Genomic DNA, 144,179 nt, shown 5'->3' on the forward strand with positions numbered 1-144,179 from the left:
GCTTCCCGGAAATCCAGAAATACGGAATCAACCTGAGATCCCCTGTCGATAGCAGCCATTACTTCGTGCGAATAAAGAACTACCTGTGTTGCACAAGAACGATGTTTTCTGAAACCATTCTAATTACATATCAATAGATCGTTCCCTTCGAGGTGATTCATAATGTTTGAATACAGTATATGCTCCAAAACCCTACTGCAAACCGACGTCAATGATATAGGTCTGTAGTTCGATGGATTACTCCTAATACCCTTCTTAAACACTGGTGCGACCTGCGCAATTCTCCAATCTGCAGGTACAGATCTATCGGTGAGCAAGCGGTTGTATATGAGTGCTAAGTAGGGAGCTATAGTATCAGCGTAATCTGTAAGGAACCTAATCGGTATACAATCTGGACTTGAAGACTTGCCCGTATCAAGCGATTTGAGTTGCTTCGCAATCCCTAAGGTATCTACTTCTAAGAAACTGATGCTAGCAGCTGTTCGTGTTTCAAATTCTGGAATATTCCATTCGTATTCCCTGGTGAAGGAATTTCGGAAAACTGCGTTCAATGACTCCGCTTTAGCGGCACAGTCGTCGGTAACAGTACCATCGGCACTGCACAGCGAGGGTATTGACTGCGTCTTGCCGCTTGTGTGCTTTACGTGCGACCAGAATTTCTTCGGATTTTCTAACAAATTTCGAGACAGTGTTTCGTTGTGGAACCTATTAAAGGCATCTCGCATTCAAGTCCATGCCAAATTTCGCGCGTCTGTAAATTTTAGCCAATCTTCGGGATTTCGCGTTCTTCTGAACTTCGCATACTTTTTCCGTTGCCTCTTCAACAGCGTTCGGACCTGTTTTGTGTACCATGGGGGATCAGTTCCATCTCTTACCAATTTATGAGGTATGAATCTCTCAATTGCTGTTGCTACTATATTTTTAATCTGAGCCACATCTCGTCTACATTTGCATTGTCAGTTCGGAAGGAATGGAGATTGTCTCTTAGGAAGGCTTCTAGTGACACTTTATCCCCTTTTTTGAATAAAATTATTTTGCGTTTGTTTCTGGTGGATTTGGAAGAAACGGTATTGAGCCTAGCTACAACGACCTTGTGATCACTAATCCCTCTATCAGTCATGATGCTCTCTATTAGCTCTGGATTGTTTGTGGCTAAGGGGTCAAGTGTGTTTTCGCAACCATTTACAATTCTCGTGGGTTCGTGGACTAACTGCTCGAAATAATTTTCGGAGAAAGCATTTAGGACAATCTCAGAAGATGTTTTCTGCCTATCACCGGTTTTGAACAAGTATTTTTGCCAACATATCGAGGGAAGGTTGAAGTCCCCACCAACTATAACCGTATGAGTGGGTATTTATTTGTTACAAGCCTCAAATTTTCTCTGAACTGTTCAGCAACTATATCATTGGAGTCTGGGGGTCGGTAGAAGGAGCCAATTATTAACTTAGTTCGGCTGTTAAGTATAACCTCCACCCATACCAATTCGCACGAAGTATCTACTTCGACTTCACTACAAGATAAACCACTACTGGCAGACACAAACACTCCACCACCAATTCTGCCTAATCTATCTTTCCTGAACACCGTCTGACACTTCGTAAAAATTTCTGGAGAACTTATTTCAGGCTTTAGCCAGCTTTCTGTACCTATAACGATTTCAGCTTCTGTGCTTTCTATTAGCATTTATAGCTCAGGGACTTTCCCAGCCCAACTGCAACAATTTACAACAACAATTCCGACTGTTCCTTGATCCAAGCACGTCCTGTATTTGCCATGCACCCTTTGAGATCGCAGCCCATCCCATACTTTCCCGAGGCCTTCTAACCTAAAAAACCGCCCAGTCCACGCCACACAGCCACCGCTACCCGTGTAGCCGCCAGCTGAGTGTAGTGAACTCCTGACCTATTCAGTGGAACCCGAAACCCCACCACCCTATGGCGCAAACCAAGGAATCTGCAGCCAACACGGTGGCAAAACCGTCTGAGCCTCTGATTCAGACCCTCCACCCAGCTCTGCACCAAAGGTCCGCAGTTGGTTCTGTCAATGATGCTGCAGATGGTGAGCTCTGCCTTCATCTCGTAAGCAAGACCGGCAGCCTTCACCAAATCATATAGCCGCTGGAATGCAGAGAGAATATCCTCAGATCAAAGCGACACACATCATCGGTACCGACATGAGTGACCACCTGCAAATGGGTGCACCCTGTACCCTTCATGGCATCTGGAAGGACCCTTTCCACATCTGGAATGACTCCCCCCAGTATGCACACAGAGTGCACATTGGTTTTCTTCCCATTCCTTGCTGCCACATCCCTAAGGGGCCCCATTACACGCCTGACGTTGGAGCTCCCAACTACCAGTAAGCCCACCCTCTGCGACCGTCCAGATCTTGCAGACTGAGGGGCAACCTCTGGAACAGGACAAGCAGCCATGTCCGGCCAAAGATCAGTATCAGCCTGAGACAGAGCCTGAAACCGGTTCTTCAGACAAATTGGAGAGGCCTTCCATTCAGCCCTCCAGAATGTCTTTCGCCCTTGCCATTTGGCTTGGTATTTTCCAAAGATCAAGAGTCAGCACTAGTGGAGTATTTTTGACTGCCAGTAGAATGCATTATGGGTTGACTCCAATTCAGGTGAGAATTCTTGGTTACCCATGTGCTTGTGTTTTACATTGCAAAATCCCTAAATCTTGCGAAGGAACAAAAATGGTGGGACATGATTGGTTCAAAGGCTTTATCAGATGACATAAGGCACTATCGTTGAGGACCCCAGAAGCACCAAGTTTATGGCTAGCAACCAGCTTTAACAAACCAAATGTTGATCTCTTTTTAAATGATCTCAAGTCTGTTTTTGAGAAATATGAACTTGCACCAGATCACATATTCAATTGCGATGAACCAGGAATATCTACATTCAGTACACCACCTGATGTTGTTGCAAAACGTGATGAAAACCAAGTAGGTCAGACAACATCTGCGGAAGGAGGGGAGCAAATTATGGCATTATTCACTGGAAATGCCACTGGGAATTTTTTGCCTCCAGTTTTTATTTTTCCAAGAATTAGGTATAAAGATTTCTTTTTAAAGGGAAATGAATTTATTTTTGTTAACCCTTCCACCACATTGTAACCATTGACTCCAACCTCTTGATGAGTCAGTGTTGGCTCCATTTAAAAGCCATTACAACTGAATGTGTAGTGACAGGCTACTAAATCACCCAGGAAAAACTATTTCCATCTATTACATAGGTGAGCTGGTTGGACAGGTGTATCCTTTGGCTGTCACACAGAATACTATTCTCTCTGGGTTTAGGAAATCTGTCATACATCTGTATAACAGTGAGCCCTTCACACAGGCACAAATTTTTATATATTCTGTAACTGATCGTCCTCTTCCATCTCCGCAAGTTTCCCTTGAATCAGATGGACAAGAACCTACTACATCTAAAGAATCGATTCAGTCAAGTGTTTCTTCAAAAGTTTCTTCTGTTTTAGTTGAAAAAGAATGTATAATTGGCAGTTCTTCAGTGATGCAAGCAATAAGTCCTGGATAGGTTCGTCCTTTTCCGAAAGCAGAACCATGAAGAAAAGCTAAAAGAGGAAGGAAAAGGGATAAAAATTCGGATTTTAACTAGCACTGCAGAAGGCGCAGAGACAGAAAGATTAGCACGTGAATGGAAAACAAAGCAAAGCAGACCTAAAGTGGCTAAAATCTTTCAAAAAGAATACATTTGATGAAGATTCTTAATCATCAGAGGATGTCAAGTAAAAAGACACTGATGATAACCTTGACATGTTCCTGAGCTCTGAGGAAGATGAAATGGAAGAAACAGACAGGGAAGGCAATCCAATGAAGATCCGGAAAGAAGACTGTCCTTGTAGAGTTTTCTACAACAAAATCTGTCATTTATTACATTGACAGAATAATTAATTGTGATCCAAAGGATGAAATCGAAATTACTTCTATGTGGAAAAAAAGTGGAGTTTCTAAATTCCATTTTCCAGTTGAAAAAGATGTTAGTCTTGTGGATACAGCAGATATTTTAATGTAGTTAGCAGCCCCATTATGTTCTGGAAGCACTGAACATGTGTAATTTTTGTATACATTGTCCGTAAATCTTTCAATGTAGAATGTGCAGTAGTGCTGTAGACCAATAAAAGTTATATGTTCAACAAAATGTTGACAAACTAGCACTGTATGATGTTGTCCCACACCTCCCTAGTTCTGTCCCATTCCCCCTTCAGGTATGGGACGTGTGTGACATTTTTGCCTACTTACAGTACACTTCATAAATCACTGTTGAGGTAAATTTGTGTGCATCAAAGATGGATGTAATATTATCTCTCATTAACTACATTGTAGAGTCTATTGGAAATGAATGAGAATGAATAATTTAAATAATGTCACATTGCTCCCACTCTTACCCTACTCCTCAGAACTAGATGAGGAGTTTAGTCAGGTAAGACACATGAATGAAACTATACTGGTGGCCAGGTGGGGATGTAAATTTGTTTATTGAAAAATGTGAATTAATAGTTAAAAAGATATTGAAGAGTAAGACAAGAACTGCTATGGATGGTGATTTCAACATAGAAATGGCAGACACCCCCAGGCAAGTCACTAGGACATTCATTAATATGTTAAGATCATTAGACTTCTATAGTGCAAATAACTGTGCCACAAGTAAGAATGCCTGCACAGACAATATTGTTGTGAACTTCCAAAAGGAAGATCATGAGCCACTGCTTCTTACACTCAGTAAGAGGCAAGCAGCTAAAATTGAAGAACCCAAGGTAGTGATGGTATGAGGGCAAAAGGAAAAGTACATAAGTATGGTTATTGATAGAGAAGTAAGTGCAGATTGGAGCTTTTAATATAAAAGTCAAATGGGGAAAGGGAACCTGAAGTTACCTTTGATAACTTCTTTAAAAAGTACACAGATTTATGACATTCTTCGTCTCCACTAAAAAAATTAGATATCCAAGTGAAATGAAAAACAGAGTGTGAACATTCATAGGGATTATCTGTGATGCAAAAAATTCTACAAAGCTAAAGCTCTTATGGCAAAAAAGCGAACAGTGGAAAACTATATAGAAAGGGCTCCCAATAAATGCAAGCCAGCATGGAAATAATAAAGCAAGGGAATACAACAAAATACACAGCAGCAGCTCTGCTTGAACTTGAGGAATTAAATCAGTCTTTTTAAACTCAGTTAAAGAAATAACTAACAGTATTAAAGCAACAAATTGATCTGCAATGGACATTGTTGGAACACCATTGCCTGTTAACCTAGTATTGCAATGGAGAGTTGTTGCACCTGCTGATATTATAAAAGCTGTATACAAATTTGCAGATTCTAAAAGTATGGAGACCATTAAAAAGACAATATACTCAGTCGCCAAACAATTAGCTTTTAATTTTAATAAATATGTGGAATTTAGAGTATTTCCAGATGCATTTAAGCTACCAAAAGTTGTCCCAGTTTTTAAAGAAAGGGACATACAGCTTTTCTGAAGCTACAGGCCAGTCCCCGTTGTTCCAATATTCTCAAAGATATTTGAAGCACTGATACACACACAAATAAGCAGCTTCTTTGAAAAACACAGTATCCTCTGTAACAATTAGTTTGGTTTTCGCAAGGGCAGAAACACAACAGGGGACATCTTGGAAGTCATTGACCAAACCTTAACAGCTTTTGAAAACAATAACATGTTAGCACTGGTATTATGTGACCTAAGCAAAGCTTTCAATTGCATTCCTGTTGATGTACTACTGAGAAAACTAGAGTTTTATGGGGGAGAGGGAGCACTTTAGCTATGATAGGTTGTTATTTAAGTAACAAAAGACAATTTGTCTTAGTCAGAAAGGTGAATTCTTCCTTAATGGAAATCAGCACAGGTGTACCACAAGGATCTATCGTAGGACCCTTCTTCTTCATTGTAACTATCAATGATGTACCTAATAACATATTCCAACCTGTTGTGTGTTATGCTGACAATGCAACACTTCTTATCACACATCAAAACGTTTCAGATCTAAATAGTATAACAAAAGAAACACTTGAGAAGGCCCTCGACTAGTTTGCTGCCAATAGTTCCTATGCAATCATGATAAAGCACAACAGCTTTTCATGCGAATATCAAATGAAGTAGGCAATAAGTCAGTAAAATTCTTAGGTATTTACATCGACTCAGAACTCTTTTGGGAGGAACATGTCAATCACATATGTGAAAAAATATCCCGGGTGGCATACCTTATCTTAAAAGTAAGGGAGGTATTGAGCTTGGAGTACCTTAGGATGACATACTTTGGGCTATTACAATCATATATTTCATATGGTCTGATTATATGGGGGCACTCCCCTCATATCAAAAACCATTTTGAAATTACGAAAAAAGGGATGCTTAAAATTTATACTATAACGTGTTGACATTATTTTATTATCAAGTATGTACTACTACATCTTGTATGACGAAGCCAATGTCATTATAAAAAATGGCCGCACAGGATTAGCCGAACGGTCTAGGGCGCTGCAGTCATGGACTGTGCAGCTGGTCCCGGCGGAGGTTCGAGTCCTCCCTCAGGCATGGGTGTGTGTGCTTGTCCTTAGGATAATTTAGGTTACACAGTGTGTAAGCTTAGGGACTGATGACCTTAGCAGTTAAGTCCCATAAGATTTCAGACACATTTGAACATTTGAACATCATAAAATGACCTACACTATGTGTTCAAAAGTATCCTGACACCTGGCTAAAAATGACTTACAAGTTCCTGGAGCCCTCCATCGGTAATGCTGGAATTTAGTATGGTGTTGGCCCATCCTTAGCCTTGATGACAGGTGCCACTCTCGAAGGCATACGTTCAGTCAGGTGCTGGAAGTTTTTTTGGGAAATGGTAGGCCATTCTTCACGGAGTGCTGCACTGAGAAGAGGTATCGACGTCAGTCGGAGAGAACTGGCACGAAGTCGGCATTCCAAAACATCCCAGAGGTGTTCTATAGGATTCAGGTCAGGACTCTGTGCAGGCCAGTCCATTACAGGAATGTTACTGTCGTGTAGCCACTCAGCCACAGGCTATGCATTATAAACAGTTTCTCGACCATGTTGAAGGATGCAATCGCCATCCCCAAATTGCACTTCAGCAGTGAGAACCAAAAAGGTGCTTAAAACATCAATGTAGGCCTGTACAGTGATAGTTCCACGTAAAACAAGAGATGCAAAACAACATGGGGTGCAAGGCCATTGAAAACATGACTACACCATAACACCACTGCCTCCGAATTTTACTGTTGGCATTACACACACTGGCACATTCACCGAGCATTTGCCATACCCACATCCTGCCATCAGATCGCTACATTGTGTACCATGATTCGTCACTCCTCACAACGTTATTCCACTTTTCAACTGTCCAATGTTTACGCTCCTTAGAGCAGGCAAGGCGTCGTTTGGCATTTATCAGCGTGACGTATGGCTTATGAGCAGCTGCTCGACCATGAATTCCAAGTTTCGTCGCCTCCTGCCTAACTGTCATAGTACTTGCAGTGGAGCCGGCCAGAGTGGCCGGCGGTTCTAGGCATTACAGTGTGGAACCGCGAGACCGCTCCGGTCGCAGGTTCGAATCCAGCCTCGGGCATGGATGTGTGTGTTGTCCTTAGGTTAGTTAGGTTTAAGTAGTTCTAAGTTCTAGAGGACTGATGACCTCAGAAGTTAAGTCCCATAGTGCTCAGAGCCATTTTGAACTTGCAGTGGATCCTGATGCAGTCTGGAATTCCTGTGCGATGGTCTGGATAGATGTCTGCCCATTACACATTACGACGCTCTTCAACTTTCGGCGGTCGCTGTCAGTCAACAGATAAGGTTTGTCTACACACTTTTGCGCTGTATGTGTCCCTTCACGTTTCCACTTCACTATCACATCAGAAACTGTGGATCTAGGGATATTTAGGAGTGTGGAAATCTCGTGTACAGACATATGAGACAAGTGACACCCAGTCACCTGACCACCTTGAAGTCCGTGAATTCTGGGGAGCACCCAATTCTGCTCTCTCCTGACGTCCAATGACTACAGAGACTGCTGATATGATGTACCTGGCAGTAGGTGGCAGCGCAATGCACCTATTATGAAAAACTTTGTTTTTGGTGGTGGCCAGATACCTTTGATCACATAGTGTATGGTGAATAAAATTCTTGATTTGCTAGCCCAGTTAAATATGATGTCTGGAAAACAACTGATCCAGTTTCTGATTCAGTCAACACAATCGTTATTTCTCTTTATTAAATATTAGAGGTAGACAGTGTAACGTCGCGAGTTAATGCTCGATAACAATTATTGCAGTAAGCTACGTTGTAGTACAACTCACAGTATTGGAGACAGAGGCTGTGAAGGAGACAGCAAGTTGTGTCCTAGCAATGAGTTATGTGCAGCTGTCGCTACTGCAGCGTGTGAACACGTCAGAGTGCCACTTATCAGGAGCTTATATTCAAGCCTATTTATGAATCTAAATAAACTATACTAAATAGAATTCAAAATTGTTCAAAATCGGTACGCTAGTTTTTGTTATTCAAGAGAAGATTGTATAAATATATCAGCCATCTATTTGTCATAGTTTTGCAGATAGAGAAAATTACTTAAAAAGTCAAATACCGACACTTACGGAATGAAATTCAGTTAGGAACTATAAGAGTTTATCTTTTGGTAACATTTGAAAACATAACCAGAATCTCAGTGCAGAATTACTTAATTAAGATTTAATTACAAAACTTTTTTTACTTTTTAATTTCGTAAAATAAAATTCAGACAAAATTTTGTCTCTTATATTGTTGTGGGAATAAATGAGAATGAGTGAGAGTGTGTATGTGGGAATACGTTAAATATCAGGATTAATTTTATATAATACATTTTGTAATCATAGCATGGGAAAGATATTTGTGCCCATTTTGCTGATGACGTATGCCTAAGTGTAAGGAGGCAGCTAGAATATCGGTTAAAGTTTAAATCGTTTTTGTAATTTATTCTAAGATTAATTTTCGTTTGGTTTTGTTAAACATTATATAAATATTTGAATGTAGGAATGACGTAAATGCATCTATGAATAGTGATTGTAGAAGGCTAGTTTTGACGCATGAATGATCTCGAACAATTCTTCTGATTGGCCAGTCAAAATGTACGGCCAATCAGACTTAGGAGGTTCCCGAGCACTGCTACACTCCTGGAAATTGAAATAAAAACACCGTGAATTCATTGTCCCAGGAAGGGGAAACTTTATTGACACATTCCTGGGGTCAGATACATCACATGGTCACACTGACAGAACCACAGGCACATAGACACAGGCAACAGAGCATGCACAATGTCGGCACTAGTACAGTGTATATCCACCTTTCGCAGCAATGCAGGCTGCTATTCTCCCATGGAGACGATCGTAGAGATGCTGGATGTAGTCCTGTGGAACGGCTTGCCATGCCATTTCCACCTGGCGCCTCAGTTGGACCAGCGTTCGTGCTTGATGTGCAGACCGCATGAGACGACGCTTCATCCAGTCCCAAACATGCTCAATTGGGGACAGATCCGGAGATCTTGCTGGCCAGGGTAGTTGACTTACACTTTCTAGAGCAAGATGGGTGGCACGGGATTCATGCGGACGTGCATTGTCCTGTTGGAACAGCAAGTTCCCTTGCCGGTCTAGGAATGGTAGAACGATGGGTTCGATGACGGTTTGGATGTACCGTGCACTATTCAGTGTCCCCTCGACGATCACCAGAGGTGTACGGCCAGTGTAGGAGATCGCTCCCCACACCATGATGCCGGGTGTTGGCCCTGTGTGCCTCGGTCGTATGCAGTCCTGATTGTGGCGCTCACCTGCACGGCGCCAAACACGCATACGACCATCATTGGCACCAAGGCAGAAGCGACTCTCATCGCTAAGGACGACATGTCTCCATTCGTCCCTCCATTCACGCCTGTCGCGACACCACTGGAGGCGGGCTGCACGATGTTGGGGCGTGAGCGGAAGACGGCCTAACGGTGTGCGGGACCGTAGCCCAGCTTCATGGAGACGGTTGTGAATGGTCCTCGCCGATACCCCAGGAGCAACAGTGTCCATAATTTGCTGGGAAGTGCCGGTGCGGTCCCCTACGGCACTGCGTAGGATCCTACGGTCTTGGCGTGCATCCGTGCGTCGCTGTGGTCCGGTCCCAGGTCGACGGGCACGTGCACCTTCCGCCGACCACTGGCGACAACATCGATGTACTGTGGAGACCTCACGCCCCACCCGGCCTCCCGCATGCCCACTATACGCCCTCGCTCAAAGTCCGTCAACTGCACATACGGTTCACGTCCACGCTGTCGCGGCATGCTACCAGTGTTAAAGACTGCGACGGAGCTCCGTATGCCACGGCAAACTGGCTGACACTGACGGCGGCGGTGCACAAATGCTGCGCAGCTAGCGCCATTCGACGGCCAACACCGCGGTTCCTGGTGTGTCCGCTGTGCCGTGCGTGTGATCATTGCTTCTACAGCCCTCTCGCAGTGTCCGGAGCAAGTATGGTGGGTCTGACACACCGGTGTCAATGTGTTCTTTTTTCCATTTCCAGGAGTGTAGATAGATGTTGTGGCAGAAGCAACGTTCAGCTTGGTCGCTAGTCAGCGCTTGGAAGTGCAAGTCATATTGAACGTTTCAGTCTTCGTTATGTGTAAAATGTTTCTCTCGTCCAGATTGTGTTGCCGTGAAGGCAGTTGCATTTATGGACAGACTGGTGAAAGTTGGAAGTTTTGAAATTCGTTTGTTGGAAGGATAACCGCGTGTGAACTTTCGGTCTGTGTGTTAACTCCGCGTGGCGTGTTTCGTATAAATATATGGAATATTTTTGGCGAGCAGTTTCTTTGCTAGAAATCCACTGAAAAGGATGGAGTTTGAAACTCATATACAGTAGCGGACTACTGACTGTGAGATCGCGTAATTGTTCGGGTAGGACATATGTAAATGTCTGGCTGTTTTGTGTGTGATCTGAATTGCATGAACTGTGAACTGAGAGCAGTAGTTTTGTTAGTTAATTACACGCAGGCTTGATGGCAATTTTTTTTCATTTGAGCTAAAGGAAATAAAAAGATTTGTACTAGAATTTTGAAGGAAAGAAGCAACCACCTTCTGCCCGAAAATTATTATAAGGAATTTACAGGGTAGCTAGCTACTGGACTTACGCGGACTTTGCTACGTAAGTATTGGCGACCTATGCATCAACGCTGCTTTTACTCCGTCTGAACAGTACATACGTATGCAGAGAATCGGAATGTTGAACTGACACCATACTGAGATAGGTGGAACTTTTGCAGTGAACAGTACGAAGAAAGACTGCGAATTAATACCCACCCCGCCGCAACGGATTCATCCTCATTCTAATTTTTCCGCTTTTCATTCACTGCACCATAAGTCCATGTTAACGGAATATTACGAAAACATAAACGTAACTTGAGAACCCAAGCATGTTTCAAAACCGCTTGCGTTTACATGAAAGCAAAAATCTATCGCAGAGTTGGAAAACCGGTAACTATAACCCGATTTTCGGAATCGATATTGAAGTGTTTACATGACCACTCAGAAGCGACATTCGGAAATCAGGTTTGCGAAATCCGGTTATGAGAGCTCTATGTAGACGGGGTGACTCTTGACATGTCCAGTTTCGACTCTTGGGAATAGCTATCGACTTTCATGTTCTTATCCCAAGTAACATTTGGTGTTCTGGCTGTGTGGGGACGTAATTGTTTCATCAAAATCCCTATGCTGCATGCAGTTCTGTTTCTCTGATAATTCTATAACCGTTCATTTTCATGATATGCACAAGATACTATAGCATGCCTTGTTTTTTCCCTCACTGAACGCATCTGTGAGCTGACAAAAACCCATAGGCACGTTTTTTGAAAACGTGAACACTAAAAACGTAGCGGATGCGAACTGAAAACGTAACGAACAAGAAACAAATACCAGTAAGCAAACAAGCATTGGTTTCGGAGTTCCAGTTTCATTTGTTATCGAGACAAATACAACAAAAGGGGAATTACATGGATTACGAAAGCATCCTCTTACATATCAACCTTCTCTTCTTGGTTATTCAAAATATATCAAGAAAAAAAAAACAAGTTACATTAACGAGAACAAATGTATCGTATCACAAGAGCTAATATGCCTCCAAGAACACAATAACTACAAAATTACCTTTCTGACACTATTTAATTCATGCAAACATTGAAATTTTTAATATTTAGAAAAAAGCTGTTGTGTGCACACTTGAGAAACAATTAACAAGAAGCAATTGTAAACATTAATCTGCTATTTAAGAAGGCCATCCTTGTTCTTTTTTTTTTACCTCCATGTCGGATCTGCAGCTGCTAGCAGTTTCTGGAGATAGTCGCCAAAAGCTTACAGTACTATTCACGTGCATTTGTTTGATAGATTTGTTTATGTGACGTTAATACAGATATCATTTGAAAAATGTAAAACTGTATTTGCAACTTGTGCTCCGCAGCATGCGGCAGTAATGAAAGCTTACTCGCAAAAATGTCCAATATGTTGTTGTTGTTGTTGTTGTGGTCTTCAGTCCTGAGACTGGTTTGATGCAGTTCTCCATGCTACTCTATCATGTGCAAGCTTCTTCATCTCCCAATACGTACTGCAGCCTACATCCTTCTGAATCTGTTTAGTGTATTCATCTCTTGGTCTCCCTCTATGATTTTTACCCTCCACCCTGCCCTCCAATACAAAATTGGTGATCCCTTGATGCCTCAGAGCATGTCCTACCAACCGACCCCTTCTTCGTGTCAAGTTGTGCCACAAACTCATATTCTCCCCAATCCTATTCAACACTTCCTCATTAGTTACGTGATAGACCCATCTAATCCTCAGCATTCTTCTGTAGCACCACATTTCGAAAGCTTCTATTCTCTTCTTGTCCAAACTATTTATCGTCCATGTTTCACTTCCATACATGGCTACACTCCATACAAATACTTTCAGAAGCGACTTTCTGACATTTAAATCTATACTCGATGTTAACAAATTTCTCTTCTGCAGAAACGCTTTCCTTGCCATTGCCAGTCTACATTTTATATCCTCTCTACTTCGACAATCATCAGTTACTTTGCTCCCCAAATAGCAAAACTCCTTTACTACTATAAGTATCTCATTTCCTAATCTAATTTCCTCAGCACCGCCCACTGTCCATTCCGTTCAACTGCTCTTCCAAGTCCTTTGCTGTCTCTGACAGAATTACAATGTCATTGGCGAGCCTCAACCTTTTTAGTTCTTCTTCATGGATTTTAGTACCTACTAGGCTACAACTCTGTCTCACTCCCTTCCCAACCACTGCTTCCCTTTCATGCCTGCCCAACTCTTATAACGGCCATCTGGTTTCTATACAAATTGTAAATACCCTTTCGCTTCCTGTAGTTTACCCCCCCTCCCTTCAGAATTTGAAAGAGATTATTCCAGTCAACATTATCAAAAGATTTCTCCAAGTATACAAATGCTGGAAACGTAGTTTTTCCTTTTCTTATTCTAGCTTCTAAGATAAGTCGTAGGGTCAGTATTGCCTCACGTGTTCCCATATTTCTACGGAATCCAAACTGATCTTCCCCAAGGTCGGCTTCTACCACTTTTTCTATTCGTCTGAACAGAATTCGCGTCAGTATTTTGTAGCCGTGGCTTATTAAACTGATAGTTCGTTGATTTTCACATCTTTCAACACCTGCTTTCTTTGGGATTGGAATTATTATATTCTTCTTCAAGTCTGAGGGTATTTCGCCTGTCTCATACATTTTGCTCACCAGATGGTAGAGTTTTGTCAGGAATGGCTCTCCCAAGGCTGTCAGTAGTTCTAATGGTATGTTGTCTACTCCCGGGACCTTGTTTCGACTCGTGTCTTTCAGTGCTCTATCAAATTCTTAATGCAGTATCATATCTCCCATTTCTTCTTCATCTACATACCCTTCCATTTCCATAATATTGTCCTCGAGAACATCGCCCTTGTATAGTCCCTCTATATACTCCTTCCATCTTTCTGCTTTCCCTTCTTTGCTTAGAACTAGTTTTCCATCTGAGCCCTTAATATTCATACAAGTGGTTCTCTTTTCTCCAAAGGTCTCTTTAATTTTTCTGTAGGCAATATCTATCTTACCCCTAGTGAGGTAAGCCTCTACATCCTTACATTTGTCCTCTAGCCATCCATGCTTAGCCATTTTGCACTTCCCGTCGATCTCATTTTTGAGACGTTTGTATTCCTTTTTGCCTGCTTCATTTACTGCATTTTTATATTTTCTCCTTTCATCAAGTAATTTCAGTATTTCTTCTGTCACCCAAGGATTTCTACTAGCCTTCGTCTTTTTATCTACTTGATCCTCTGCTGCCTTCACAACTTCATCCCTCAAAACTATCTATTCTTCTTCTACTGTATTTCATTCCCCCATTCCCGTCAATTGTTCTCTTACGCTCTCCCTGAAACTCTGTACAACCTCTGGTTTAGTCAGTTTGTCCAAGTCCCATCTCCTTAAATTCCCACCTTTTTGCAGTTTCTTCAGTTTTAATCTACAGTTCATAAGCAACAGATTGCAGTCAGAGTACACACCTTCCACCGGAAATGTCTTACAATTTAAAACCTGATTCCTAAATCTCTGTCTTACCATTATGTACTCTATCTGATACCTTCTAGGATCTCCAGGCTTCTTCCATGTATATAACATTGTTTCATGATTCTTGAACCAAGTGTTAGCTATGATTAAGTTACGCTCTGTGCAAAATTTTACCAGGCAGCTTCCTTTTTCATTTCTTACATCCAATGCATATTCACCTTCTACGTTTCCTTTTCTCTCTTTTTCCTACTATTGAATTCCAGTCACCCATGACTATTAAATTTTTGTCTCCCCTCACTATCTGAATAATTTCTTTTATCTCATCATACATTTCATCAATTTCTTCATCATCTGCAGAGCTAGTTGGCATATAAACTTGTACTACTGTAGTAGGCATGGCTTCGTGTCTGTCTTGGCCACAATAATGCGTTCACTATGCTGTTAGTAGTAGCTTACCCAGACTCCTATTTTTTCTTCATTATTAAACCTACTCCTGCATTACCCCTATTTGATTCTGTATTTATAGCCCTGTATTCAACTGATCTAAAGTCTTGTTCCTCCTGCCACCGAATCTCACTAATTCTCTATCTTTAGCCTATCCATTTCCCTTTTTAAATTTTCTAATCTACCTGCCCAATTAAGGGAACTGACATTCCACGCTCCAATCCATAGAACGCCAGTTTTCTTTCTCCTGATAATGACGTCCTCTTGAGTACTCCCCACCCGGAGATCCGAATGGTGGACTATTTTACCTCCGGAATATTTTACCCAAGAGGAAGCCTTCAGTATTTTTCCATACAGTAAAGCTGCATGTACTCGGGAAAAATTATGGCCGTAGTTTCCCCTTGCTTTCAGCCGTTCACAGTACCAGCACAGCAAGGCCGTTTTGGTTAATGTTGCAAGACCAGATCAGTCAGTCATCCAGACTGTCGCCTCTGCAACTACTGAAAAGGCTGCTATGCCTCTTCAGGTACCACACGTTTGTCTGGCCTCTCAACAGATACCCCTCCGTTGTGGTTGCACCTACGGTACATCTATCTGTGTCCCTGAGGCACGCAAGCCTCCCCACCAACGGCAAGGTCTATGGTTCATGGGGGGGGGGGGGGGATATCCAAGATACAGCGATGATAATAATATTTGAGTGTAAGTTAACCTTTTTACCAGGAGGTGGAATCGGATGCGACACATCTTGTTTGTTTTCGTTTGCAGAGGAAACAGCGCGAATGTTTCTTCTATACCGCAAGTAAAACAACTCAAGTCGATTTCTAAGGGGAAAAACTATCTAAGTGTCGTACATGGCACGGCCTTGCCACATGGGTCCTTATATTCCATCTTGTGGTACGAAATCTAAAGATACTTACAAATGAACGTTACTGTTTTATTTGCTGTAGGAGAGTGAAAAGAAGCTGAGGAGCTAATGAATACAGCTTTCCATTTAATCTGAAAATCCTTACTAAAGATTACATTTCAACATTCTTATCCCCGACTTTTAATCTCGAGGACCTCAGACTTTGCCATCTCAAAAAAATTATGGCAAGAACGATGTTTCCACAATGTTGTTCTACTCTCATACCAAATGTTACGTTTTTCATATTTGGAATGTACACCATATTTCATCAGAATAGAAACTGATGAAATAATAAATTTATTTATGCGAACAGTCTGATCTCTGTTTTGATGCATGTGCGATTGAAATATCTCATTTCTCAGTCATAGCCTACATAAGTTTACAAATCGTATAAAAAACTGTGTTGCATGTACAATTTAAATATCTCATTTCTGAGATATAGCCTGTATAAGTCTGCAAATCGTATTAAAAAACTTACTGTCCCTTACTTTGTATTGGTTCATTAGCAATGACAATTCCATTTGTTTTTGATTTATCAGCAAATACACTAATGGCAACCAGACAGAACAGGCGGTTTTATTGTAAATGCTCACTCTTTTGTGCTAAAGTAATGTTAATAATCAATAATACTGAATTCCTGCATTGCTGTTTGGACTTTACTGTTAATTTCTTAAGTCGAAACGTCTTTAGGAAGAAAATTGCCCAGGTCACTAACACCGAGACTATGTACTCTAAAACATTTTCCCAGTTTCCAGAATATTTCATAAGCTCTGGTATAGTAGAGTTCTTGCTCTAATTTATTCTCATTAACATGATTATCTTATGCCAAAATACCTGTCAACAGTTTCTGATTCTCTAGTTCAGTGGAATATATTCATAAACACTTTTGCACGTCCAAGATTGTGAAATATAATTACAACAGTGTTTGTGTTACTGGCAGATTCAATCTGTTGAAAGGAATGCCACGTAAAAATACAAAACCATTCCTAAACTGCTTTAGTCAGACACGAACTTCTCGAAAGAACTTCATGAAGTTCTACCACTTAAAGATATAGTTAAGCTTCAGGTTAATGAAGGAAACAAGTGACAGTGAGCTTCGTGCAGCTATCAGTGAAAAACACCGGATTCAGTTCAATCTATCTGATTAGTCCTCTGCAGTCATAAAGTGTATTATTAGTCGATTATGGCCATAAGAACTGGAACACTTTTCTCGTGGAAAAATTACTCGTAGTTTGACGATAAGGTATTTATGGTTTTGGTTGTGAGATATATTTTCGAAGAATTTTTTGTGTCATTATCGTAAACTAGTTCCTAAGAACTGCATAAGCGTGCAACATAGTTAACGTAAATTTTAAATTTCGCACGGAAAGAATCAAGCAGCTCCTTGTCCTTTGCGAATGTATAAGCTTTCATTGTCGTCTGTTAGTGCTACGAGCTGCAGACCGGAGGCCAGCCGAGCTCAACCGATCAGCACACCTGCTCGGAACCAAGATTTGCTGTCCCTTGACGCCGCTTGTTCGTGGCGCACAGAAACCACTGGACGGGCCTCTACTTTTACGACGCGACTGCCCAGGAATGCATGAGAGTGTGGGATAAATGTGCGCAAGCATCAGTGCTATACAAGCAGCTTGATGCTCAATGGAATTTTGATTATGTATGGTTGTCCAAGCCTTCAAACGTATGTGTACTTGAGTGTGTGTATCAAGAATAGCGAGTATTGTGCAAGCATTTGCAGTTACCTGCCCTTGATTTAAATTTCATTGTTTATGTTATATTACTTTCTGCACAAGGTTGTACTGTACTGTGGGTCAAGTCAAAGAATACAATGTTTCATGGAGAAACAGAGAAGAAAATCAACAGTACTGTGAGATAATTTCCATAGCGTGTCTACCACAAATAGTTAATTTGGGAATAGTGTTTTCGTGTCTTCAACTACTCTTACTCCACATATCGCACTTCATGCCTTGCTTTTTCGTAACACAAGCAAAAAGGTTGCCAAAGGCAGCGCATCATAGTCCGAGCTCGACATTTTCTGATAAACAAACTAATGCTTGTACTAAAATGCTTGACCGTGTGTTGGCGCCAGGAATTTGCCCATTATTGCTCAAGCACACTTGCGCGAGCGTGATTGTCAAGCATGCATTTACGTGAGTGGCCGCCTGAAGAAAGCTGTGGCTCAACACTATCCAAAACAAACAACAATTGAAAAGAAAAATATATTTATAGAACGAACCTGGAAAACTGAAAACAAAAAGACAGAACCGAAGCAAACGTGCCACAACAAAAGAGCGTAACTAAGAAAATACAAAAAAATATGTCATATGTATATCTGAAATTTTTTTGCTTCTTCCTCAGTCCTCTATCCATTCGCCAAATGCTAGGTAATACGCTGTATATTAATGACCTGGAATACATTATTAACAGTGAATTCAGACTTTTTGCAGACGATGCAAAATGAGATAGTATCCGATAAAACCCGCAAAAGAGAATATCAACGCTTGTGAATATTTCAGTGTGGTACAAAGATTGGCAGCCTCATTCAAATATCCAGAAAGGTAAAACTGTGCAATTCATAAAACGGTAAAATGAAATATAGTACGACTGCAAATCGAGTTCCAATTGGAATCTGTTACATAAAATGAACAAATTTCTTCGGGAAGCATGTTGGCAGTCAACTTGTTTGAAGGTCAACGTAAACGCATACGTCAACTAATATGAGATGTATTTTTTTAAAAAATAACAAAAATTGACTCTTTGCGACTGTTTCGGTGTCGAAACCATCCTCTGTCGCTTATTAGCTGAAATCAGTCATAATTATTGTTTACCTACGAGACACTTTTTTCCGATTGAAAGAAAAACACTGTTTTGATGACGTGATATGTACTTTAGTTCTTGTGATAGGTGTCGGGTTTGTCATGTGGTGCAGCTTAATCATTTAAGATTACAAGCTATGTCATTTTCAAGGTCCTTTCTCAGTGTCTTGACGACGTGGTGGATTTCCCCTACAGTTGGCATGCACTGGACACTATGTATATACTATATAGTACAATGAGCGCCGGAATCAGTATTTTTGAACAACCGTAGAAAATGTTGTAGTTAAAAGTGAGTGAATGAATGTAACTGATTTTTATATGCCTGCAACATTAGATTAGTAGCCTGGTGGGGGAATCCCGTCGATGTAGAATGATAAACATGCCAGTTGTTACTCGTTCACCGGATGGTATTTGACAAATGAGATTTCAAATAGAAATTGTATATGATTGTGCATTTTTAGTTGATTTGTTGAATTTCAGCAATGAAACGTATCGTAGTAATTATAATTTATGTTACTCTTGTACATATTAACATTATTGAAGCAGGGTACTTTGATCGATTAACAAATGCCGTTTCTGGAATTTGGTGTCAAGCTTTCGAATGCTGTGATTCTACGTGGGAAAACGCCGACGTCTCACGTAAGTATTAAAAAAGAAAAATCATGATTATAAAAAGGACAGTGGTCGGAGTTATTCAAATTATTAATCTTATGTAAAATATGTTAGCAGCCGGCACAGCTTTCCTAGAATGACGGTAACGAAAACAAAGTAATAATTATTTCTTTTTCGTAGATTTATAGTCATAGTTTACATAATTTCATAAGTCCTTTATTATATGTATAGACATGATAATTAGCTAAGACTAAAAAAATCTATTTAGATTAAAAGAAAACTCATTGACACCTACTGTGTAAAAAATTGAAGTTGTTAATTTTTCAGTGTTTTGAGTGATGAAATTCGTACAGTGTAAATCGGTTCATAGATTAATAAAAAAATCTGCAACTCAATCAAGCCACTGACTTACAGAAGTTTTGTGGGAATGAAGTCTCGGGCAAAACCTTTCGCACATTTATTATTGCATAAGAGGTTTATTATGAACGAAAGATATTGATCGAATGGGACAAGTATAAGAGTACAGGCTGTACAGTTTTGTTATTTACTGGAAATTTTGTAGATGATTAGTAGAGAAAACTAAATTTCACCCACTCCCTGTTCATTACTGTTAATGTTGCTTTATATCTATCACAGAATTAGGATAAGTAATTTTACAGCCATTCCTATTCATATATAGTTGTTTTACTTTTCTGCTCTGTGAGCCCACATGTATTACAGAATAGAGTAAGAATACTACTTGGGAATGTCGTGAGACATTTTCTATTTCCCTTCACAGTTGAAGTAAACGAAAAAAATCATTGTTTTATACCTGTGTGCTTTATGTTTTACATTTCCATCACTATTTTACCTAATAATGTGACAAGTTCATTGTGAGACTTATAACTGCACTGATTGTTTCACAGAAATGTACTTATTAACATTACACACTGTGAACCTTTATTGTAGACCCATCCAGAGAAATTTATTTGGCACATCAGTGGAGATGTCTCGTACTAATGAAATTGATCAGTCATGATCCGTGGTGATTGGTTTTTGATGCTTTACGGGACTAATGTGTAATAATGGGCCCCACACTAAAATGATGGTTGAGGTGATGGGTGGACCTTTAGAGTAGCTCCAGAGAACCGTAACCTGGTGTATAGCTTATGTTTGAATCAGATTTAAGTGGTCATTTGTTGTTACAGATAGGCCTGCTGTGTGTACAAGGAAGAAACTGAATCATGTAGAAAGATGACAAAAAAATGTATTGCTCATGACCTGTTTTAAACAGTGGTAAATATTTAACTGTTAGGATGTAGGAATATTGTAAAGTGGATAATTGTACATCTTGCAGTGTTTTCTAAGCAGTCTGCATTGTGGATTAAGTACAATCTTTTTAGAAATCTACCAATGGACTGAACTCTGCCACCTGCTACAGTTTCACCTAAGAGGTTTTTTCCCCATGTTACCACAATTTGTGACTTGCAGGTGTTTGAATGGGTTGACTGATCCATTTGATAATCATCGATATTGTCATATACTATATTTTGCATTTTGTGAATTACACAGTTTGACATTTCTGAACATTTAGGGCAAGTTGCCAGTGTTGGCAACACTATGAAGTTTCAAGATCTGGCAGAATATTTCTGCAGCATTTTTTTTATACCTAATATTCAAGCATTAGATAACTGCTACATTAATTGTGATGTTACTATTAATAGAGTCTGATAGGTCATTGATATACAACATTAACAGCAAGGGTCCATACTTTCCTAGTACACACCTGAAATTACTTTTACATCTGTTGAATATGCTACATCAAAGATAACCAGCTGTGTCTTCACACCCAGAATTCTTCAATCCAGTCTCAAACATCATTTGATACCATGTATGTTGCACCTTTGTTAATAAACATTAGTATAGTACTGACTGAAACGCTTTTTGGGAGCAAGGGAATCCAGTGTCAACCTGATTGTCTTCATCCATGTCTTTCATGACGTCGTGCAAGAAACGTCAGAGATGGGTTTGGCATGGATGGCGTCATTCTGTTTGAGATACCTGATTATCTTCTGAGAGCTAAGAATATGTTCTAAGATCCAATCAGTGGTATTAGATAATTGTTTCATCGACCACATCTGCTACTCTTATACATTTTTGTATTCCAGTAGTTCAATGCAACACTATACTATCATCACCAAAGCCACTTTCCCTTATCCTTTAATTTTCAGCATTAACTCTCACTAGATGGCAATCAAAACTTGTTTATTGAGAGAAAACCATATTGCTTCACATGTAGAATAATATTTGTGTCTGAAATGACAATTGACAATTTGTGTCAGAACTAAGACTAGAAACTGCACTTCCTGGTGTTTTTTTTAATGCATTATACTTTTAAAGCATGCATCCTGGCTGACCAAATTCTCTGTTTCAATTTATGCTCCCAACTAAATGTAAGAAAAAATATTTTCAAATCGAGGGCTGATTAGACAATCCCAGTGCTTTACTGAGTGTGGTTCTGTTGGAGTTGGTGTGCCGTTGCCTTCTTTGTACCTTTGAAGTGATCTACCTGGCCAATTACAGGAGATCTACAGTTTACTGTGGACCCCAAAGCACAGTGCAACTTGGCATTTTCCACATTAACAAAACATTGTTACAAGTGTTCCTTTAGACAACTGCATCATTCGTGAATGCGTCACAAAACCTCCAACATTATCCTCTCGACTATTTATATTCATTGTAAGTAAATATTAACGGGCTTAAAAAACTAACTTGAAGTTGTCTTTACACCATTCAGGTTTGTTCTGTTAGGAACAGTGTATTGTTCTGTTTGAATTAATATACTGAATTCATTCACAAGTCTAGTCTGATGCTTGTTAAGCTTGTATTTTGTTTGCTGAACAACAGTGCAGAACTGTACTGAATGACTATGGCTGTCTCATCCAATCTAGTTGTCTTTCTACTTCTGAGCAATTTTAGTTGATTTTCTACACTGTGATAGCTTATGTCAGTATGTGCAATATTGAAATTCATTCGGTGATTGAAAAGAGCAACTATATTGTACTAAAATGTAGTGTACAATTTCAAGAGATCGAATTCAGTGTTCTGTATGTCATCTTGTGGTTTGGTGCCTCTTTGGGCACTGAGTGACTGGATAAGTTATTTTGATTCATTTACTGACTTTACATAAGGCCAGTGATATGGTCACTTGTTTCCTTCCCTAGTGTTAACCAATTTGCAAAGTTTGGGGCAGTTAGTTATTGGAAGGTTTAAGACATTGTCCTCAGGTATCAGTTCTTTAACTACTTGCTTGAAGTAATTTTCATACTAGACATTCCAAACAGACTCGATCTGGGGCAGGCAGCTATTCAAAATGATAGTGATGGTAACATCCAGAACACTCTCCAATGAATCCTCTTCTCTGTCAACAGGGTCGTTCCACGTGAAATCAACAAATAAAACAATAAATTTGAAATTTGATGATTTATAGGTTTGTGATCTTTTTTGTCTTTTGTTCTACCTATCAAAATAAGGTAAAATAAGAAATTAAAGATTTTTAGATGTTACATTTTTAAGTTATTTAATTTTTAAAGTTTCCACAATTGTGCTATTTTTGTCATTTTTGGAACCTTAACACGACCATACCTCAAAAATCATTTCACTTATGGACTTGCCATATTATTCAGTTTTTTTATAGGCTTTAGAAGTATGTCTATGTGGCTATATTCAAATAAAAAGGATAAATTTTCCCAAACCAATTTTTTTCAAAATCTACATTTTTTGTTGAAAAAATTTGTCTGATGTGCACTGTTTGTTAACATTTACACCAAATATCATGATGGTATTGTAGTGAGAACATATTAAATAAATTTTATTTTTCCTGAGATTTGTTTTGCCTGTTGTCCCACAACACTACTCAGGCTGGCTTGTAAAACTAATGTTAAAATGAAAGTATTCTTTACAAATTAAGCACACTTCAGTTAATCACATTATCAGTGCAAAAAACCAAGCCATACAACAGTTTAAAATGGAGTTTTCAGAACTTTATTTTTGTCCCAATTTGAAAATAATTTCTTACTTTAATGATGGCACTGCAGCACAATATAAAAATCTCAAAAACATTTATAATTTACGTTATTATTTTGAAGATTTGACAGGAATTGAAACAGAATGGCATTTTTATGCTACTACACATGGAAAGGGGTTCGCTGCACATTAAAAAGGCTTGAATTCAAAGCTAGTTTGCAGAATCCTATGACTAATTGAATATTAACTCATGTTAATATACAGGGTGTCCTATTTATCTTGACCAGCCTAAATAACTGTTTGTCCAGATGCAAATTACAAAATGTTTCAAGCAAATGTTCTTTACCTGTCAGGGAGATATCAATCAGCATGATTGCCTTCATTGTAGCTATTCATTTGCTCTGTGAAATATCTATTCAAAAATGTATCACAGTATACCCCTCACTGAAACACAACGTTATTAATTACATAACAGAACATTGACTTTGAGCCCGGGATTACAAACTCGTTCACTTGCTGCAGTTGTCAGAAAACAAATGAAAACCAAGTCAAAACATAACACAAAATTGACTTTGACTCTCCTGTACCATTGCCCAGAAGTAGAACATTCAAAGGTGCTCAAAGTGGTGACGCTGGACACTACTACACTGGTGCACTCGTTGAGTGAAAGAATTATTTACTGCTTCCAGTGTTGCTTGCTGAAGAGAGTTACATGTAAGCGTGATACGTTCCTGCATATCCTCTGGAGTTGTTGAAATATCGCGATAGACAACGTCTTTAATGCATCCCCAAAGAAAAAAAATCCAGATGATTTAAATCTGGAGACCTAGCAGGCCAAGTAATTGTTGTTCCTCGACCAATCCATCTGGCAGGATACCTTCCATTCAGAACATGACGCGCACGCAAGGCATTATGCGCTGGACATCCATTGTGTTGATACCACATAAGTACTTCATCCAGAAGAGGAGGAAGAACCAGTCTGTGGAAGTTGGCATATGCTGTGCTGTTTACACTACCATTGATGAAATGAGGGCCAATAATTGTAGTACCATGCATCCCACACCAGACGTGAACTCCCCACTGACGCTGATGTTCAATCTGCCTAAGCCATCGTGGGTTCTTGATGGACCAATAATGCATGTTCCTTGTATTTACCTGTCCTTTGTTTGAGAAGGGACATTCATTGGTAAATAGAACACTGGAGAAGAAGTTCGGGTTGGTGAAGATTTGCTGCTGTGCCCACTGACAGAACTGTACGTGATTCTGGAAATCATTCCCATGCAATTCTTGATGTAAGTGTACATGGTAAGGATGGAACTGGTGATGTGTAAGAATACGATGTACACTGGTTTTAGGAACGCCAGCCTCGTGTTCAAGCTGTCGTACGTATGCTCACATTTGTATTCACTGCAATGGAAGAGAGAACAGTAACTTCGGCAGCTTCGTCTGTGTGAATGCTACAACAATTATGTTATCGTGAGTTGGAGCTTCCCATTTCCTGAAGGGTCACAACAAGACAAGAAAACATCCTTCGGGAAGGTGGGTTCTCGTCAGGATATCGCTCTCTGTACAGTTCCGTTTCTTGTGTAGCATTTCGCCTACCTTCAACAACAATAATAAAAGAAATCTTATGTTGATGCACTTTGTAGGAAGGATAGCCTTTACTGTATGCCTACTCCACACAACAGTATGGCTAGGCCACCCTCGCTGGGCAGATTGTTCGCCGGGTGCCGGTCTTTCAATTTGACGCCACATCGGCGACCTGCAGTCGATGAGGATGATAAGATGATGGTGATGACAGCACAACACCCAGTCCTTGGGCGGAGAAAATTCCTCTACTCAGCCGGGAATCGAACCTGGGCCCAGAGGATTGACAACTCGTCACGTTGCCCATTCAGCTACCAGAGGTGGACTTAGTTACAATAATAAATATTAACTCCCTTCCAACTAAACTACTGTACTAAATGTACCCGTACAGTACTAAATGTACCCATGCATAAGAAAACATTATTGCAATTACTGCTCTGCTATCTTACATTCCCCATAAATGAGTAGGATTTCGTTGGTGTACAATCTACTCACACAACTAACAAAGGTAGACGGAATCACTGATGTGCATTCTATTTATGTTTGTATTTGTCCTCTGTCATCGTCAGCTCGTGGATGTGTTCCATGAGCCCGAGTACCTGCACTGAGTGCTGGGAGCGGCAACCTCAGTGTTGCGTTACTAATTATAACATTGTATTTCAGTGAATGGTACACTGTGATACATTTTTAGATAAGTATTTAGGAGAGGAAATTAATTACTGAATACAAATTAGAACACGCCATTTTAAAAAAGTCCTATCTTTTAAAAAAAAAAAACAAAGCTGCAATGAAGGCTGTTATGCTGACTGATGTCCGCCTGCTGGCTAAAGAACATTTGCTTGAAAAATTTTGTAAGTTGTGTCTGGATAAACAGTTATTTAGGGTGGTCAAGATAAATGGGACACCCTGTATATTTAATTGATGTTAGGTGTTATTTTTTCTGGAATTCTCAGCTGGCTGTTATCACTAATCACCAAACATGCAAGAGCTGCATTCACAACACCACACAAAATTACATGGCAGCGGTCGTCAGCAGACTACCAGTGTCATTTAGCTTGGTGATGTTGATTCAGATCTTGCACATTTCCAGATTGACAATGACAGCCATCTGTAATGCTGGGAAAATAATACCTAACAAAAGTAAATGTATATATTAATATATGTGTTAAGATTGGGCTGGGAGTTTCAAAATCAATCTTGTATTTTTAATACATCCTTGCAACCAGATGACGACAGCACAACATCCAGTCCTTGGGCGGAGAAAATTCCTCGACCCAACCGAGAATCGAACCCGGGCCCAGAGGATTGACAACCCATCACGCTGCCCATTCAGCTACCAGGGGCGGACACTTAGTTACAATAATAAATATTAACTCCCTTCCAACTGTTGGAATCGTGTCCAGCAAATATACCATCAGTCTTTTTTTCAATGTGGCAAATGACGAGCATGTTGCAGAAGAAATGAGCTAGACAAAAAGATCTTATGAAGCATTAGTGGTCATAGGGACTCAGAAATAGCATACGTTTACTCCCGTGAGCAAAGCTTTGGTTAAACCAAAAGTCATTTATGATTTTAAGGATTTTGATGCTCATAAAATTCAAGTTGACACAGATGCAGATGCCATGCCTTTTGAATAGATTTTAGGATTTGTCACTGTTGTGACAACAAAAGGTAGACAGCTTGTGTGCTATTGAGAGTTGTAAAAGAAAGAGAAGTAAACCTCATATTTGTGCATCCTTGTGGATCAGTTCCTTCCTTTTCATACCGAAGAAGACCAGATAAATTGTTTGTTCCAAAAGACATCATATTTTGCTAAATATGCCCCACAGCTTCCCCTGGAAAAACATAGAGACTATTAGGTGAAGAGATGCAAAGAAGCTCATAGATTATTTTGGAAAAGACTATGTTGTAATATCAGTAATACTGCTTGAGAGGACACGGGTACATCATTTAAAACAAGGCTGTAATATATAATCTTAGACTCTAATGAGATTGGAATTGGATCACCATAATGTTTTTTTTTTTTTGTTGTTGAAGATGAATAGGTATTGTCTTATTGCGAGGCACTCAAATAACACAATACTAAATAGTAACAGCTTTGGGAATTTTTAATTAATATTATCAATTAATATTATTATACTTGTAAAATAAAGGTACAGTTTAGTTAATTATTTATTGTCTTTATTGAGTGCGTTTTGTTATGGTGTGTGTTCAAATATTTTCACAGTTAACAGGGAAAGCTAAACGTGATTCAAAATTTAAATGTAGGATTCTGATAATCTAGTAAATCAGTAGTCATGAAATAAAAAATAAGTGATGGTACAGCCATGTTTTGTTTTCATCCTTCGATCTTTCTATTACAGCATAATAATAAGCATAAAGTCCTACGTACTACATGCTGGATACTAAGTTTGCTAGCAAAATAAAGTTTATTGTAACGTGTTCACATTGGAATATCATCATGAAATCTGGCTCATACATTAACAAATGATGTTGGTTTGACAACACACATTTTATAAGTTTAATGAAGTTTTAGAGCTTTTACAGCTTAAAAGAAACCAAATAAAATTGTGCAATTCAAATGTTAAAAGTCAAATAAGGTCTCAAAATGTGACAAAAATCACATAATTTTGGAACCTCTCGATATCAATAATTCGAAAACAAAAAATTTAAAAAAGAAAAAAAAAATAATTAATTTGGGGTTTTTCCATGCAGGCAACTACTGCTACCAACTTATAAAAATGTATCAAATTGTGAGATGTCAAGAACCAGACCATTGATTGGTTTCACATGGAAGGACCCAACTGCTTTAATTGCACGACTTCCCCATATCTGGAATATTTAAGTCTCACCATATTACAATAGCATGATCAGAAAACATCCTTGGGTATTCTCTAAGTTATGTCTGAAGGCCCTGCCACTGCATCTCCTGACACAGGTGATCCATAAAAGTGTCAGATTACCATGTTTTACTCACCTTTGATCTTTACCTTTAGGCAGACTATTCCACATTCAGTATCTTTAATAACCTCACAATATACTATAGAGGTCTTTATGTCAATAAATACACCACCATCTGTGGTACCTATCAGAATTTAGTATTTTGCTGCTGATCACTTCCAATTCCAGTAAACTTTCTGTTCCTGATACTTTGTGGGTATCATTACTTTAAAAAAGCAAGACTATTTGGGGATCTTAGCATGGATGCCCCTGCAGTTGACTGATAACATTGTATGAAATGAGTAGGTTTACTTAAATGTGCGGTACAATGTTGCTTGACAAGACAGTGGGTGGAGTACTTAAGACATTAATGTTGAACATTACAGAACAGATATGTTTCTGTTGTGTTGTGTTAGGGAATCATTAATTTTATTCATCTGATATGGCCATTGTTCCTTCATCAGATCCATCAACTCAGCACATCAAGACACCGGGTCATTTTCTGGAATAAAATTATTCAGATTTGTGTGCATCCACACTGGTCCGTTTTTCATGTGGTTTAGATAAACAACTTAAGACAAATACATGAATATTTCTTTCATCCTGATTATGGTGTACTTAATCTCATGTCCTATTCCAACTGGACTGGATGTCCATCATTGACCAGCCTTTTTCTGGAAATAGTAATTCTACAGCTACACTTTATTGATTTTAGCTTATGTATTCATATTTCTTCTACACATATAGTCCCAGGGTGACAGCCTTTTCCTGCAGCATTCGGCCAAGTTGTCAAATTGGAATCTGGCATCATCACTGGTCACTTTGTAAATATTTATCCACTATATGTAGAAAAATATTCTTATCAATTATGCACTTACAAGTACATTTTCCTTCTAAGTTAATGGAGGGTATAAAGAACACAGTCTTGAAGAGAGACTAAACACCTATCTTTTTTCATTGAAACCAGTTGTAGAACAATCTTAACAGATGTTTCTTAATGTTTCAAACAATGGAAATCGAGGATTGAATAATGACTATCTTATGAAAGGAATAGTTTGCCACTTGTCATGTAACGAAGATGTTAAGTCACTGTATCGTGAATTTTTTAATGTTTATTTGAATTTTATCACTATATGTGACAGATAGAAGAGTTTATTTTCCATCTTTAAAGCTGATTCTTGTAATGAAACTATTTGTATTAAGGTTAGTTTGAAAGAACCCCCATTAAATGATTGTTATTGTTATTCTCTTTCCTTTTTCAGGTTTGGATTATGAACTGTCAGAAAAACTGTATGGGCAACACATAGCTCATGACTTAATTGTCAATGCGATAAGAAGTCATGTAAGACGTAATAATCATAAACCTTTAGTGATGAGCTTTCATGGCTGGCCGGGCGGTGGGAAGAATTATGTTACAAAGTTTATCATGAAGAACTTATTCAAGAATGGCGAAACTGATAAACATGTGCACATTTTTTCTGGGAAAGCTCATTTTCCTTTAATTCAAGAAGTTTCTTTATACCAGGTAGGAGAAATAAGTACTGCGTTTTCACATTGTATTGGAAAGTAACAAGATAGAGGCATTTTAGTCAGAATTTTTACTAGATGCAGAACCGTATTGTTTGATCGTACGTATACTTCTCTTTTAGTTCCCTTCCACTCTCTCCTACTGTATCTCCCTTAACCTTGTGTCTGTACTGACTTCCTCTCTTAATCCATGAATATTGTTGTTTCCATCAGATGGAGGAAATTTAAATAAGCCCGGTATCTCTCCTAAGAGTCTTCGGGTGCTTTATCTCTAGTGTTTTCTATATGATATAAAAATTCTGGCAGCAAATTGTAGCCACAGAGAGATAGAGAGAGAGAGAGAGAGAGAGTGTGTGTGTGTGTGTGTGTGTGTGTGTGTGTGTGAGAGAGAGAGAGAGAGAGAGAGAGAGAGAGAGAGAGAGAGAGAGAGAGAGAGAGAGAGAGAGAGAGAGAAATATGCCAGGCATTCTGGCCTGAGCCACTGGAGTTGGCGATCATGTGTGCACGAGGTACACTTGCTTGTGTATGAGTAGTGTGTGTATCTGTCTTTCTTTTGTTTCTGTTTTATTGATGGAGGCTGTGGTTGAAAGCTTTGTAAGTGTCTTTGAGTTATGCCTGTCTGCAACTTAACGTGTCTTCTTTACAGCAAGTAGCGGTCTCTTTTCCTACATTGTTGATAAACCTTGCACATAGAATGAATTTTTCACTCTACGAAAGGGGAGGAGACGTGTGGAGTTTAACCTGGTAGTTAATTATTTAGTTTCATGTTCTGTGGCTCATTCATACGAGTAATTGTAAAGATGTAAAATGAGTCAATTAACATTCCCATTACACATTAATATGTAAATATGCCCATAAAAGCTGATCATATGTGTTTTTTAAATTACAGTATTACAGTTGTGAGTTAATAATTCCTACCCATTACCTTTTACACATTACAAAATTAGGAAATCTGTGGAATGGAAGGAGTTCCCAAGGAGAAATTTTTTCAGTTTGTTCTCAGATTTAACTGTGCAGTCTGTCAGACATTTTTGTATCATTATGTTAGTGATCAAAAATTTTGTTGTCAGCATTGTGCATCCCTTTTTGTGATAATGACAACTTTAATGTGGAGTAATGAATTTCATTTTTTTTTCTTCTGGTGTAATTATGTACATCATTATGCCTTTTGAACTACAGTGAGTTATTTATAACAAAATTCATGAGGGAATAAATATACTATGAAGCAATAGTCACAATATCCAATTTGTTAAACATTGTCTACAAAACTTCCTGGCAGATTAAAAATGTGTGCTGGGCCGAGATGAACTCGGGATCTTTGCCTTTCGCAGGAGAGCTTATGTAAAGTTTGGAAGATAGGAGATGAGGTACTGGCAGAAGTAAAGCTGTGAGGACGGGGCGTGAGTTGTGCTTGGGTAGCTCAGTTGGTAGAGCACTTGCCCGCGAAAGGCAAAGGTCCCGAGTTTGAGTCTCGGCCCGGCACGCAGTTTTAATCTGCCAGGAAGTTTCATATCAGCACGCACTCCGCTGCAGAGTGAAAATCTCAGTATGTCTACAAGATGATCATGGATGAACACCACATATTAGTCTTACAGAAAATTTTTGACCAGTGAAGACTTTCTCTCTTAAAGTTCAGTTACCCTATAACATCATCCTATATCACATTACTGAATGAAAATCGCAAAATATGTCAACTTACTGATTTGCCGCTCCCCAAGATTTGCAATAATTCAAAGTGCAAATGTGGCTGAAGTTGTTTTTGGAGTTCCAAAATGTATTTTTCCAGTTTAAATTCTCATTAATATGGACACTTAAAAATTTTGATTTTTATACCCTATTTATTACTTGCTCGCCGTGTGTTGATGTAGTACATCTAGATGTGCAAAACTGAAAATGCTGTGTCTTTTTGACCTTGAGATTGAGGTTATTTGCCGAAAACCACTAAATAATAGTTTTAAGAATGTTGCGCTCTGTTGCTTCTTTTGCTGTATGTTTGGCTGGGTTGATTAAAATACTAGTGTCATTTGCAAAAAGAACTAATTCTGCTTGTTATACAAGGTATTCATAATTACAGTTCCAGTTACAAAACACTTTAGATAGAGAACCATTGTTCAGAATGATGTCAAATTTGAACAGTGTATTATTGACTCAAGGAGAAATGCCATAGAACAAAATAAAAATATTAAAAAAATGAGCCAGTAGATATAAATGGGGTTGGCTACAAATGACAGATGAATCACAATGTGGCAGCTATGGTTTGAGTTGCACAGCACACTACCCAAACTATTCAGAATGGATGATGGCACAAGTTCGGCAGTCAACTGTTGTGGCACTGTGAGTTAGATAATCCCATCCACCATGGCAGTCTACATCTACATCCATACTCCGCAAGCCACCTGATGGTGTGTGGAGTTGTACCACATTGTGCAGTGCATGTTTTCAGTTCAGCTACATTTGTAATTGGAGCACTGAACCTGACATCTTTCAGATAACCCCACAGGCAGAAGTCACACATATTAAGAACAGGTGGTCTGGATAGCCAGGCTGTAGGGAAATGATTACTGATAAACTCTAGCATTTCCAAAATGCCTCTACAGCTTCCACTTCACTGACTGTCCACTGTGTGGAGGAGCACCATATTACATAAAAATGATCCTACCCCACACATCCATGCTGTTGAAGGATTGGAATGACTGCGCAAAAGACTCTCACAGCATTTACCAGGGACAGTATGTGTAAGAGAACCTGCATGAATCATCTCGAAAAAATATGGCGCTATGATAAATTATAATCCTGCAGAAATAAACGAAAAATATACCTATTCAAAAAAGCAGATAAAAATTCACTTGATGCCTTTCTGAGAGACAATCTCCACTCCTTCCAAATTAACAATGTAGGTTTAGACCAGATGTGGTTTGAATTCAAAGAAATAGTATTGGCAGCAATTGAGAGATTTGTACCAATTAAATTAATAAACAGTGGAGCTGATCCTCCTCGGTACACAAACATGGTCAGAACATTATTGCAGAAAAAGTGAAAAAAAAGCATGTCAGATTTAAAGGGACATAAAATCTCCAAGATCAGCGATCTTTTACAGAAGCTTGAAATTTAGTGCAGACTTCAATATGGCCCTATAATACAATGGAACTTTGTCTCAAAACCTGGCAGAAAATCCAAAGAGATTCTGGTCGTAAGTGAAGTATGCTAGCGGCAAGACAAAATCAACACTTCCTCTGTGCAATTAACAGTGGAGATATTATAGACGACAGTGCTGCCTAAGCAGAGTTACTAAGCACAGTCTTCCGAAATTCCTTCACCAAAGACGACGAAGTAAATATTCCAGAATTCGAATCAAGAACAGCTGCCAACATGAGTAACATAGAAGTAGATATTGTCGAGGTAGTAAAGCGACTTAAATCACTTAATGAAAGTAAGTCTTCAAATCCAGACTGTATACCATTTACAGGGTGTTTCAAAAATGACCAGTATATTTGAAACGGCAATAAAAACTAAACGAGCAGCGATAGAAATACACCGTTTGTTGCAATATGCTTGGGACAACAGTACATTTTCAGGCAGACAAACTTTTGAAATTACAGTAGTTACAATTGTCAACAACAGATGGCGCTGCTGTCTGGGAAACTCTATAGTACGATATTTTCCACATATCCACCATGCGTAGCAATTATATGGCGTAGTCTCTGAATGAAATTACCCGAAACCTTTGACAACGTGTCTGGCGGAATGGCTTCACATGCAGATGAGATGTACTGCTTCAGCTGTTCAATTGTTTCTGGATTCTGGCGGTACACCTGGTCTTTCAAGTGCCCACAGAAAGAAGTCACAGGGGTTCATGTCTGCCGAATAGGGAGGCCAATCCACGCCGCCTCCTGTATGTTTCGGATAGCCCAAAGCAATCACACGATCATCGAAATATTCATTCAGGAAATTAAAGACGTCGGCCGTGCGATGTGGCTGGGCACCATCTTGCATAAACCACGAGGTGTTTGCAGTGTTGTCTAAGGCAGTTTGTACCGCCCCAAATTCATTAAGAATGTCCGGATAGCGTGATGCAGTAATTGTTTCGGATCTGAAAAATGGGCCAATGATTCCTTTGGAAGAAATGGTGGCGCAGACCAGTACTTTTTTAGGATGCAGGGACGATGGGACTGCAACATGGGGCTTTTCGGTTCCCCATATGCGCCAGTTCTGTTTATTGACAAAGCCGTCCAGTTAAAAATAAGCTTCGTCAGTAAACCAAATGCTGCCCACATGCATATCGCCATCATCAATCCTGTGCACTCTATCGTTAGCGAATGTCTCTCGTGCAGCAATGGTAGCGGCGCTGAGGGGTTGCCGCGTTTGAATTTTGTATGGATAGAGGTGTAAATTCTGGCGCATGAGACGATACGTGGACGTTGGCGTCATTTGGACCGCAGCTGCAACACGGCGAACGGAAACCCGAGGCCGCTGTTGGATCACCTGCTGCACTAGCTGTGCGTTGCCCTCTGTGGTTGCCGTATGCGGTCGCCCTACCTTTCCAGCATGTTCATCCGTCACATTCCCAGTCCGTTGAAATTTTTCAAACAGATCCTTTATTGTATCGCTTTTCGGTCCTTTGGTTACATTAAACCTCCTTTGAAAACTTCGTCTTGTTGCAACAACACTGTGTTCTAGGCGGTGGAATTCCAACACCAGAAAAATCCTCTGTTCTAAGGAATAAACTATGTTGTCCACAGCACACTTGCACGTTGTGAACAGCACACGCTTACAGCAGAAAGACGACATACAGAATGGCGCATCCACAGACTGTGTTGTCTTCTATAGCTTTCACATCACTGTTAGCGCCATCTGTTGTTGAAAATTGTAACTACTGTAATTTCGAAAGTTTGTCCGCCTGAAAATGTACTGTTGCCCCAAGCATATTGCAACAAACGGTGTATTTCTATCGCTGCTCGGTTAATTTTTGATTGCCGTTTCAAATATACTGGTCATTTTTGAAACACCCTGTAGATTCCTTTTAGAGTATGCTGATACAATAGCTCCATATACAAATGTTTGCTTGACAAAAGATCTGTATCCTAAGACTGGAAAGTTGCACAGGCCACACCAGTATTCAAGAAAGGTAGTAGGAGTAATCCACTAAATTACAGGCCCATATACCTAACATCGATATGTAGCAGGATCATGGAACATATATTTTCTATCTATTCTGAATTACTCAGTTGCTGTTTTGCAGCCATGTTTTAAATTTTGAATATATATTGTGTTTGAACATTATGAATTGTCTTGAAGAGAAAGGTCCGTTAACTCACAGTTAACACAGATTTAGCAAACATAATTCTTGTGAAACACTACTGGCCCGTTACTCACATGAAGCCTTGAATGCTGTTGACAAGGGATTTCAAATTGATTCCGTATTTCTAGATTTCTAGAAGGTTTTTGACACGGTAGCACATAAGCGGCTTGTAGTTAAATTGCATGCATATGGAATATCGTCTGTTATGTGACTGGATTTGTGATTTACTGTTGGAGAGGTCACAGTTGGTAGTAATTGATGGAATGTCATAGAATAAAACAGATGTGATTTCTGGAGTTCCCCCGAGGCAGTGTTATATGCCCATTGCTGGTCCTTATCTATATAAACAATTTGGGAGGCAATGTGAGCAGCCGTCTTAGGTTGTTTGCAGATGTTGCTGTTGTTTATCGAGTAGTAAAGTCATCAGGAGATCAAAATCTATTGCAAAATGATTTAGAAAATATATCTGTATGGTGCGAAAATTGGCAATTGACCGTAAATAACGAAAAGTGTGAGGTCATCCACATCAGTGCTAAAAGGAATCTTTTAAACCTGATTACACAATAAACCAGTGAAATCTAAAGGCTGTAAATTCAACTAAATACTTAGGAATTAAAATTACGAACAACTTAAATTGGAAGGAACACATAGAAAATGTTGTGGGGAAGGTTAACCAAAGACTGTGTTTCATTGCTGGGACACTTATAGGTGAGAGAGTGTCACTGAAATGATGCAGGATTTGGTATGAACATAATTAAGACAAAGGCATTTTTCGCTGCAGCAGAATCTTCCTACAAAATTTCAGTCACCAATTTTCTCCTTCGAATGCGAAAATATTTTGTTGCCATCAACATACTTTGAGAGAAATGATCATCATCATAAAATGAGGGAAATCAGAGTCACATAGAAAGATATAGGTGTTTGTTTTTTTACACACGCTGTACTAGATTGAAATAATAAAAAATTACTGTGAAGGTCGTTCGATGAACACACTGCCAGGCACTGAAATGTGATTTGCAGAGTATTCATATAGATGTAGATGTCATCAATCCATACCACATTATCATCTTTGCAGAATGAAGAGGGACTGGTTGATGTGCATTTGAATTTTCCATCACCCATATTCTGCAGTTCTGCATTTTGACAGGTTCTCAGAGATGGAAATCGCCTTTGTCTTCCCATAGAATATTCATTGACTGTTCATTGTCCACTTCCGCTTGTGCCAGAAATTCCAAAGTGAACATTTGTATTGCTGGCAGGTCAGCAAGAAGTAACTCCTGAACATGGATGATTTTGTACGAATAGGAGTGCAGAATGTTTTGTAGGATTTTATGCACTGTGCTGCAGGCGTGTCCAATGTTCAGGCAATTCCCCATGCACTGCATGTTTGCTCACCACCGCTTGACCCCTGCTGCAGTGGTGGGACCACATTTTAGACAGACACCGTATCAACTGCTCTTATCTCTCTTCCACACTGCATTTCAGAAGAATCTGCCTTTTCAAATTTTGTAATCATTTTTCTACAGACCCTTAGCAGATATTGGATCAATAGCTTTTTTCATACTCTTGAGTGTCTGGAACTTCTATGGTGCTCCGGTGCCCTGTCACCATCAGTGGCATGCTATCCTTCATGGAGACAGTCATGTTGGGTGTCTCAGATGCAAACTGAGGAACAGCCATGTGCCGCACATCTGTTGGTGTGCGTATTCTGATGCATTCTGTGCCACCTATTATTTTTGTTAATCTTTTTTTTTTCCTCCCACCATTATGTTTCCGCCTGCATCAGTAATATGCTGTTCAAATTTGATTCTGAGCAGTGGTTCTCTTTCTGCAGCCTCTTGGAACTGGAACTTTAATTATGGACACTGTGTATTTTAGACGGAAAGTTGTTTACATGTATGAGGAACAATGGTGGATTTAAGATTGAGCCTTCTGGAATCTCATATAAGTTATTTCTCCCCCGTCAAAAGAATTTATTTTTCTTACACTGGTTGAATTTATTGTGACTTTTTGCATTGTTTAGTTATGTATGGCATTATGTCTCGGTTTATCCAGGAGAATATTGTGATTTACACAGCCAAATTTGAAGATAAGTCAGACAGAATACCAACTGGTGCTATTTTGTTATTTAGTGGTTGTAAAATTGAGTGAGTGGACGTGTAAATGACATCCTCAATTGAGCAACTCTTCAGAAATCCAAACTGTGATTTACTGAGGATATTATTGTTACTCACATGGGATACGATTCTAACGTACCTGACCTTACGAAAAATTTTAAAAATTGATGTCGGCAGTGAAATGGGTGGGGAGTTATTGACATCTCTATACCGAGATTTAGCAAAGGCATATTCCAGTCTCCCTGGAAAAATGCCCTGAGTTAGTGATGTATTACATGTTTCAGAAAAGACGATTCTTATTACATAGGTGAAAGTTGCCAGTACTCTGTTGGAACCTACATCAAATCCAGATGAGCTTTTATTTTTCGGAGAACATATAAATTTCTTAATTCCAAAAGAAGAAATGGATGAGTCATTCCTCTAATTGAATTTTATGCAAGTTGCTTGTTCATCATACTCTTTCCATTTTTTTCTAGGACATTTTGTCCCTTTATTTCCTAATACATTTAAGAAATGATAGCTAAAAATGTCTACTACCTGTTACTGGTCATTTATAGCCTTCCCATTAAAGTTAATAATGATTTTGTTCTTTTCCATGGCTTGTTGCTCTATGTCTCGTTTCACTACTTTCCATGTAGCCTTGAGTCTGTTGCCAGAATTTTAAGTCCTGGCGTAACATGCATGTTCCTTGGGCCTGCAGTTTCATAGGCTAGGGCTTGAGATAACAGCATGCAACTAGCTGATGTAGGCGACACAAATTAACACACACGGGAGGGGGTTCTATGAGTTATCTTAGTAAGGTTACTGGAGCAAAGGATGCACTGTAAGGATAGCTCCTGTTGCACAACCCAGAAAAGCTGATGGTGGTGGGGATCCAGATGGCACTGATTGTGAAGCAGCTATAGAAATCTCGCATGTTACTCTCTGCTGAGTGATGTGCCACTGAATGGTCAAGCTTGTTTTTGCCAGTAGTTTGGCGATGTTGATTCATTCTAGTTGACACCAGGTTGGTTGTCATATCAGTGTAAAATGCTGTGCAGTGGTTGCAGCAGAGCTGGTCATGGCTGCTTTCACAGGTGGCCCAGCCTCTGATGGGGTAGTATAAGCTTGTGGCAAGACTGGGGAGGGTGTTACTGGGTGGGCAGATTGGGCAGGTCTTGCATCTGGGGGTTCCACAGAAGTAGGATGTCTGTCATTTCAGGGCATGATAGATAACCAAAGCCCTGACGAAAGACATGGTGCAGTCATTCCAGTCCGGGGTGGTAGCCATGAAAAGGAGACGGGTCTTTGTGGTTGGTTCTTATGATGCATTAGAGGATCAGGTATGTGTGAGGATATGGCACGGGAGACCTGTTTGGGGATCAGGAAGTTATTGCCTTTCTGCAAAAGCCTTTGCGCAGCCTTCAGCGTACTGGGTGAGAGAGTTCGTATCACTGCAGATGTGTTTACCATGGGTGACCTGGCTGTGTGGGAGGGATTTTTTGATGTGGAAGGGGTGTGGCAGCTGTCAAAGTGTAGGCACATTGGTGATTGGTGGGTTTGATGTGGACCGTGGTGTGGATGGAGCCATATGAGAGGAGGAGATCGACATCTTGGAAGGTGGCATGATGGATCGAGGAGGACCAGGTGAAGTGGATGGGAGAGAAGGTGTTGAGCTTGTGGGGGAATGAAGATAATGGTCTTGCGTCCAGAATATGAAGATGTCCTCAATAAGCCTGAACCAGACAAGAGGCTTGGAGTTTAGGGAAGCTAGGAATGTTTCCTCGTGGTGACCTATGAAGAGGTTGGCATAGGAGGATACCATGCGGGACCTCTTGGCTCTGCGATGAATTTGTTTGTATACCTTCACTTCAAAAGTGAAACAATTATGGTTTAGGATGTAGTTGGTTAAGTGTGCGAGGAATAAAGTGGTTGGTTTGAGATCTGCGGGGCATTGGAAATAGGGCTCAATTGTAGCTAGGCCATGCGCATGAGGGATGATGGTGTATAGGGAGTTTGCATCAACAGTGATGAGCAAGGATCCAGGAGGCAGGGTTGTGGGGATGGTGCAGTGCCAATGCAGGAAGCTATTGGTATCTTTAATGTGAGAAATTAGGTTTTGGACAAATCGTTGGGGATGTTCATCAACAAGAGCCGAGTTTCTTTTGGTGGAGGCACTGTAGCCAGCCACAGTGGGGTACCCAGGATTGTTATGTTTGTGGATTTTGTGGAGCATGTAGAATGTTGGTGTGGAAGCTGTTGTTGGGGTGAATAGGGAGATGGATTCAGGGGAGAGGTTCTGGGAACGGACTTCCAGAATGGGGTAACTTTGACAGAGCTCGTAGGTGGAGATGTCGGACAACAGGCAGAGGCCTTCTGCCAGCTAGTCACTCCAATTCATCATAACAGTGGTGGAACCCTTGTCTGCTGGAAGGATGATAAGGTCGGGATCTGCTTTTAGGTTGTGTAGGGCAGACCTTTCTTTTGTTGAAAGGTGGTTGTTCTTAGGGAGGGACCTGAGGAAGGATGGTGAGGCCAGGTTGGAAGTTAGGAGTTGCTGGAAGTTGACCAGGGGATAGAGGCAAAGAAGTGTTTCCACTGTAGGGGGCAGGAGAAGACAAGTAGGTCTGTTACATGTCTAGCATGGTTAGACCTGGGAGTAGGGCTGAATCGAGACCTTTGTATAGGGCTGAAATTTCTGTGGGGGCTGAAAATTTTGGTGGATATTTTAACAACAATGTTCTGGTAATATTTTGGCCCTGGTTTTGATGGAGTGTTGGTAGGGGGTTTTGGAAGATGTAGGTGGTTGAAAAGGTCGGCTAGGCAGGTACTGGGTGCTATGAGGGGTTGATGAGGAGGAGCACTGCAGGTAAGATGGGGGTTGGATAGTGGTGCCTCAGGGTGGGAATAGGATGTCAGCAGGTTGGATAAGTTGTGGAGGTGGGGTTGGGAGTGTTCTTCAAGGGGTTGGGAGTGTCAGGATTCCAATTTGGGTGATGAGATGTAGGCAGTGGTGATTGCATAGTAACAGTATTATGCAGAGGGAGTGGAGGTGGTTCAGGGATGCCTGTGCCATGGAGATTTTTTTTGTAGAACCGGGTTTGTGAGGGAAGGGGACTAGTGGAATCTGAAAAGATGGTTACTGTGGAAGGAAGGGTGAGATGCAGAAATAGGGATTTTTATGGTTAGGCTATAGGGGAGGGGGGGGGGGGGGGCTTAGGCAGCATTTAAGGAACAGGATGCGGGACAGGCTTTTGGTTCTGGTCGGGAATTTTTCTGAACTAGTTCAGATAAATAGAGGCAGGGGGCCAATGTAGAGGGAGTGGGGGGTGGGGGATAGTACTGAGGAAAGAAGTTGGCATTGAAAGTGGTGAGTAAAGGTGCCAGGTGGTTGTAGGGGGAGTCGAATAACATTGACATGTGTAAGGAATGAAAGGAATTACGTTGGGTCAGGGGGTGGCGTTGGCACTGGGGTATGTTTGATCAAACGTGGTATATCATCAGGCTCATGAAATAAATCCAATTGTGTGATTTATCGTTGCATGTAGGAGATAAAAAGGAAACAAGGACTGGCAGATTGGGAGTGATATGTGTGGGAAGGAGGGTTTTGAGTTGCTAGAAGAGTGTTATGCTGTTATTGGGAGTTGCATGGCACACGGAGTTGTGCGCACAGCTGTCTTAATGGACATGACTGATGGAAGCTATATTTACAGCACATCTTTTGCTCCTGTAACCTTCGTGGCGTTAACCTAAGGTAACTCGATGATCCCCACCCTTTCCAACACTCATTTCCCACCCCTAGTTTTCACTTGTGTGTGTGTGTGTGTGTGTGTGTGTGTGTGTGTGTGTGTGTGTGTGTGTGTGTGTGTGTGTGTGTGGGCGCGCGCGCACAGCATGCACACCCAGTTTTCCACCCAGTTTGTGTCCCCATATCAGCCAGTTTTGTGCTGTTATCTCACGCCTAGTCTACGAAATAATGTGCGGAGCAGTCTGCCACCTGCCCCCTCTATCTGCACCACTATCTAGCCCACAGATGGTTCCCAACTATCCCATGAGCTGGTAGACACTTCCCCCAACCCCTCGTTATCTCCTGCCTCTCTCCATCTCTCATTCCTCCCCATCCCACCTCTCCCCCTGCGGGTCTGGGGGTTAGAATAGGCCCTAGGTATTCCTGCCTGTTGTAAGAGGCGACTAAAAGGAGTTTCATACGTTTCGGCCTTTATGTGATGGTCCTCTGTAGAGTTTGACATCCATTCTTCAAACGTTTCCTGAAGAGTGAGCCAATTGGGGAAGGGTGCCTTACAAGGTGCATCGTGTCCATCGTGCATTGAGGTCTTTAGCCACGTATGCCAAGGAGTAGATGCCCATCCCCATGGCGGCATCAGGACTCCTGGCAAATGCCATCCTGCCAGGTGGCCTTTGCTGCGGCTGGGTGGCCTCTGTGGGGAGGCCCCTGGTTTTAGTGGGTGGCATCAGGGCTGATGACATGCGATGAAGCGTAGTCCATCATCTCTTGCTGGTGGTGAAACACCTGCAATCTCTACGCGATCATGAGCTCACTTCAACGCACAGAAGTACGACCCCAAATCGTTCCCATCTCTGGCCACACCATGGGAGGAACATCAGGCTAAGGATGGCAGTAGATCTTATTCACCCTAGTACCTTGTATGTTCGAGAGCTGATGGGGAATCTTTCATGATGATGAAGCCTCACTTTTTTCTTGAGCATTTAGAGGACAAGTTCGGGGAGGTGGGGGGCTTGTCCAAAATGAGATCTGGGTCAGTCTTGATCAAAACAGCATCCTCTGCCCAGTCACAGGAGTTACTCACTTGTGACAAGCTGGGGGATGTTTCTGTAACCATTACACGCTGTAAGAGCTTAAATATGATCCAGGGTATCATAAGTCATAGAGATCTTCTTTTGCAGTCCGACAATGAGCTGCATGCCAATTTAGAGTGGTGATGTGTACATTTTGTCTGGCGTGTCCACTGGGGTCCAATGGATAATCAGGTTGCCATCAGCTCTTCATCTTGGCCTTTGAGGGTAATACATTGCCTGAGAAGGTCAAGGTGATGGTCTACCGGTGTCATGTAAAGCCCTATATCCCTCCCCCCGATGCGATGCTTTAAGTGCTGGAAGTTCGTCTGTATGTCTTCCCGCTGTACTTCTAGCGTCACATGTCGAGATTGTGGACGCCCAGCACATCCCAATACTCCACGTGCCCCGCCTCCAATCTGTGTCAACTGTGGAGAGCACCATTCGCCTTGCTTGCCTGACTGCAGGATTCTCCAGAAAGAAAGGAAAATCGTGGAGTACAAGACCCTGGACAGACTGACCTACACTGAGGTTAAGAGAAAATTTGAACGCTTGCATTCTGTGCGTATGACATCGTCTTAAGCCGCTGCTACAATAGTTCTGGCACCATCACCTCTGCCAACCCAGGTCACTTCTCAGAGACAGAAGACTACACGTGCCCCCTTGAACTGTGGCAGGCATTTCCCTCCCTGTTGCTCCTGCACCACCTACTTCGGGAGCAACACCCCCCAACCATCAGTCTTCTTGGCTTCTCTCGCTAGGAAGGGGTCCCTTGAGTTACTCCTTTCACAATTTTTTTTTTTTTTTTAAATAGTGGGAAAGACGACACCCGCCAGTGGCTGAAGAGTGCAAAAGCAGCTGGTCGTACGGCTTCACACTCATCCTGGAGACTGAGCCAATGAAGTCCTCCCAGCCAGGAAAACCCAAGAAGTGGCGAGAGAAATCCAAAAAGAAAACCTCTAAGACCAAGTAAATTGCGGTGGCACCCACACCACCGCTACCTACGAGCTCTGTGACTGAGGATGGGGTGGAGATTTTGGCGTTCGCTTACGACCTATATCTCGCCAGACCCTCAGACAGAATGCATATGGACTGCTCGGGTAATAAGTCGGTGGCAGCAGGTGACCCTGAGGTGTAAACTGCCTAATTGAATGTTCCATGCCTTCCCAGTCTCACAATGATATCATCCTCCAGTGTAATTGCAGCGATTCTTTCCATCCCCTGGCTGAGTTACGGCTACTGTTGAGCTTTAACCTGCTACCTGCATTGCCCTCCAGGAAACCTGGTTCCCAGTAATGCAGACCCCTGCCCTCTGCAGCTATAAGGGATATTACAGGAACCGTAGCGACTATAATCGAGTGTCAGGTGGAGTTTGCGTTTATGTCGTAAACTCGGTATGTAATGAACATGTGCCCTTTCGAACCCTTCTTGAAGCTGTTGCTGTCAGAATAAGGAAGGTGCAGGAAATAACTGCCTGTGGTGTATATCTTCTTCCAGATGGTGCAGTACCCCTGAATGTATTAGCTGCAGTGATTCATCAACTCCCTAAAGCTTTCCTACATCTGGGAGATTTTAATGCTCGTAACCCCTTGTGGGGTGGTACCATGCTTACTGGCCGAGGCAGAGATGTCGAAACTTTACTGTCACAATTTTACCTCTGCCACTTAAATACTGTGGCCGCCATACATTTCAGTGTGACTCATGGTAGTTACTTGGCCATTGATTTATCAATTTGCAGCCCAGGACTTCTCCCATCTATCCACAGGAGAGCACATGATGACCTGTGTGGTAGTGACCACTTCCCATCTTCCTGTCACTGCCCCAGCATCAGGCACACCAACGCGTGCCCAGATGGGCTTTGAACAAGGCGGACTGGGGAACTTTCACCTCTGCTGTCACCGCTGAATCTCCCCCACACGGTAACATCGGTATGATGGTTGAGCAGGTGACTAGCACTAATGTTTCTGCTGCAGAAAATGCGATCCCTCTCTCTTTAGGTTGCCCAAGGCATAAGACAGTCCCTCGGTGGTCGTCAGAAGTCCTTGAAGCAATTACGAAGTGTCGGGGAGCTCTACAGCAGCATAAGCGGCACCCTTCCCTGGATCACCTCATAGCCTTTAAACGGCTCCGTGCCCGTGCTCTCTACCTTATCAAACGATGGAAGAAGGGAGTGTTGGGAGAGATACATCTCCACCATTGTGTGCCGCACGGCACCTTCCCAAGTCTGGACAAAGATCAAACTACTTTTCAGGTACCAGGCCCCAACAGCTGTCTCCAGTGTACCGACGCAAATGCGATTGCCGAGCACTTTGATCGAGCCTCTGTATTGGAGAATTGCCCCCCAGCCTTTTCACACACTCAAATGGCGGCTGGAACGGAATGTCCTCTCATTGACTACATGTTGCAGTGATCCTATAATACCCCATTTACAGAGTGTGAGCTCCTCAGTGCCCTTGCACAATGCCTCGACACAGCTCCTGAGCCTGATCGCATCCACAGCCAGATGAGAAAACATCTCATCTGACTACAAGCGACATCATCTCGTCATCTTCAACCGGATCTGCTGCAATGGCATCTTGCCATCACAGTAGCGGGAGAGCACCATCATTCCGGTGCTCAAACCCAGTAAAAACCCACTTGATGTGGATAGCTATCGGCCCATCAGTGTCACCAAAGTTCTTTGTAAGCTGCTGGAACGTACGGTATGTCGGCAATTGGGTTGGGTCCTGGAGTCACGTGGCTTGCTGGCTCCATGTCAGGGCGGCTTCCACCAGGGTCACTCTACCACTGATAATCTTGTGATCATCGAGTCTGCCATCTGTACAGCCTTTTCCAGACGGCAACACCTGATTGCCGTGTTTTTTCACTTACATAAAGCATACGACATGACTTGGCGACATCATATCCTTGCCACATTTTGTGAGTGAGGTCTCCGGGCACCACTTCAGATTTTTATCCAAAACTTCCTGTCACTCCATACTTTCCATTTCCAAGTTGGTGACTGCCATAGTTCCATCCATATCCAGGAGAATGGAGTCCTGCAGGGCTCTGTATTGAGTGTCTCTCTATTTTTAGTGGCGATTAATGGTCTAGCAGCAGCAGTCGGGCCATCCGTCTCACCTTCTCTGTATGCAGACGACTTCTGCATTTCGTACTGCTGCTCCAGTACTGTTGTTGCTGAGCGGTGCCCCCAGGGAGCCATCTTCGATGTGCAGTCATGGGCTCTAGCCCTTGGCTTCCAGTTTTCAGCCGCAAAGTCATGTGTCGTGCAATTCTGTCAGCGTTGCACCGTTCATCCGGAATCCACACTTTACCTTAATGACAATCTACTCACTGTAGTGGAGACATATAAATTCCTAGGACTGGTTTTTGACACTCGATGGACTTGGCTCCCTCATCTTCGTCAGCTTAAGCAGAAGTGCTGGTAGCACCTCAATGCCCTCCATTGCCTGAGCAACACCAATTGGGGTGCAGATTGCTGCACACTACTGCAGCTCTACAGAGCCCTTGTCCAATCCCGAATTGACTATGGGAGTGTGGTTTATGGTTTGGCAGCGCCTTCAGCATTGCATTTACTCGACCCTGTGCTCCACTGTGGGGTTCAATTTGAGACAGGAGCTTTTAGGACGAGTTCGGTAACCAGCATACTGGTGGAGGCTGGTGTCCCTCTACTACAGATCAGACGTGTGCAACTGCTCGCCAGTTATGCAGCACACATTCATAGTTCCCCTGCACATCCAAATAACCGACTCCTTTTCCCGCCCGTAGCAGTCCATCTCCTGCATCAGCGGCCCAGATCGGGGCTAATGATTGCAGTTCATGTGCGGTCCCTTCTCTCCGAACTGGAGTTCTTCCCTTAACCACCTCTGCTTGCAGTATGTTTGCATACGCCTCCATGGTGTACGCCTCAGTCGTAGCTTCATCTGGACCTTTTGCATGGCCCTAAGGACTCTATTAACCCTGCTGCTCTCCGCTGTCACTTCCTCTCGATTCTTGACATGTTCTGGGGCTCTGAAGTGGTTTACACCGACAGTTCAATGGCTGATGGTCACGTAGGCTTTGCATATATTCATGGAGGACATGTTGAGCAGCACTCCTTGCCAGTTGGCTGCAGTTTGTCACTGCAGTGCTGGCGGCCATCTCTCGTGCTTTTGAGCACATCCGCTCATGCCCTGGCATGTCATTTCTCCTGTGTACTGACTCACTGAGCAGCCTACAAGCTATCGACCAGTGCTTCCCTCGCCACCCTCTGGTTGCGTCCATTCAGGAGTCCATATGTGCCCTGGAACAGTCCCGCCGCTCCATAGTGTTTGTGTGGACCCCAGGACACGCCGGAATCCCCGGCAATGAACTTGCCGACAGGCTGGCCAAACGGGCGACGCGGAAACCGCTTCTGGAGATTGGCATCTCCAAAGCTGACCTGCATTCTGTCTTACACCACAGGGTTTTTGGCTTTGGGAGATAGAATGGCATAATAGCATGCATAACAAACTGCGTGTCATTAAGGAGACGTGGGCCTCTCGCAGGGAATCAGTTGTCCTCTGCCGTGTCTGCATTGGCCATACGTGGCTAACGCATGGATTCCTACTCTGTCACGAGGACTCATCTCAGTGTCGCTGTGGCTCCCAATGACAGTAGTCCACCTCTTGCTGGACTACCCACTTTAAGCTGCTCTGCAGCAGACTTTTAACTTTCCCAGCACCCTGCCTTCGGTGTTGGGCGACAATGCCTCGACAGCAGATTTAGTTTTACATTTTATCCGTGGGAGTGGGTTTTATACTTCTATATAGGTTTTAACACATGTCCTTTGTCCCTCTGTCTCTTTCACCCTAGTGCTTTTAGGGTGGAAGTTTTAATGTGTTACAGAGGGGTTGGCTTTCCCTTTTTATTTTCGCCACTGTAATCTGCTTTCATGTTTTACTCTCTTCTGTTTCTAGTGTCTCTGTTTTCGTGTCCTCTTTTGTTCCTTTTAGTGTTTGTTGCCTTCTCTTTGTTCTTATGGCTTTTCCTTTCTTTCCATTTTGTGTTATATGTTTTGTCCGTTTTATTCTCAAACTTGTGGCACTGTTTTATTAAGAACAAGGGACCAATGACCTCATAGTTTGTTCCCTTCTCCCGCCTTTAAACCAACCAACCAACACTCCCACCGCAACCTAGTACACTCACCTTGGACCAGAAAAGAATTGTGTGCAGGTAAGTGTGTATTTGTATGCATGTTTTCCTCCAAACTTGAAAAAGGAAGTGCATTCCAAAATATAGTCAAGCTCTGTACCTTTTGTTTAAGTACCTGTCGACGACGCAGCACTTCGGCCTTTATTCCTAAATAATTCATAGTTCTCAACCAGAACTTTCTGTACACAAATAATGATATAAATTTATCATGGAATGGATTAAGTTTTATGTTAGCATTTTCTTTATTGTAATTTTCATCTGAGGTCATCACCTGTAAATTATTCTTACTATTCTTAAAAATGTTTGTTATGGGATCATTAATTATTCTAACTGATTTACATTGAGAGTTATCTATACGGTAAGATACTATGTCATTTATCATAACTAATTGTGCATCATGGTCAGAGAGAGCATTGCGTATATAGTTATTTTCTTAATTTGAGCTTCAGCAAAGAACATCCTTCTCTATTTATCGACCTGTGTTGGAAATTAGTCAAATTGTAGGGTCCAGATAAGTTGTCCAGATCATTTTTCCTACCAGAATCCTTTAGAAAATTTACATTGAAATAACCACTTACTATTAACTGTCTGCTGCCTGTCTGACAAATAGCACATTAGGGAATTCAATTCCTCATAAACAGTTCCAAGTTTCCACTGGGGATCTGTATACAGTTAAACTCAGAAGTGAACGTTTTTCAATTTTAATTTACAAGCTCTCATCTGTGTGCTGATCACTACAAAATCTACATGTCTCAATGAATGTAAGAACTCCCCTTTTTCCATCTCAGGTCTATATGAGTGAGCTGCGAGCATGAAATCATTTATATTAAACTTCTTAGACCCTAAGGTTATGTGGTTCCCAGGTCAGCACAGGATGTCTATATTTTCAGAGCTCTCCAAATTTTCCAAACAGACGAGAAGCTCTTCTGCCTTATTATTCAATCTTCTTCTTCTTCTCTACACTGTGATCCAAAAAAATGTTTACAAACCAACATGGCACATTGGGCATACAAAAAGTGTCAGTAATCACATACGAACTGGGGGTTACAAAGACTCGCTGAAACTACTAAATGGAGTTACATTTATTTAGTCCCATGCTACAAATGGACAGCCACTACAGAAGATGATCAAAGTTTTGTCCAGATGCATTGAGACATGCCTAACAGTGACGCAGCATTGAACTGCACGCCCTCTCAAAGATACCTGGGGTATATCGAAGACATCGTGCTGCTGCAACAATCCTGCCCATTAGGTCCTTGGGTGCTGTAATAGATGTTTCATGTACAAGGGCCTTCAGATACCTCTCGCAGGAAAAAATCGATCGGGGACCGATTGGGTGATCATGGTGGCCATGCAACTGACCAGCACCCCATGAAGAAAGAAAGCCTGTACTGCGCCATCTGTGATGTCATGCATGTGGTCCAAGGCAGTCTGAGATCTGAGGCTGGTTAGTCTTGTAACTTATTGCTCAGTATGTCTGCATGGTTTTGAAACAATGCAGTATGTTTATTTGCATGGGAATCTTCCACAGCAGATATGTATAAATTGTTCTTTTTTTTCTCGTCTTAAGTTTATTGCAATTTAAGAGAAGTTTTTCACCACACTCATTTTGCTTTTATGTGCAATTTTCCTGTCATAAGAGTACTGCAGATTGAGAAGTTTTCCGGCAGGAGCTATTCGCGTATATCTATAAATCATCTTCTTGTAGTCAATGGTGCCTGTTCCTCTTGTCTATATGTTTTAAAATGCACTGTTTTTTTTCTTTCATTCTTAGTGGATGTAGTTGCACAGGTGCTGAGTGTGGAAGAAGTAGAACTACAGTTCGATTTCCATGAAAACAACTGTTGTGGAATTTACAAAAGATAAATGCAAAAAATCACCACAAAAGAAAAAACGACTTTGTGAAAGTCAAGAAATCACAAAGGTTAAATGATGTGCAACCATGGTTCCATTCCCCGGCCCCCTTCCCCTGACTCTACAATGAAGGAAAAATCAGTGGACTTCAAAATATGTAAACAAGAGGAAACGCCAGCGAACTCAGATGATGCTTTTTAAATACAAGCAAAACCTGCTTGGTGAGAAAAATCTTAAAATCCCATAATCTTAAGGCGGCAAAACGAAGAATAATTGCAGATCTTGAAGTTATTGTTCTTCACAGTTTGTATAGCTTCCACTACAAAAACATGTCTCCATTCAAATGTCCCACTTTTTCAAGATGAGTATTTTTGTTGTTGCCAGAAAGTTATGACAGCCCTGCTTTATGAATTCTGTTGAATTCACTCTTTTCACCAGGCTAACTTTATGTCGGTAAATATTTTCAAATTATGTTACAGATAGTGTCAAATCACCAATCATCAATAAAAATTTCACTTCCTTAGCTCTAATAAAATGAAGAGAGAATGGTTTCATTTTCTTACTGCTTGCTTGACAAAAGTAAGAGAAATAATGAATAAACTTAAGTTGTCCCAATTGCAGTTGTATAGGTAGCTTACGTGTACAGTTACGTGCAAACAATGTTCATTAATTGTCTTTTTCATTACTGAAATACCATTCTCACTAGAGGTGGGCGAGAAATCACTTATCTTTTACAAATAATAATGGTTGAGACATCACAGTTTTCACAATAACAATTTTATAGCATTTAGCACCAATTTCAGTCAAGCTGGGTCACAAGTAGCAACTAAAAGTTGCATTTAATGTCTCATGCTGTGTCTCTCTCTCTCTTCCTTGTGCCTCCTGAACCCCTTTCCCACTTGCACACAAATGCTATCTACCTTTCACTTGCTTTCTACACCTCATCGTCGAACCTCCTCTCTGCGCATCTCCTCCTCCTCCTCCTCCTCTTCCTCTTCCTCCTCTTCTTCTACTCCTTGTCCATCTACCTTCTCTCCCTCTCTCCATCTGCCTTCTCTCCCCTATCCATCCACCTCCCCCTCTCACTCTCTGTCCATCTCCCCCTCTACCATCCCTCACCATCCATCTCCCCCTTCTCCCTCTCCATCCATATCCCCTTCCCCCTCACCCTCTCTGTCCATCTCCCCCGCTCCCTCTCTGTCCATCACCCCCTCTCCCTCTCTGTCCATCTCTCACTCTCCCTCACTCACCCTCTCTGTCCATCTCGCCCCAAAACTGAGCCTCCGTCTGTTGTGGGCTCTCCTCCCCGACAGAAAGTGAGAATGAAGGTACTCCCACCCTGATAGATGGCTCCCATTACACAGTGGAACATGAATGGATTCCGGGCACATGTGGAGGAACTGCACCTCTTAGCACGGCAACGCCCCCTGTGCTTGTGTTTACAGAAAACTCATTTCAAACCATCTGATGCTCCTGTACTAAGGGGCTATACGTCATATCGTAAAGATGACCTGACTGGAGAAAGGGCCAAAGGCGGAGTCGCTGTGTTTGTCAATAATGACCACCACTCCTCTGCTCTCCCCCTGGATACTGACCTGCAAGCAGTTGCAGTTGAAATTCATTCACCTCGGAGGCTTACCGTTTGCTCCCTTTATTTACCCCCTCTGGATGCAATGACCTTAGACGCTCTCACAGATCTTATCGACCAACTCCCCCGCCCATTTCTCCTCCTGGGAGACTTCAATGCCCATAATGTCCTGTGGGGCTCCACTTCTCTTTGCACTCGAGGTCGAATTTTGGAGAGCCTCCTAACATCTCAAATGTTGTGCATCCTCAACACAGGTACTCAGACTCATTTCTCTCCTGCTACAGGGTCATTCTCAGCCATTGACCTATCTTTCTGCTCTCCAACCCTCACCGACTCTGTTCACTGGGAGGTCATTGACGACCTTCATTCCAGCGATCACTTCCCTATCCGCATTCATCTCCTGGATGTATTGCTGGAGCAGCGGCCACCATCGTGGATAATTGGCAGGGCTAACTGGCCACTGTTCACTCAGTTGGCTGTCTTTGACCGCCACCACAGCATCCAAGAATGGGTGGATCACATCACGCTTGTGATCCATCATGCTGCTGACCTGTCCATACCACAGTCTTCTGGCACTCTTAAGCGGTGCCTTGTGCCTTGGTGGACAGAAGAGTGCCGTTCAGCCATCCGGGACAGGCGTGCGGCTCTTCGCCGATTTAAATGCCGTCCAACAGCGGTCAATCTTACCGCCTTTCGAATCGCGAGAGCCAGGGCACGCCGTGTCATTAAAGGAGCAAGAAAAGGTCATGGCAGGCGTTCCTGGACTCCATCAACCGTTCCACTTGTTCCACAAAAGTATGGGAAGCCATCCGGCGGATTTCCAGTAAACATAGCCGTTTACCAATAGCTGCTGTCCTGAACCAGGGATGTCTCCAAACGACACCCAGAGCCATTGCTCAGATGCTGGCAGAGCATTTTACACAAAGTACTGCCACTGCAAATCAGGATCCAGCGTTTCTCCATGTGGGAACTTGAATCGGCTCTTAGTGAGACTTCTGACACTGCACCAGGTTACGACCGCATCTGGTACTCCATGCTTCGACATCTGCCAGCGGCGTCAAAGGAAATCCTCCTTGAATGTTTTAATCTCATATGGCAGACAGGAGTGTTCCCCACTTCATGGTGGGAGGCAATCCTCATCCCTCTCCTCAAACCGGGAAAGGACCACACATGTCCCAGTAGTTATCGTAGTATCTCCTTGACAAGCTGTGTCGGAAAGACCCTGGAACGGATGGTTAACTGGCGTCTGGTCTGGCTGTTGGAGACCAGACAGCTCCTTAGCCGCTTTCAGTGTGGATTCCGAAAATTTCGGTCCACGGTTGACAACCTGACCCTCCTAGAGACGGCTATTCAGCAGGCTTTTCTCCGTCAGCATCACTGTATTGTTACCTTCTTTGATATCAGTAAGGCATATGATACTACTTGGAGATACTGTATTCTTGCACAACTGCATCAATGGGGCTTTCGTGGCCGCCTCCCGATTTTCCTTCGGTCTTTCCTGTCTCAGCGGTTTTTTCGGACCCGTGTTGGTAACACACTGTCTGATCGCTTTGAGCAAGAGAACGGTGTCCCCCAGGGCAGCCTTTTAAGCGGTACCCTCTTTGCCATAGCCCTCAACAGTATAACGTCTACAGTGAGGAGTCCAGTACAGTGCTCCTTATTTGTGGACAACTTTGCTGTTTTCTGTTCCTCCTCCAGTGTTGCAACTGTGAGCCGTCAGTTGCAGCTAACAGTGAGGCGTTTACAGGAGTGGGCTGCAAAGACGGGTTTTCGGTTCTCTGTCGATAAGTGTGTTTGTGTTCATTTTAATCGTTCTCGTCGTCTTTTTACTTTGCCTGCCTTGCATATGGGGGATACTGTCCTACATTTTAGAGACACAGTGCGGTTTCTGGGCCTAATTTTTGACTCCAGGTTGTCATGGCTGCCACACCTACGTGACTTGAAAGCCAGAACCCTGAAGGCACTCAACATCCTCAAGTGCCTCAGCCACAGGTCGTGGGGAGCAGACATGGCGAGTCTCCTTCAGTTTTACCGAGCTTTCGTGCGTTCACGGTTGGACTATGGGTGCACAGTATATGGGTCAGCGAGGCCTTCTTATTTGCAGATCCTTGACGCTGTTCACCATGCTGGGATTCGACTGGCCATGGGTGCTTATCGGACCAGTCCCATACCCAGCCTCTGTGCTGAGGCTGGGGAACCGCCACTTACCATCCGGCGGCAGCTCCTGCTGGTGCGCCAGGCTTGTAAGTTTCTTGCAGCTCCCAGCTTGCCTGCTCACCATCTTGTTGCCCATCCACCTCTGGACCGCCTTTCTTTCTGCCGTCCCCGGGCTACGTTGCCGTTTGGGATCCGTGTGCAACGCGTACTAGAGTCCCTCGGTGTGGAGTCTGTACAACCCCAAATCCAGGGTTTTAACCGCCTGCCACCCTGGTTACTGAAGAGGACCGGAGTTATTTTAGATTTATTGCAGTACAAGAGAGATTGCACTCCTTCCACCGTTTTTAATGCAGCATTTTCTGCGATTTTATCTGAGCACCACGACTGTGTAGCTGTTTTTACGGATGGGTCGAAACAAGGGGATTCTGTTGGTTGCTCAGTTGTTTTTCCAGATCGTGTCTTCAAGGTCCACCTCCCTCAGACTTTCGCTGTCATTGATGCAGAATTGTCTGCGATCTTGCAGGCACTGGAGCACACGAGACATTCTTCCTCTCCTAAATTTCTTGTCTGTTATGATTCATTCAGTGCCCTTCACTTATTGCAACATTTGTATCCGGCAGACAAAACTGTCAGACCATCCAGGATGCCCTCCTCCGACTACAGCGACTGGGGAAGGTTGTAGCTTTCTGCTGGGTTCCGGGGCATGTCGTCATTGCTGGGAATGAAAGGGCAGATCTCGCAGCCAAGGAGGTGTGTCTCGCCCCACAAGTATCTCAGTGTGCTATCCCCTTGCACGCTCTCACCTCACTGTAGAGCTCACGGGTTATGCGTCGGTGGGAGGATGAGTGGCTGGAAGTGACTGACAATAAGCTCCGTATAGTCAAGCGCACAACGCGTGTGTGGTGTACTTCCTTTCAGCCCCATCGACAGGACGAGGTTCTCCTCACTCGGCTTCGAATAGGCCACAGCCCTATGACGTATGGCTACTTGCTCCGGCGAGAGGACCCTCCAATGTGTGGTGCTTGCGGCGTCCAGGTCACTGTGCGCCATGTTTTATTGGATTGCGTTTTATTTTCTGACCAGCAGGCCACAGCTGACTTGCCAGTGGACCTGCCATCTCTTTTAGGCAAATGTTTTTACAAAGATTTTAGGGAGAGGATTTTAATTTGCTCACTGTGTGACAAGCTAGCCCATGTTTTATGTAAGTGGGCAGCCAATAACAATTTCCTGTGACATTCTTGTTGCTATGTTTCCCCTTTCCTTAGGTTTTACTTTCTTATGTAACATTTTCCTTCTTTTCCTGTTTTCTTTGAGTCTGTGCTTTACTTTTCTGTGGTCTGTACACGTTTGTTCCTTTTAATGTGTGTCAGGGCGCTGATGACCTCGATGTTGAGCGCCCATAAGCCCCAACACACCACCACCACTCTGTCCATCTCCCCATCCCCCTCTCTGTCCATCTCCCCATCCCCCTCTCTGTCCATCTCCCCATCCCCCTCTCTGTCCATCTCCCCATCCCCCTCTCTGTCCATCTCCCCATCCCCCTCTCTGTCCATCTCCCCATCCCCCTCTCTGTCCATCTCCCCCTCCCCCTCTCTGTCCATCTCCCCCTCCCCCTCCCCCTCTCTGTCCATCTCCCCCTCCCCCTCTCTGTCCATCTCCCCCTCCCCCTCTCTGTCCATCTCCCCCTCCCCCTCTCTGTCCATCTCCCCCTCCCCCTCTCTGTCCATCTCCCCCTCCCCCTCTCTGTCCATCTCCCCCTCCCCCTCTCTGTCCATCTCCCCCTCCCCCTCTCTGTCCATCTCCCCCTCCCCCTCTCTGTCCATCTCCCCCTCCCCCTCTCTGTCCATCTCCCCCTCCCCCTCTCTGTCCATCTCCCCCTCCCCCTCTCTGTCCATCTCCCCCTCCCCCTCTCTGTCCATCTCCCCCTCCCCCTCTCTGTCCATCTCCCCCTCCCCCTCTCTGTCCATCTCCCCCTCCCCCTCTCTGTCCATCTCCCCCTCCCCCTCTCTGTCCATCTCCCCCTCCCCCTCTCTGTCCATCTCCCCCTCCCCCTCTCCGTCCATCTCCCCCTCCCCCTCTCCGTCCATCTCCCCCTCCCCCTCTCTGTCCATCTCCCCCTCCCCCTCTCTGTCCATCTCCCCCTCCCCCTCTCTGTCCATCTCCCCCTCCCCCTCTCTGTCCATCTCCCCCTCCCCCTCTCTGTCCATCTCCCCTTCCCCCTCTCTGTCCAGCTCCCCCTCCCCCTCTCTGTCCAGCTCCCCCTCCCCCTCTCCGCCCAGCTCCCCCTCCCCCTCTCCGCCCAGCTCCCCCTCCCCGTCTCTGCCCACTTCCCCCTCCCCGTCTCTGCCCACTTCCCCCTCCCCGTCTCTGCCCACTTCCCCGTCCCCGTCCACCTTCCCCCTCTCCGCCCTCCCCTCTCCGCCCTCCCCTCTCCGCCCTCCCCTCTCCGTTCCCCCCCTCATTTGGGGGGATTCCATGAGCCAAGCAACAATTCAAGAACAGTATGTGGGACTGACTTCTGTCGGGGGATAAGGAAACTCTTCTGTATTGATGCAGATGGAGGGAACAAGGATCCATGGTAGAGGATAAAAACATTTAAAATACGTAAATATTGCAAAAATACATGGGAAAAAATTTGCAAAAATACGTCGGAAAAAATTTACAAAAATACACCAAATTACTTGAGAAAAGTCATGAAGAGAATGAAATGGGTGAAGTATGGGGAAGTGATGAAATCTGAGGGAGTAGACTGATAATGAAAGCGGAAAATCAGCTGAAATCAACGTGAAAACACAATGAAATCAAAGAAAAAATAAATAAAACTATTGTAATGTGGGTTGCAGGTCTGTGGACAGATAAGTGTGAGGAAGGGGGACAGCAGATCTGATTAGATTTGGTGAACTGGAATAAGAGAGGAGAAAGAGTGGGGGGTTGAGAGGTCTTGGTAGGATGAGGCACAAGTTTGTATGCCACAGGAAAATGAGATACGAAAATTTGGGAAAGTTACGAAGAAAGATTGATCAATTTGAAGATCTAAGAGTATTGGCACGAGTGATGTGGAACATGAGATGTTGCACTGACAATCAGCATGGTCTTGTAGCTGTGTGTTGTGTGTGGACAAGATGGTTGATACAGGGTGCCTCATAAGTAGTGTGTGCGGTGCAGTTTTTAAGGTGAAAAGTAAAAAACAGGAAAGAAGAGAAAGGAAAACGGACACTGAGTATAGTAATGTGTTACAAAATAGTAACAAAGGAAAAAGCACTGGGTTATGGAATGGAAGAAACGCTGTTTGACGGAATCAAACAATGGAAAATCCAGCCTGGAATAATGACAATTTTAGGAAACAGGTAGATTGCTATTTTCACATGTTGGAGATGTTGAGTCACAAATAGGCACAACAAAAAGATGGTCAAAGATGTAAGCATTTGGCCATAAAAGCTTTCATCCAAATTAGACAACATACACAACACACTCTCTCAAATGCATCTCTCCCTGTTAACTTTTCAGGATTTTTTAACCTCGAACCTTGCCTCACCACCATTCCCCAAATCCTGCAACCTGCAAACTAACCTTACATCTGCAGAAAGGACTCCAATCCCCCACCTAACAACTAATCCCAGCCTTATAATCCTACATGCTGGCAAAGGCTACACCACTGTTGTTTTGAACTGCAAGGATTACCTGGCAGAAGGACTCTGCCAGTTGTCAGATTCATGCACTTAACAAACCCTGTTATAGTGACCCCATTCCAGAAATTCTGCAGGATCTCCCGTCTCTCCCCAAATCCTTAGCCCTATCCCAGAATATCTTCCAGGAGTCTCTTTGTCTCCTCACCTCTACCACTCTACGCACTCCTGCTATCTACATGCTTCATAATGTCTATAAACACGACCACACAGGACATCCCATTGTCGCACGTTACTGTGCCCCTACTGTGAGACTTTTCGTCTCATAGACGAATACCTTCAGCCTATTACCCGCAACCTACCCTCCTATATAAAAGATACCAACAGTTTCCGTCACCAATCTCCACAGTTCCTATTCCTGTACCTCATGTTGCCCTACTTATTACCGCTGGTGCCACCTCCCTTACACCAACATCCCTAATGCCCATGGCATTGCCACTGTTGAACACTACCTTTCCCAAATCTCGATAGATTCTAATCGCCCAGAATCCCAAACACCTCATCTGCTTCAGATTCTTTGATTACATCTTTGTGATCTGGAATGAGGATGAGGACACCCTATCCACATTCCTCCAGAGCCTCAGCACCTTTTCCTGCATTCATTTCACCTGGTGCTCATCAACCTTCTTTGATGTTGACCTTCACTTCAGAGTGAAGTACCTCTGTCCACATCAAACCTACCAAACACCAGCAATACCTCCATATCAACAGCTGCCACCCATTCTATACCTAGAAGTCCCTTCCATATTGCTTAGACCCCCCCTCCCCACCCCTCCAACCCCCCCCCCCCCCCCATGGCCGTCACATCTTTAGTGATGAGCAGTCCTTGAAATATACCAGTGGTCTCACTGAGGCCATCATCATTATCATTATCCTCCCAAACATGTACAGAAACAGATCTCTTGTGCCTTACCTCTCCAGTCTCCCACCACATTCCAAGGTTCTACCGTCTGGCTTTAGAGGAGCATTCCCCTTGTGACTCAGTACCACCCAGGACCGGAGCAGTTGACTCACATTCTCTGCCAGAGTTTTGACTACCTCCACTGAAATGAGGAATGTCGTACCCACTATCCTTTCCACCCCTCTCACAGTGGTATTCCTCTGCCCACCAAATCTATACTATATCCACCTCCATCTCCACACAGCCCCTGGTCCCAACCTCTTGCTCATGACTCATATCCCTATAATAGAAGTAGATGCAAGACCTGTTCTATAGATCCTCTCACCACCAACACCTACTCCATTCTGGTCACAAGCATTACCTATCTCATGAAAGGCAGGCTTATCTGTGAAACCAGTCATGTGATCTACAACCTAAGCTGCAACCACTGGTGTGTTCTACGTGGGCACAATAATCAACAAGCTATCTATTCTGATGAATGGTCCTGATGGAGTGGGGCCAAGAAACAGCTGGATCACCAATTGCCGAGCATCCTGCCCAATACAATGTTCTTAGTTTTAATGACTGCTTCACAGCCTGTGCCCTCTGAACCCTTCCTAATGATACAAACTTTTTCTGAACTGTGCAAGTGGGAACTCTCCTTGCAATATATTCTACATTCTTGTAACCCACCTGTCCTCAACTTTCGTTAATCATTTCCTACACCCACCTGTTCCCTTCCCTGTTTTCACTCCAGCGCTACCCAGCCCTCTATTCCATTGTCGCACCTCTGTTTCTCTCCTTTTTCACTGTCCCCTTCCCCCTCTGTCTAACCACTTGACTGCATCTAGCTGCCCTACCCTCTCTCGACTTCATCCCTTTATGCTCCCACAAGCAGCACTTATCCATCACCCACCCCTACCCAGCTAACACTCCTCCTTCGCGCCCCAGCCTCCTCGTTACCTCCACCATTTCATATTGCTTCTCCCATCACGTGCTGCTGCTGCTTGCAATCTGGCCTCGGCAGCCAGAGGCTGTGGTCGTGTGTGTGTGTGTGTGTGTGTGTGTGTGTGTGTGTGTGTGTGTGTGTGTGTTTTTGTCTAATTCGTATGAAGGCCTTTCTGGCAGAAAGCTTGCTTGTTTGACTCTCTTTTTGTTGTTCCCATCTGCGACTCAACATCTCAGCTATGTGGTGAGGAACAATTGTTCTTTTCATAATATTGTCATTATTCTTGGAAAGAACACTTATGATAAACAGCTGATGGAAATGTAGAAAGTATTCACACAGAAGCTATGCAAAATAAGACATGTCATATTAGTTACAGTGGGTTTCAAATAGATTGTGCAGATTTAGTTCTGACAACAATCCTCTCTCTTTTCTCCTTATGTACCTTGACTTCTCACTCAAGATTCTGTGAGATGCTTCACATGAATTCAAGGATGAACAACTATTAAATTTTTTTTGATAATATATTGATCTTTTTATTTTTTCGTAATTACCATTCCTTTATTTGGTCTTTATTTTCGTGTGTTTGCATATAGCTGACCTTCCACTTCTAAAATGAAAATTTCAGTTTCAGAGGGTGTCCCAAGAGGAATGATATTTATGGATATGACAGGAACTGGCATTTGAAGCAAATAACTTCATATTTAGATGTGCTGTATTCTGAATGGTTTCCGAGATGAACATGTTAAACCAGATGTGGAAGGGATTGACTCAGCTGCATTTTACCTGATCTCTGGATTTTTGCGGTACTATAATTAACTGGTCACCAAGATTTCTGGAACGTAATGTCAGTAGATTTTTGTTTATGTGGTTGAATGTAGCGTGCTATGTGCAAATGAAAGTGGAATGTGTGAGATAAACTGTTTGGTCACATCACGGACACTTCTGTCCTTATTAGGAAACATGAAAAGTCACTCAGACAAGTAACATGTTATCCCAAGAGTGCACAAATGCATTGAAGTTGACGGTGGAACAACCGAACATTTATTGTGAACTGTACAACAATTGTTACGTGGCGTGTACGATAACGCTTAAAGTTGAGTGTTTTAAAAATATGTATTTTTCAATTGATACTTTGTAAAATACTCATTATAATGTTAACTAACTGTTATACATGTGCAAATGTGACAGTGTGTTAACCAAAGCAGGAAATAAATAACAAAATACATGAAATGTGTTCTATCTCAGAATCATTCAGAATAGGGCATATATGTGTAGGAAAATTTTTTGCTTCAAATGACCGTTCCTGCCGTATTGCCAAATACTGACCATACCTCCTGGGACACACTGTATAACTATTTCACTAGATTTGTTGCTAGATTTAGACGGTGTTTGATTATGCTTTAGTCAGTTACTTAGTTTTTTCATGTTCAATGAATCTTAATTGTGATCTGGTATGATGTGAAACAAGTCAGTTTACAGTTTGTAGTAACACGGTTCACGTTTTAAGTTGCACTTCAGAGTAGACTGGCATGCCAGATGTGAACTGACTGGGCACGGCCCATGCTGCCAGAGTTGTTGTTGTTCCGCTGGCAGAGGTCGCAGCCGAATTCTCGCATGCCCTCTGGTGGATGGGACTCTATTTGCGGCAACTACCGTCCGTGACGCGCCGTGCCGATGTGCACCTCCTGCGATCTTTCTGGTGGCTACTGCGCTCCTCCTCCTTCGGGGGGTGGAGCCACTGTGATCCACTGCGCCGGACGGTGGAGCGTCTTGCAGGAGTGATGACCTCCACGTCCGTCGGAAGACTGGAGTTGAGAGGATCTGCCAACCCTCGAGCCGGAACCTTCAAATATGGCTGGAAGTGACCAACACGAAGAGGCCCCTGTCGTCCCACTACCGGAATCCGGGACAGAATGGGAGACAGGCCGTCGAACTCTGGATCCTGGTCCACCCCGGGACGGGCAAGACCCAGTGGCGGGGACGGTGGGGAAGGGATGACCACAGGTGAACCATCCTACTGAGAAAACGGGCCTGCGAGGGGGGCCGGCTCTCACTGGGGCATCGCAAACGTTGACGATGCCGGTGCTGGAGCTACTGGAGGCTGCCGAGGCTGAGAGCCATTGCAGTGTGGCCGAATCACAGGGGGGGAGTGGTGGTAGCACCCCTGAGAAAACAACACAGGTGTCGGCAATGTGGAAGCCAGTGCTCGAGGGGTAGGAGGGTGGGTACCCAAACGTGGACGTAGCTGATTTTGGTGACGACGTACCTCCCGGCCCCCCGTCTGCAAGGTATAGAGCCGGCAGCCATTTTGGTGCAGGACCACCGCCAATATCCAACGTGGATTGCGACCAAACCCACGTGCCCAGACCGACATACCTGGTGGGTAGCCGGGTACTGCGTTTTGCGAAGACTGGCGAGGACTGGGCCGAAGGAGGTGCAGCAGAGTCCAAGGTTGGCGCCCGTGGAGGAGCTCTGCGGGACTGCGTTCTCCCATAGGTGTGATACGGTATGCCGTCAGGAAAAACGTCAACGCCTCCTCCGCAGGAAATTCGTGCACATACTTTTTCATCTGTGTCTTAAATGTGCGCCCCATGCACTCGGCTTCCCCATTTGATTGTGGATGAAAGGGGGGAGAGCAAACGTGCCGAATACCAAAGCGCCTACAAAAGTCCTGGAAGGTCTGCAACATAAACTGAGGTCCATTGTCCGAGACCAGGGTGACTGGCAGACCTTCCACAGAAAAGATTTTTGCTAGTACCTGAAGTGGTTGAGGAGCAGCGAACCACATATGGAAATTGAGAATAAGCATCAATGACAATGAGCCAAAAGCCATTGAGAAACGGGCCCGCAAAATCGATGTGAGCACGTTCCCATGCCTGGGTGGCAGGCGGTCATGAAGAGAACGCTGACCTGGGAGATGCCTGTTGGCTCGCACACTGGGAACAGGTGGCCACCAAGTGCACAATTTCTCTGTCAACACCGGGCCAGTACACATGTCTGCGAGCCAAGGTTTTAGTATGGGAAACACCCCAGTGCCCCTAATGTAATAATGTGAGGATTTCCCTTCGCGAACTTGCAGGAACAACCACGCGAGGAGCTGTATCATCGGTAGCCAGAAGGAGAACTCCTTCCAAGATGGAGAGGCGGTCTCGTAGAACAAAATAATTATGAAGAGGTTCCGAGGCCCGGCCTGGAGGTCGGGATGACCACCCCTGCTGAATGAGGCGAACTACTTGCCGAAGAACCGGGTCAGCTGCCGTTTCCCTGCCGACTCTAGAACTAGTGATTGGGAAGCCATCAACTGCTTGGCGGGACACCACATCCAAATGAAAACACATAATCTCCTCTCGATCGAACTTAGGATCCGGGTCCACCGGAAGACGGGAAAGAGCGCCTACATTGGCATGCTGTCCGGTAGGGCGAAAATGAATGTCATAATGGTACTTAGATAGGAGCAAGGCCCAGTGCTGTAGTCTGTGGGCCGCCCTATCCAGAATCTGAGAGGCGGGGCCAAATAACGATATTAACAGCTTATGGTCAGTGATTAACTGAAACTTTGTGCCATACAAGAAAGGGTGAAACATGGTAACAGCGTAGACAATGGCCAAAGCCTCTTTTTCCACCTGGGAGTAATGGGCCTGTGCGGGACTAAGAGTTTTAGACGCAAACGCCAGTGGCTGCTTGGAACCATCCCCACCCCATATTGCGAAGCATGTGTAGCCAGGACCAATGGCTTATGGGGGTCAAAAGTAGCCAAACACTGCACTGACGTGAGGAGGCCTTTCAATGAGGTGAACGCTCGCTTGCATGCAGGCGACCAATCAAAAGGAACCGGTGGTAATAGACAATCTTGCCTAAAAAAGCTTGTAACTCCTTCAGCGAAACGGGCTGCGGAAGGTCGACGATACCTTGGACCAAACTTCCTAGCGGCTGGACGCCGTGCCGAGAGATTGTGTAGCCCACATACTCAATGGACGATTGGAAAAAGTTTGACTTGCGCAGGTTGCAATGCAAGCCCACGGACCTGAATTTGAGAAAGAGGGTGCAAAGGTTGTGCAAGTGTACCTTCGTGCTGCGGCCCTTGACAATTATGTAGTCCGGGTAATTAATACAATGAGGGATTGTCGACGTGACGTGCTCAAGATAATGCTGGAATATCGCCAGGGCACTGGATATTCCGAAGGCCAACCGCTGGTATTGGTAAAGGCCAAATGGGGTGTTGATCAACCGCCAGCCGTTTGGAGTCCTCATCAAGAGGTACCTGTTGATAAGACTCCGAAAGATCGATTTTCGAAAAATATTGGCCTCCCGCTACGGCGGAGAACAATTCATCAACCCGAGGCAAAGGATAGGTGTCCACCACCAATTGGGAATTAATGGTGGCCATGAAATCGCCTCAAAGACGTAATTTTCCCGAGGGTTTCCTGACAATAATGAGGGTAGAAGCCCACTCACTAGAAGAAACGGGAAGAACGACCCCTAGGGCTATCAGCCGGTCTAGCTCTTCTTTTACCTGAGAGCGGAGAGCCAAGGGGATCTGCCTCGCGCGTAGAAAACACGGGCGAGCCGACGCCTTCAACGTTAAGTGAGCTTCAAAGTCTGAAATACGCCCCAGGCCCTCCTCAAAGATTGCTTGAAGGTCAGAGATCAAAGATTCTAATGATTGATAGGGAACGTCTTCGGAGACCAACTGTATGGTGTCAGTGATAGAAAACCCGAAAGCTTGAACAGCATCCAAGCCAAAAAGGTTAGCAGAGCTCGCATCACTGACAACAATAAAAGTAATGGGCCGAGTGACTGATTTGTAAGTCACGTCGGTAGTGAATTGACCCAGTAGGGGAATGAACTGTTTACCATAACCGCGGAGACACCGGTAAACTCGCACCAACAGGGGTGACCCAAGGTCGGAGTAAGTTTGTGCATTCAACAAAGAAACTGCCACGCCCGTATCAACTTGCAGTTGTAATCGGCGCGATCGAACCGACACCTCAGCAAAGAGTTTGTGGGCCGGTAAGTCAAGAGCCTGGCCCCATGAAACTTCCTGAATGTCAATGTCCATGTCCTCTGTAACTGCTTCCTTAGATTCTTTTGAGGCTGAGCGGCAGACTTTAGCAATGTGTCCTTTTTTATTACATTTGTGACAAACGGCCCAATGCTGGGGGTACTCCGACCGATCGTGATGTATATAGCACGATGCACAGGACAGTAACAGGGGCCAGCGGCCGGAACTCTGTTTACGCGCCGTGCGGGAGCGGGCGTAATGGCCGGATTGTACTGCTCGCACGTCGTCCACCCCGGACGCGGCCACGCCGCCCTGAACCAACGCGACGTTGCACCACGCTTCCAACTGTTGACCGGCACCATGAGAGACTTCATACGATTGAGCAATGGACAGGACTTCCTCGAGGGAAGGGTCTTCTAACTGCAGGGCCCATTGCCGGACCTCCCTATCAGGGGCCGAATGCACAATGACGTCGCGCACCATAACGTGGGCATACGACTCTCGCTAGTGCTCCGTGACAAAATGACACTTGCAACTAAGACCGTGCAGGGTAGTGGCCCACGCCCGGTAAGACTGATGGGGCTGCTTCTTGCATTGATAGAACTGCACCCTAGGTGCCACAACATGTGTGCAGCGGCGATAATATGAAGACAGTAATGAACAGAATGTGTCAAAAGATAAGGACAAGGGTTCCTGCAATGGCGCTAGCTGCCGCAAAACTTGATACAGCGAGGGAGATATCCAAGATAAGAAAAGAGCGCAACATACCTCTGCATCGGCAACATGAAATGCCTGGAAATACTGCTGAAGGCAATGTTCATACGCGTCCCAATCCTCCGCCGTCTCGTCATGCGGGGGAAATGGAGGAGGGTTCAGCGCTGGAGCAGACGGCGTGGAGAGCAACGCCGGAAGCACTTGTTTCATGGTGGCCATGAGCTCCGTCTGCTGCTCAAACAAAACCCGCACTAAATCCTCCATGCCGCGGATAAGCTGCGAAACTGGAACAACGATGCAACACGCGAAAGAACGACCCTACTCGTCGCCAATGGTGTAGTAACACGGTTCACGTTTTACTACGTCGCACTTCAGAGTAGTAGTCTCATAGGCGTACGCGATGTGAACTGACTGGGCATGGCCCGTGGTGCCTGAGTTGTTGTTCCGCTGGCAGAGGTCGCGGCCGAATTCTCGCGTGCCCTCTGGTGGACGGGACTCTATTTGCGGCAACTACTGTCTGTGACGCGCCGTGTCGATGTGCGCCTCCCGCGATCTTTCTGGTGGCTACTGCACAGTTATAATTACACTTTCTTAGAAAAAAATGCGCGGCAAACTGTTGACCATATACATGAGCTGAGGAGCTGGATCATGCAAGAAACATTAAATTAATAAAAAACAATCATTCTGATCATGTGTACAGCAGGAAAGGACATCACATCCAGATCATGCCCTGTGTGTGTGGTCTCCTTATTATATAATGTGCCACAATGACTGTTAGAAAAATGGCCATTTGCACTGCTATAGATAAGAAACTAGCAACTAGTGAGTTTTTCTTTATGCTTTGCTTTGTTAACTCTGTATCAGGAAATCTTGGGAATTTATAACATTTTTTTATGTTGACCAATAAAACATTCAAACTGCATAAAGTAATTAATTACAGTTCTAGAAAGAAAAAAAGCTTGAAAATACTATGTAATTGCATCATGCAAACCATTCCAGGTCTTTAAAACATTCTTATTTGCATAGTTTATCCGTTTAAAGTTGTTTTTCTTCAAGTACTACTATTTTAAATAACCTGTCTTAGATGCAGCTCATCACTCTTACTTTGAGACATAATCTCGATGGGAAGCCTGCAAAGACATTGTAAAATTTTAATTTATTGGCCATTTACATTGTTCAGTTTTCATTATTTCCAGCACCAACTGAAAACTTGGATTAGAGGGAATGTGAGTCGGTGTTCTACATCAATGTTCGTTTTTGATGAAGTTGACAAAATGCCACCTGGCGTTTTTGACTCTATGAAGCCTTATCTTGACCATTACGGATGGTTTGATGGCGTTGATTTTAGGTAATGTGCTCATTGCATTTAATATAATAATTGAAATTTTATTGGAAATACTGTGAAATATTTATATATTTTACATATGTGGAAAAGTCCAACTGCATATTTAATTTGTAATGCTGAATGATACTATGTGGCGAGATAAGTAGCTACAATTTTTGCAGAAATGTTATGCGGTAAGTGTCCATTATTGCCAGATATATGGGTAATGGCCACACTGTCCTGTTAAAGAGGCTTTTGTCATCAGTACAGATGAAGGTATACCTTTAGATATTGTTGAAACTGAAGCAAATTATCTTCCCTTTTGTTCATCCGAAGTGATTTGACTTTTTTTTTTTAAAAAAAATCACTTGCAACCTGGAAAAGCATATTCCTCCCTTCCATATTGTATGAACCACAGAATTTTATTAATGTTATAGAGCCAGGAAAAAAAAATAATATTTTGTTCTCAAAAGTATAGACAAATACTCGAAAAAGCAATTCAGACATTTTCTATGTCAACTAATAGGGCTCACCAGATCAGAAACACACAAAATTTGTTCTCAAAATTGCCGAAGACGCATACAACACTCAGATACAAATGACTATGTTAACAGAGTTATCATAGGATTATGACAATGGAGTGAAGAACATTGCACTGGTACAGTACTTGGTAAAGGTCACCAAACATTTGGAAAAAAATTGCCCTTCCACATCACCCAAGTGGGCATTACGACAGTCACACCACCAGCAAAGAATCAAATCAGTTGAATCTATATAGGCTGCTGTTAGTGCACTGTACATACCAGGAGTCTTTGCTCAACTACAAGGAGGGGAAAAAACAGAGCTGTTAACACATGGTTGACGGAGCTTAAGCATCACTTGTGACTTAGATAGCATAATAAATCAACAGTTGTAGAATAACAAACTGAGTGTGGAAGTCCTGTGCAGTTCAGAGAGCCAGCTACTCTGTATAATCGTCAAGGAAATCAAGACACTGTTGATATATACTTCAACAACCTGTTCAAATGGGTTGTGCAAACATTGCAACGTAAGGAACATGAAACGTTGAAAATCATATGTTGAACCTACATTGGCATAGAGTGACAGGAAACGGATAATTTAAAAAAAAAAAAAAAAAAAAAAAAAGCATTCTGTAGATTTTTGCTTTGCCTTTCATTTAGTCTTTAGTGAATTGAAAATCTCATCTGTGCTACATGTTTGCACTTTGAACATAGATAATGCTCCCTTCCTGAGAAAGCCATAGTTGCCTTTTCACTTTAAGATATGACGCAGGCTGCACCACATATGAACAAAATTTGACATGAGAACTGGGGATTGCAAGACAGCACCTTTTAAAATCTGTGCTTGTTTTTAGTCTGGAACAATAACTCCACTATTGTGATAGTCTTAAATTCTATACTGCAAGCTCAGCTCACCTGCCACCTTGCCTACCTGGAATGCATTCAATTGCTACTATGCCATATGTACTGCCCACCCACTACAGAACACTAAAAGTGTAAGCTCTTTTCTGAAACAAACTCAAATCCCACTAGTACAAGCAAAATAGATCCTGTTTCCTTGTATCATCTCAGATGTCAGAGATTCTAGGATCACTGCTACATAATGGTGGGAGCTTTGACCTGATTTGATAATACTGGTCAATAAAATCATATGTAGATTACCACAAAAAAGCAACTCGGCCTCCCTTCTTTCTTCTCCTATTATTTTGAAACAGTATACTGGAAAATGCTTGTGATTAAAACGTGTGAAAGATGACTGAATGGTTCAGAGTAGGCCATATTAGGATCACCAATGTCCACTGCACCTGACAACTAGATGGAGACACCACCATTGCACTGCAAATTCACATAAATGACCTTATTTGTGAAGACAGGTACACAGAAGTTATGAAGATTACTATTTTACATCCTGTTAGTGTTATAACTATCCATTCAGTTCTTCATGATAAGCTTAATTATCATGGAATGAGTTAGAGATTAGTTCAAGGATGGTAGACTCATGTCCATTAAGTGTTGGCATTGGTTCTACACTCAAACAGCAGTTGGCACCATGCTGAGAGTGTTACACACTTCCTAATGCCCATCAATGGGCTTGTTACCTCTGTCAGACCAGTGGCTATTCCTGTGCTTTAGGTCAACAACTTTATGGAGTTCCAAATCTGTAGCTTGGCTGAAAGCCAGTTTCAAGGAGCTGGACCCTTTCCCATGACTTTCAATTTTCCCCTCAAGAAAATGGGATCATGCTTTTCTGTCATTGTACCACAGTTCATGTTGACCCATAATTCTATTTGGGAACCCAGCACTTGAATCTTTTTGCTTAGTTCCAGTTTTGCGACTTCTTATATTCATCAACTTCTCAACTTCACTCCAACTACAGGCAAAACCTTAGTGCTCTCTCTCTCTCTCTCTCTCTCTCTCTCTCTCTCTCTCTCTCTCTCACACACACACACACACACACACACACACACACACACACACATTAGAAATTAGTTTGGCACGTCTGTTGTAATTGGGACATTTAGGAGATGCCATCAAGTAGTGTTCACCATAGAATCTAGATATTATCTCGACACATAAGCCAGGATTTCCTTGTGAAGTGGCACAAGCCAGAACAAGTCTTGTCATGGCATGGTGTTTCATCACTTGTACAAAATTCACCATCGAATCCCATCTTTTACTGTAAAAAGAAAATCATTTAACCCTGCTACTGAATGGATACTCAAACTTTCCATGACCTGTTCATGTACCAGTTTTCACATCTGTGTCGTGGTGAATGATGCTTTGCAGATATTTTGCAAGTAAAATGGTCTTTTGTGTGGCAATGATTATATTCTGAATTAAGCTTGATCTTCAGTGTAACAGTAATTTTTTTAACCATTTGATACTTCAGTGATTCTATATTCAAGTCAGTGGTATGTCTTAAATTATCATTGTATATTACTGATTCAAAATTTTTTGTGGCATATTGTCACATATACAAATTTCGTCATTTAATCCCATCTTGTTCTGCAATAAATAATTATTTAACCCTGGTATTTGAATGGATTCTTAAAGTTTCCATCACCTGTTTATGTGCCAGTTTTCATATTGTCATGGTAAATGATGCTTTGCAAATTTTTCACCATTAAAATGGTATTCTGTGTGCTGGTGATTATATTCTGTGTTAAGGTTAATCTGATTTTACGTTTCAGGAATGCAATTTTCATATTTCTATCCAACACTGGAAGTAATGTAATTACTAGGACAATGATTGAGCTTTACAAAAATGGGAGAAAACGTAATGATCTCAAATTAAGTGATTTTGAAAACCTAATAGCCAGTGGTTCTTTCAATGAAAAAGGTAATAACACATTATTTTATTTCTCTCGTGGAAACTCTTGAAACATATTTGTAGTAAATAAACTTTTCCCTGGACGTAAGTAGTGACAGGTGGAGTATTTTCAACATATATATTTTTTTGTTTTTTTCTTTTAATGGTAATTGAAGAAGTAAATAATATCAAGTAATAACTTTTTCATTGTATGTACCTTTCACTTTTCTTTCTAAAATTAAGTTTGTTTATGAGAATTTGATCATGGACCTCTTAGACGTTGACAAATTTAGTAATGCACCACCCAGTCTAGGAAGCACCACTAGGCAGCTGCTGAGAAAATGATGAGTAGCTGCGGAAATGGAGTGGACAACAGCAACAACTATATAAAAGTACAAGAGGCAAACCGAGAGAAAGCCAAAACATGATTGCCAGGAATCATCAGCTGTGCACGAGCAAAACGACAGCAGCAAACCGAGAAAAATGGGAGTTACTGAGTGCAAATAATAATGTTGGCAGTCCAAAACCTTTTATACATAAACACAACTGGACAAGGAAGGCGTGTGCATTTTTGTCATAGTTTAAGCCATCAGACAGTTTTGCTGAATTGACATCTGTGGCAAAAAGTTCACATCATACGCAGTACAGCCATGAAACCAAACAAATCAAGGTGATTAATGCTGGGTGTTCACCTCTGTATCAGTGTTAGAGTCCAACAACAATACTAAGACAAATTTATAGTATCATCATCACTTAGAGATAGCGTAATGGTTTCAGGGAACTTTTCTGTATAGTCTGGTATTCTAGATCGAAGACAAGCAGTAAATTTAATAAAGATGACAACACGTCTTTGGTGGAACTGATGTGCAATAGGTAGGCTCATAAAAAAATTCATGGAGTCTGGCTGGTTAAATTAAAATATGTTGCTGACTTTAATTTTCTCTTATGTGGAAGCTTTTGTTATTCCTGAATTTTATCATTTGCAAACCTGCACCAGCAACAGGTTTCCATGAAGTCAAAATGACAGGATTTTAAATTCACAGTGTAATAGATACTGAACTGACTTAAAATACAGTATATTTAATATTAATCGCAATAGAATGTTGCTGTACCACTGTTCCGCAATGGATTGGAATACATTTTAATCTACATTATCTCTGTTTTTTGAGAAATAATACAGAGCTTATAACCAGAGATGCTATATTCCAGTTTGTTCTTATGTGTGTGTCCACCGTTTAAGTACCCCCACCATTAAAATTAAAATTTAAAACAGTCTTGATCGCAAAAAATATTTTTCTTTGTTGGAGATCGCTAAGTATGTTTTCAAAAATTTTATCCCCCACTATGGTGAGAGCTTTACTTATTACATTGATATAAATAAACTTTTGATTCAAGGCCTTCAGTCTCTGTTCTCTAATGTACAGTTAAAAATAACTTCCACTATGAATATAATTTTGTTTTTATTTTAGTATTGTCACAAGAGTTGTTGGGGTTGTTTTAATGGATTTCCATAATTTCTGATGATAGTCTAAGAATAAAGAGAAACACAAAACTTGTGACAACTAAGTAGTTTCTTTTTCTATCTTTTTTTTTTTAAATAGCTCCAGTGATTAAGAAGAAATACAAAGCCCTGTGTACGAGTATAACTGATGTTGGCAAGCATCATGATAATGATTATAATATTGATAATAATTGACATCTGTGGTGGTGGTGGTTGTGGTTGTGGTGGTGGTAATGATGATATGGCAATGATGGGCGCTATGATGAGGCAGAGGGGAGAAAGAGAGCTTGCAGCCAGTGCCTGTAGAATGGAAGAAACAATGGGTTGTGATTGTCATGATAGTTATGCAAATACAAAGCTGAGACGTTTTCTGCCTGTGCTGGATGTTATGCTGTCTAGAAGAGTTTTACGAAGCAATAAGTGAAATCTACCCTGGTGAATCAATGCAGATAACAGCATGTTACGATGGCTCGCACAGAAATGTGGATAATTGTTTCCCAACTGCTTTGTTTCTGATGCAAAATGCACCTTCAAAAATTTTAGAAATGATAACTGAAATTTGTATCTGACAGGAACACAACAGAATTGTCAGAGGATCTTCGAGGAACCAAATAATATAGTGAAGCTTGACATTGTATTAAAGGATTTTTATCAGCTCCATCAGTTGGCCTACAGGCAAAGCACCTTAAGTGAAAGGAACAGCAAAAGAATGCAAGGAGTACATAGACACTTGTATTTCATTTGCCAAATTACCCACTTATCAAAGAAGACTTTTAGGTGAAAATTAAAAAGAGAATCTTTACACTTATTCGGAATGATATGCTTTAATACAGAATAAATGAGAAGGCTACATATTTCCCATGGAAGCTCAAGCGATGCATTTGACTGCGTTCAATAGCACAAGCAACCAATGAAGGAACGCATCTAATGAAAGTGGTTTTTACTGTGCTGAATCTTTATATAACAAAAAGCTGTATCACCCACCATTGTTTTAAAAATTTGATTCAATGTTTTCAAAATTATTGTGTGCATTTCATATTCTATTTCACTTTGTCGCAATGGATTGTTACAGTCACCAGGGCTGTTGTCATGCTAGTGACGACTGAGATTAAAAAAGAGTGAAGGGTAACCTAACATTTTTTCTCAATCAGATAGTGAGAGTGTCACTCACCTGCCGATCTTCCTTCCCTGGACTGCAAAGGTGTCTGTCTGCTTGACTTCCTTGCACGGGTTTGTCATTAAGTCAGTGATATAATTAATAGAGAAGGGATGGGGGAAACCTTCCTGCTGTAGGCCAGGCATTATACATGACAAGCACATTAAGAAGCTCAGTAAAGAAGTGAAATCAAACTGTGAGAATTGTATAGTGAAAATTAGAAATGCAAACGATGGAAATCAACATTTGATACCAGAAATAAGGGCGACTAGTTGAAGCTTACTGCATTACTGCTGATGACTCACAGTGCCGAATGCAAGCGAAGCATTCAGTGTGATTGCATGGTAGAGTCTACCATAGTTGCTGCAAGTTCTCGACTGCCTATCATGTTACTCAATTGCTATCTGCTGCATAAATGTCGTTGCATCCAAGGTGATGGAGAGACAGGCATGTTATAAGATGGTAGTAACTATCATGTTGTGTCTGCTCATGAAGTGACATTTGTAACATCTTGAAGCAACTGCATAAAACAGAGGTCTGGAGATCAGTTCTTGGTGCTTATTTTACATTGGATGGCACTCTGCAGTATCCTTTCATGGGAGGTGAAGTGGTGCTAGTAGCTAACATAAATAGAAGAAGCTGACAGTTTTTGTGGCCTCAGGCCAGTGGTGTGGATCAGCTGTCTGAAGTTTACATTACATGGCCTGTTTGGATGCCAATTCTTTGACCGAATTGACAGTTGATGTCCCTACATGCTGGACGAGTTTGAAAGTAACGGCTCCAACTTTTAAAAAAATCACCGTCTTGAGTGATATTAATAATTAAATGGTGAAACAGAAAAATCTTCAGCTCTCTCCATTCACTATTATCAGTCTGTTGTCCACTCAGTGTTATCAGTATGTTGTTACATGGCATGATATCACCTTTACCTTCACTGGTTCCGAGGTATTAAATTTTTCTGGTAAGCTGACTTTATCCACACTTACTGTTTGTGTGCCCGCCTCCATCAACCATGGACCTTGACGTTGGTGGGGAGGCTTGCTTGCCTCAGCGATACAGATGGCCGTACCGTAGGTGCAGCCACAATGGAGGGGTATCTGTTGAGAGGCCAGACAAACGTGTGGTTCCTGAAGAGGGGCAGCAGCCTTTTCATTAGTTGCAGGGGCAACAGTCTGGATGATTGACTGATCTGGCCTTGTAATAATAACCAAAACGGCCTTGCTGTGCTGGTACTGCGAACGGTTGAAAGCAAGGGGAAACTACAGCCGTAATTTTTCCCGAGGGCATGCAGCTTCACTGTATGGTTAAATGATGATGGCGTCCTCTTGAGTAAAATATTCCGGAGGTAAATTAGTCCCCCATTCAGATTACAGGCAGGAACTACTCAACAGGAAGTCGTTATCAGGAGAAAGAAAACTGGCGTTCTATGGATTGGAGTGTGGAATGCCAGATCCCTTAATCGGGCAGGTAGGATAGAAAAATTAAAAAGAGAAATGGATAGGTTAAAGTTAGATATAGTGGGAATTAGTGAAGTTTGGTGGCAGGAGGAACAAGACTTTCGATCAGGTGAATACAGGGTTATAAATACAAAATCAAATAGGGGTAATGCATGAGTAGGTTTAATAATGAATAAAAAAATAGGAGTGCGGGTAAGCTACTACAAACAGCATAGTGAACGCATTATTGTGGCCAAGATAGACATGAAGCCCACACCTACTACAGTAGTACAAGTTTATATGCCAACTAGCTCTGCAGATGATGAAGAAATTGATGAAATGTATGATGAGATAAAAGAACTTATTCAGGTAGTGAAGGGAGATGAAAACTTAATAGTCATGGGTGACTGGAATTCGAGAGTAGGGAAAGTGAGAAAACATAGTAGGTGAATATGGATTGGGGGTAAGAAATGAAAGAGGAAGCCGTCTGGTAGAATTTTGCACAGAGCATAACTTAATCATAGCTAACACTTGGTTTAAGAATCATAAAAGAAGGTTGTATACAGGGAAGAATTCTGGAGATACTAGAAGGTATCAGATAGATTATATAATGGTAAGACAGAGATTTAGGAACCAGGTTCTAAATTGTAAGACATTTCCAGGGGCAGATGTGGACTCAATCTGTTGGTTATGACCTGTAGATTAAAACTGAAGAAACTGCAAAAAGGTGGGAATTTAAGGAGATGGGACCTGGATAAACTGAAAGAACCAGAGGTAGTACAGAGTTTCTGGGAGAGCATAAGGGAACAATTGACACAAATGTGGGGAAGAAATACAGTAGAAGATGAATGGGTAGCTCCGAGGGATGAAGTAGTGAAGGCAGCAGAGGATCAAGTTGGTCAAAAGACGGGGGCTAGTAGAAATCCTTGGGTAACAGAAGACATATTGAATTTAATTGATGAAAGAAGAAAATATAAAAATGCAGTAAATGAAGCATGCAGAAAGGAATACAAACGTCTCAAAAATGTGATTGACAGGAAGTGTAAAATGGCTAAGCAGGGATGGCTAGAGGACAAATGTAAGGATGTAGAGGCTTATCTCACTAGGGGTAAGATAGATACTGCCTACAGGAAAATTGAAGAGACCTTTGGAGAAAAGAGAGCCACTTGTATGAATATCAAGAGCTGAGCTGGAAACCTAGTTCTAAGCAAAGAAGGGAAAGCAGAAAGGTGGAAGGAGTATATAGAGGGTCTATACAAGGGGGATGTACTTGAGGAGGACAATATTATGGAAATGGAAGAGGATGTAGATGAAGATGAAATGGGAGATACAATGCTAATTGAAAAGTTTGACAGAGCACTGAAAGACCTGAGTTGAAACAAGGGCCTGGGAGTAGACAAAATTCCATTATAACTACTGACATCCTTGGGCGAGACGGTCCTGACAAAACTCTACCATCTGGTGAGCAACATGTATGAGACAGGCGAAATACCCTCAGACTTCAAGAAGAATATAAAAATTCCAATCCCAAAGAAAGCAGGTGTTGACAGATGTGAAAATTACCGAACTATCAGTTTAATAAGTCACAGCTGCAAAACACTAACGCGAATTCTTTACAGATGAATGGAAAAACTGGTAGAAGCCGACCTCGGGGAAGATCAGTCTGGATTCCATTGAAATGTTGGAACACGTGAGGCAATACTGACCTTACGCATTATCTTAAAAGAAAGATTAAGGAAAGGCAAACCTACATTTCTAGCATTTGTAGACTTAGAGAAAGCTTTTGACAGTTCTGACTGGAATACTCTCTTTCAAATTCTAAAGGTGTCAGGGGTAAAATACAGGGAGTGAAAGACTATTTACAATTTGTGCAGAAACCAGGTGGCAGTTACAAGAGTCGAGGGGCATGAAAGGGAAGCAGTGGTTGGGAAGGGAGTGAGACAGGGTTGTAGCTTCTCCCCGATGTTAGTCAGTCTGTTTATTGAGCAAGCAGTAAAGGAAACAAAAGAAAAATTCAGAGTAGGTATTAAAATCCATGGAGAAGAAATAAAAACTTTGAGCTTCGCCGATGGCATTGTAATTCTGTCAGAGACAGCAAAGTACTTGGTAGAGCAGTTGAACGGAATGGACAGTGATGATGATATTGTTTTCTACAAACAGTACTTTACTTCTGGAGATGGTCCTAGTGCACTTGGAAACTAAGGGAAGAATTATATAAGATGAACATAAACAAAGGAAAACTAGGATAATGGAATGTAGTCGAATTACATTGGGTAATGCTGAGGGAGTTAGATTGGGAAATGAGACACTTAAAGTAGTAAATGAGTTTTGCTATTTGGGGAGCAAAATAACTGATGATGGTCGAAGTAGAGAGGATATAAAATGTAGACTGGCAATGGGTGTGAAGTGTAGCCATTTATGAAGTGAAATATGGACGATAGATAGTCTGGACAAGAAGAGAATAGAAGCTTTCGAAATGTGGTGGTAGAGAAGAATGCTGAAGATTAGATGGGTAGATCACATAACTAATGAGGAGGTATTGAATAGAACTGGGGAGAAGAGGAGTTTGTGGCACAACTTGAAAAGAAGAAGGGACCGGTTGGTAGGACATGTTCTGAGGCATCAAGGGATCACAAATTTAGCATTGAAGGGCAGTGTGGAGGGTAAAAATCAAGGAGGGAGACCAAGAGATGAATACACTAAGCGGATTCGGAAGGATGTTGAAGCTTGCACAGGGTAGAGTAGCATGGAGAGCTGCATCAAACCAGTCTCAGGACTGAAGACCACAACAACAACACTGTTTGTGGCAGAGAATTGGCCAGTAACTGAACAAAAGAAACTTGTGTTCAATTTTTGATATTATTGGTTTCTACAAACAGTACTTTACCTTACTTCTGGAAATGGTCCTAGTGCATTTGGAAACTAAGGGAAGAATGTGTCTCCCTAAGGATTATTTTAATTCGTTTCCTGAAAGCTGCACAAGCAAGATCCAATCACTGTCTGTAATATAATCGCAAAGTTCTGCTGTCACTTCAGATCACTCCGAAAAATCACTTTGTAACATCCATGTACACTATAGGTATTGACAAAGCAGTGCTCCATTAACACTCTAATCAGTTTTAGAGAAAGATTGTGGGAGCTCAAGTAAATGCAATAAATAAAATGTATAGTCCAAAAAGCCATTTCATCATTATATCACCTCATTTTTTATTCTCCACCAAATAAATTTCTGTACATCTGTTTGTAGTGTCCATTGTTTCTGAACATTTTTCTTTAGTGTGATTCCTTCATGACATCTACTGTTAGACAATTCACTATTGGCATTGTACTTACTTGTATAACTACTTATTTACTTTCCGTTTCTGCTTCTGCAGGTAGGTGTTCCACAGATCTTAAATTATCCTAAGAGAAATCTTAGAACTATGAAAAGCTGTTGTAGTATTTTTTTTTTTATTTTCAACTAGTTTCAATCTAAAACTATCAACAGGTCAACAAATATTTGTTATGACAAGGAAGGATGGCCTGTTGGCATTGAAAGTCATGCAGAATGCAGGAATCCACTATATCAAGCATTGTGATTTTACCCTCTAGCTCAGTTTGTTGACATCAGCTGAATAAGTTATGAACACCTGTTGTATGACGCAAAAGTAACTCTTGGATAAATGTCAGAAAATCTTAAAACAGTTGAGCACAGTACACCCATACACTTGCCCACATGGCTAAGTAGAATCCAAGCATGTTTACAAGTTTTCATTACAGCCTTAAGTCAAGTGATCCAGTTGCAAATTTTTACAGGAATCCTAGCTACTGCATGGGATTGGATTTGAGTTAACCTTTGGGAGTGTGCACCTATGTATAAAGTGCACCAGTCGCAAATAACGTTCTTTTATCATTTTATTGTTGTTTTACAATTGTGATCATGTACTTATTCCTCCATATTGCTTCAGCTAACAAGGTGATAAGTGGTGGTGTCACGTACCCAAGTGAGCATCAGTACTACGAAATAAATAGTGAGCTAGGTGAGGAAAAAAACATACGATCTGCACAAGAATATGACCAGATTCCGAGCTAACAGTACAGTCCGAAAATGAGGCAGTTATCTACAAGATAATTGGCAGGGATTTGATGCAACTGCACTACATAATGCTTTGAGTGGATCATTAATTTGAGATAACACTTGTAAGTGGCAACAGAGTGATAAAATGGAAGTTTAATTGATTATTGTATAATTAAACAGTGATTTAGCTCATATAACAATAGTTTATTTTGTCATTGCTTATTTAATCTGAGGTTAAACTGTGATTTTGGTTATACGTTTCCCGTGGTAACATAAACACAGCTATTCTTATATGTGTACAAAGTACACCACATGCCCACCCGTGTTATGCAAACTGATGCATCTGCTTGAAGGTTAATAGCATTTTCCTGATAGTCTAATGTAAACATGTCTCTCTCTCTCTCTCTCTCTCTCTCTCTCTCTCTCTCTCTCTCTCTCAATCCCCTTTTTTATCCCAGGCCTGTCATAGTGACCATCTGTCACACACCTGACAGTTGAAATGTTTGGGAAAAGGATAGTCTGTGTTAGCTTTGAATTCTTTTTATAAAAAATGAGTGACACTAGCATTAATCGAATTGCTAAGGTACTGTGCCTCTTACCTGATGTAAACCTGGTGTGATAGCATTACATCTGGTATTTTTACTAGAACTCTCAAGGATCTGATTATTATTAAAATATTCAGAGCATGTTGCTTGAAATTTTCTAGCCTATTGTTTCATCCGTGCCTTATTATAGACACAAGGAGTATGCAAAAGTATAATGAGATTTCCGGTGCATCATGATAGTATTAGTGGCAGTGGAGCCTTTGACAAATCCCATTGTCAGCTTTTGTGAAAAATATGTTGTAGTCTCTCTTCATTGGTGCAAAATGTGTTGGAGGTCTGTCCAGCAGTCATTCAAATTGTGTGTTATTGCTTTGTTTTTATTGAATTTACTCCTTATCAACACAGTATAAATCCATTACGTATTTTTGACAGCAAGCGTGCTTGTACACAGGAATAGACGTGGAGTGAAGGGAAATCATTGGCTAAAGTTGAAGCAGATCTTCATGACCTCTTTACTTTTTATTTTGAAAAACCAGTAGCCTGGTTGAGGTTTTAAATATCAATTGATATTCGAATGATGACATACGTGCCTTGTGTCCATCTGCCTTTTGTTACCATAGCATATGGATATGTATGACTCAGTGGTCAGTTGAGATTGCATGACTTTTGGCAAGTTGTTGTTAGTTAATATAACTTGTTTTTCTTTTTCTCTTTTGGTATTTTAATCCTCCCTCACCAACTCCCTGTGCATCCCTTTAGATTTCTGTGTGGGTAAGCAAAAATACTGTCCAAATTGGCAGCACATCTGCAACCCATCAGCAGTAAGTTGTTAAGAGAGCTGTCTGAAAAGTCTCAGCCTCGCCCAGAGTTAGCAGCATTATTCACGTGATTTTTTTCCCTGTACGTTGATACACATGTTAGTAGATGCCACATAAAATTACAAAAACATTCCAGTCAGCAGTGGGCTGTAGGAAGCAGTTGTGGTGCGAATGGAGTTGAAAAATGGAAAAAAAATTGAGTACTGTGCAGTGATTAAATTCTTCATAAAATAAGGTTTAACACTACCCAGAATTAGTTTAAGGCTTGTAAATCTTTGTGGCATCTGTACACATTCAATTTCCAAAATGAAGAAGTGGGTGGCCAATTTTAAACATGCCATGGAAATGTCTCAGATGGTCCATGCCAAGGATGTGCAAAAAGTGAAAGCACACCAGAAATCATTGACTGAGTGCATGATATGATTTTGGAAGATTGGCATATAAACATGTGTAAAATTTCTAATGTTCTAGGGAAAAGGAACATGTTGGTCATCTTGCACCAGGAACCGAACATGAGAAAGCTTTGTGGAATGTGGGTGCCACATGTGTTCACTACAGATCACAAACACATTTGTACAACACTTTCCGAAAGGTGTGTTTCAAGAAAAACAGAAGTGACTTGTTGCATCAATACGTGACAGTGGATGAAACATGGATTCGCAATAACTCATCTGAATCCAAACAGCTCTCTGTGCAGTGGATAGAAGCTGGTTCTTCAGCTCCAAAGAAGGCAAGGGTGGTACCATTGGCAGGGAAGATCATGGCATTGGTGTTTGGGGATGCAAAAGGAATTTTTTGTCTGATTGTTGTGAAAAAGATAAAACCATAACTAGAGGTTACTACTCTTATCTTTTAAGTAAGATGGACTCAAGCAGTCATGAAAACAGACCTGGCTTATGAAGGAAAAAATCATCTTCAGCAGAACCATGCACCTGCCCACAAATGGGGAAACTGAGGGATCTGCACTATGAAGTGCTGGCACATCCACCCTATTCCCCAGATTTGGCTCCCTTAGACTTCCATTTATTCTCAAAACTGAAGAAATTCCTCACTAGTCAGCACTTTTCGTCCAGTCAAGAAGCCAATGGGAAGAGGATAATGGCATTGTAACACTGCTGGATGGAATGTATTGATATTAGAGGAGATTATGTTGAAAAATGAAACTTCTTTGAAAGTGTAAATTGTCATTTTCACTGCCAGGGTGAGATCTATTCAGACTGTGCTCCACATTACATATTGTGATAATAAACTTTTTTGTAGTACCATAACCTGTTTGCTGTAATGTCAACACTGTTTTTTTCCCCCCCTATAGTGTTAAAGGAGGCTTACCTAATGTTAATGACTTATATTTTATAGTTAGTGGGCCTCAAATTTTCGTAGGAACTTGCTTCACAGATTGCACAGTCTTGACAACACAGCCAACATGTGCCAATAAAGCAGATTTTATGCATCTGCAAACCTTTAAGATTATGCCCACTGCTGTCTGATTGGCAGCCATAAGAATAGGTATCAGAGATCTCAAATGAACAGGGCAGGCCAGTGTAGCTGAAACAAAAATGTGGAATAATCAAATACAGAGGATATGGGTCTGCTGGGCAAGCAGGCACATGCTGCTGGTAGAAAGAAACCAGTACTCCGGGTTTCTACCTGGTGTGAACAGGGAGAAAATCTCTTCAATGGTGCTTCCACTTTTCATGCAGTATTTAATGGTAGACTGTGTCAGGACAACAAAATATGGTAAAATGTTATATTCATAAAATCAGAACTATGGTTTAATATCTACAGTACCATATGCAAGCAGATATACTAAAATGTTCATAACAATGAGAGAAATTAATTGCCACTAAACCTTTCAGTGAAGTATTATTATGTGTTCCTTGAGGTTTACCAGATGGAGTAGTTGTAAATATGGTTCTCGGGGAAGATGTCGGATGTCGGCATGAAAATTCCAAAATATTTCATCTCTAGGTGTGGCGATCACAGTGCTAAGGCTGTGACCAAAGCCACTTATTTCTGACAATCAGCGAAGAAAATTATTATTGTTATTATTATTAGGTACATTGGACCATGTCAGATCATGCAGAGCTACTATGTTTCAATCTTCAGAGATTTCAAACGGCTCTCAGTTTTTCTCTGTAGATTATTTTTCTTCCTTCTCCACTTTATTCCTGATCTGGTGGAGACTTCATTCTCTGGCAGTACTTCCCTTTTGTTGGTTTTTTATTTGTATAAGTTTCTGTTAAAAAATATCTGATGGAGTTATATTGATGGCAGGCTGTGAAAACGTTGTAACTTCATCTGTCTGTGAAAACTCATAATTCCAGTGACTAATAATGCCGTAATCAAAAATAGATTTGAAGGTGCATGGATTTCTCAAATCTGTCTGTAATTAGGCTTCTACTTTACTGTTACAATGTAGCAATTTTCTGTATCACTTTATATTGTTTTTTTAAAAAACAGTTTTTGCTTCACTTGCAAAATTTAACAAAATGAAGTTAAAAGGTTTAAATTACCTACTATTGATATGAGTCTGTCCTAAATCCTTTTTGACTTGCTGGATACAGGGTACGGTTTTGAGTTGCTCTAAGTACATCATAATTTCATGAGTGAGTCTTGTTGTTAGGAGCATGTTGATATGCTCATAAAATTTCAGTCTTCATTTTCTTATGTCTGCTGTGAGATTTGATAGTTTTTCGGGGTTTCAGTCTATCTGTCTTCTGTACATATGGGGTCAAGTACCTTTCTTAGAATTTTGCTTTCTTCTCATAGGATATCTTCCATATCACCTTTTCTGTGGAGAGCATTTTGCTAGTGTTAGACTTCAGCCTTGATTACTGTGTTATAGCGGCTGATTTTGGTGCATGTAGACATACATTTTTATTGTAAATGTAGATTTTACTGTAAATTTTCCTATGTTTTTGCATCCAAATTTTCTGTGCCTTTTTCTCTCCCCCTGTAGGTTTAACGGTTTCACTTAACTACTTCAAGTATGGAACTCTCCTGATTTATCCACATTTTGTGATCAGTTTTTGTGTAGGGTGTGCTTGATGTTTTGGAAAGATATTTGGAGGCCAACTTGTGTGGCGCATTTCTTAATAGATTTTTTTCTGTTTAATTGTTCCTCGTTGTCTGTTAGTATTGCCAGATCACCTGCCAGAGTTAAGGCATGGAATTTGGGTGTCATTTTTAGGTCTACCAAGTTGTATGGGTTTCTAAATCACAGGGGCTGGAAACATCTCTATATGATGAGAAACAATCTATCTCTTTCATAATATTGAATATTGTTGTTGTTCTATCATGGACTTACCTCTGTTTGACACTCCAATAGTTTTGTTTCCCCACTCTCAGATGACTGTGTCCAAAACCAGATTAAAAAAGATAGGAGGCAGACAGTTACCCTGCTGAACACCGGTTTTGATCAGAAATGGTTCTGACACTTCACCCATGAACTTTACTTTACTTTGGAGGTTGTGTTTGAAGAGATTTAGTATTATAGGAAATGCGATTTTCATCAAAACGATATTCCTGACAAACATGTAGAAATAATAACTATGTAATACACTGAAATATCTAAACAAACAGTATATTAGGCAATAGCTGAAGGTGTTAATTAAAGCCACTGAAGGTCTCAGACCTGTGGCCATTGCTAGTTAAAGCCCAGTTTATTAATTCTAAATATGCAAATCATGCCAGAAGTTATACTCCTTCACAGATATGCTCTGTATGAACCAGCATATAAAGCCGAGACATTTTACCTTTCTTTTTTAATATGTAGCGTGTATACATTTTTGTGTGATTTAGTGGTATTTTCAGTGATTAATAATACTGGTGATTAATGAAGATACTTGTCATTTGATTATGGTGACTCTGCTCTAAAATCTGTTTGAATGTGTTATATGTGTTTCAATATATTTTTGTAAATAAAATAGAAAGAAACTTCCACATGGGAAAAATATATTAAAAATAAAGATTCCAAGACTTACCAAGCGGGAAAGCGCCGGTAGATAGGCTCAATAAATAAAACACACAAACACACACACACACACACACACACACACAGAATTTCTAGCTTTCGCAACCGACGGTTGCTTCTTCAGGAAAGAGGGAAGGAGAGGGAAAGACGAAAGGATGTGGGTTTTAAGGGAGAGGGTAAGGAGTCATTCCAATCCCGGGAGCGGAAAGACTTCCCTTAGGGGGAAAAAGGACAGGTGTACACTCGCACACACACACATATCCATTCGCACATACACAGACAGAAGCAGACTCCTTACCCTCTCCCTTAAAACCCACATCCTTTCGTCTTTCCCTCTCCTTCCCTCTTTCCTGAAGAAGCAACCGTCGGTTGCGAAAGCTAGAAATTGTGTGTGTGTGTGTGTGTGTTTGTGTGTTTTATTTATTGTGCCTATCTACCGGCGCTTTCCCGCTTGGTAAGTCTTGGAATCTTTGTTTTTAATATATTTTCTCCAATATATTTTTGTATATTTATTAGTGCATGTCCATGTGTTTTGTGTTTTAATCTAGATTATCACAGTGTATTACAAGGTCTCAGAAGGGCCAGCAAAGGGAGGCACTACTTTCACAATTTGTAACTTGTTTATTTGATTTTAAATGGTGGAACATTTTTGTTAAATTGGCAGTTATATGGCAAAGTTGAGGGAAGCCATTGAGGAACATACATGCTCAGGATCTTACATGAATTGTTGTCAATTCTGGAGGTACCTGTGGTATTCATTAACATGCAGTTTCAAGTGGGTGATTTTGTGCAACAAGTTGGGCACAACAGCGAAATACTTTTACTTTTGTTTGTGCATAGTGCAATTTTGGCAGATTCCCACGCCACATGGTTACCACCCTAACCTTCCTCCCCCTACACACACACACACACACACACACACACACACACACACACACACACAGCGTCACAAAAAACTTACAATAACCAGGAAGACCATCAGTGTCAGAGTGAAGGCTTTTTTGATGATGTCTTTGTTGTGACTACTATTAATTCACTTGTGTTTGATTTATCTTGTATATAGGTGGCCTTCATAGAAGTGATACTATTGCTGGCAATGTGATTGATCATTATGTACCATTCCTCCCATTAGAAGAGGAACATGTGAAGAAATGTGTCCGTGATGCATTTGAAAGCAAGACCTCTGAGACACCTTCGAACAGTGATATAGAGTAAGTCTTCTTTAAAAATGTATAATGCTTACCTTCATTATGGATGTGATTGTAGTGTATATAATATACAGGGTGATTCAAAAAGAATACCACAACTTTAAAAATGTGTATTTAATGAAAGAAACATAATATAACCTTCTGTTATACATCATTACAAAGAGTATTTAAAAAGGGTTTTTTTTTTCACTCAAAAACAAGTTCAGAGATGTTCAATATGGCCCCCTCCAGACACTCGAGCAATATCAACCCGATACTCCAACATGTTCCACACTCTCTGTAGCATATCAGGCGTAACAGTTTGGATAGCTGCTGTTATTTCTCGTTTGAAATCCTCAATGGTGGCTGGGAGAGGTGGCCGAAACACCATATCCTTAACATACCCCCATAAGGAAAAAATCGCCGGGGGTAAGATCAGGGGCTTCTTGGAGGCCAGTGATGAAGTGCTCTGTCACGGGCTGCCTGGTGGCCGATCCATCGCCTCGGGTAGTTGACGTTCAGGTAGTTACGGACAGATAAGTGCCAATGTGGTGGTGCTCCATCCTGCTGAAATATGAATTGTTGTGCTTCTTGTTCGAGCTGAGGGAACAGCCAATTCTCTAACATCTCCAGATACTGTAGTCCAGTTACAGTAGCACCTTCGAAGAAAAAGGGACCAAAAACTTTATTGGCTGAAATGGCACAGAAAACGTCCACCTTAGGCGAGTCACGTTCATACTGAGTTGTTTCCCGCGGATTCTCAGTGCCCCATATACAGACATTGTGATGGTTGACTTTCCCGTTAGTGTGGAAAGTTGCTTCATCACTAAACACAATCTTTGAAACGAAAGATTTATCTGTTTCCATTTGAGCAAGGATAAAATCACAGAAATCGATTCTTTTAATCTTATCAGCTGCAGACAGTGCTTGAACCAATTTCAGACAATAAGGTTTCATAACCCTTTTTCGTAGGACTCTACATACAGTTGATTGTGGAATTTGCAGCTCTCTGCTAGCTCTGCGAGTCGATTTTCCTGGGCTGCGAACAAATGCTTGCTGGATGCGTGCTACATTTTCATCACTCGTTCTCGGCCGTCCAGAACTTTTCCCTTTGCACAAACACCCATTCTCTGTAAACTGTGTATACCAACATTTAATACACCACCTATCAGGAAGTTTAACACCATACTTCGTTTGAAATGCATGCTGAACAACTGTCGTCGATTCACTTCTGCCGTACTCAAATAACACAAAAAGCTTTCTGTTGAGCGGTCGCCATCTTAGCATCAACTGATGCTGAAGCCTAGTCAGCAGCGCCTCAAGTGAACAAATGTACAACTAAATGAAACTTTATAGCTCCCTTAATTCGCCGACATATAGTGCTTAGCTCTGCCTTTTGTCGTTGCAGAGTTTTAAATTCCTAAAGTTGTGGTATTCTTTTTGAATCACCCTGTATGATATTTGCTAAATGTTAATGTTAAATGATTGTAGTTGCCTAACTAGACCAAAACCTTAGCCTTGACATCAAAACTTTTACAGGTAGATGCTGTATTTTGAACTTAAAATGTACCCTTAATAACTTGTCTGGTGCCTCTTTAGTCTGATTAAAACCCATGAGTCGAATCTTCTTACAATAATTGCTAGGTTATCCAAACTGTTAACTGTGACATACTACAATTCCTTTTCTTTTCCTTTTTTCACTCATGTTTATTATTAATAAGCATTTCAGATGATCAGCTTGTTCTTTTTAGGATCCAGTTTTCAGTACACAAATCCATAAGTTATACATACAACGAGTGGTTTGACAGAATTTTTCACACAAAAATGACGTAATAGTTTCACTTTTTAACTACTGGTCATTGATCCCATGAGGCTTTCTGTGGAATGTCTATTTAAAGCATGCATATTACAGAAATTACAAAACAGTAAAATGCATGACTATTATGTTTTGGGTATTAGCATAAAAGATAGAAAAAAATGGAAGATACAGTGGACAGCGAGGTAATTTTTTTAAAACTAAAAGCAGTATAATTAGAAAATAGCAACATAATCAGTACTATCTTGTGGGTCACAATACACTTATTAAGAAACTCTCACACTCAAATCAGTAGTGGTGGGGAATATGAGGTCACCCATCTCTTGGCATGCAAGTGGCTACCTTTATGCGTGAGATGGCAATGGATGAAGCTGAGATTTTTCAGGTCTTTGTGGTTGAATACAGTGCAGAATGACTTGAATGCCAGGCTAAGGGTGTAGATATGGTAGTGATAAGGAAATGAAACTTTGTGTTGGCTTACTGGCCTGCTTTTTAATGCTTCGTCAAGTGCTGCAATGAACAAGCAGAAGAGAACAGACACTTGTTTATAACTTCAGTAAGTGTAAAACATAAATGAAGCTCAAGAGGTTCTCTGCTCAGTTACTTAAATGAATGGCTACACCAGCCTGTAACTTTGTTAGGATTTGGGTATACACAGTGTGAAATTTTATTTTTCTAGTTGAACACTTAGGTTCATTTACACATAAACATGGAAGTGACTGTAGTGCTCGACACTTGAGGGCTCGATATACGGCATTTGGGCCCGTTTATTTTTAGATGGTACATGACTGTGTCACCTTTTACCTCCAGTTCACATTCAGTGCATGTAAAATCAGTGTTTTGTCAACGCATATGACCTCGTACTGAGCTGATGAAAACAGTTTGCATTGTATGTCTCCATCGAAGTTACAAGGCTTACTGCTAATATTCATACTTACATGATTTTTCTTTTTTTGGAAATCCTTTATGATTCGGTCATTACAAAATGTGCTATTTCATCAGCAGACTGTGAATAATAAAATTTAATGAAATACTGTGTGAATATGAATTTGGTAACTTGGTATACATATAATATATCCGTCAGTAATGAAGAGAAGCCATAAAAATTGTAAGTGAATAAGAACAAGTAGGGTAATCCTTATTGCTCTGTTACGTCAAGAGTACAGTATTTTTGCTTTTGTATGGTAGAAAGGAGGAAACGTTCTTAATTCAGGATCCAAAACATCATTAAAATGCAGCCAGGTCTATGTGCAGGTATGAATGTGAATGTGACAGTGAGATTACAAGTTCAGAGAGCTTAGTAATTCAGACAGAGTACAATATCAAGAAAAAGGCAGAAGTTGAAACTAAAGAGAGAAGTGAGGAAAATAAGCAATAGACCTACAAATTATCTCTGTGTTGAAGAAGGTAAGAGCCGTTGCAGGTAGAAAAGTGACAATGCAATGGTAGATTGTGAAGATGTACCATAACTTGTGTGACATAGCAACACACATGCTTGTAAGGAGGCAAAAAAGGAACAGAATATGTGTAATCACTTAACAAAAGGATCTGAGCACTGTCATGTGGATTGGAGGATGGGAGAGAGTTTGTGCATGTTTCATGTCTTGGTATGCTCTTAAGAGGTGCCAAGGGCATGTCTTGACAGTTCTCACTATAGTCCAAAGGAGTGTCCTAGGTTGGTGTCTTGTCAGTGTCCTGTGGCTGTCTTACATGGTTATCCAGCCAGTGACCAGCTCTTGTTTGGGTGTAGGCAGATAGATGTTGGTCACACTGCGCTGGATCAATGACATCTACATCTATGTAGATATCCACAAGCACCAAGTGCATACTATTGAGGAAAAGACCTTGTTTCACAAAGCGCCTAGCATCCAGCTATCAATTATTCATATGATTTTGAAATGCATCCCTGTTGATTTTTGAACAAATTCTAAGTTCATTTCTGAATGAATCGTTAGTTGATTTTTGAATGCATGTGTGGTGTATGTGATGTCTCTGCCAGGTGAATCCCTGTCACATCTAGAAATAAACATACCTGCAGACAAAAGGGGATGGGGCTATACGAGCTGTGTCGAATAAAGCTGAACGGGTGAATGACATTCTCTGTTTATGTGGTTGACTGGGTTTGCAAATGATCAGCGTTGTTATAATTACTAGCGAAATCCATAGATCTAGACGACCTAAGTGGAAATAAAAGACTAACAGGAATAACAGATAACAAAGATTATGTATTATCATCTCCGTGTATGCAAGAAAATGAAATTTTGACAGAAAATTTTTGGCCAGACCACTACACTTCTAAGGGCTAGTTATACAGTCCCCGGCTAGCAGCCACTGAAATTCTATTCTGTGAGTAGCGCAGAAAATGTGTTGTATGAACACGTAATAACACCTAACCGGAGAATAAACTCGGCATAACTAAACCGGTGGTTGTGGCAGTTAGTGAAGTTAACCAGAGGATAAGTATTGACACTGGCAGGAATAGTTACAGAATTAGTGAAGACAATATTGTTGTTAGAACGAGGAAGGAGAAGAAACGGGACTCTCACAAATTATGGAAGAATATGACGATTCCAAATTTATGTAAAAGTTTCGTACTACTACTCTTCGATCTCGTGCGTCAGGAGCTAGAGAGTATGAATGAAATGTGAAGCTATTTCCTGACATAAAACGTTTAGCTTGTAGTTGGCCTAATAGGCATTTTATATCTCTACTTCGTGAATCCTGTGTTGTGTTATAAAAATGACCATTTGTGCCAAAACAGTCTCATTTATTTAGTGTGTGTAACAATTGCTGCAATATTAGGCAGGCCTATTTTGTTTTATCTAGCAGACAGTGACAAAATACGTGTAATGAGATTGAGAAACCACACCAGTCTTACGTATTATTTGTATTAACAGCTTTTCTAGTATTAGAAGACCACATTTCGTTTTTTCATGTAGCTAATCGTTGACAAACTTTGATGAGGTTATAGATTCTTTCCCAGAAAGGAAAGTAAAGCTGTGGCAAGATTAGAGAGAAAAAATGCTAGGACTTAAGGATTGAAGAAATGTGTACTATCTTGCTTGTCTCTTGTCTTTACTCGTTTTATGTATCTTATACTTAATTTTATGTCACACAAAACAGCAAGTTATTAGCTAATAAGCAGTAAGGACTGCAAATTTCCTGAAGAGTTCTTGTTCTGCCAGTTACAAATAATCCCATCCAGTATTAATTGCGAGTTTTTTTAAAGAAGGGCAGGATGTCAGATTGGCCGACTGGGAGCAGGAGAGGCACCACAGGATATTATAATTTCCACTGTCCTGAATGTAGTTTGATAGCACCCATTACAAAATATTACAGCTTTGAATACCACATAGCGAAATACAGAGACATGCAATGGAGGAATGCTGTGTGAAGAGGCGTAGCACTGCACTTTCGCACACTTACAACCAAATAACATGTCTTACGTTCCCTCGAACATATAGGTTTTATGTATCAGAGTCTTCAGAAAGATGTGTGCTGCAAAATGAAGATATTTTTGAAAAGTCGACTTTTTTTAAATTTTTGACGTACTACCTTAAATACTCAAGGGAGGGGAAGCGCCACTATCTAATATTGCCCTGGTTCGGAAATATCGTAGATCTGGACCTGAAGCACAGAACAGTCTTGAGTTGTAGTGGGGAAGTGGCAGTCTCCACATGACCTGTGTTTACATTAAGTGATTTTTCTGTCTCCTTTTCATTTATGGCTCTCACGTCAAATGGAAACAAAAACAGATTTCTGTGGCCGGAAGCTATTAAGTAAATTAAAATACTTTCACATAATTACAGAAGGCTAAAATATGTTATTAGTTTCAGATTTTATTTTATTTCTGCCTTTCGGACAGTCAAACATTAATTGTCTTACAGAACAATGAAGTTATTTTTGTTGGTTTGTTAAAGAAATTAGGCTTTTCTGTTGAGACAGTTAATTTATTTGAAACGAATTGTTTTATTCCACACTATTGGCTAGTTTCAACTGATCGCTGTATTTCAAGTGCACATTTTCATCTTCTAGCACATATGTCACTATGCCTTAATAAAGAACCAAACATGAGGTAATACAGTACTGGTACTCCAAGAAAATTTACATCTGAATCTTGACATACGAATGTGCACTTATAGCCGAATTTTAGTATGGTTCACAAAAATCCCATGCTCTTTGAGTATCCTCTGATGTCTGGTTTTTTTTATGACATAATGCAAGATCTTTTAATGTTTTACACATACAAACATATGGCCTTCCTGCATCATCGGAGCTACGCATGCGCAGTGGCACCTGTTATGTGGCACTCTATGGCAACTGCTGAAACAAACCTATTTCTAACAGACTGCAGGAAAATATTCCGAACAGTTGTTTGAAAAGCGTTACTATCAAAGTAAATTTCCTTTCACGCAAGATGAACTCTTTTCGGGAATGTACGATGAATTTCTTAAATCAGAGCCTTTGACTCTCATTCAAAAATCAACTCTTTGAGGACGACCATTTAGAATAATTTTGAGCCCAGAAGATCAGACATTTATGTGGTTGTTAAAATATGCAGTGTACATGTTGCTGCACGTAAGACATATTTCCAAAATGTGGTTTATTTTCTTCCAGCTCCCTGAGGTTTGTTTTCTAAAGTGCCGGGCAATTCTACGTCGCTGTTTAAAACCACAACCATTGAAAGGATTGATAAGTTTTACAATTATGAGGAAAAGTATACTGTCACTTAACACGGAAAAAGTGTTTTTTCATACGGGAGAATGTGTATTTTTAACTGGGATCATCATCATTATCAGTGTTCTGCCTAAAGGCAGGTTTTCACATGGTGGTTCTCCAGGCTGTCCTGCCATCCTCCTCAAGTCTGTATAATTTCGTCTTCCCTTTATGTCGTTTATCACCTTGTATCTCCTTCTTCCTCTCAGTCTTCTCCCACAAACCATTCCTTGATTGATAAGTTTTACAATTATGAGGAAAAGTATACTGTCACTTAACACGGAAAAAGTGTATTTTCATACGGGAGAAAATGTATTTTTAACTGGGATCATCATCATTATCAGTGTTCTGCCTAAAGGCAGGTTTTCACATGGTAGTTCTCCAGGCTGTCCTGCCATCCTCCTCAAGTCTGTATAATTTCCTCTTCCCTTTATGTCGTTTATCACCTTGTATCTCCTTCTTCCTCTCAGTCTTCTCCCACAAACCAATCCTTCCAAAGCATCTACTAGCAAGCACTCCCTTCTCAATGAATGTTCCAACCAGTTCTTTTTCCTTTCTCTTACAACCTTCAGCAGACATCTTCTCTCACCAACCCTTTCCAATACTCTTTCATTACTCACACTTTCCATCCAGCTTATTCTCTCCATCCTCCTCCACATCCACATGTCAAATGCTTCTAACCTTTTTTCATCTTCTCGTCTCAGTGTGGTGGAATTCGAATCTATACTTTTGTAATATGAAAATATCCAGTGTACATGTTGTTGCACATAAGACATCTTTCCAAAACGTGTTTTTTTTTTTCTTTCAGCCCTCTGAGGTTTGTTTTCTAAAGTGCCGGGCAATTCTACGCCGCTGTTTAAAACCACAACCATTGAAAGGATTAATAAGTTTTACAATTATGAGGAAAAGTATACTGTCACTTAACATGGAAAAAGTGTATTTTCATACAGGAGAAAGTGTTTTTTTTTAACTGGGACCATCATCATCATCATCAGTGTTCTGCCTAAAGGCAGGTTTTCACATGGTAGTTCTCCAGGCTGTCCTGCCATCCTCTTCAGGTCTGTATAATTTCCTCTTCCCTTTATGTCGTTTATCACCTTGTATCTCCTCCTTCCTCTCAATCTCCTCCCACAAACCAATCCTTCCAAAGCATCTACTAGCAAGCACTCCCTTCTCAATGAATGTTCCAACCAGTTTTTTTCCTTTCTCTTACAACCTTCAGCAGACATCTTCTCTCACCAACCCTTTCCAATACTCTTTCATTACTCACACTTTCCATCCAACTTATTCTCTCCATTCTTCTCCACATCCACATCTCAAATGCTTCTAACTGTTTTTCGTCCTCTCGTCTCAGTGTCCATTTTTCTGCCACACTCCAGACAAAACATTTGTCAAGCATTTTCCTTAGTCCTTTATCTAATTTGCCACATAAGTCTCTCCTCTTTCTGTTGAATGCCTCCTTCGCTATGGCGATTCGAGTTTTCACTTCCTGGTGACATCTCAAGTCTTCAGCTATTGTGCTTCCAAGATATTTAAATTCACTTACTTGGCTAATGGTAGATTGTCCTATTTTAATAATGGACAGTCTGCGTCTTGTACTGATGACCATACTCTTTGTTTTTGCTGTGTTTATTTGCATCTCATATTCCACACAAGCTTCATTCAGATCTTTGACTGAGTATGTTATTCAATGTCCGCTCACTTTCTGCCACTAATACCATGTCATCAGCAAATCTTATACATTCTATTCTCTTTCCACCAATACATATTCCTCTTTTCCCATCTAAGCTTTTTGCAATAATCTCTTCAAGGTATATGTTAAACAACAGTGGGGAAAGGCAAGAACCTCGTCTTAACACCTCGTCCTTCCTTCTGATATTTCATTTCCAATCCTTTTCCTTACTTTCTGGTGTAAATATAGATTCTGTATCAATCGTCTCTCTTTCCAATCTACTCCTTTCCTCTTCAAGATATCCATCAGCTTGTTCCACTGAACTCTGTCAAAAGCCTTTTCTAAACCTATAAAAACAGAAAAGATTTCTCTACCCTTTTCCATATATCTTTCCCCTATAGTTCTTAGCAGGCCAATAGCATCTCTTGTTCCTTTTCCTCTTCTAAATCTGAACTGCTCCTCTGAAATCCCTCTATCCAGCTTGCCATATAACCTTCTATTCAACACTCTCAGCTAGACCTCAGCTGCGTGGGAAATTAGACTGATGGTCCGGTGCTCTTCACATTTTTTAGTGTTTTTCTTTTTCTCTATTGGTATCATAACTGTTGCAATGAAGTCCTCAGGCCATTCCCCTTTGTCATATATCTCGTTACAGAGGTAGGCTATTTCTTTTCTTGCCTTGTTTCCCAGACTCTTCAAAAGTTCTGCTGGCAAATCATCTATTCCACATGCCTTCCTATTCTTCATCTCCTTCAGCGCCTTTTCTAGTTCTGCTTCCAAGATGGTAAATCCCTTTCCATCTTCTGGCACATATTTCTCCTCTTCAACCTTAATTTCCCTTTGCATTTCATCCCCCTTATACAGACATTCAATATATTCTTGCCATCTGTTCAAAACCTGTGGACTGGCCGGCTACTGACAGCGTCTGACTCATGGTGAGCGGCTTACTTTAGGCTATGCATCCTACTGCCTATGTGGAAAGTAACGGGAAACTACCACATTACATTCCCAAGCAGTACATGGTATGTCTCTAACTGTGAAATCCGAAAAAAATCCAGGACCTTTTTCCTTGTCCACATATATTGCCCTGCAGAGGCCCCAGGAGATGGCAGTGACAGGGGACATATGAGAGCGGTGACTAGGCCAAGGTGGCCCCCGACAGGGCCATGCAGTAGCACCGAGTGCCATGTAGTAATCTGCCAGGCTGGAAGGTCAGTACATGAGATGGAAGATGGGTGTAACACACATAGAGAAAGCAAGAGGCCCAGAATGGGATGGGGTGAACCAGGGACACAATGGAAGTGTCAACTGTAGGCAGAACATAGATTACATGTCAGGTGACACACCTGTGTCCACAGAGTTGGGAAAGAGCAGATCGATGTGACCATGGGACGAAGAAGGAGAGTCCGTCCACAGAGTGGATGGGTCCCGAGGGCACTGGAAATAATAGAGAAAGTCTTAAAGGGAGGGTGGTGTGGCAACATGCCAGCTGGTGGCATGTTGCGATGGTTAGTTGCTTGATGAGCAGGCCAGTGATGATGGAGGCAGCTGTACTGGAACCAGGGTGGACACTTGGATTGGTGGCAGCAGAGGAGTAGGCAGCACAGGAGGAGGTGGTGTCCCAGATGGAGGCATGTGCGCCGGAGGCACTGAGACATGTAGGTTCCACGGTGCAGGAGCTAGCATGGCCCATGCCGTAGGAGCTGGATTGCTGGACGCTTCTGGGCTGAGGGACTGGCAGAGCTTGAAGAGACAGGAAGTTGGAGAAGGCAGTGGAGCCAAGGAATCCTTGAAAACTATAGAAGGTATGGGGGCCGAGGCTGCATTAAAGCAGGAGAGGGTACTGGACTCAAGGGATGCATTACAGCAAGTGAGAGCATCAAGAATCCAGGAAACTGCACTGGAGGTTGTGATGCCAGAGGCAGACAGGCCAGATACAGCCAGGAGAGACATATCAGGAAGCACCGAGATGTGTAGTAAGTGGTTCAGCCATGCAGGGAAGGTGGGTCCTAAATTCAAAGCATGGATGAACTCTGGGCAAGCAGCAGCTTACATGCTGAGTCCCAAGCTGGGTGGGGGAGGGGGGGCTGGGAGGGGTAGAGGAGGGCATTCGAATGTGTGAGGCGCTGTCAAAGCAGCTCAGTGGTTTGCAGGAAGTGTCATGCAGGATTCAGAAGCTGTGCTGTTTCTTCTGTAGTGTGTGGTGGCGTTGTCACCAAACAGTGCAGAATCGAGCAAGCCATGCCATGGGTGAGACGTTGCTACTGTAGATCACATAACAGGGAGAGTTGCAGAAGTGAGAGTTCCAGTGCAGGTTGAGCCGTAGTGATCACAACGATAAGAGAAGTGTCCATGAAAGAAGAATTGAAGATGTAAGATAATTCCTTGTCACCACTTCTATAGTTTGGTCGTACGAAGTGGCTGGGACAGCACGTAATAAAATCGCTCCACACGCTACAATGAAAGAACACTTTTATTGGTAACATACTAACAAACAGTTCACTATTTGACATGAAATAGAAAATAAGAGTCACTTGTGATAAAATGCTATGAGTTCTCGCTGTTGTCCAAATTGGAGTCCTAGTTGGTGTCTGGTCAATGTCCAGCTGAAGTGTTAGATAGTGACTAGGGTTGGTCAGGTGTGGACAAATCAGTATTGGTTAGAGTCCTGGACTGTGCTGGGTTGACATCTCATCGGAGAGCAGGATGGCTTTCAACATTGCTGCTGTAGAGCGCTACTGACGGATGAGGCTTACTGAGCCTGGAGCGAGCGCTGTGCTAGTGGTCAAACGCCACCTTAAGTACGCTGACAGAAGGATTTCCATCAGTGCCATGTGAAATGCAGATGGGGCTGATGTGGTATGTGGAAGAAAAGTCGTGTGGCATTTGCAGCAGGGCAGTTGACTGTGTGACTGTGCTTGGTCAGCTGTGTGCGTTGCAGGGGGGGAGGGGGGGGGGGGGGTGCTGGTGCCTCTCACGGAGTCTGCTGGAGTCTGGCGTGTACAGAGAGGGAAATTTATGTTTCTGTTGTCATCTGGCATGTACACAGAGTACTATGTACAAACAGAGCTGGGATTGATACTTGTGTCTGGTTTCAGGGGAGGACGCTGGTGTACAGCAACCTTCTACATGTGTGTGTACAAGTTTAGTGGAGTTTTTAGATTTTGTGCTTATGAATGTTAAGCACCCTGGTTCCTTTTGTCACTGTGTAGTGTGCTTTATACCTATCGATAGGCCATAGAGGATTATTGCTTAGTTCAGATTATTAGAACATGTTGCCTTTTGTAAAATTTTAATTTGTTGCAAGGAAAATTTTGGAGTAACTCTACTTTCAACTTTCATGATGAAAAGAGTCATAGACAACTGTTTGATCTAAATGTTACAAAATTCAGTATTTGCATTGACCTGAAAAATGAAGTCCTCAAATATTTAGTAAAAGTTATATTATGTAATGAATCATATTCATTAAATCTTTGTTGTAAAAGGATTGGTACGTGGTACTTGCTATGCCCAATAAGCAGTTAATGTATTGTATTTTTGCATTCTTTGTTTTCTATGTTTGGATAAAATGTGTCTCTGAAGGTATAACACAGATGTTACCAATTTCATGGTTATCTCTATGCAGAAGTTCACCCCCCCCCCCCCCCCCCCCCCTCGCCCAGTTTGTACTGTATGATCGCTATGATAGTGCTATTCAGTCCAGGGGCACACATAACTTTTCCACTTTTACTTGACTGAGGATATTTTATGCAAGGAGATGATTATTATGTTTTATCTGCTAATTCTAATTTTCCAGAAAGGAGCAATGCAATAAAGAATTGGAGCAGTTAGATTTTTATGTCAGTAGCACTACAGATTTGAGTGGTGCACTTCTGAGAGGATTTTTAGATTAGAGAATTGTTGTGTTAGGTCATTGGAAGTATATCAGTGGAAACTTTGGCATCTCAAAAATATCTAGAAGCAACCATCTGGACCACCCTAAGGTCAAATGACCATGTAAAGCTGATTTTAGAAAAAGCAGAAATGATTGTAATGAGAAAATCTAGAGAAATTAGAGCCATTCTTCCCATGCACCATTCAAAAATGGAATGGTTAATAGGGGTGGGAGAGTGATAATGTTACCAGAAGTGACATTCGCCCACTCAACTTAAAATGGGTCATGGAGTATAGATGTAAGTGTAGAATAGGAAGTGTATTACTTTTAGTATAGCCCAGTTTTGCTGGAACACATTTTTCATGACATGGGATTAACAATTCCATGCCTTCAGGATAATGATTTTTCCTTTGTCTCCAAAATGTTCTGTAAGGATTTTTTCATCATTTTGAAATTTGCTTCCTCGAAGATGAGACATAATCTTGCAAAGACCAAATTGTCGGTTTGATGACAAGAAGACTACAGTGAATGAAAAAGTTGTATATGACACACTCTTGAACTGTAGCACAACTATTGGATATCACAGGCAGAAACATCAGTGATCTTGAAAGTGTGGATTAGTCCTGTAAATATGTCGAATCATTTAGTAAGTTAAGAAGATTGTTCATGGTAGAAGTTTACATCTTAAAGGTGCAATCATGAAGTCCAGTTCTCAGTATTTGCTATTTTGTGTAGTACTTCTCCTGGAGTGTTTCAATTACACTTGCATCTCAGGTTGTTGCTTTGATGATTTTTTTTTTTTTTTTTTTTTTTTTTTTTTTTTTTTTTTTTTTTTTTTTCTATATTCAACAGAGCTTATTCTCCACAACACTAGCCTTTTGACTCCCTCTTAGATGGAGGTTCCTAAGATATTTTTTGAAATGATTTTGATAATTATTTGTTTTAAATTAAATTAATTAATTTAAATGTATTTATTTTTATTCCGAATCCTGTGTCTTGTTAATTTTAATCATCATATTAACATTTTCATTTTCACTCATTTTTTCTTCCTGTTTCATGGACAATTATGTTTAGTATTAACTTTGATTTAATTTGTGCTGATGTATTATCTGATATTTTTGACCATTTTATCATTCATTACTTCTTTTCCTCATTTTGCTTGACTTTTGTTTTGTTTGTAATCCTTTAACTCTTCTGCTGCATTATTTTATCCACAGTGTAATAAAAATTTGTGTTACAAATGTTTGTGTGATATTTACCATCCCAAAATAATTAAAATCATATGCACGGGGACACCAAATGAAAAAAGAATGACAGGTTGAAAAAAAATGAGAGCAAATGACAAAAGTTAATATGGTGATTAAAATAATGTGACAAAGGATTGTAAATAAAAAATTACATTTTTACCAATTAACTGAATAAAAATAATCAGTGTCATTTCAATGAAAATGTACAAATAAATAATTTCAAAGCACCTGATGACATTCGAACCACCACCTTCTGGATGTTAGCAAGGTACCAAAACTACTACACTGCTCTTCCGATCTGCTTACTGCTATCAATTTTAAGGCTCTAGAGCAGTATTTCTCTCTCTCTCTCTCTCTCTCTCTCTCTCTCTCTCTCTCTCTCTCTCTCTCTCTTTTTCCCCCCAAGAGCTACCACTGACATCGTGGGGCACTGCCTCAGGTCACATATGTACCAATCTTATTATTAACTGGGAATTTACATAAATGAGGATGTTATGAGCCCCCCAGTAGCCTAGGTATAGTAAGGGCGTGATAAGTTGGCTGCCATCCCCCAAGTGCTGATGGTTAAAAGTTGACACAGTTTGTAACGCTTTGTGTTGACTGTACTCTGTTTCAGATTGCTGCCACCCTCAGCAACCCTCAAGTTGTGACTGTAATTGCCTGATGATATGTTTTATTGTCTGGCATTATGCAAAATAAGACATGATCACAAATATTAACTAAATATTTTGAATGTCTTTTCCTTCTACTCATCGTGTTGTATTATAGCAGTCTAAATTCAATTTCATATTCCTAGTTACCAAGATGTACTGCATGAGCAGTCTTTCTACAACAGCTTAATTAACAGTTGACTGACCAGAAACTCATGTGCCATCATCCAGAAAGTGGTTCCTCATTAATTTAAATAAAAGTGGAACATCTTAAAACACCCAGACACATTTATTTTTGTACTGCAGATTTAGAAAGCAGATATTTGTCTCTGTTATATTAAGACCTTTCCACACCGATCGATATTTTGTGCCGAGATCAAACACTGCCGCAGCAGTATTATACCCATCATCTTGCTTGGAGAAGATAATTGTCATCTGTTATCCATGTATCAAAGTCATATAGAGTGGTTGCTTCCATTCGGCAAACAAACCACGTGCCATAACAAATAACACATTAGTGTGTGGCCACATAACACAATCTTTATCAGAATCATATTTAACACTACTGTATACTTTCATTTCATTGAATGAGAGTACATGTTGAGCTTTTGACAATACTGATGATTGGACTTCAATTAGCTACAAAATATATAAGCACACCATGAAAGCATCTGAAAGAGTGTGATGTCCATCTTTTCAGTGTTGATAGTCAACCTGATTTCTTAAAAACAAACAACACTTCCTAGATACAACCTAAGAGTAACTGTCTTGCAGATATCTTCTCTTTGCCACTTTGCTTGTGCCTTTCCTCTTAGCAAGCAGTTTATCTGCATTCTTGAAATCAGTTTCCCTCATGTTTGTTACCTCCTCTTCCACTTGCTTCTTTTTAATAAATGCTTTATTTTCTCAACACTGAATTTCACTTTTTGTTTCAGGCACTTCTCACTGTACTTCAGTTTTGCACACATAGCTGTCAGTCTGTGGTTTCTATATTCTAAGCCTTATCTGCATTTACAAAGTTCACTGATTTGTTAACTGTCACCTTTTGTCTTACTGCTGTACGATAGGTATCCCATTACAGCACAGCCAGGCACTTTAAAACAAGATTTTTATTAAGCACCATAAAGTACCACAAACAAGCAAACAGAACAACTCTGATGTGTGCCTTAATACACAGTGGAATTGCATTCTCCTACAATGACAACATGCCTAGAACAACAAAATGTTCAGCAATTTGTGCATGCCATTTGGACTCCCCCTGCCTGGGATTCTGACCCACATCACTGTATAGATGGTATCAAAAAATCTTTTCCACCCCTGAGGACATGCCTTGTTAGAATATATAACATATCCTGATTCACTCTATTGGGTAGGAATACACTATCCACAATGATAACCATCTTCAGTATTAAGCTACACATTGCTGTCATCTCTGCCTTCTCCTGGATGTACATAAAATGAATCTGGCCAAGAATTATTAGGCTTTCTTACATTTTAGATCTAACCATTGTGATAATTTTTATTCATTACTATAACCTTTTGTCCAACAAGCACTTCCATTACCCAGGGTTTTGAATGACACATTCTTCCAGGCTTCTTGTTAGGATGTCTTTGTACTGTTAAATAACAAATGTTCTGTTGTGTAAGCTTGAGAATTGCTCATTTATTACGAGTGTGTGTGCAACCTTTCATGTTGGGGAATAGTTTCTTCTTAACTCTTTGTTTTTAAAATTTCCATAACAGAAGTTACTGTTTGTATAGATAATACTGATACAACCTTGTGCCACCTCATTAAAGCTGTAATATTGATTTTTTTTTTAATTTCAGAGAAGTTTTGGAATACTTAACATATGGCCCAGACCAAATGAAAATATTTTCAAACTCTGGATGTAAAAGAGTTTCACAGAAGGTTGCAACAGTTGTGGAAAAGAAGAGGTACACTCCAAGACGTACAGAGCTTTGAATTGTTTTTTATCATTATATTTACTTTCAGTATTGAATCTTTGATCTTACCGTGTCTGAGCATTTTATGTCTTGTATTAGATTTTTAACCCACTATATAGCAAAAGTTGTTGTGATGTGAACAATTTACTGAAAGCAATTTTTTATGTTTATTGTACAATGTTTTATAGGCAGTGTAATTGTGTGTGTGTGTGTGTGTGTGTGTGTGTGTGTGTGTGTGTGTGCTGGGAGGTGATGGGTTAACAGATGTTTGTATGCCATGTTTTCCAATACTTGATTGGGTCCGAAATTGAAACTCTTTTTATTTTCATTGCTTATTATAGGCATTAAAAGCTAACTGTGATACTCCTTTTTATTTTGTTGCACTATTTTGTCTGTGAGAGGCTGATGTAAAAAAAGGTGTAAAATATATAAAATATAGCTTTGTTGCACATCACAGCATGACACAAGTGCAGCTTAAAAACCTTATGCTGGTTTACCATAGACATTATAAGATAGCAGCTACTTTTTAAGACAGCAGAAATGAGTGTTTGCATATTGTTTTGCATGGAATAAATGTACTTTGATATGGGTGCATAAGTTATTTGTGAATAAATACAGAAAGCACATATTTATAGAACATTGTATATGAGAAATATTTTCAGTGCAGTAATCATACTAAGGATCTTGTGATATTTCTGTAAGTGTACTTTGTTATGCAATAATGTAAAAAAATAAAAGAAATTTATTAACACATTAAAAATGAAACTTTCATATTGGAATGCATTGAAATGAATTTGGAACCTATTTTTTGAAAGCAGTCCTGTTACTTTAGTGTAATTATGAAACTTATTCTCACATCTTCATGAAGAGGACAGAAATACTCACTTGTAAACTGAAAAAAAAACTTCAAATCTTAGATGAGCATGTTTCTGCTTTCCTGAAGTTTAAAATACTACAGCTGTGTTTTGAAGGTCAACTAAAAAAAAAGGGGGGTGCGTCCCTCTTTTCTATTACTTCTTGGAGTTCGCTTTCAGCTCTTGCTCCGGCAGATTAACTTCACGCTCCCTGCACCTTTCCTGGTGGGTGTGAACCTTTCACCAACTTGGCTTTGCGCGGCAGTCTGTGTTCACCTTGTCCTTCATTCACTTCCTAAGGATACTACTCCATCCTCACTATTGACTTCAGTTTTATGACCTTCGTATGGAACTTCACGATAGTACCTTTGTGTACACTGATGGGTCTCACACTGACTGTGGTGTTGGGTGTGCCTTCATCATTGGCACCGACGTTTTCGGTATCGGCTTCCAGCATACAGTAAATTAGTAAGTAGTACTTTGAAAAAAAGCATTGTATCCCCATTTTTACCCAACAGTATAGCTTCTGTTTATCAGCTGATTGTAGTTTAATATTTACTTGACTACAATGTTATTTTTCAAAGAAATATTTTCTTATATATGTAAATTATGAGTGCTATTTGCATTTTGCCTTGAAATCAACAGACTTTTTCAAACTCTGAATGAAGATAGTCACATAATTGTAGAAAGTTCAGCTAATTTTTTTTATTTTATTTATTTATTTTTAACTGGCAGGTGTTTTTTCTCTGTTTGCTGGGAGTTTGTTGAATGCCTTTGAACCAGAGTGCATAAATCCATTTTGAATGAGGCAAACTCAACATGAAAATTATTCTTTGCATTGTATTGATTATGTAATCTCATTTAGCTGAAACTGATTTTTATTATCAGAAGCAAAAGCCATTAAAAAGTAAATGTACTGGGAATATCCTTAAAAAGGCTTCTGCAAGGCATACGTTACCTCCTTTGCGCAGTATTCGTACTTTATGAGGGTTGTCATAGGTTCTGGAAACTAGGGAATTTCAAATGTGTTAGAGAAATATGGAAAAAAAAAACACTGGAAAAATCTCATTTTTGTCTCAGTAAATGACTTGGTTTGTTTACTGAGATGTCATGCATCATCACTGGTTGGGTGCAGGTGAGCACATGCATAGCTTCCCTACTCCCTCATTGCTACAGCTTCTCCCCTTCCTACCACGCCCCTCAGCTTGCAGTCAGTGCTGCCATCAGTTGTTTCCTCTTGCCTAAACCGAGCGAGGTGGCGCAGTGGTTGGCACACTGGATTCGCATTCAGGAGGATGACGATTCAAACCCATCTCTGACTATCCTCATTTAGGTTCTCCATGATTTCCCTAAATCGTTTCAGGCAAATGCCGGTATGGTTTCTTTGAAAGGCACGTCAGAGTTCCTTCCCTAATCCAAGCTTGTGCTCTGTCTCTAATGACCTCCTTGTCAACGGGACATTAAACACTAATCTCCTCTGCCAGCCTAAGCAGCTGCAGACGAAAGGCAGGGAGGCATGAGGAGTGGTTTGTTTGGATCTGATTCTCAGAGACTGTAGATGCAGCACCTGGAGATGGTGATCATGTTTGCACGAGTCTTGTCTGAGTGGTTTTATGAATGTGTGTGCGCTCTCGTTTTATGACAAAGACTACGGCGGAAAATTTAGTTGTTTTCTACATAACTGTCTGCGGCTCAGCAATCATTTGTATGGTGCATTGCTACCTATTCTCATTACTGTTGGTTCTCAGAATAATTGCACAAGTTATTTGTTGCATGGATTGATCACCATGGTCCTATTTCATCGACATGCTGTCTGTGACTTCTTGATAGCTGGCCACACTAGTGGATTTTTGTGACAGGTCATTTCTGCAGGTATCTCTTAACCGATCGGGCCGGCTGATCTGAAGCCCTTCGTTTCCCACTAATGTGCAGGTCCTGCCCATCAGATCTAGTCTCATCGACCTGCCCACAAGCTGGGCCTGTTTCTCTGTGGCATAATGCAGCAAATGTTCATGGCTTATCCACGGACCAAGGACTATAGTGCTTTTCGGCAGGCCAGAGGCCACAGGTGATAAATTTATTAAATTTCCACTGCCTCATTGCAAGTATGTTGCAAAGTGCGGCATTTTATAGATATTTTATTTATTCTAGTATATTTTGGCACTTCAAGAGTTGTTTATATACTAAAAAGAATGGATGATAAGAAGAAGAAAACATGGCAGTTTGTACGCTATGTGCTAAAAAATTTCTCAAAATAAAAATCACATAATACTTGTAAAATAATAGATGTAACACAATGGGCAATAACTGACAATAATGAACATAGTGGAACCAACGGTTTATTGGAGTCATCTGTAACCCTTTCCTGCCTTATATAATTCTTTCAAAAGCCCTATTTTTTCTGAGGTTATTTCTGAAATCGGTGAAGGTATTTAAAATCAGCCTTGCAACTCTAAGTAAATGCATATTTTGCCACCAAATGTGTTTCATTGTATTGATATAAAACAACACCAGTAGTCTTAATGAAACACATGCATCATTTGACTTGCTTTCTCCATCAAAAAACAGATCATTACAAAAGATGTTGATGTTAGTACTTAAGATTTTTGTTCACATTAGGAAACACCATCTGTTTGCAAGGTTTATTTATTTTTCCTTGTTTGGCAGCATTGTTTTTTGTACCATAGTTGCAAAGACAGATTGTCAACTTATGCAGGTCCACTTTACTTTTTGAACTCACTGAAAGAAAATGTTTCTACTTGATATTTACTCAGCAGGATAAGGAGTTGGGACTACCAGTAAAAGTTTTGGGTTCTAACTGATTGATATAGTCTTTAAAAGTTCACATACACTAAATATAATAATGTCCCTAATAATAATAATAATAATACCGGTAATAATAATAATAATATCGCTATCGGAGACAGCACTATTAACACATCAGAGGTGACCTCTATGTGGCGGTCCTAGTAAAATAATCTATCGCCCTGACTGCTAATCACTGAAAGTTAATTGCTCATCTTAAAAGTGGATAAAATCTAGCCATTTGCCACAGTTAGTTAGTTATATTACTTGTTCCATGGATCATGAACACGATTCTTTCGTAATGATGTGGAACGTGTCAAAGTACACACGTTTTTGTCAACATTACGGGTGGCACACAATCAGTTACTTCTGTAAAAATTGTGTACACTCCTCGCGAGTTCATTTCCTGCTTTTACTGAAAACGCTTTCAAGTCTGTTCAGCTCTGGTGTAATCCTAGTACAGCGCTTGCCGGCGTTTGACGCAAGCGGATTGTTATCTGACTCTATGCGCAGTAGACCACCAAACAGAAGATCTGTCATCAACAGCCCTAGGTACAAGTAGCAACATCTAAATGGCCTCTTACTTGGACATGTATTAATTAATAGTTCTGTCATTTAAGAATTTACAATCTTCTTCATTTTTATATAAATAAAGTTAAGTTTGCTTTAGTTACCGAAAAAGTTATAGCTCGAATGCATTTAAACCTCGCTGGCTAGAATTTTTAGAACGGAACTGACAATAGAACATGACCTTTGAACTGTCTCTTTAAGATTACTTCGAACTGTAGTTATTTACAATAATTCTGTAATTAGAACTTTCTGTTACAAATAGAATGTGAATGTTTTCTTTCCAAATTTGGTTTTTAGTAAATAACTTGGAAACTAATAGATACAGCATATTGGTGTCACATACATAAGGCTATTGCATGTAACTGAGGTTGCATACGAATATTCATCTTTTTTAGTCTAAAATTTAGCACCTTCAGTTTTCTGTAAAGACGCCGATTACGGTTAAAATATTGCTCTGATCAAGTTGAGGTTTGCAACTTTTAAGTGACATATGTTTGCATACTCTGAAAAGTGTTTAGTTTTGTAGTCTTATTATTCAGCGCCACTGTTTTTCTTCCTCTTCTTAAGAACGTACGTTTTACCTAATACATTCATTTGATCATTCTGAGGCCTAACATTGTTAACATTAATGCACTGAAGTGTACCCTGACGAAGTCTGGGGAAGTTTTTTTAATTTCACTCTTAGATTATGGCACAATACTTTATAAATTAATCACTTGCGCATTATGATGACATGGCACTGGTAGTAGTGTACTGGGGTAAGCCCCGGAACACTCGCTCACCTCTGTACCTCTTACAATGATACAGCGCTTTATTCGCTTCATATTGTCTGTTATTTATAGGTTGGTTTGTGTTGTCTCGTGATTAGAGTACGATCCTAAGCCGGAATGACAGTAAATATGTGAGTTTATGTCAAAATCTTATTAACACAAAACGGACCGCACTCGGCATTGCCAAGTGTAGCCCCAGATCACATAACTTACGTGATCCGGGGCAGCGATGTCATCAGTTCTCAGTTGCGTGTGTCTATTCCTGAAGTGCCACGACAACGGAACTCTTGAAATGAAGCGGCAAGAAGCGCCCCATGCCGCAACTGTTGTAGTTATTATTATTGTTTGTCTTACTTGTATTGTTCTTGGTCAGACAAACATTCGCAGATTAAAAGTGGATGCACTGATGTCACCTCATATAACCGACATTTGGGGTGACATACCTGCTTTTTCCGTCTTGCTCTTGAAAGTTATAGCATGTACTGTGGTGCCAATGTTATCACTACGCGGAATAGAGGTAGATGACGATGTATTTTGTGTTGCTTCTTTTGCATAGGAAATCTCCGGCTCCACCTTGCTGATCTGCATTGTATCATTACGATTATCTGGTGTTTGTAATAAAATATTGCTCATTCTCGCTCACTTTGGGCTCAATGACCTTTTCCAAACTTTCATTCTGAAGTGTAGGCCGAACAGTTGACTTCGTGTGTTGATTTCGATTCTCTTTTCTCATTACTGTAACTTGGCTCATTGATTTGCAGTTGCTTGTCAGGTATGGCTTTATATGCTTCCTTCAAGTCGGTGACATCACTGGCTAACAAGATGTATTATAAAATTAAGTTTGATACCGTAGTATTCGAGCTGGAAGTTTGAGAAGAAATATCATTACTGTATGAAAGGTAGGCATTTCAGTATGCAAGGTGCATACTTAATCTTCAGTACACGTTTCAGATGACGTCTGCTTTGTCAATTCCACTAAACTCTTTAATTCTTACTGTAGTTGAACCATGTATTTGGATAATGGTGAGACAAATAATAGGATTAATGGACCCAGTTTTAATGTTTGATTGAGATTCGCGACCTGAAGCATCTATATTATGCACAACATTGTCAGTATTTTCACTTTCATCAATAAATTCTGTCTCCTATATACTTCCAGACACCATATTCGATCATTTCCCTATCTTTAGCATAAAATTTACAAAATGGCTGAAGTCACATATGTGGATTTACACAAACAAAATTATGTCGACATTCAACTGAATAAGAATGCCAAGCAAGAATGTTCTCAAATACGCCATAAACTTAATGCAACAGCCGCACATCATTGAGCCATTACGCTCATTCCCATTATGAATTCAGCCATCTTGCTCAACTAAGCCACTGATAATAGTTATGTCAAAATACCGTTAAGAAATATAAAGCAGAAGTAGAGTACTCTACACTCAGGAAAGAGAAAATTAACACACTATGCTCAAGCAAAATAATAGACAAAGTTTTCCTTAGCTGCTATCTTACAATATCATGTACACTTCGAAAATAAGTTTATATTTGCGATTTAAAAATCCAGTTTTTATTGTAGTTATGTAATTATTATCTTTATAATCTTCTTTAGTCTGTTTATACTCTTATATGAGTCGTTTTCTGTGCATTGTTTCTATGAATAGAAATAAGGACTAAACGTAATAATATGGCTGACACAATTAGATTTTTACAATTTATATATGTACGATATATGTGGTCCTGTTGAAGACGTCCTGTCTCTTTTTAGCCAGCGTAACTGGTCCGATAACAAGAGGAGAAAAGCTAAAACTGAGAAAGTTTCTTAGTTAAATTCTTCTAAATCTTAATTGTATGGAGGTAAGGATGGGTTATGTGAGGGGGCAACACGGGAACTAAACATGAAAAGGAACCAAATAATATCGATTTTTTACCACTTTTACTGTGAATGGTTTGTTGTAATTAATTTTGATTCCCTGTTTTTCTAGTAGTGGCCAAGTGGTTCTAGATGCTTCAGTCCGGAACCGCTCTGCTGCTACAGTCGCAGGTTCCAATCCTGCCTCAGGCATGGACGTGTGTGATGTCCTTAGGATAGTTAGGTTTAAGTAGTTCTATGTCTAGGGGACTGATGACCTCAGATGTTAAGTTCCATAGTGCTTAGAGCCATTTTCTTTGCTACTAGTCATGTTCCGAATTGTTGTTGGCGAGCAGTTAAGTTTGGTGACAGTGGGCCATGACTGTATTAAATGCAATGTTACAAATAATTTTGCATTGCACTAAATAGTATAAATCAGACTTCGTGCAGTAAATTTAGACTGCAAGGATTCCACTTTCCTGTGGTGTGCAAATTTGCATGTAATGGTGCGTGGTTGGCATGCAAATCGACATTTCACCAAACTGAACTCCTTACAGCTCTAATTACACTGAAATTTTTATACCATTAACGACGAAGGGATAAAATTTAAATGAAGCGTAGGCAAAAGTAGAAATTATAATTATTATTACCCAACTCCTTAAATGTAATTGCTGTGGTGCTTACATGCTAAGCTGTTGCAAGAGAGAAGTCCAAAGAAGAAGAAACGACAAAAAATAGAAGGCGAATCGTGTGACATTTATATGCAAAGGTATGTCGTAAGTCACATCAGTTATTGTTGTAGGAATGTAACAACAATATCTTGGACCAAACTAATATCGAAATATTTAGTTACAAACCCCAAAGGATGTAGCCTGCATATGACTGAACTACTTGCATTCTACAAGGCAGTAAACTATTTCAGGCAGGACACTGAGGGTGCCCCCCCCCCCCCCCCTTCCCAGTATCATAGCACAGTTCTCGACTGACTTCCAACACGTGAATTGGAGGGGGGGGGGGGGGGGAGGAAAAGAGGCGGCAGATTGTATGTCTCGTATCCATGCCATCAGTAAATTAATCAACTAGTCATACCTAGAGAATGCACAAGGACAAACAGTCATTTACATGAATCCTAGTGGCCCCCAAAACAGGCCTACAACGTGAACAAATTGGGTAGTCTGACTCTCACGTCACACTATGGCTCGACAAATAACAGGGCAGACCATACCCACTGATCCTCATGTCATTCATGAAATCAATTGTTGACAATCTTCACAATCTGTCACACCCCAAAGTTCGCCCCATCACAAGGCTCATTATAGAGCCTTTTGTTTTGCCAGGCGTTAAAACAGAATGCAGGAAATGGGAGAGGGTCTGTGGAGCGAGACAGGATGATACACGCTCTTCCCATAAGGCATCTTCGCTGTACCAGAAGAATGTTTTCAGCATGTGCACTTGTACCTAATGGGCCCCTAATCAGAGTTCACAGGATATAAATACATTTTATTGGCCATCAACCACAGGATCTGTTGGGTAGGAACAACCCCTTTACACTACATAACAGCCGAATCCATGCATGGGCTTACAATAACACCTTGTTTTTCCGTTTTGGTTGCTCCCATCTGCCACAATCGGCCAGGGCCAGCAATATGATTTCCTCCTCTTTGCTGAACTTTGCAGACTATGCGTCATGCAACGATTTCACACAGTATCTTACCATGCACAGAGCAACAGGTTATTGGAAAGATGGTATACGGTATTGAAGACTGTTTTAATATGCCACAACACCCAATGGACAGATGCTCTACTCTGGGTTCTGCAAGGCATCCAGGCAGCATACGAAGATGACAGGAAGTCATCACTTGCAGAGATACTAAACGGTGAATGCCTCATGTTACGTTCCTTGCCGGCCGCTGTGGCCGAGCGGTTCTAGGCGTTTCAGTCCAGAACCGCGCTGCTGTTATGGTAGCAGGTTCGAATTATGCCTTGGGCATGGATGTGTGTGATGTCCTTATGTTAGCTAGGTTTAAGTAGTTCTAAGTCTAGAGGACTGATGACCTCAGATGTTAAGTCCCATAGTGCTTAGAACCATTTATGAACCTCACCCTTCTAGCAGACTGCCTCTTACCTTCCGCACCATTCACACACACAGAACTACCTTCATTAGTAAAGAATGTCCAATGACACATTAGCAACACTCGCACACCTACCTCATGCTGACAAGCTATGACCAATCTTCATCCACAAGATGCTAAGCACTTGTTCACATGTAACGCTATACAATGATACAGTCTGTGCTGGACTTCAGCAACGATACGCTGGCCAGTTCATAGAATTCCGATGGAGGAACAAACATTCTCGATACTAATGAAAGACAAACCCACAGCGTATCCGGCCACCGGGTCAGACCTATTTGGCTGCTGAATAGCAAAGGACAAAGACCTTTCCACCCTTCTTATCTCAATTTCCACCCTCAATCGTTCTTGCGTGTACCCTCATGTCAATACAACAGCTTCGATACCAAGGCTGGAGACACATCCACACGTCACAGACTGTAGGGAAGCAGCCTACTCATGCCATATAGAATTCATATGCTTTCCACTGTGTGCCAGCCTAGTCAGCTGTAACTAGCTATGTCGTCACGAATGTTGCACAATACCTTAAAAGTAAAGTAAAGTAAATAATCTGAAAAGTTAACAGCATGTCAGGAGTGAAGCTAAAATGAATGTGTTAAGTTTCAGTTTAGTAACTTTAACAGTTTTCGAGATTTGGACGTTTTACGTAAAAATCATCGGCGCAACAGGAAGGAGCTAGAAGCTTCAAAATTTACATTCGGATTCCTTTTTCATTGTGATTTAATGGTAACAGCATGCTGGATCTTACAAAATAATATTTTTGTTGAAATTCATAATTTTCTGTTTTTGTGTTCTAAAAGTACGAAAGCAACATAGATTAAGTAAGTGATTAGATAAAGCTAGGATGTTTAGATTTAGGAAGAATGGAGATACGCTATAATAACAAAGATGTGAGAAGTTTCCAAAAGGTGGCTATAAAACTATAGCAGGAGCGTCTCCAAATGGCACGTTCAGAGCTCATCTATTGCGAGCAATGCAACTAAAGTAATTCTCTCGCCGAAAGTATTTAACCTAGCCACATCAGAATTTTATTATAGATACCTACCTGTGTGCTGATTGAGCAATTAAACTGAGAGCTTCAGCGAATGAAGCAATTAATTATTTAGTAACTTTAAGTGGTGCTCTCCTAGCCGCAGCGGCTAGCCAGGAAGGTAAATTTGGCCAGCTGCGCCTTTGGTGGTCCACACCGTGGCTACATAAATAAGAGCGCTGCGAGCTAGTCAGGCCCCAGTTCTCTTCTAGATTCGAATCAGCGCGCACTCCGTGTCGGAAGCCCCGTCGCGTCTATGCAGTTGCAAGGATGTCATATTACGTAACTCAATATGCACGTATCAATGAGTTGGCATTGTGGTAAAGTTTTAATTGTGGAACGATTTAAGTGATGTATTCTCATTCTCCGTATGTCGTATTTTCACACGTCACCACAGGACAGACCTTCTACCATTACTAGCGTGGTGTTTGATGAGTACTAACATCAAATTTTGGCGAGCATTCACTTTGAACGTTTGCATTGATAACGATTACTGAAGTTTCGTTATCTAGGGATAAAAGGATCCGCACAATAGACTCTGAACAGCTCTGATAGTACAAGAGCTGGTAGTAACATTGCTTTGCTAAACTTCAGTCTGGAACTTTACGCTGTATCGTTTTCAGAATATAGTGAATATTGTTATAGTAAACTGCATTTTCTATTAATCCCAGACATCACCCTAAATCCTCGGCGTAATGAACTTCAATGATCAATAACTTTATTTCTCGATCAGAGTGGCCACAGAGAACGTTAATTACAGGCATCACGTTTTTGCTAATCACTTTCTGGTTGCCAACATTGTAGTTAGAGAACCTGTGTTGAGAACGACAACAATAGTAAAATATTCCACCCGCCACCCTACATATGGTGCTAATCGCCGGGAAAAATACTGTTAAACTGAGTAAAAGTGATTTTAATTATTCGGATTCGGGAGTGAAATGCGACACGCAACTGAACAATAGAACAGTGATAAACAGGGTTACATGTGCACGATGACGATGCAATTGGATTACCGACGCCTTTGGATTATAACGCATCTGGTTTGACGAAGCTGGCACTGAATCTAGCTGTGCCGCCAGCATCGCAAGAAGCCAGTCTCATCCCACCGCAGTCGACCGTCCGTGCGGCCGGACCCACGCCTGCTGTTGAGGGCCACGCACACACACAGCGGCTATCGAGGTGCTGCGCCGCATCACTAACCCTGGTACGCCGCGCTGGCATCGCCATACGTCGTCCAGAAGGAACTGAGTTAAGTGAAAAGCTGTTCAACTTTTACTAACCTTCGCTAAAAGACTGTCGATGGTGGAACTGCCAAAAGAATCGGAGGTTAAAATTAAATCAGAATTAATGTCTGATGAAGAAAGTGCAAATCCAGACAACGGTTCAAAAGTAAATCTGCTTGAAAATAATGATGTTAAAGTGGAATCCGAACCATTGTCTCCTGACAATAATGTGAAAAGAGGCAATGTTTCAATAATAGAAACCCCTGTAGTAAAGCAGAAATCAGAGATTGTTAATTTAAAAATGATAGTTTCTCTGATGGTTTTACAGTGAAACAGTCATCAGAGGCGGTAGTGCTTAAAAAGGAGAAGTTGGATATAACAGATCAATCAGATGTTTCATTTAGTTTTGATGATTCTGGCTTTGGGTCTAGTTTGTCGTCACCTGAGTGTGATAAGAAATCAGCTAATGAGCAACCCAAAGATACTGGGACAATTGATTTAAATGTAATACTGGAGGCAATATCAGCCAGTAATGCTAAAATGACAGCTGAATTAGAAACTTCCTTCAAGGCTGGCTGCAATAAGTTGAAACAAGACTTAGAAGCTGAGCTCAAAGCAGTTCTGGACAGTTTACATTAATTCCAACTATGCTGACATTATGGAAAAGGTTGCTCAGCAACTATCTGAGTTGCATAAAAGGGCAAAATCCTAAGTTGCCAAGGTTCGCAAAGATTTCCAAAAGGAAGATGCGAAACTGGAGCAAAAGTTAACAGAAATGATAGAGACGGAATCTGAACTGCACTCAGATAGATTTAAAGATGTTAATCTAAAAGTGAACATATGTCAAGCAGAGGTAGAAGCAATTAAGTCTGATACTACTCATGTTGTGCAAAGAGTAGGTAATGTTGAAATGAAAGTAGAAACTATTAGCACTAACATTGTTAAAAGTGAGAGTAAAGAAGCTTCAGTAGCTTCTGGTAATTGTAGTGTAGAACAAGTTGTAGCTGCAAACGCCGCTTTTATCGGATGTTGGCAGTTCTGACGATTCGATCCAGACAAAAATATCCATCCACTAGACTTCTGAAACGATTTTGAAGATGTGTTTCCATCAGTTTAGTCTGAACACGACAAAATTTAATTTATTAGAAGTCATATGGCAGGTGATGGTATGCATTGGTCAGCTGATGTCATGTTGAAGTGTAGCACATTAGCCGAATTTAAGACAGCTTTCATTAATGAATACTGGTCTAGTCATTAGCAGAATGAGGTGTTGAGAGAATTTTGGAGTGGGAAACGAGAATCTATCAGAGAGTTTGCCAGATCTTGGATTTCACGTCTGTTACATTTGACGGAAAACTTGAAACCTGAAATCATAATACTAGGTCTTGGAGCTAAATTGCCATAGTATTGGCAAACTAGAATCATATCCGCCCCTAGAGACAATCTTGACCGTTTCATTGAATATTTGGAACGTGTAGAGCGTATTGCTGCCAATGAGGAGCAGGCACGTAATAATAGAAATAGTAATAGCACTCACTAATAGTAATTTTAAGAATGAGCAGAATGGCAATGTAAACATCTGAACAGTAGGTGTTCCCCATCCTAAGAAAGGTAGGAAATGGAGAAATAATAACCATAACCAACAATGACAACCTGATGATAGTAATTTTGTCCCTAACGAGAATGTGCAGGTAAACAACAGTGTTGAAAGCAATGCTGTCCCAGTTAACAATAATGGCAATAAGGGAAACAGTAGTCAGCAGAGGCAGAAAAACTAGTTCCCGTCTATGAGGACACTGGCACTCACCAGGCAGTTACTTTTCCTAAGCCAGTAATTACAGCGATTGGTAAGACAACTCAAAATACTCAAACTGAGCATGCAGATGATGAGTCGGTAGCATCCAATGATGTAGCAGAAATATTAGACCACTCACAGTATTTAGTTGATACCGTGTTAGAGATACTTTCTAAGTGGGAAGAGCAACAGAAGGCGCAGCAACGTAATTTTAGGGAAGAGCTACAAAGTACTGTATTGTCAGGTAAAGAAGCAGAAGAAATCATTGCTTATATTTACGATGAGAATAATGTGCACTTATCTAAAGTGCCTGTGCAGGATGTTGACACTGTGCTGATAGATTTAGGGCAGGAGGTATGTGAAAATGCAGGGGGTAGCCAGTTGTGGGTCGATGAACCCAGTAGCTGTGAACAGTTTTCACTTGAGAAGGAACCCGACGATAATAATGAAAGTGGTTTAGCTGTAACTAGTGTTATGCCCGGTCTGGAGGCGCAGAGTCGCTCCAACCACAATAATTTGGGTCACGTTCAGCAAACTAAATGTAATGAAGTCGTGTGGTGTTTTGATTTAAAGTTAGTAGACCGACTGGTAAAGGCAGCTGAAAATGTGGTTCAGGAAACCCCTACACACCTTGATCCAGATGTAATGAAGACAGATGTCGATCACTTTAGCTGGAGACAAATCCAAAAGGAACTATTGGATGAATTTAAGGAACCACCTGTACAACCTAGAATAAGCCACCCTATAATACTAGTATATACAGGGTGTTACAAAAAGGTACGACCAAACTTTCAGGAAACATTCCTCACACACAAATAAAGAAAATATGTTATGTGGACATGTGTCCGTAAACGCTTAATTTCCATGTTAGAGCTCATTTTTGTTTCGTCAGTATGTTCTTCCACCTACGCTCAATGGAGCACATTATCATGATTTCATACGGGATACTCTACCTGTGCTGCTAGAACATGTGTCTTTACAAGTACGACACAACATGTGGTTCATGCAAGATGGAGCTCCTGCACATTTCAGTCAAAGTGTTCGTACGCTTCTCAACAACAGATTCGGTGACCGGCGGATTGGTAGAGGCGGACCAATTCCATGGCCTCCACGCTCTCCTGACCTCAACCCTCTTGACTTTCATTTATGGGGGCATTTGAAAGCTCCTGTCTACACAACCCCGGTACCAAATGTAGCGAATCTTCGTGATCGTATTGTGGACGGCTGCATCAGCGCATCAGGGATTCCATGTGACTGAGGGTGGATGAATGTATCCTCGCTAACGGAGGACATTTTGAACATTTCCTGTAACAAAGCGTTTGAAGTCATGCTGGTACGTTCTGTTGCTGTGTGTCTCCATTCCAAGATTAATTTGATTTGAAGAGAAGTAATAAAATGAGGTCTAACATGAAAAATAAGCGTTTCTGGACACATGTCCACATAACATTTTTTCTTTCTTTGTGTGTGAGGAATGTTTCCTGAAAGTTTGGCGAGTGCGTTGTCTCAGTCCTTCTTTGATGCATTACCTAGTAAAGATAAAATTACAGTAATGAAGGTATCAGGACAGAGAATAATTGGTGCTACTGGCAATGTGTCAAAAACGGTAAAGCAATAAGCTTTGCTTCCCCTTTAATGTTAATGGTAATGTAATTCATCATCCTTGCTTAATACAAAACAATCTCAGTATCGAGGTTCTAATTGGCATAGATTTCTTGTCAAAGTATGAGGGTGTTGTTGACTTTGAAAGAAGCCAGTTAAAATGGTCTTGCCAATAACCAGAGTAATTATGGTACCATTTATTGACAAACAGATAGTAACTAATGATGAGACTTGCGAGTTCTGAAAAAATAGAACGTATTGGGAAGAAGATGTTGTTCTGTAGGGCGGAGGTTGTTCCGTAACCTCTACACACTGATACTGCTGTGCAGTCCCAGCTGTGTGAGATCTTCTTTCCCCATTTCAGGTCACTCTCATTCTTCATCTTTCCTTTCCACCAAAGTTTCGATCCCTTCTTTCAAATACTAAAAGTTTCCGATATGGCTATCAAGCCAGTAATAAGCCAATAAATTTTGTAGGGAGGAGGTTGTTCTGTAACCTCTACACAGTGTGGCAGCTGTCCAGTCCCAGCTGTGTGAGATCGTCTTTGCCCCTTTTCAGGTCTCACTCATTCTTCATCTTTCCTATCCCCAAGATTTCGATTTCTTCTTCCTATAAATTTTTTTGAAAATATTGCCAGTAACAAACCATGAGTTCTGTAACCATTTCATCTACCGGTTAGTGAAGAAACTACTGGATGTGACAAACCTAATAGTGACAAGTAAACAATAGAGAGGTATGAAGTAATGAAGACATAAATGTGTCTGAGCAACAAGTATGTATATATACGTTTTAGGAAGAACCTTGGTAATATTATAAGTATGAAGTGTTGTTTTATCGGAAATGGTTCCACAGTAATATTAAAAAGATACGAAAATTCGTTTTTAAGCAGAAGCTGAAGTGGCAATGAGAACTATTGTCTGCATTAGAGCTAACTAATAAATAGTAGAAGACATTGCTAGGTGTTTTGGAATATATGCAGATAAGTTGTAATGATGAACCCACCCTTTATAGCAATGGAATGGCAATAATAATGAAATTGAACAATGTTTGAGGTTCAGACGTGGAGGACACGTCCTTGAAGTATTTATGAGGTCGAAACTGGCCATTACTTTGGTTTAGTGTGTGCTAGGACACGCCTACACATATTAAGGTTATGAGTTGGAGGCATGAATGTGGTCGTAGGTACCCTCACAGAACGACAAGAAAAGAGAAGCGCAACGCCCCTGTTAAAAGAGGGCAACACTGACCGATAGCAGCGCCTCTAGTGGTATGGAGATGAACTAAAGAAAGATAAACCTTGCTGGTTGCGTCCCTCCTAGTTTATGTAAGCTGTTTTTTTTTCTTTTAATTTTCTTATCTCAGTTTTCTGGGTGTGCTATGTAATTATTTTGGCTAGCATCATAATAAAATAATTTAAACACAGCTACAGCACACTGCAATACAGCAGTGACAACCTATTATTCAGGAATATTTGAAGTCCAATTTAGCTGCAACAATTTGATTTAGCTTCAGCTATTTAAGCTACAATCTTTGTTTCTGCTTAGTGTCAGTTTCAAGTGTTGCGTCTAGTTTTTATGACGCACAAAACATCTTGGAGCTCTTATATGTTGACAGAAATCAATATAAGTGTGTCAGTTTACGAGTCTATTCTTGATGTTTGCGTCTAATAGTCGCTGCTTCTATGATCTTTTCTTGAGCAGCAAGTGTTAGTCGCAGACATCAAGAATAGACTTGTAAACTGACACACTTATATTTATCAACATATAAGAGCTCCAGGATGTTTTGTGTGTCATAAATTCTAGACACAACACTTGAAACTGACAGTAAGTCGAAACAAGCTTGTAGTCTAAATAACTGTCAGAAGCTAAATAAACAGTGTTGCATGTAAAGTGGACCACAAATATTCCTGAATAATGTCATACTTTGACATCTTATAAGCTGTGAGGTCAGTGGAAGAAAAAAACTATTATTAAGAGAATAGTCGGCAGTTAAAGAGGTTCAATTAAGAAATCTTTGTCACAATGTTAATGAATGAAGAACTCTAAAATTTGTTACAACTATGTTTCAGGGCTGTAATTTCAGGGTAATTGCCTAGGAAACGTGCGCTGCTGACAATTAATTTCTTAAAAAAGTTCGTACCTCTTCCAACTGTAAATGTTTCAACACAAAAAAGAAGACATCAATATTAAGTACCAAAAATAGGAAAGGTGGATAAAACCAGTGAAATGAAAACAAAACTTACTTTTTATTTGTTAAGCACACAATGCGCAACAGTTTCACCTGATTCACTACTGATATTAACAATTTCACATGGAACACCTGCCACATGTTTTGGAAACTCACCCCTGTTTAGCCTATGCCTAGTTTTATTCATAAAATCTTCCTCGAAAAAATGATCTTCACAAACATAATAAGTAGCACAATTCATATCAGTTCACAGTTTATAAACACTTTTCCGCTTCAGAAGCAATCCTTGGAGTAGTTTTGGAAACCTGTTGAAATGCTTGTTCCTAACTTTCTCCGTAATATCCAGATGAACAGCCAGGGAATTTAAAGGAGTATTTCTGCGTCAATTTGTTGTGTTGAATATTCTGAAAAACATAAAATTCTTCACCAAATAAAACTACTGACGTATCAAAGTTATTTAAGTAAGCAAACAGAAATCACAGAGCTTCATTCACGACAGAAGAGAATACATTTCATTTATAGGCTACAAGATTATTTACTGAAAATTAAATGTCTTACCTTAGGAGTAATTGCAGACATTTCTTCTGCAGGAAATCTCTTCAGTTCCACAGTGAACTTTATGAAATTTAAAGTAGTAAACCTGTTTATAGTGAAGATGAGTAGTCTGTAAATATGAAACATATACAAAGACGACTGTAATCGTGGACTTCAGTACAGAGCAAGACGATATAATATCAATAACCGCTATTGAACAGTTCTCATTGGTCAATTGCAGCTTCATTTGACCCATAACGCTTCTGTTGGTCTGGAAGGAACTACCTAGGTTGTTGCCTCTTCTCCCATATAGCTTTCACCCCCCGTGGGTACTCTTACGTTAGATGAGACAAAGCAGCTCATGGTGTCCTACAGGTTTAAGGAATTTAGCACAATGCATGTCCATGATTACTTAATGCACTTTAGTGGTAAGTCGAGAGAGACTACCTGTGGTTTCAGCATCCAATCAAGTGGAAATGGATAGCCACATGAGCAAACTGATCAGAAGCAATACATCATAGAAATAAAACCCGTGTGCTATCCTGTGATTTAAATTGTTAATAGAGTGAGTATTACATAAGTACATACACTAGCAATGTAATTGAATAACATAACTGCAGACGTGAAACATTATTAATAAAAATGGTTCAAATGGCTCTGAGCACTATGGGACTTAACATCTGAGGTCATTAGTCCCCTAAAACTTAGAACTACTTAAACCTAACTAACCTAAGGACATCACACACATCCATGCCCGAGGCAGGATTCGAACCTGCGACCATAGCGGTCGCGCTGTTCCAGACTAGAACCGCTCGGCCACTCTGGCCGGCCATTATTAACAGCTCAGCATAATTAAACATCAATGAAATGTGGAACTGACACAGCAGCGAAGGACCAATAAGTTAATTTAGTAATCGACAAATCGTAGTGTGTTTTGAACGCTCAGCAGTTGTACTCCTATTACCACAAGTCACTCAAATGTACAGAGGAGCTGAAAATGACAACCAGTAATTAAGTATACTCATACTGTCTCTAAGAATGAGATAGTTGACAATGAGTCAGCCTGTAAATAAATACAGTTGTGTCAGGAATGTGCCGAGCATTGGTTCAGTGTTCTGGTCCAGAATGATAATTGGAGATTTAAAGGTTTCATGTTTATATGCCTTGGGCATATCTATGCAGGCATCAACCGGCAGGATCGACCTTACGCAGTATATCGACAGCAGCAACTACAAAATTGTTTTATCTGTAATGGAGAAGCATTATCTTCGTTCCTCTGTTGCTGTACAGGCATCTAGGGCTAACAGCAGTGATCTCCATAGTATAGAGATCACTGGCTAACAGAAATGGGGACTCTCGACTACCGAGCAATACGACAGATGTCTCTACGGTCACAGTGCCATGATTCTTTTTGAGTTAAGGGTATTCATTTCTGACCACTACCAATCTATCCAAAAGACGTCCCTACAGTCACGCCACCATGATCCTTCGCGAGTTCAGGCTGCTCATTTCTACTATTCAGCTTGGGAAGGCGGGAGACGCCAATTCAAAACAACGACACGTTGAAGATTAGTCACAAACACTTTTTTGCGAGATCTTTGTCAAAGATTTTGTCAAAATACTTTACCAAACTACTCCACTGGAGCTACTCTATCGAAAAATTTTTCGTCAAAGTTTCTCAGAAATGGTTGCTGAACAGTTAGTCATCTGTACAACAGCAGTTAATTTAATGTTGGGGGCGAGTTCATTTCTTGAAAAGAAAGAGAAATTGATAAATTGTGCACAGCAAGTAGAACACAAAACACACACCAGAATTAGCTCTACGAGCACCAGTGCAAGGACATAAAGAACTACAAAATCATTTGAGAATGGGCGAAAAAACATTTCAATTTGCCCATATGAAAGTTGTCCCCATATTTGCAAACAAGATACCCATTTAATAAATGTCATTTCTTAATTTCATTAATTATAATCGAAGTTTTAGGAAGGCCAACAACTGTCATTCATGAGTTAAATATTGAAAGACTGCACTGTTTATTTATAATTTGATGGTTAACATGATGTGTTACGAGGAATTATTCTCATTATGAAGAGTAAATATTTACATAGGTATTTTGTGTGATGTTTATATGTGCGTTGTATTGCCTCTCACACCTTACTGCTGTCTTCTTTTTGGTCTGCAATCGGGGAACAGGACAGATTTATCACACAAAATACATATTCAGATATTTTTACGTGATTATGAGAATAAACGCTGTAAATGCGTCGTGCTAAGCATGAAAAAATACGTAACTGGTTACTTGTTTCCTCTTTCAAACTGCGAACGCCATTTCTGTCAATGATCGTCTCGTGGTTAGGTTAAGACTTTTAGCAACAGACTAAAGCTGTTCCAAAAACGTGACCTGAAATGTAAATCACTTAAGGAGGAATTTGTGAAGGTTAGAAGAGGTTATTTAGCGTACTAATAAATACATTTCTTTCACTTATGTGGCCAAAAATGTATTGATAACACTTGACATTCCACATCCCTACAATTTAATTTCTTCTTTCAATCATTCACTGTGCACCCACTTTGTATACTGTTGACAGCTGCAGTTATTTCTTCACAATATTCTAATCACCTATTGGGGTTTTTGTAATGTGTGCTTTATGTTGAGAAGACGTTCTCACACACCAAATACACATAATTTTATGGGCTAAAGGCACTGCAGAAATCAAATTGACAACTATAATGTGACGAACTGAAGGTTTTCCAACACCAATAGGTCATTAACTGAGATTTAATTACTACAAATTATAAAAAAGAACGATGTTTTGTAACAAATCCTCAGGTGGCCATTCAGTTGAATTGGCTCCCTGACTTCAGGAGCTGAACAGTAGCGAGAGATGGGCACCCTGAACGCACAAAGGATCACAGTACCATGACCGTAGAGACATGTGGAATTACTCAGTAATCAAGCGTCCCCATTTCTGTTATTCCTGGACGCTTGTATCAGTTGCCTGTTGCCGCTGGTATCTTGAGTACTGAACATCGCAGTTACACATTTGTATCTGTTCAGTATATAACAGTGAGAATAAAGTGTGGACTTCTTCACCAAGGTATCTGTACATCACTTTACTGCACCTCAGCTTTGGAGGATTCCCACAAGCGTTCCTCGCCCTTTGAAGTAAAATATGACTTGATGGTAGTCCAGGAGTCTACAATTCTGTCAATTACAGGAAGTAGCATCCGGTACAAAGGTGTCATAATACTTACTTAAACTCTGTCTCCACAATCTCTCAAAAATCTTTTAGTTACTGAACATTTGATACAGAGATCCCAAATTTACCGCAGATTTTGAGAACTAACGTCTCTACATTGTAATGAAATGTTTTAGGACCATATTTTACAGTATTATTTATGACATGACAGTTGCCATTAGCTCTCAAAACTAATGGATTTTCGTTTCTCAGTAAGACAAAATCCGAATGGTTTTTGCCATTGTTGACTGGAGTTGTCAGCACTATTTTAGATGCAGTATTACTCTCTGGGAACAGGGTATGATGCAGTTTTATTTGGTGATCCAGTGACTTGTAGTTAGGCTCTTTCGTACACTGTGATAAACAGATGCAATGGCAGCATGTATTGCACCATCTTTTTCAGGCATATGATTCTTCGCAAAGAAAATTGTAATTGTTTTATTTTTACGACACAACTATTACAACAGTATGTGTTTTACAGCACACAACACCCAGTCATCACGTCTTATGGTAATCCAATACAGCTTTTCTTTCCTCAAATTTTATCAAGAAGAGGTTCAAATGGCTCTAAGCACTATGGGACTTAACATCTGAGGTTGTCAGTTCCCTAGACTTAGAACTACTTAAACCTAACTAACCTAAGAATATCACACACATCCATGCCCGAGGCAGGATTCGAACCTGCGACCGTAGCAGCAGCGTGGTTCCGCACTGAAGCGCGTAGAACCGTTCGGCCACAACGGCCAACTTCATATTTTATCAAAACGTAGTGTTGCAAATCACAAACAATTGTGTAAAGTCGTTTTCTTTTATCAACCATGCAAGAAACCTTCCTTTTCTAATCAGTCTCTGACAAAAGCCGTATATCTTCAACTTTCTTCTTCAGAACAGACGAAATTGACGAACAGCTAAAATCATTAGAGGAAGAATGAAACACCTTTTCGAAACGCCGATCCTTTCTAGTTCTGAGATGCTCAAATTGAACGTGGAATGCGCTGGCAATAATCACTAATTTAAAAGGTAAATGTGTATTTTGCATCTTGTATAGTGATTGGGAGAGCAAATTCACAAACCATTCTTTCTCTTCATTCACTTGATTAGCAGATTCGGTACAGGCGGAGAAAAAGTTTGTACTGAGTCCCTTCATTGTGTCAGCAAACAAAGTTGACGCTTAGCACGTGGCAGTTGCTGGGAGCGACCATAAAGGCATTTGCCATACACAGTCGCTCCCATCAGTCACCGCGCCGAGTGTCAACCTTGTTTGTGCGTGTAATACTCGGGACCCTGGGTAGTATTTTAAATTCCATGACAATCTACCCAAAACTGGATGGTTAACAATGTTAGTCAGGAGCCTCTAATCTGCACTACGCAGTTTCACAGAACTGAAAATAATAGTACTGGTTAAGATGATGTGTGCATGATTGTGTAGTGTTTTTTAAAACAGTGAAAATATAAATAATGATTCAAATAAAGCTATGTGTATTTTCACATTATTCAAGAACACATTTCTTTTATGTATGATGAAGTACATCAATTGCTGTGTTTACTGTTCCATTCCACTGCAGTCTGTTGTACATTGTTAAGAATGTTGACTATAATACAGTTTTTTATCTATATGGAGGTTGCAGGGAATAAAGGAAGAAAGCCGAGCTCCCCACGTAGACCACCACGGAGTAAGCAGTCATGTGGGGGGAGCAAGTCCCACCTGACTCCATTGGTGCAAAAGCCTAGGTCACACATAAAAATAAACATCACATAAATGTTGTGCATTTTCGAAATTGTAATCGTTTTCAGCACTGACACACTTACTAAACATCATAGATGCAACAATTACATACATGTATCACAAGGAAAGAAACCAGTATGAAATAGCCTAGAATGAACACAACTGTATTTGTTGTGGTATCACAGTTCCTTAGAATTTTTAAATGACTTCATATTCGTCATTGGGTGTATTGTGTATTACAACAAAATGGTTCAAATGGCTCTGAGCACTATGGGACTTACCATCTATGGTCATCAGTCCCCTAGAACTTAGAACTACTTAAACCTAACTTACCTAAGGACATCACACAACACCCAGCCATCACGAGGCACAGAAAATCCCTGACCCCGCCGGGAATCGAACCCGGGAACCCGGGCGTGGGAAGCGAGAACGCTACCGGACGATCACGAGATGCGGGCTGTGTATTACAACACCCAACATGACAGTTTTGACCTTAGGTCGCTTCCACGTGGTTTCAGATGCTGAAAACACAGCAGTAGTCAACATTAATAAATAGAATAAAAATGTGAGCCACTGCAGTTAACACTGTACTACAGTAGTTCAATGTTCATTACTGACAAGTGCAGAAAGCATGCATCTAGTTTCATGAGCTTTTACCCCTTCTGCCATGTATCGATGATGTTTGTAACAAAGGCCAATATGACCATAGATGTTAACGTTTTTACTCTTTTTTTTATTAATATTGACTACTGCTGTGTGAAGGGCATTTGTAACAACTTGAACATGACCTAATGTCGAAATTACAATAGTGAATATTGTAATAAAAAGTTACAGTCAATGACAAATATGAATTCATTTAAAATGAATTAGAGTGAAGTACAACAAGGTAACACAGCAGGCAACAGTGGCTACCCTGCAAAGTACTGTCGGCTAGGAACCGTTCGTAAAAATAAATTACTACCAATGGAAGCCTTCCGAATAATACCAATTACAGGACCAGGTAGTTAATAGACCATCTTACAGTTAACATATCTTATTTTTGTCGACAGACACTCTTTGCACTACATTTTATTTTTGAGGGAGTTGATAACACTGAAAACTTTTTGAAGATGTAAGATGTAGTTGGATTTTATCTAACTTTCTTTGGAAGTCTTTTCTTAGGAACTTTACGCTGCTGAGAAGTAAGTATTGAAGTTACCTATGACTGAGAGACAAAAGCAATTAACAGTCTCTGCAATTTTAGGGCTAAGTTTTACATTCAAAGAAATTTCTTCATTCAAGAGAAAACTTTTCAGTTTCAATTTGAAAGCACGTGGATTACTGCTACGATTTTTGAGTTATTGTTGTAGCATATTGAAAATGTATGCAGCAGTATACTGCACACCTTTCTGCACAAGAGTCAAGAAAGTGCGATCCAAATGCAGATTGGAATTTGGCCTAGAATTAATTGAGCGAAAGTTGCTAATTATTGAGAGCAGGCTGACATATGTTAACAAGGAATGACAGTAATATATATATATATATATATATATATATATATATATATATATATATATATATATATATGTGTGTGTGTGTGTGTGTGTGTGTGTGTGTGTGTGTGTGTGTGTCAGAATACCCAGAATAGTGAACAGGGAGCGTCAAGAGTTTCGTGAACTTACACCACTTATTGCCGGAACTGCCTGTTCCTGAGCCAAAAATATCCTTCGAGAATGGGAAGCATTACCCCAAAATATAATACTAGATAAGCGAACAAAAACAAGAAAAGTAGACCAGTTTTCGTATTGAACAGGTACAGTTTGAATAGTAAAAAAGGGCAGCATTAACTCTTTGAAGAAGATCCTGAATGTGGGTATTCTGTGACAGTTTACTATCTATCTGAATACCTAAAAATTTGACTGTTCTGTGAAATTAAAATGTTGGGCTTTGCTGAATTGTGTATTAAAAACTGTAAAAATTGAATCTTACTGTGATTTAGTATTAGTTTATTTTCTACATGCCATTAACTTATGTTATGAACTGCATTATATGAATCACAGCCAGTGTTGAACACAACATACTTTACTACCAAGCTAGTGTCATCAGCAAACTGACATATTTTAGAATTACCTGGAATACTAGATTCTATATGATCTGCAGACTGCATTTCATTAAACGAAATCAGAAATGCATTGATTTTGTTTTTTTTTACTCTCTAATATTTTGATGCAATACGTTTATCTGTATGTCCTTTTTATCTTTCGTATTTCAGAATCAAAATTTTTAGTTATAATTATTTGTCTCAACACTGACAGCCTGAAACTTGAGTTTACTGAAAGAAAGTTGTGCCCTAACACCAGTGACAACAGGTATGTGTCCATTAGTATCAAATATCTGCCCTTAAAGATTCTGCAATCATCTCTACCAATCTAACTTTCCCATTACTGTTGGGATATAGCGCATATATTCCTGAACTCCATCTGTCAGTAGAGTCAATGGAAACCAAATTTATGACTGATCCAACACCTGATAGAAACTGTTGATCTAACTCTATGCAGGCCTGACTCACAAAGATGTTCACTTGGGCCAAAGATCATGAAGTCTCAAAAAAGAGCAAACTTGACAAAGGGCTAGACAATGTTGTACTATATATTTATTTCCAGTTTCTGATATTCATTCATGATTTATTATTTTATTTTCAGTGTATTGTGGTCACTATTTGATTCTTTGTGCACTTACTACTGTCAGCATGCCCACTCATGTTCATCTTGCATATATTTCAGTGTACTGTGACAGATTTGTTGTGGTTCTATCACCTACAGCCATGGCACAGGGTATATATTTTCACCTTTTTTGTGCATGTTTTATAAACTCCACTATCACATATTTAATGAAATGGAGACATGGTCAACTTTAACTCGGCACCATCTACACAAAATTCAGTTTTTCTTATAGAACTTGGTAGACTTTAACGACGTACAAAAAGTTAAGTTTTGAGACTCCAAATAGAGCAGAACCTCATGAGGGGACATTGACTTTGCAGTTATTGACTCCTTGTTGTGTCATGTATTGTGTCCTCAACACTGGTATCAAAATTTTTGCCCAAAATGTAGACAGTCTGCCAAAGTGCCTGTACTTATTTGGATATAAAACCACAAAATTTCAATTTTTGATGGCTTAAGTACTCCTGTGAAATAAAACAGATTTTTTTACTACATAGTGACATATGTCAGAGCATGGAGAGGATTAATCAAATTTGAAGATGGCAATCAACTGTCAAAAAATATGAACATTGTAATTATTATGTGATCTTGATGTAAGAAATTATTATATCACTAACAACAGTTCCATATACATGCCTCCAACTGGTAGTTTTAAATTGTATACAAAACAACTTTATGCAATATTAAATATCTTGACTTCCAAGTGGAATGAGGTAATATTAATGAGTTTTCGTTTTTAATTTTTAAGAGCTTAAATATTCCATAATTGCATCTGAACCAGCTGTCATTTCTAACCTAGCTGCCCTCAATACTTTGTTACTGGATTAATGGGAACCAGCAGCACTGATACTGATGAAATTTTTAAAAATACATTAAAACTGCAAAGTCATAATGTAATTCCCATAATTATTACCTCTCAGATCACAATGGTCAACTGCCATTGTTCAGTGTCAGAGTGCATGACATAAATAAAAATCAGAATAATCTAAGGGTAATAACTGAAAAAAGAATTGAGAAATTCAAGAAGAATTTGCTGAATGTTTACAGGAAAGATGTCCACAACACCTGCATTGTGGATCTAAAATGTAACTTATTCTTTAACAGAGTCATAGGATAACCTAAAAATTAACTGTTGGAATCAGTTCATATGCACCTAAACTGATGATCAAAAAAGGATCAGAATTTCATTGGGAACTTGGAGAAGAATCTATTTGGCGCTAAGGGACATGGACGACAACAAGGTAACTCATCATTGAATAAAAGAGTGTTCATTGCACAAAAGTGTGTAATCAGAATAATTGCTGGAGCTCAACCAAGATCATCCTGCAGACACTTATTTAAAGAGCTAGGGATCTTCACCTTAGCCTCAAAAAATATATATTTAATTATGAAATTTGTTACTAACTATCTGAACGAATTCAAAAGTAATAGCAGTGTACGTGGCTACAGCACTAGGAGAAAGGATGATCTTCACTACTCAAGGTTAAATCTAGCTTTGGCTCAGAAGGGGGTAAATTATGCAGCCACAAAATTCTTTGGTCACTTACCTAATAGCATCAAAAGTCTGACAGATAGCGATATAGCATTTGAAAGGATATTAAAAGAATTTATTAATGGCAACTCCTTCTGCTCATTAGACGAATTTTTGGATATAGTAAGTGGGTAATTTCCCCAACACCCAAAAAAATATTAAAAATATTAAGTGCTATGTAATATTTTGTGTAATGAAATATCTTGTATAGACACCTTTTATTAACCTGACACTTTCCACATCATTATGAAGTGTCGTATTCATGACCTATGGAACAAGTACTAATCTAACCAAATCTCTAAAACAAGATTAAATCTCATTACAAACTGTACTGCAAAATTCTAAACAATGTTATCAGAGAATTAAAATGAATAAATGTCTTTAATAGTGGAAAATAACCTTATCAAGATAGCCCTAAAATTATAGAAACTTTTATAAATTTTTCTGAGAGTATCAAACAATTTAAGTTTGAACACTGCTTTGGCAGACAGCCTACAATTCCTAAGAAAAATCTGACAAAACTAATAAGATACATCCATTACTCCAAAAGGAATATTCAGCACTATCAAACCGCATAAAAATAAATGTTCAAATGATCATGATGAAATCAGAAGTAAAAAAAATGAAATGTTTCTCACCTGAGCTCAGTGATATATCGAATTATGTGTATCATGAATCATTCTATAGCAGCACTTTCCCAGAGAGAATTAATCATTTATTTTAAATCGCTTCATAAAAAGGGACAAAACATTCGAAACATTAATACATAGTTCGTGAGCAGTGTCATAACTTCCAGTATTTTCAAACGTTTTTAACAAAATGATGTGCAATGGAATAATTTCTTAGGTGCTAGCAAAAGATGTTTCTGCAATACACCATGTGACATAATAGAATTGCATGAAATAAATTTCAAATAGTGATACAGTCATGTTTGCTCCTATAACACAAATTACTTTTCTCATTTTCAACAGTTTCATAAAGTAGTTATTAATGAATCTGTCAACAGTTGTAGTGCTTGTATTTGGCGACTAATTTCCAACCTTATAGGTTCATTTACTTATTGATTTAGTGCCTGTATTATCACATTCATTATATTGGACTTGTGAAAGTACAGAACAATATAAAATATTTCATATTTACGTCATGTAACAAAATCTTATCATTGGCATCAACACATCTTTGTAACAAAAACATCATTCTGCTTACATACATACAGATAGAAGGACAGTTTGCAAAACCCCTTGGGACTTTACTGTTACTATTTAATACCAGTACTTTAGTTAACTAGGTGTAGTAACATACATCACAAAAGGTAGGTGCATAATTAAATACATGCATGGATGAAGGAAGTTTGGTTTTATCTAGGTGTAGTTGATAATTATGAATTTTTGTTTCGAGAGTTATGGTATAGATCTACATATTCGAGCAAAATTCCAGGTATCTGTTAATGCTGTAGAAGCTGTTGTTTATTAGTAGATTTTTAGTTCTTTTTTAAATGTATTCCTGTTTCGTATTTTTTGATGCCATCTGCCAACGCACTGTATAGAATTTTTGGTTTATAAACAGCACTGCCCTGATATATTGATTTTCTTTACACATCCCTGTGATAATCATCCCTGTTCCTTGTTTTATAATGGTGGATCTCACTATTAAAAGGTGAAACTTGATGGTTTTTAATGAAGCATATGCTTTCAAATATAAATATAGATGGTAAAGTCATGATTTTTAATTCTTTAAAGATACCGCTACATGGTACTCTGTAAGCAAAATTACTAATTAATCTGAAAGCTTTCTTTTGCAGTTTAAAAGAGTGCTTTGCAAAAGAGATATTTCCCCAGAACACTATTCCATACTTCAGGTGGACGATGAATGTATGCATAATAAGCACTTAACACTGTTTCAGTATGACAGCAATCTTTAAGCACTCTTAATGTGTAACAGTACTTACTTAATTTTTGTTAAGCATTTCTACATGTTTTTCTCATCTTAGAAGCTCATCCACCCATAATCATAAAAATTTTGTGTGATTCTTTTGCTGAATTTGGCTATTCGATAGTGTGAATTTTACATTGGTCCTATTTTTGTCTCTTATATGGTTGAAGTTCATCCATATAGTTTTCTTGTCATTGACAACTAGATAGTTATCTCTAAACCATTTTTCTGCCATTTCTGCTGTTTTGTCGATTTTTTGCTGCATCTCGTAATCATTCTTCCCTTTTCTAATGAATCTGGTATCATCGGCGAATAACATGGTATCAGCAGTTGAAAACTGTTGAGGTAGGTCTTTAATAAAAATAAAAAATTACAATGGTCTCAATACTGAGCCCTGGGGCACCTCTTAATTAACTTTTTTATATTCAGAATGGTACACATTTCCATCCTGAGTAATTTGTACTCTTCGTTTCCTTTTGGTTAAATATGACTTGAACCACTCATAGGAAATACCACATACACCATAATTATACAGTTTTAACAGCAGTAGATTATGATTTATAAGATCAAATGCTTTGGAAAGGTCCAAAAGAAACCCACAGATCAGTTTTTTGTCCCGAATAGCTTTGTAAACAAGTTTTAGGAAACTGAAGAGAGCTGTTTGTGTAGGTTTGCCTTTTCTGAAACCATTCTGTGCATTTACAAGAATTTTATTTTTGTTTACGAAGTCTGGCAATCTGTCGTATATTATTCTATCAATTATGTTCGAAAATACAGATAATTTGATAGAGGTCTGGGATTTTTAATGTTGAACTTGTCACCTCTTTTGTAGACTGGTATTACTGTTGACTGCTTAAATTTACTTGGAAACACACCAGTTTCAAAGGAGTCGTTGATTATGTCCATCATCAAATCTGCAGGTCACTTTATTCTTTAGTTTGCTGATAGCCGATTGTACTTCTTTGGGTGTTATGGGATATAGGTAGGTTTTCCTTTCATTTATTGGAGTTGTTACCATTGTTTTTGAATTATATTTAGTGGTGATCAGGTTTTGGGCTACATTAATGTAATGATCAATAAATATATTAGCTATTAGAAGTGGATCATCAATAATTTCACTTTTGTGTTTTATGGTGATTTTATTACTTGCACTTTCATGTTTGCATGTATGATTATTAATAGCTTTCCACATAGATTTCATTTTGTTGTTACCCTTTCTGATATATGAATCATTGTGCTTCCTTTTTGCAGCAATTATAGCTTCCCTGTGCTTTTTCCTGTAACACTTGGCATATGGTTTCAAGATAGTATTTTGCTTTGCACACTTACAGTATATAGCATTCTAAGACTTTCTGATGACTCTTTGGTTTCACTTGTTATCCATGAATTTGATTTTTGTTTATTTTCATTGGCTTAAGAGGCAATATCATAGCAGTATTTATAATTAGGCAAGAACTTGTTGGATTACATATCTATAGAACTATTGCTTTCCATGTCCCAGTTCACATTTTTTAACATTAGATTAAAGACCCTAATGCTGCCATCATTAATTCATCTTCTCTCAATATATCTCCTCTTGTCACTCATGTGCTTGATGATCAGAGAAACCTGTATCCAATACCTCAGATTTAAATCCACATTTTGATTTGTCAGTGAATATGTGGTCTATAGTACTTTCACTTTATCTGCTGTATCTGGTGGTATCTTCCACACACATGTCCATATTGTATGTTTTTAGTAGATTAACAAGTTTTTGCATTTTTTTAACAGTTGTCCTTGAAATCAATATTGAAATCCCAAAGAACAATTACGTATTTTGACTGACTGTTTAGATAGTTCAGAAGAAATTCCAAATTTTCAGAAAATAATTCAAAATTGCTAAATTGTGACCCATATATACATGCAATTATAATTTTACTATCTGTTAGTTCACATAAACAATATTCAAAATATTTTTCAATAAAGCAGACATTTTTAAGCCTGATTTCCTTTGATTTAATACGTGCTCTTACATAATTTATATGTTCCACCCCCTCTGTATACTTCCCTGCAAAAGCTGTGCACCAACTGGAAGTCTGAAATCCCAAATGCACCTTTTTGTAGTTCTTGCAGCCAGTATTCAGTTATACACAAGATAGAAATCTCCTTCAATGAACCATTCAAAAGGACATCTAGCTCATAAAGCTTATTTATTAAGCCCTGTACATTATGATATAGGAGAGTTAAATAATTATTCAGTTCTATGAGAGGTATGTTTCTTGCTCGGTTACTTCTTTGAAGAATAGCCTCTAGTCTTTTCGTTTCTGGCCTGATTTTCACCTCCTGGGGGCCCTGGATTTCTTCTTGGTTGTTTTCTTCTGCAGTGGATTGAACCATAAAAGATCGTTCATATGTTGTGTGGATGTTAACTTCTGCCTGGTGCTTTGTCGTAATCTGTTGTTTTTAAATTCTGTCCACTCTGGTACAGCTTCTTCCTGTCTTTTTACATGGTGATATTGTCTTCGGCGCTGTTTCCCTGTCATTTGTTCGTTCCACTGAAAGCATATTTACTGTTAACTTTTTGGTTCTTCTTCTGTTATTTTCGTATATTGTGGTGATACAGTCTTCTGTGTTGCTTCCTTGTTACTTATTCGTTCCATGGTATTCATGTTTACTACTTAAATTTTTAGTTTAGCCATCTGTTATTTTCCTATAGTGTAAGCGTATAGTTTTGTTGAGTAACTGATCTGCCTGTTGCAAGCAATTAACAGAGATCAGTGACTGTGTGATGGGATGAATCATGGCTGAATAATAAGGGTTCCCGCATTGTTTTTCCTTCCCTTTCAGCACCAAATGTAGCCCATGCTTTGTATAATCAGGCCTCCTTAAAAAGAGATTTACATCCAGTACCTTAGCGTGACTGTACTGGGCAACATATTCCATCGAGAACCTGTTTATTTCGTATATTTTGTCGTTCCAGCCCGCCCTGCCATATCTGTAGGATACTGTAGACAGGATCACTTTAGTGTTTGCAGATTTTGTGAGTACCATCTTCACAGTGCGTTGGTAATCCTCGATGTCTAATGCTACATCATTTGTTCAAGTTAGAACAATAATACAGTCAAATTTACTGAAGTCCTTTATCTTTTTTATCAATGTTACTAACAACATATTTCAACTCTGCCTTTGGTTTAACAACGGACATCGCAAAATATCTTGGTGGAAGTGTCTGATATAATAAACTAGCGCAATGTTGTCCATGACTATCATATAGAAATAAAATCTTGTGTCTTGTATCTGCATGCTTTCCAGTAGTTAAAACTTTCTTGTAGCTGTCGTTATTTATTTTACAGAAGTTACTAAACACACTTCTTGCTGATGGAAGAGCACTTTGTTTACTTTTGGAGTTTTCGTAACTTATCGTAGATGACACATCACAGCCGTTGTTGTGCACTAAATTTACACTGCTTTCCAACACTCTGTGAACTGTTTATGCACATATCTTTTGTCAACTTATCCGAATAAGTCGAGTTTTCTGTCGTCGTTTCGTGCTTCAACATCAGCTCACGTTTTTCTAATGTAAGTTTACTGTATCCACTTTCAGTTCACTGATCATGAGTTGTAATTTAGTAACACAGTCATTTAGTTTCAATATTTCACGTTTATATTTTACGCAAAGTTTGCTTTTACCAACAAAATTGGCCCTTTTTTGACGAGATACGCGACAGACTTTTACACAGGCCGCCATCTTTAACTGTGTCTCAAACCTTTCCTACTGAGGCTGCTTTAAAAGGGCCAGATGTTAATAATAATCAAACTGCAATACAGACATGTAAGCAGAATGAATATCACAACACACCTGTGCTTCTTAGCGAGTTAAAATCAAACTCAGCCACAGTAGGACAGGCTAGAATATGAGGTTGTACGGCTGAGTTTCCAAACGCAACAGAAGTGCTGCCACAGGTAATAGTAGCATACTGCAGTTGCAATGCAGTTGCATGTGTGAACTCCCATTTATTAGAGGGGCAACTTAAGAGACGCAACCTTTGTCATGCTACAAAAAGTTGAACTTGGTTGTACTTTGTTGCGCCACTTTCCTTCCAACACTCCTCCCAGGTAGCAGTATTTCGAAACGTGAGCATTCTGTCGCAGTTAACATGAAGTAATTACTGCTGTGCTTCATTTGATTTCAGTGTCTTTTCGTTTTATTATTGAAAAATTGAAAACTGTCATCGGCAGGTATACTTTCCTAGCTTCTATAATTACAAGAACAGCAACCTGTATTTGATTCTCTCTCTCTATGTGTGTGTATGTATGTGTGTTTGTTTGTGTGTGTGTGTGTGTGTGTGTGTGTGTGTGTGTGTGTGTGTGTGTGTGTGTGTGTGAGTGTGTTTGTAGGCAAATGTTTGCAAATGAATGACACCCCCAAAATCTTAAGAGATTTTTATATGAATAAGTAAACAAACTTAATGTATGTAACCAAAGAAAGGAAGTCTTATAAACTCCATGATTTGTGAGACCAAGCACTGGATAAATTGTGGAGTGTATGCAGGAAATAGCTATCTTGTTTGACGTGACAGCTATTAAACTAAAAAAATCATTATTCGAAATGAACTCATAGAACAAAGGCGTCCCTTCTATATCAAAGATATCAACCACTTCCTATGTCATCTGAAATCCATGCCTGTACCACTCCCACCACACATGCTATTTGCCACCTCTGATGCTATCTACCTCTCTACCAGCAATCCCCACACACATGGTCTGTCTTGCTGAACATTTCTTCAGACAGTGCCCAACTGATTCCAAACCTATGACATCCTTCCTGCACACCTTAATCAACTTTATACTTACCAACAACTACTTCACCTTTCAGGGCAGACATACAAATAGACCAGGGGTACAGCCTAGGGGAACCATGATGGCTCCTTCCTAGGGCAGTCTTTTGATGGGTTGCTTGCAGGGGCTTTCCCAAGGTCCATAAGCCTTCAGCCCCAGGTTTTGTTTCGATACTTTGATGATATCTTTACCATATGGACTCATGACCTGCCAAAATTCCTGGAATCTCTGATTACCTTCCCCCATTTAAATTTCACATGCTTTTATTCCGAATCCTGTGCCACTTTCCTTGATGTTAATCTCGTCCTCACCGAAGGCCAGTTACACACTTCTGTTCACACTAAACCTACTATCAAACAACAGTACTGTACTTATATTTTGACAGTTGCAACCCTTTCCATGTCAAACGTTCACTCCCAGAAAGCCTTGAAATTTGAGGCCAATGTATTTGTTTGGAGGCAGACTCTTTACAGCAATACACCCCCATTCTCACCTCAGCCTTCACTGGATGTAATTACCCCAACACCTGGAATTTATTAATCAGATACTTTGACAAGACCATGACTTCCTAATATGATCCCCTGAAATGAGATCCATCCTCTCTGAGATAATGCCCATATTTTGAAATACTTTGCAGCTTACAATGTTTTATTTAATTATTTATTTTATCCATCTTTCAGAATTAACATGCAATCGATGTTGTCAGAAGAATCACAGCTATTTATGTGTTATATTTTACATAGCAAAATATTACATGGTAAAAATATAGCAGTGTTGTACCCTGTTAGCTTATAACTGCCTCTACACACATATCTATACATAAAATACATAACAATAAACCTTAATTTATCAGCATTAACATGCAATCGATGTTGTCAGAAGAATTATAACTATTTGTACATTATGTTTCACATAACAAAATATTACACCGTAAAAAATATAGCAGCATTGTACCCTATAAGCTTATAGCTCCCTCTACACTCATATCTATACATAACAGTAAGCCTTTATTTGTCATTAAATTAGGTCACCTTTACAACTATTCTGAAATTCTTCTATACTATAGAAAGTATTTTCCTTCATCCACACTTTGGTTTTAGTTTTGAAAATATCCAGTGAAACCAATTGAGCCTGTACAGATAAAGTATTGAATAATTTTATGCCTATGTATTCATAGCTAGATTGGGTTTTCTTAAACCTTGTTTTGGGTATATCAATCATATGTGTTTGTTGAGTATTGTGTTGATGAACAGATTTTCTTATAGTGTAGTGGTTTAAATTTTCTTTTATGTTTAATAGACAACAAAATATTTAAAGAGATGGGACTATGAGAATTTTTAAGCTTTTAAAATAAGGTCTACACGAGGTCTTGTTGTCAGTGATTCCATAAAGGCGTCTAATTACTTTTTTCTGCCAAGTGAAAATCGTTTTGCGCCTGGGGAGCTACACCATAAAAGAATGCCATATTGTAGATGGCAGTGAAAGAAGGTGTAGTATGAATGAAGTAATAAATCTTGTGTTACACATGTGTGTAGTTTGGCTAGTAGGTAGATAACTCGTGACAACTTTCAACAACATAATCTAAATGTGTGTCCCACATTAATTTCGAGCCAACGTGTATTCCTAGTAGTTTAACAGGTGATAACTCAGTGTTACTGTTTGATAGACTGAGGATTATCTTGACAGTCTTTTCATGGTTCATAGTTAACTCATTAGCTTTAAACCAGATATTAGATATTTTGAGACATTCTTCACTTTCCTCCTTCAGTTTGTTTATATCGTTTCTGGAATTAGCTAATGTTGTGTTATCAGCATAGCGGATAGATTTACAGGGTAAGTTACTTGGAAAGTCATTTACAAATAATATAAATAGTAGATGGCCAAGCACTGAGCCCTGAGGAACACCTCATTTTATATTTAGAGTCTCTGACTTTTAGCCATTATGCTATACAACTTGTTTTCTACTGCTGAGGTATGATTCAATCAGTGGGTTCCAAGTGTTTGATTCCATAGCAACAAAGTTTATCTAATAACTGCTTTGACTGTTGTTAAGTTTGACCTAATCCATACTGAGAATCATTTAATATATTATTATCTGATAGGTGTATGCATATTTGCTGCAGTATGAAATACTCTATTATTTTTGAGAGAATATGTTCAAATGGTTCAAATGGCTCTAAGCACTATGGGACTTTACATCTTAGGTCATCAGTCCCCCTAGACTTAGAACTACTTAAACCTAACTAATTTAAGGACAACACACACATCCATGCCCAAGGCAGGATTCGAATCTGCAACCGCAGTAGCAGCGCTTTTCCGGACTGAAGCGCCTAGAACCGCTCGGCCACATTGGCCGGCCGAGAGAATAGGCAGAAGTGAAATTGGTCTATAATTATTGATACAGGACTTGTCACTCTTTTTGTAAAATGGTATGACAACTGTCTTTTTGAGACATTCTGGAAAGGTTGCATCACGGAAGTAGCAACAGTATCATACACACCAAAGTAAAGCATTTCAATTCCAGCAAACACAGTCTCGGTGTTTCTTGACCGTATAACACTACTTATACTTTAATTGGGGTTTGGACTTTTTCCATGAACACACTTTACCAACAGTTCAGGTTCCGAAAACAGGTTCTATCACCTCCATCACCGTGTCAGGCAGATTATGTTTACGAGAGTACACTTTACCAATTGGCAATCCCTTGTTGTACTCACACCAACTGTTTTCTCCTTTGAAACACAAGTAATGATGGGGACTTTCATCAACTGAAAAAGCGAAATACTCTCTTTCTCACTTTCATTGCAATGGCCGGATGTACCAGCAAGGTTAAGTTCACTCACTTGGTTATTATTCTATTGTTTATGGTAATAACACCTATCTTTGTCTTCCAAAAATTTCTCCTTTTCTTAGAAGCTTCAGAGGATTTCTAGTCACTTTACGTTTACCTATGATTCTCCTTCAATAAAACAGAGATTTCAATGAACTTCAATGAACAGAATTTACTATGAAAATTTTCAGGATTACAAAACAGTAAATAAACATGTAACATATGACAATTGAGTGAATGATATATATTTAAAAGTATCACAGGTTAGCAACACACTTATTTTGTAACACTTATGTGTGATCTCAGGTTTTCCCAGCGTATGGAAATCTTGGAAATTGCTCAGATATTCAGCCGAGCAGCGTCGTCTAAAAGACAAGACATTTTGGCAAGCTGACTTCTTGCCATATTCAGGATTTCTTCGAGTTCTATTTATTTATTTATTTATTTTTTTCTTTGCAACACCCTCACAGATGGTGGCGGCTGTTTAGGATTCAACTCCTTCTCAGTCTGGGGTTAATTATTACTGTTGGGGCACCATTTATTTATTTCATGGGGGAGTCCTACCTACTTAGGTTGGTAGTGCTATTCTGCCTCTTGCCATTTTGTTAGCAGTCTTTGCATAATTCTATATGGTGGAATTCCTCATTCTGGTATTCACCTTACAACTGGGGGAAATCAACAAAACCCCAGTCAGGATGGCGCTGGATTTTATATTCATGGCAAATTTCTCTTTTTGTTTTGTAGCTGTTACTGCATTTTGATAGACAATCAGATTTCATGCAAATTTCTAAGTTGGAGGTCTGTTCTGTTGGTTGTTCTAGTGGTATGTGGACTTTATTCTGTTACTTATTGAACTTGGTTCTAGATCATTTGTACAATTGGGATTTGCTATACTGTCTGAGTATGTATTTATATTACGATTTGGTTTCTTGGCCAACTCTATTCCTAAGCTCTGTAAGTGGGAAGATTGGTCAGGGCTGTTATGATGAGTCATTGCACTTCACTTCTCTATTTTGTGGGGATGGGAGTTAGTTGTGTGTAGCAATTCATTTCACTGAATTCTTCTCTTTCTAACTTTTTCAATTACCTCCTTATTGTTAGGGAAAGTCCTTTGAACTGAGTGTGCAATCAAGTCTGTGAGGTAAGGGATTTGTATTTGGCTATTAAAAAGTCATAGATTGGCCTACAGATCAGGTCTTTCATAATTCCTTCCCTACCTGCCCTGTTCAGTCTATATTTGGCACTTTCTGGTGTTACCTTATCCAGGATTGGTCGGGTATTGGTGTCCTCCTCGTTTGTTTGCCATGGTGTAGTGTAGCTTTCCTGCTAGCCTTACGTTTTGGCAGTTGGATGCAGCAATACTGATATATTGTGCTTTGGAAGCTATTCATAAGCAGGCAACTTACTCAAGAATTTGTCTTACAAAAGTTCTATAAGTGTGTAGCACTGCGTCTGGGCTAGCACAACCCAAGTTTAGTACTGATTAATTTCACTAGTTTCATCCTTCGTTTGGACTTGTTTATTATCTCGTCTACGTGGTGTTTACATGACAGTGTGGAGTCGAGGGCCATCCCTAAGTATTTGGGACTCTGGGACCCTAGACAGGGATCACATTCTTCTGCCACATAGTTACGGAGAGGTCATTTGGCTTTAGTCTGGCACATTGTGTTAAATTTCGATGTCTGAATAGCAGTAGCTGGATTTTTGATGGACTGGGTTTGATATGCCATTTGGCCATCCATTGTTCTAGCTATGGGATGTATGATGCCATTAGCTTTTCAGTTCGTCTACCGAATGTGCTGTGCAACAGCAGGCAGTGTCATCTGCCTAGAGGGCGAAATGTTCGTTCCTCCTGTTAGAGCATGGGATGTCTGCCGTGTACAGGCTGTAAAGCGTGGGTGAGAGAACTGCTCCCTGCACTACTCCTGCTGTGGTACACAATTTGTCGGAATGTTTATTTCCAATCGATACCGCCACTGTTCTGTAGGTTATCATAGAGTTTGTGAGGTATATAAAGTGTGGAGGGAAATTTTGCATGGCTATTTTGAATGCCAGTCCATGGTGCCATACTTTGTCAAATGCTCGTTTGATGTTTAGGAATAGTGCCAGTATGCAATATGCTGTTTAGGCTTGTAAGAGGTCCATAATTAGAGAACTTGTTGCTAGCGCACTGCTGATGTAATTTCGATTTATTGCTCACGCGCTGCCTGCGATATGTAATCTAGAAGAGAATCTGAGACCTATTACAGAACATTATTTATAAGTCATCTCAATACCATAATTATTGGCACTCATTGGCCAGTTACAAAGCATTTTTCTGCATTATTCAGAAGTCATCATTCAAAGCAAGACTTAATTAATGGCATAGCATTTATGAATAAGTCATCATATTACAGTTATCAGTGGCATTCATAAGACAATTCATGACAGTAATTATTGACATTCTTTGGCTAGTTTCAATGTATTCATATGGTGTTACAAAACATTATTCAGTGTTATTCACAAGTCATCATTTAAAACAGGAGTTATTGAGTGTAGCATCAAGTTACTGGTGTTTATATATGATATCATGTTAGTGACATAAGACATATTAAAAATGTAAGACATTGGAACTATTACTCGAGGTCGGTAGTCCAATAATACATAGACATAATGGAATCAATACACAGAAAATTTGCATTATCTTTAGGACTAAAAATATATCTTAAACTGGTAGCGTTATTTAGTTGTATACTGGTAATAGTTGGGACTTTTAATAATTTTTTTTTTGGCAATGCATATCACTGGGATCGATAATTAATTGCTGGGGCATGAAAATATTTGCTTTTGACTTATTGCTGGAAATAAGGATTATTAACGTCATTTGTCATGAGTCATCTGTAGCAACGTTATGAAACAAGTACAGTATATGTGATCACATTCATAAATGATAGACACAACTGGGTAACAAAATGCAAGTACTAGAACAGGTTTAATAACTAACTACTTACAGCATATTATGTCACGAAAAGCTTCTCCTGGAAAAAATACAAAATGGATTATTGAGCTGAAAGAAGAAATGCATATTATGCTGAAAAATAGTGAACTTCGAATTAACAGGTAATGAAACGTGTACTTAATATGTATGTACTCTAGCTGTCTTTTCCAAAACATTCAGTCATTATACTATGCAACATAAGACATACTGTCAAAAGGAACTGCAACAAATACTTAAATAACTACATATCATTTCTCAACTAACAGTAAATATATAAACTTCATCATTATCATCATCTGCAAAGAAAAACTTCATTATTCATATTAGGATATTCTTCATATAACTATTCATCATCATTTATTATCATCCGCAAAAAACAGACACTTCATTATGCATATCCATATTACCATTTACTTCATACAACCATTCATTACCATTCATTACTTCACATAGTTTAGAGTTTCTTACTTCTAGCATATTTCATCACTAAAATTAACATCTATAGTTCTGTCTGACAGTCTGCATCTATCGCCTTGTATTCTGAAAGAAAAATAATTAATCAAGACTACTATCATACGATGTGTACAGTATATTCTGGTTAATGCTTGTTAATTCTGATCCATTTACTCTTCATGACAATATATTGCATTTTCTTTCCTTCATTCTGATGGTAAAATTTCCATTTCATAGTAAACCACTGTGGTTGTTTGATTCATTTCTTTTACACAGTATTGCTTTCTGAAAATGATGAATATGGATTAATATCTTGCATTTAATTCATATACCCATTAAATAAATACTTGTTTCTAGTAATATAATTAAGCATACAGCATAACATGACAGAAAACATAATAGGTCAAAAACATAGTCAGTTTCCAAGTGCAAAAATGTACACACAGTATCATAACGTAGTAGCAAAAAATGTAGAATAGTCAAGATATTGAGATATCATAAGGAAAAACGTCAAAGTCAACTGGTGTTTGTTACATCTTCAACACTTGATGGTGCATACAGACAAAATTCTACTTTCGATAGGAAAACAATTATACATACATAAAAAATCGAAAATGTGCACGATCTGATATATAATGACAAGAAAAGCGACCTGCTAACCTTACCTTGCCAGGCACTTGCCAGGAAAAAATATGATAATCATCAGTAAGTGTTCATATCAATAACCGGAAAAGGCATTACAATGTGATAAATCATAAAGTATGTTCATTCAATAAAGGGTTTAATATTGGAGACATGGTGATTGCCTTTGCTTTTTCTGGTTCTCAAAGTTTCAACATGTACCACATTGGAATGAGGAATGCTGCGAATTCTGTACGGACCTGCATATAGAAGTTCAAATTTACTGCATCTACTCTTTCCTCTGTTGGATAAATAGTGTGTACGTACTAATATCTTCTGTCCAATGTGAAAGCCACGGCGTGTACAAACCTGTTTTTGCAGTTTTCTCCGGCGCTCTGCGCCACGTTTGATGTTGTTGAGCACAATCTCAGTTATTTCATGGTGGCGTAGTCGACGAGATGTAGGAAAGGATACTAATTCTTTGATTTTGTTAGGTGGTTCAACATTTTTCAATATAACAGTCGGAGATAGCATAGTAGATTCATTGGGTACGGAGTTAATTACATCCTGGAATGAGAGTATGTGTGTATCCCAATCAATATGTCTTTTATGGCACTATATTCTACATAGTTTACCAATTTCTTTCATCAGTCGTTCAGAAGGGTTCGAAGAAGCGTGATACCTGGATATATAGATCGGAGAAATGTTTCTAGCTCTTAACATACATGTTAATATCGCAGATCGAAATTGTGGTCCATTGTCAGAAATTACTTTCAATACATGCCCTACATGAAATAAAAAATGTTTTGCAAATGCATTCGAAATAGATTTAGCAGTAGCTTTGCGCAATGGAGTGAAGGTAACAAATTTCGAAGTGAGTTCAACAGCGACAAAGATGTAGCAAAAACCTCTTTTAGTTCTGGGAATCGGTCCAAAAATGTCTACAGCGGCCATGTGTCTCAATTTAACAGGTACAATGGGATGTAACGGAGGAATACGTGAAGTCGTGTCTGATTTAGCTTTCTGGCAGATTTTACATGACGCTAAAACTCGTCGAATACGTTTCTCCATGTTGGCAAAATAACAGTTCTGTCTCAGTATAAGAAAACATTTTCTGGCTCCATAATGTGCGTAACTTAAATGAGTATACCAAATTAATTTGTTAACAAGTTCATCAGGAATGAATAATAACCAGTTGTTGCCGTCAGGGTGAGAACGGCGAAACAGAATATTCTTGCGTACAGTATAATGGTTTCTAATGGTAACGTTATTCCTATCTTGCCAAAGTGTTTAATTTCTGTCCATACGTTGTCTTTGCTCTGCTCGTGTGCTATGTCTCGTAATGACGACGAAATGAAATTTTCAAATGCAACTTGCTCAATATACATAACGCTGAAATTTTGTTGGCAGAAGTTGGTTGCGATGTCTTGCTGATTGTTGCTGAGAGAACGGCATAGTGTGTCTGTTACAATATTTTGTGTTCGGATATATGGAATAGGATAATGTTTAGCTTTAAATGTGTCATGCTGTTAAACTTGAAATTCCTACATAAAACCAGACACAGTACCAGGGATGTTGTCAAAAATTGGACCTTGCTGTAAAAGAATTTTGCGTAGTTGAGTACGTTCAACGTCTGTATTTGCACTGCTTTGTTTTACTTTATCACAAATCATCTGCATAACGTCATAGTCAACTTCGTCTGGTGTATTGTAGTTGTGTACGTACATATCTGTGAACAATGTGGACTGACAGTCCGTGTTACGCGATGTAGAAATAACCTCTGCTCGATTAATTGCCTGCTCATCTGCATATACAGCGTGCTGAAATTCTAATGCCAGTTGTACCTTTTCATCCTTTAAATCTAAATAGGAATTTTGAAAGTCAATAATTGCGTTGTGTTGTACCAGAAAATCCGTACCTAAAATAACGTCTGTTGTCTATAAGGGAACAATTCAAAAATTTGAGTGGAACGTATGAACTGCAATACAAAATGATAAGTGTGTGTGTAATTTTACATCTACTCTTTTACCAGATACTGCCCCTTTTACTTTAGTTTTACCTAATGGTAACGTAGGATAAGTATTCTCTTTGTTACATTCGTTGAAGGTTTCTTCATTTATAACTGACATAGGTGATCCAGAATCGATTACTGATGAAAATGTGGATAATCCAATCTTTACTTCAATGACAGGGTGGGAAATGGGTTTTTGAATAACTGGTTTTTCATGCAAAAGAGTGTCTCGGATGTCGTCAAAAGTAATAACATTTTCGTAAACAAGAGGCTGCGTATCAAAAGTATTGCTTACATCGGTGGAAGGTTCAATCTGTGCTGTATCTAGTCAAAATCTATCTGACGTGCTGTTATTTGCGGGAGGATGCTGTGGCATTTCCACTATTTGTACTGTTCTGTTATTTCTCCCTGACGTATTACGTTGGGTATGATATCTACTGTCTGGTTCATTCATGATAATCTGCTGTTGCCGATGATTCTGCTGCTGGTAAGACCGACTGTTACGCTGAAAACTGTGCTCATTACTTTTACGTCTGTCATAATAATCGTTGCTATATGGCGCATTGCGATATGAGTTGAAATGGAGTGTTCTCTGTACGTAGTGATTTCCTTGTTGCTGTGCATTGCTATTTGGTGGAGCCGACGCTATACGTGTAGGCGGCGAAACATTAAAGCTTGGTTGACCTTGCAGACTACATTGTTGGTTAGGTATGCTAACCGACTGCTTTTGATGCTGTTGCGGTGAAAACCCTCTATTGTTGCCAAAATGTGTCTGTGATTGCTGAAAATTTTGTACATACTGATGATTAAAATTCTGGCTGTTATTAAAATTATGCTGGTAGTTCTTGCCATTTCGGGAGTGTCAAAAGATAATTGTCACTTTCAGGTAAAACTCGTCGTATCAGGTTGTCTTTACTCATTCTTAATCCTAGATAGAACGATAGTTGAAGAGCTACTTTGATAGATATAAAGGATAGTAAAAGAGAAGGCAGCAGTGCAGAAAACTAAAGATGAAATAGCACTACTACGGCTCGAGGACCTGTGCACGCTACGGAACATATTCATCGAAGTGTAATGAATCCCCTGAGGTCACTTACGCGCTGCAAATAAATTTTAGTTTCTGCATTACAGGGAATGTCGGTGAGAATTCAAATACAAATTGTTGTATCCAGGCCAATTCTAGTTTCTGCATTACACGCCAAGCTGATGAAAATACAAAAGCAAATTGTCGTATCCAGTCCAAAGGATGTATTTGTGTTCCGTCATTTTTAAATACCTTAGATTTTTTTATGGACAGAAAGTGCTTGTAATCAAAATTTTCGTCTCTGAATGTCTGAACAGGTTCAGGACTGTATGATAATCTGTTTGTCTGTGACTGTTCGGAATCTAAGTCACGTACTCTCTGTAAATTACCTAAATTGTACTGGTTGTGTGAGTGTCAGATATGTTCGTAAAGTGGCATATGCTGTGATGTGTTAAAGGCTGAAATATTTTTCATCTCCATCAATTCGTGCTGTAAAGTTGACAATTTTCTACGTAATGTATTATTGGACGAACCTATCTCACTAATCGTCTGCTGTAAATTTTGGAATTCGGGTGTTTGATTAAACGAAACTGGTGACGTATCGTCTGATTTGGCGTCATTGTTATTTTCGATAACGTCAATACGACTGGCCAATTCATCGAATTTTTCAGTCAATGCTTTAACCTGATCATCATTTTTAGTGTCACAAGCATTAATTTGTTTTTGGATTTAACGGGTAGTTTTGTTCAATTTCTTAACGTCTGCTTTAATGGCATCGGGATCCTGTATTAATTCTAAATGTTCAAGTCTGTTGGTCATTGTCTGAAGGTCTTATGTGTGTGTGTCTGTTTTTGTTTTAAGATCGGAGATTTTTCGGTGTTCAACTGGTTAATAGTATTGATTTCGTCTGATACTGTAGCAATGTTATTATCTACGTTTGTTTTTGCTTTCGTAAATAATTTACGCTTATCTTCCTGTCTCTGTGCAGTAATTGTTTCCATGACTTGTTTCTTTACTTTGTTCTGTTCCTGTATGAATTTACGGTAACGCGTTTCACTGTTTTGTAAGTGGTGATCAAAACGTTCGTCAGTTAGGCTGTTCTGTTGTTCGAATTTCTTGTCTACTTTCGCATCCAGTGTGCGTGAAAGTTCTGCTGACATTAATTTAAACTTGTCGCGTAACTGTGTTGCGTTTGCAGAACATTGTTTAGCGACTGCACTAATTTCATCTCTAAGTAATTTAGTTGTGGCTGCATGTGTATTACTTAATTCTTGTGCAACGGATCTAATTTCTTTACTACTATTCCTAGCACAAGCCTTAATTTCCTCACGTAATTGTTCTTTAGTATCATGACATTGCACGGCAACGGCTGCAATCTGTTCATTAATCTGTTTAAAGTTCTCATTAATTTCTTTGATCGACCTGTCGTGTTTTTCATTCGACTGTTTGAAACTTTCATTAAGTTGGTTGAAATTGTTGTCTTGTTTTTCATTTGACTGTTTGGAATTGTTGTCTAGTTTTTCATTAAGTCGTTTGTAATTGTTGTCTTGTTTTTCATTCGACTGTCTGAGTTTTTCATCAAGTTGTAGCAATAGTGCCATAACTTGATCCATGCCAAAGGTAGCGACTCTATTTTCTATGATGTGTGATGGTGTATCTGCATGTGACATGTTTTGAATAACCATTTGGTCACTGCCTGATTCACGAAAAGGTTCGCTAATCGGATGTGCACTGTTGGCCACTAGAGCGGAATCAAATAAATCTTACGTGTTTTGTGTATGTTGTTCACCTTCGTTACAAACAATTATCTGTTCGCTACATAAATTTTGCAAATCAGGCGTGTCAAAGTGGACAGCGGTCATTGTAACAGAAAGTGCAGCGTCATCAATTGTCGTTAAATTTATATTGCACACAATTGATTTTGTTTGTTCATCATTTAGATTAGAATCATTACTGGTGATCGGTACGCACTGATTGTTTGTAACTGGAGGATTATCATCAAGACACTGAGTGTCGCTAGTAATATCAGTCAAATTATTAAAGTCGGCTT

General features: G+C 40.1%; 1 protein-coding gene across 5 annotated transcripts; it reads left to right on the forward strand.

The window, feature by feature from the left end:
- The first annotated feature begins 18,628 nt into the window (after nt 1–18,628).
- On the forward strand, nt 18,629–99,689 carry LOC126334980 (torsin-1B-like). 5 transcript variants are annotated; one of them, XM_049997778.1, is made up of 7 exons: nt 18,810–19,069; nt 19,327–19,419; nt 29,188–29,450; nt 64,861–65,012; nt 68,200–68,348; nt 82,868–83,015; nt 98,794–99,689. In XM_049997778.1, exons 3-7 carry the CDS (start codon nt 29,298–29,300, stop codon nt 98,927–98,929), a joined length of 738 nt encoding a protein of 245 aa, XP_049853735.1. In that variant the 5' UTR covers nt 18,810–19,069; nt 19,327–19,419; nt 29,188–29,297; the 3' UTR covers nt 98,930–99,689. The 5 variants fall into 5 exon arrangements, with proteins under 5 accessions (XP_049853734.1, XP_049853735.1, XP_049853736.1 ...); XM_049997777.1 differs by having other exon boundaries at nt 18,629–19,419; XM_049997779.1 differs by lacking the exon at nt 19,327–19,419.
- Nucleotides 99,690–144,179: the final 44,490 nt, after the last annotated feature.

The sequence above is a fragment of the Schistocerca gregaria genome, chromosome 2 (assembly GCF_023897955.1).
Source record: "Schistocerca gregaria isolate iqSchGreg1 chromosome 2, iqSchGreg1.2, whole genome shotgun sequence".
NCBI classification, from domain to species: Eukaryota; Metazoa; Arthropoda; class Insecta; order Orthoptera; family Acrididae; genus Schistocerca; species Schistocerca gregaria.

Bases quoted from the DNA above. Each gene is read 5' to 3' on its own strand.
- LOC126334980 (XM_049997777.1), top strand. From the start codon at position 19,263: ATGAAACGTATCGTAGTAATTATAATTTATGTTACTCTTGTACATATT. The intron at 29,451-64,860 runs GTAGGAGAAATA...CATTATTTCCAG, and splicing joins AAGAAGTTTCTTTATACCAG to CACCAACTGAAAACTTGGAT. The intron at 83,016-98,793 runs GTAAGTCTTCTT...TTTTAATTTCAG, and splicing joins CCTTCGAACAGTGATATAGA to AGAAGTTTTGGAATACTTAA.